The sequence below is a fragment of the Micromys minutus genome (genome assembly GCF_963924665.1).
Source record: "Micromys minutus genome assembly, chromosome: 31".
Lineage (NCBI taxonomy): Eukaryota > Metazoa > Chordata > Mammalia > Rodentia > Muridae > Micromys > Micromys minutus.
In genome coordinates, this window is record NC_137966.1 from 12,270,163 (window position 1) to 12,400,381 (window position 130,219).

Consider the following 130,219-nt stretch of genomic DNA (forward strand, 5'->3'; position numbering starts at 1 on the left):
GCTCCAATGGCTCGGGGGTGTCTTGAGTTTCAGCTTTGGCCAAGGCCTGCTCCCAACTGCTTTCCTGCCTGCCTAGTGGGTCAGCCCTGTCTAGACAGGCAACCCCATAGATCATTTCCACTGTCGGTTCTCTTTCTCCTGCACCCACTCATGACGGTGAGCCCATGAGTAAGGAGATCTGCGTGGTCTGCCTCCTGATGACTAGCAGGGGGGCAGGAGGGGAGGAGGCATCTGTGTTCCACAAAGGGGTTAGAGAATAGACTAGTGAACTAGTGCCCCATCTGCATGACTTCCTAGAGGGAAAAACGTCTTTAAAACTAGCCAGCATTGCAGTTGATACACAAACAATCCCTGACTTAGGATGGCTCACCTTCAGTTTTCCCCATAGTATCGTATGAAAAAAACAACATGTCCCATAGGAACTAGACTTGGGACTTTGGATTTTGAGTTTCTACTTGGTTCTGGTCTCTTCTAAAAGCCTGTTTCCTTTGACTTAAAGGAAATGATGGCTTAGATATCAACCTCCATCGAAGCCCCTTGGGTCAAAGGTTTAGTCCTCAACTTATCAATATTGGGACATGGTAGAACCTTCAGGAGGGCGTAGGCCGTGAAGAACATGTCTTTGAGGTTACTAGCAGCATGCCTGTCCCTCTTCCTGACCCTCTGTTTGCTTCTGAGTTGAACCATGGTGTCCCTAGCACACATAATGAACTGCCTCGACCCAGGCCCAAAAGCAAAGGAGGATCCCACGCTGAGCCAAAACAAACATCTTTTGTTTTTCTGCTTGAGCTGACTACCCCAGGTGTGTTGTTATAGTAACAGAAGATCAATGTACGGTACATTCTTCTCCCCGAAGACTGGGCCGCCACAACCAGCCACTGCTTGTCCGTGTGCTCAAGGGGGTCAGCAGCAGATGCTGAGGGGCAGCTGTGGCTGAGCTGGCAAAAACAGGAAGCCAGGCAGTGTCTGACTGCAATGTTTGCTGCATGGTGTGGCTCAGCTGGGATGGCACCCCATCTTCAGTCCCAACTTTTACCTCCAAACAATGGGATTAGTCTAGTTTTTAAGGTTGGCACTGGCCACCAGAGGAGAAAGGAATGGCAGGCATCCCAGTTGCCTCTCTGTACTTTGGAGAGCAAAGGGTTTGTTTGGCTTATGCTTTCAAGTCATAATCTGTGCTTGTTCACTGTCTTGTTTGTTTTGGTTGGTTCGCTGTGCTGGGGCTTGGTTTGGTTGGTTGGTTTTGGTTTTTTGATTGTTTGGTTTTTTTTTTTTTTTTTTTGGTTGGGTTTTTTGGTTTTGGGGTTTTTTTGTTTGTTTTTTTTTGTTTGTTTGTTTGTTTTTTTTCCTAACTTGATACAAGTTACAGTCATTAGGGAAGAGGGAATAGTAATTGAGAAAATGCCCCCATCAGACTGGCATAGGCAAGCATGTAAGACCCCGCCCTCCCCTTTCCCCTCCCTCCCTCCCTCCCTCCCTCTCCCCCCCCCTTTCCTTTTTGTTTTGTTTTTTTGAGACAGGGTCTTATTACGAAGCTCTGGCTGGCCTGGAACCAGCTATGTAGCCCAAGATGGCCTTGAACTCACAGAGATTCTCCTGCCTCTGCCTCTGCGTGCTGGGATCACAGGTGTGCACCACCATGTGCTGCCGTGAGGCGTTTTCTTGAATGATGATTGATGAGACCACAGGAAGCAGTGGTGTTCCCAGGTGTGTGTGCCTGGGGTACATAAGAAAGTAACACCAACAAACCAGGAGGAGAGCCGATAAATAGCTTCCTCCATGGTCTCTGCTTTAGTTCCTGCCTCCAGGTTCCTGCCTTGAGTTCCTGCCCCGCCTTCCCTGGATGACCCACAGCTATAAGCTGAAACAAACTCTTTTCTCCCCACATTTCTCTTTGCCATAGCAATAGGAAGCAAACCAAGAGATGGCCCATGACCAAGAGAAGTAAAGATGGGAAATTCAAGGCAGCTGACCACATTCCTTAATGGTTTCTGACTCAGTTCCTGCCTTGAATTTCCCTGCCACCTGCCTAAGGATGGTGCCACTCACAGTGGGTTGGACTCTCCTACAGCAATTAGCAATCAAGACAACCTCTAATAGACATAGTCACGGGCCAATGGAGAGAATTCTTCAGCTGAGGTTCCTTCTTCCCAGGTGACTCAGAGTCGCGTCCAGTTGATGAGTACTAACCAGCATAGGCAGGTTCCTGTCCGTGACCACTAGGGTAGAGTCCGGACCTCAGGAGAGAGTGGCTACAGCTAACGAGGGAAAGCACAAGACTCCCAGTTCTAACTTCAGATAAATATCCATTTCTTCTGCTAATTGTTTTATTACTATCTAAAAGTCAAATCTTCCCAGGCAGCCTACACTTTAAAGCCAATCTTGCCTGTGGTTGAGTAAACTTTGGGAAGAATGGCCCAAAAGAACAGAGTAAACAGTGGCCTCCAGCCGCTTGTGAGGATTCAAGACCCAGCACCTGCAGTACTGTTATGGAAGTGCTTCTCCCACTTCTCCTGCTTCTCCCTCTTCTCCTGCTTCTCCCTCTTCTCCTGCTTCTCCCTCTTCTCCTGCTTCTCCCTCTTCTCCTGCTTCTCCCTCTTCTCCTGCTTCTCCCTCTTCTCCCACTTTTCCCTCTTATCCCTCTTCTCCCGCTTCTCCCTCTTCTCCTGCTTCACCCCCTTGTCCCTCTTCTCCCGATTCTCCCTCTTCTCCTGCTTCTCCCTCTTCTCCTGCTTCTCCTTCTTCTCCTGCTTCTCCCTCTTCTCCCACTTGTCCCTCTTCTCCCTCTTCTCCCGCTTCTCCCTCTTCTCCCGCTTCTCCCTCTTCTCCTGCTTCACCCTCTTCTCCCGCTTCTCCTGATTCCCAGATTCTCCACAGTAATAGTTCCAGCGGCAGCCTGAAATGGAGCCACCATTAAGCAAGGTCCTTGTGCCCCAGTTTTCTCTTAGCTGCCTAAGGCTCTTCCCATGCCTCCCCCTTGATTCTGAAGGCATCCTGATCCTCACCCGAGGTTCCTGTCCTTAGAATGCATTCTTCACTGGGGCTCTTTGAAACCTACTTCCTGCCTCAGTTTCCTGGAGTTCCAGCATAGCCGTGACCTGTGCCCCAGATGCCAACCCTAGTCCTCAAAGAGGACCAGGCACAACGCAGGCTTGCTGAGCAGGGAGCCCACTTCTCTGGCAGTTCTGCTCACCCTTGGTCATGGAGAGTCAGCCACACTGTAGAAATATTTTGGCCTGGTCCAAGCCACCTTCCTCCATGCCTTTTTCACGAGGAAAGGGACCATTTATGGGGTGGATTTTAATGTGGCTTAGGCACTGTGTCCCAATGTCAGCTGCATTTCATTTGCCCCAGAGGCCGGTGCTGGCAGGGGCAGGCCGTGTGTCGGCTCTCCTTTCCCTGTAGTAAAGAGGCCCTGGGGTCCTCTTTTAGCTCATGGAGTGGCCCAGGCAAATCACTTGCAAAAGAAATCTCCTCGAAGGCAAGAAGTCAGCAGGGCACTGGGTCTCTGCCTTTGTGGATGCTGGAGATCCTAATATGTCAGGATCTGCCTTGCTTGTGTGATCCAAACCTGCCGGCTCCCCTCCATACCAGTTCTAAGGCAAAGGGGCGGGTCAGTGGGCAGGAGTCCTTGCAGCTCAATCCTGAGACCTGAGTTCAATCCCCTGAACTCACATAACAATGGAAGGAGAGAACTGTCTCCCAAAAGTGGTCCTCTGACCTCCACACAGTTGTGTGCCTACACATACATTATGTGTACGTGGGAAAACACATGCACACACGCACGCACACACAGAAGGAAGCGTGTTTGAATCTGGCTGTCCTCTTCCTGGAGTACTCTTTCAGTCCTGTCCCTCCTTAAGCTTCAGCTTTCCCATCTGTAAAAGGATTAAATAATGAGAGGGTTTACGGGGTGTAGTTAAAATTATATGGGAATGAAGGGAAGAGGACAGGAGGGGAGGGGAGGGGAGGGGAGGGAAGAGGAGAGAAAGAAAGGGAACAACAGAAGGGAAAGGGAGAGGAACAGAAAGGATGGGAAAGAAAAGGGAAGGGGAGGGGAGGGGGAAGGAAGGGAGGGAAGGGAAGGGGAGAGAAGGGAAGGGAGGGGAAGGGAAGGGGAGGGGAAGGGAAGGGGTGGGAAGGGGAGGGAGGGGAAGAGAAGGGGGAGGAGAGGGGAGGGGAAGGGAGGGAAAGGGAGGGGAGGGAAGGGGAGGGGAGGGGAGGGAAGGGAGGAAAGGGGAGGGGAGGGGAGGGGAGGGGAGGAGAGGGAAGGGAAGGGAAGGGAAGGGAAGGGAAGGGAGGGGAGGGAAGGGGAGGGGAGGGGAGGGAAGGGAGGAAAGGGGAGGGGAGGGGAGGGGAGGGGAGGAGAGGGAAGGGAAGGGAAGGGAAGGGAAGGGAAGGGAAAGAAGAAATACTATCAGATGCTTCTGTGTTTCACTGTAGCCTCCACACCTATAGAGAGGCGGTGCCTGGCTCCAGCCATTCAACCTCTCATGCTCACAGACACTGTGGAGGTTTGACAAAGCGATGTCCCTATAGGCTCACGTGTTCAAACACTTGGTCCCCAGCTGGTGATCCTGTTCAGGAAGGTTATGAAAACTCTAGGAGACTTGCTGGAGAATGTGCATCACTGGTCATTTGTGGGGAGGGGGTCAGAGGGATTTGGGGGGATGGGGAATGGGGGATGGAGGACATGGTAGATAGAGGGGATGGTGGTGTGGGAGGGTTTTGAAGTAGCCTGGTTCCACTTCCTGTTTCTCAATCTTTCTCTCCCCACCCCTCTCTCTTTCAGGTATACACACACACACACACACACACACACAGTTTTTCTCAATCCTTCCCTGTTTCCCTCTGCTTCCTTCACAGAGGCTGGAGTGTGGTCAGCTCGCCATAACTGCCAGTCTGCCCTCACTCCTGCTGCTGTGCCTTCTCCACCAAGATGGGCTGTGTACCTTCGGGGATTTGGAGCTGAAATAAATCTTTTTCTAACCTAAAGAACACCTTTCTCCAGGGTGGTCTGTCACCGCAACCCAAAACAACAAAACACCAAGGCAAAAACCAACTGTGACATGCCTAGCTTAGGAGAGGCGCTTTCTCAGTAAATCCATCAAAAGTCTCAGGACTGAGTCTCATGAGCACATTTCTCTTGACTTGGTTGCCTCTTAGAGACCCCACCCTTAAATACCACCACAACAGCAGGAGCTTGGGAGGAGACATTAAGACTGCAAGCAGCGTGCGACAGCCATTATTCAAGTCACAGAATCAGGATGTGGCACTCTGTGGACGCCCTTTCTCTTCTGAGGAGACCCCAGTTCCTTCCTGAGGTGGGGCTGAATGGGTGTCTGGTGGGGGGGGGGAAATCTGCTGTGTGGCCTTGGGTAAGTTGCTCTCACCTCTGTACCAAGCTACTGTCGCTGTTGACAGAATGAATGAGCTTCCGCATACCAAGCTCCACTGAGAGCTGGGATTCAGTAAGTGCCACCTTTTAGGGTTCCGTGCTACTTGGACGTAGCCGGGGCCCCGTCTTCCATGTCGGGAGTCTGGGATCTTGTGAGGAAGCTTTTCCCACACAGCTCGTATTGCTATAACAAAATGCTAGAAACTGGATAGTTTGTCAACAACGGAAATTAACTTCTCACGTAAGGAAGCAGAGGGCCCCAGGTTGGTCCTGCTGCGGAGAGAAGGCTTCTGGCAGCTTTCCCCACGTGGCAGGAAGAGAAACCCATCCTGAAAGCTCTGCAGATACCATCCCCCTGGAGGCCAGACTTCAGCATGGGTGTTGGGAAGTGAACAAGTAGTCAGAGGAAGACCAGCTTGTGTAGCGAACATGCAATGGGCCCGGGTAAGGCAGGAAAGAGCTGACAAGGGGCTAAACAGAGTCACAGATGAGCCGGGAAGTGTGGGCAGGGGCTGGGACAGCCTCCACGCTGAACCATCCCTGTCCTTTCTTCCTTGACACCATGTTCCTACTCCATTCAGCCCAAATTCAAGTGCAAACCACGGGGGAAACCCAAATACTGGTCATCAGATAAATCACCCGATTACTAACCAGGACTATCCTCCCACTGTTAAAACCACTGTTTTCCCTGTGAAAAGTCAGCAGGCCTCCTCCCACCGCCTGACAACCAGGCCATTAATCCAGGAAGGGCGGCTCTGCCCACAGCCGGAAACCCCTTGACAGTGGAAAAACAGCCCGGCTCGATGATTCAGTGGTCCCCAGGATGGCCAAGACGTGCGCTCTGCCTCCCTGGACCAGTTTGCACTGCTTTGTCTAGGCTGAGATTAGAGGTGAACCTGGGAATACAGCTTTACAGGGGGACAACGCTGAGCCTAGTGCGTGTCTCCTGAGGACTCGTCCCTACTTGCACTGGCCCAGTGGATGCCCAGAGCAGGGCAGGAGTCAGGGAACAGGGCCCCTTGGAGGAAAGGAGCAGAAAGAAAGCCCCGGGCACCTGGTTTTAGCAGCCAAGACAAGGAGATAAACACACATGTTGATGTTTTTCATTTGCATGTCCAGCACTCAGCGGAGACATTTGTACTGCACAGTGGGCACAGGGGACATGGGGCGGGTCCTGAAATGGCAGCTCCATCTTCATCTGGGCCACACCCCTTTACTTTCTCCGGCTTGTTCTGACTGCCGGGCCTTGGCTGGTGGAGCCCGGAGTGTAGAGAAAGTGACAATGGTCAGGCTGTAAGAAGGATAAGGTCCTCAGTCCCTAATCACAAGCTCTTCTTAAACATTTCAAAGTCCCCATGCCAGTCCCTGGGACCTCCCCTCCCCCAACACTCACCCTGCTTAGAACATATGAGCTACTCTTGGAGTCCCTGTGCTCTGCCTATTCAGTCTATACCTTCTCTATCCATCCTGTTACCCATCTATACCTTCTCCATCCTGTTACCAATCTATACCTTCTCTATCCTGTTATCTATCTATACCTTCTCCATCCTGTTATCTATCTATACCTTCTCCATCCTGTTACCAATCTATACCTTCTCCATCCTGTTATCTATCTATACCTTCTCCATCCTGTTATCTATCTATACCTTCTCCATCCTGTTACCCATCTATACCTTCTCCATCCTGTTATCTATCTATACCTTCTCCATCCTGTTATCTATCTATACCTTCTCCATCCTGTTATCTATCTATACCTTCTCCATCCTGTTATCTATCTATACCTTCTCCATCCTGTTATCTATCTATACCTTCTCCATCCTGTTACCCATCTATACCTTCTCCATCCTGTTATCTATCTATACCTTCTCCATCCTGTTATCTATCTATACCTTCTCCATCCTGTTACCCATCTATACCTTCTCCATCCTGTTACCCATCTATACCTTCTCTATTCTCTGTCCCGTTAGTCTCTCCTCTCTCGCCAATAATCCTGGCCAGGTCCAATCTGCTGGTCTGCTGTCCATGATTAATTTTCTTCCTCTCTCTCTCTCTCTCTCTCTCTCTCTCTCTCTCTCTCTCTCTCTCTCTCATCTATAAGTAAACCTTTCAGTACCATAAATCGGTCATGTTGTCGGTTTATACACAAAGATGATCCAAGCTTCCCACATTCCCTCTGCCTGCCTCCATTTCCACGCTACACAGACTAGTGAGGCAGAGCTAACCTGAGTCCAGGTGGGGTTTATACTCCACCACGGGAAAGCGACTGGATGGCCAGACTGTGTCTTCATCTGTGCCACAAAAACACAGTCTTGGCAAGATGTGACCAGCCTTAGGGGACCCATCAGTGACTTATGTCTCATTGTTGGATAATCTTCTTTTCTCAAGCTGGACATGTGTCCCAGTTCTGATCAAGCAGATGTCTCCAAAAGTCCCTGGGAAATTTTCTTCCTTAATATATGGCAAGTCTCTACTTTATACCTGGAATACAGCAGATAAAGATGTGATAGTCTGAGCTATGGCAGCTCTCTTAGGGCTAGGAGGTAGTCTGTACTGTTAAAGAAAATATATCAATGCCAGTAGCATAAAGAGAGAGCCCCTGGTGTTAGCTCTAAGTCATTGAGCCCTAGTGCTGCCAGTCTGTGACTGCCTAACAGAGATGTTGTCCTTTCAATTCTATTAGTTGGTTGTCCTGTTGCTGGAGCCAAATACATCCTAATAAATTCCACAGGTAAGCAAAACATAAGAGAATTCCATCTTGGAAAGATGGCCCTTTAGAGTGAATGATCCTGGCTTTCTAACACTAACGTGTGAACTGCCAGGCACACTTCCCATCTCTTGGTGATCTCTCTTGTTATTACATGCTCCCCAGCATCTCACAGAAGAACTGACAAAGCACCTTCCTCCCTCAAGCACTGGGTATGCGTTGATGGAGGATGGACCCAAGACTCCTTCTCTGCATGTCCATCAGCCCTTTGGACGTGGTTTATAAATGACATCATACGTTTATCGGGCAAGCTCAGGGCAGCTTTTGTGATGCTCCCAAGCCTGTTCTCTACTTAGGATCCCAGCTGCCTTCTAAAGGGCACGGTGCGGGCAGGTCACCAGACTGGGTCTATATGCCTTCTCCTCCTCCTCTGCTCAAGGGTGCCTCAACCCCTCTCACTGCCTGGAGGATCCGAGGGGGAGTAAGGGTAGATGCTTAATGTGGCATGAGTGGTATCGAGAACCCCATGCATCTGCTTTGGGGAGCCTTGACACTCTGGTAGGTGTGCCCTCTGCCAACACCCCCATCCCAAACTCCTGTGTGCCATCCCCCCAACCCCTGCCCAGTTCCCTTATGCTCCTTCAGACAGCTATATAGCTTTGCCTATAATTTCAGCTCAGATACCAGACCTCAGCAAGAGCAACCAATCTGGAGCCCCACCCCACTCCATCCAGGAGCACTTCCGGCTTGCCTCGGCTGCAAATACATCCTCCCAGCAAATACAGGCGAGCGGGCCCCAGAGCCTTGCCATTCGAAGAGCCTGGCCACGAGCTGGCTGGAAGCCTGCATCTCCCGTGAGGAGGGTGGTTGGTTGTGAGGACTTGAAGAACAAGAAGAGGAGGGTTAGCAGTGCCTCTGCAAGCCTGTGGTTTGGGCAGAGGCAGGAGAGGCAGTGAAAGAAAGGCCATAGGGGTCAGAGGCCTCAGAGGGAGGACACTCAGATTGCAGCAGACTTTCCCCACCCTAGGGAAACAGGAAGTAGTTTTTTTTTTTCCCCTTCTAACGCTGAACCCGTAGGAGAGAAGTCACACCGGAGCACCCCAGATACAATGTTCTTGCCTGAGAAAGCAAGGGAACCCTAGTTCCCTGCCAAGGAAAACACCTACCTAGCTTTTTGGTAGAGAAATCATGACGTCCAGTGGACATCTGTGTCATCCCTAGGTGTGGGCCAAGTTGAAGGGCTGGGACCATAAGGAGCAATGGGTTGGGCGCTGGAAATTTGAGACCCAGAACAACCCTTGTTTGTCAGCTGTATGACCTTGGGTAAGTCATGGCCCTGCTCCTCTCTGGACCTCTGTTGATACAGTGTCTCCTGTGCATTGCTGCACTGGCAAACTCTCCCGTATTAGAGCTTGGGTCTCCTTGCTAAGACTAGCTGCATGGAAAGGAAAGACGACTTAGAAATCAGAAAACCCGAATTCAAGTGAGGAGCCCTCCCAAGTGAAAGCAAGGGCCACCCCTCCATACGAAGTTTTGCAGAATGGGCTTGGTGGCTTCCCGGCCATAAAGGGCCACAGCCAGTGTTAGGGTGAAACCCAGAGGAGTTTGCAAAGGTAACATCTAGGACACAAGGAGGCAGGTATGTATCTGCTCTGAGGGCAGAGAAGGCTACATGACTGGAATCATGGGTATTGTTGCTTTGGGACCTTGTAGAAGGACCTCAAACCATCACACTTCCTGAGCAGCACCTGAAGCAGACTACACAGCCCATCATGAGACCTCAGAGACTTCCGAGCCAGCTCAGGACAAGGCCACCTGTTAGTAGAAGAGTCACCCAGGTCAGGTAGAGGAAAGGGGAGCCATGAGAGAACTGAATTACCCCCCACACCAAGTCTCATCCCACTGCCCAAATCAACACAACTTAATCCCCTTCCTTTGAACTAGAAAATGGCTGCATTGTGTGGCCTGCCAAGAAGCACACCATGGGGGCTTCAGAAATCGGCCTCAATCTGCATCCTGGGATCAGGGCTGTTTCTCGGCCATGGGCTGCAGCTTGTGGCTGAGGAACAAACATTCTGGATGGAAGCAAGGTATCTGGATGTCTCAGGATGCTGAGAGGGCTGCCGAGCCACTCTGCGCCCCAGACTTTTCCTAAACGTGGCTCTTGGTAGGTAGAGGCCAGGTTTACAGATATTTCTCTGAGAAGGGTCCCAGTCATTTGGCCTCAGAGAGAGGGAGTAGAGACTGGGACACTGTCTTAGTCAGGGCTTGTATTGCTATGTGGGGACACCATGACCAAGGCAACTCTTATAAAGGACAACAGTAATTGGGACTGGCTTACTGGTCTTGAGGTTGAGTCCATTATCGTCATGGTAGTGTCCAGACAGAGGTGGGGCTGGAGGATCCGAAGTTCTGCATCTCCATTTGGAGGCAGCCAGAAGACTGTTCTTTACAGGCTCCTCTGCAGGAAGAACCTCTCTTCTGTCTTCGGGAGAGCTTGAGCACTCACAGTGACACACTTCCTCCAACAAGGTCACACCTATTCTAGCAAGGACGACGCCTCCTAATAGTGTCACTCCCTGTGGGTTGAGCATTCAAATACATGAGTCTATTGGGGACAAACCAATTCACATCACTACAGACACCAACCCCTCTGAGGTTAACCTGGTTTGGACATGGGCCAAGTCTCCATATGCATGGCTTAGTCACAAAGCTGCTGCTTGCCGAGCAGTTCACAGATAGCATCTTCAGTCCACCACAAGCCTGCAAGGGAGGTATTAACCTCACACCTACCCACTTGACCAGAGGTGACTCAGAGGTCCCTTGAAGGAATGTGATACTCCTCCAGGTTTCATGGATAAGAAGTTGAGGGACCGGAGTTTGAACTAGTCTCAATACCCTTCCACCAAGAACTCTGAGTTCAGGGGTGTTTGCCAGACCCTGAAAACACCTCCCACTGGGGTCATGCAACTCACATAAAATCACTCAGCCACTTGGTGACAGAACCAGGACTTGGTATTGTACCCATGCTGATATCCACAGCATCCTTGGCCACTCTCCAGCTGGGGGCAGAATTCAGCCAGGCTTTGGAAGAGAAAGATTGGGCAAGCACCAAGTTCCAGGGGAGAGAGAACCACAGCAGAGCTCAGGATGGTGAGAGCTTGCTCGAAGTTGGCCATAGGGCCCGAGAGAGTGATCTCTAGAGAGACAGAACAAGTGTTTGTGGAAGCAGAAACACGTGGTCTCGGTCTCGGGCTATGCACTGGGCTAGAAACAGACAGAGAATGCCAATGCCAGCACTTAGCCGGTCATAGCATAGTTTGTTTTATAAAACTACATGCTACAGTGGTAGCTCTTCACAGCAATAAAACATGAAGTATGACATAAGTTGGTACCAAGAGTTGGGTATTGCCTTAATAGTCCTGACCATGCTTTTGTCTGAGGAATGTAAATTTTGGAACTGTGGGTTAGGAAAGCAGTGGAATGTTTTAAGAGATGTCTAATGGGCCATTCTAGCAGATGTCTGGAAGACAGTGGTGCTCAGGATACCTTGAAATATGAGGGTTAGGTTCAAGAGGTTTCAGAGGAGAAGAATGTTAATATGTGTGGTGATGTGAGGATGTTTGGAACATGGTAAGTGGCACATTTGAGAGGTGTGCCCTTGTTGGAGGAAGTGTGTCACTGTGGAGTCAGCTTGGAGGTCTTACGCTCAATCTCTGCCCAGTGAAGAAGAGTTCCTCTTCTGGCTGCCTACAGAAGACAGCCTCCTCTGCTGCCTTCCAATCACGACATAGAACTCTCAGCTCCTTCTCCAGTACCATGTCTTCCTGATGCCGCCGTGCTTCCCACGAGGATGATAATGGACTGAACTTCTGAAGCAGTCAGCCAGCCCCAGTTCAGTGCTGTCCTTTATAAGAGTTGCCTTGGTCTTGATGTCTCTTCACAGCAACAAAACCCAAACTAAAACAGTATAGAGATTGTTCTTGTGATATTTTGAAGAACGTGGCTGCTTTATGCTTTTGTCTGAAGAGTCTGCCTGGAGCTAAAGTGAAGAGATTTAGATTAACTGCATTGGCAAAGAAAAATCTCAAAATAGCCTAGTATAGACTCTATCCTGTGATAACTAATGTTAACTCCTCTTTCCCCTCAATGTACTCATTTATTCACCTCACATCCTAATCTCAGCCCCCTACCTCCTCTCCTCACAGCCTCACCCTTACACCCTTCCTCCCCGCATGTCCCACTCCCCTTCTCCTCTGAGGAGGGAAGCCCCTGCTCACGGGTACCAGCCTGCCTTAGTATATCAAGTAGCAGCTGGACAAGGCGTGAACTCTCCCAATGAGGCCAAACAAGGCAGTCCAAGAGTCTCAGCTAGAGGAAGGGGGTCTGAGGGGAGACAACAGAGACAGGGACAGCACCCACCTCAGTTGTTAGGTCACCCACATGGAGACTATGTTACACATACGCTACATATGTGTAGAGCACTTAGGTCTGGACCATGCATGCTCTTTGGTGGGTTGTACAGTCTCTATGAGCCACCATGGGCCCAGGTCAGTTGACTTTGTAGGTCTTCTTACAGTGCCCTTGACCCCTCTGGCCCCTAAAGCCTTCCCCCCACTCTTCCACAAGACTTCCTGAGCTCTGCCTAATTTTTGGCTGCGGGTCTCTGCATCTGTTTTCCTCAGCTGCTGGATGAAGCCTCTCAAAGGACAGCTATGCTAGGCTTCCTGTCTGCAAGGATAGCAGAGTATCATTAATAGTGTCAGGGGTTAGCTCTCTCCCATTGGCTGGCCGTCCCTTCTATCTCTGCTCTATCTGTATCCCTGTACATGTTGTAGACAGGACAAATTTGGGGTAGAAGGTTTTGTGGGTGAGTTGGTGTCCTCCTCCCTCCTGCCTGGAAGTCCTGCCTGGCTACAGGAAGTGACCACATTAACTTCTATATCTCCCACAGCTAGGAGTCTCAGCTAGGGTCACCCCCATAGACTCCCAGGAGCCTCCCCACTCCCAGGTCACCAGCTCATCCCAGAAATGCCCTCCCACATTGATTTCCCTTCTCTCACCCAGCCTTCTTGCCAACACCCACAACTGAGCCCCATCCCTGTTCCTCTCCCCACCCTTTCTCCTGCCCAGTTTCCTCCTTTCATCCACCTCTGATGACTGTTTTATTTCCCCTTCTGAGTGAAATTCAATTATACTCCCTTGTTAGTTAGCTTCTTTGGGTCTGTAGATTGTATCATGATTATCCTGAACTTTGTAGCTAACATCCACTTATAAGTGAGGACATAACATATGTGTCTTTCTGAGTCTGGGTTACCTTACTCAGGATGATAGTTTCTAGTTCCATCCATTTTCCTTCAAATTTCATGATGTCTTTGTTTTTAATGCTGAGTAGCATTCCATTGTCCACATTTTCTTTATTGATTCTTTGGTTGAGGGACATCCAGATTGTTTCTAATTGCTGGCTATTATGAATAAAGTTGCTATGAACATAGTTGAGCAAGTATTCTTGCAGTATAGTGAAACATCTTTTGGTTATACATCCAGGAGTAGTATAGCTGTGTCTTGAGGTAGAGCTATCCCAAATTTTCTGAGAAACTGCCAAATTAATTTCCAATGTGGCTGTACAAGTTTGCACTCCCACCAGCAGTGGAGGAGAGTTCTCCTTGTTCCACTCCCCACCAACTGTCACTTGAGTTTTTATCTTAGCCATTCTGATGGATGTAAGATAGAATCTCAGAGTTGTTTTGATTTGCATTTCCCTGATGACTAAGGATGCTGAACGTTTCTTTAAGTGCTTCTTGTCCATTAGAGATTCCTCAATCGAGAAATTTCTGTTTAACTCTGCATTCCATTCTTTAGTTGGGTCATTTGGTTTATTGGTGTCCAATTTCTTGAGTTCTTTATATATTTTGGACATTAGTCCTCTGTCTGATGTAGAGTTGGTGAAGATAGTTTCCCATTCTGTTGTTTTGTCCTAATGATGGTGTCCTTAGCCTTACAGAAACTTTTCAGTTTCTCAAAGTCTCATTTATTAATTGTTGGTCTTAGTGCCTGAGCTGTTGGTGCTCTGTTCAGGAAGTTGTCTCCTGTACCAATGAGTTGAAGATTATTCCCCTCTTTCTCTTCTATTACATTTAGTATATCGAGTTTTATGTTGAATTCTTTTTTCCACATGGACTTGAGTTTTGAGGAGAGTGATAAATATAGATCTATTTGCATGCTTCTACAGGTAAACATCCAGTTAGACCAGAACCATTTGTTGAAGATACTTTCTTATTTCCATTGTATAGTTTTGACATTTTTGTCAAAAATAAAGTGTTTATAGGTGTGTTGGCTTATTTCTGGGTTTTCAATTCTATTCCATTGATCAACATGTCTGGTTTTTGTTTTGTTTCGTTTTGCCAACACCATAAGGTTTTTATTGCTATTGCTCTGTAGTAAAGCTTGAAATCAGGGACAAAGATATGTCTAGAAGTTCTTTTATTGTACAGAACTGTTTCAGTTATCCTGCTTTTTTTTTCACATGAAGTTGAGAATTGCTTGTTCTAGGTTTGGAAAGAATTGTGTTGGAATTTGGATGGGAATTGCATTGAATCTGAAGATTGCTTTTGGTAAAATGGCCATTTTTTGCTACGTAAACCTTACTGATCCATGAGCATGGGAGATCTTTCCATCTTCTGAACTCTTCTTCGCTTTCTTTCTTCAGAGACTTGAAGCTCTTGTCATCCAGCTCCTTTCCTAATGTTAACTGTTATAAAAACAATTTTGATAAAAAGGAGCAATCTGAGCAAGGAAAAAATATGAAATGTATGGTTCAAGAATTAAAAAGGCACCAGGGAGAAGAATGGAGCTGAATCCTGTGTTAAAGGAGATAACAGAATAAAGATATTAAGTGGAATTAAGGGAGTGATAACGTCATGGCAAAATCCCACCCAGCTAAGCTTCCATCTTGTGAAAAGAAATTAAAGAAAAGCTTAGGTCTCAGAACTCAGGAGACAGAGGCATGCAGATCTCTGAATTGAAGACCGGCCCAGTTTATAGAGCAAGTTCTATGATAGCCAAGCTTAGGCAGTGATGGAAACCATTGAAAATAGAAAGCTGGTAAAGGTGTAATTGAATAAGGATACTGGAGCAGATGAGGAAATTACCCAACACTAGCTTAGAACCAAGACATTTGCTATTCTGCTAGCAGAATATTCCCAGTGTCTGTGTCTTAAGGCTGTTTGTCAAATGTGGGTACTAACTACAATGCCTTATGCTCCACCTTGAACAAGACAAATAAAGGTCTTGTCCTCAAGGTCATGGTTCTGGCAGGAAAGTCAGTTCTATAGAGCTGTAAGTAGTTGGGCCTCTGAAGTCACAGGGTGTACACCCACAAGTCCAACCGCCTTATATTCGATGGAAGAGGGAATCCGTCTGCACAGGCGCCTTGTTACTATGTACTTAGCAATGCCATCCTCAGCCATAAGAATTCATAGATGAATGGTGGTTCATGGGACAACGGCAGGCTCTGTGCAAACACTAAGCTGTTTTACAAGGGTGGGCCTGAGTATGCTGGGATGTTGGGACCTGAGAGGTTATAGAATTATACCTGAAGATGGCAAGACACTACAGCAATGTGTTGTCTGTCTTCCTTAGTCATGAGGTGGGTATCATGAGATAAAGGTTTTGCCCCTCCCCAGCTCTGTATGTGGCACATAGTAGGCCTCCAAGAAATATATCTTGAATCCAGATGGTGCTGCACACCTCTAATCCCAGCACTGGGAGGCACAGACAGGCAGAGCTCTTGAGTCCAAGGGCAGCCTGGTCTACAGTGTGGGTTCCAAGACAGCCAGGGCTACAGAGAGAAACTCTGTCCTTAAAACCAAGAAGAAAGAAAGAAAGAAAGAAAGAAAAAGAAAAAGAAAGAAAGAAAGAAAGAAAGAGATGAAGGAAGGAAGAAAAAAGGAAGAAGGCAGGCAGAAAAGGAGAAAAGGAGAAAAGAAAGAGAGAGAAAAAGAAGGGAAGGAAAGAAGAAAGAAAGGAAAAAGAATAAAAGAAGGAAGGAAAGAAAGAGAGAAAGAAAGAAAAAAGGAAGGAAGGGAGAGAGAGAAAAAAAAGAAAGGAAGGAGGGAAGAAGGCAGGCAGGGAAGGAGGAAAGAAGGAAAAAGAGAGAAAATGAAAGAAAGGAAAGAAGGAAGGAAGGAATGAAGAAAGAATGAAAGAAAGGAAGGAAAGAAAGAGAGAGAAAAAGAAAAAAGGAAGGGAGAAGGAAGGAAGGAAGGGAGAGAGAGAGAAAGAAAGGAAGGAAGAGGGAAGGAAGGGAGAGAAAGAAGGAAAAAGGAAGGAGAGAGAAAGGAAGGAAGGAAAGAAGGAAGGAAGGAAGAAAGAAAGAAAGAAAGAAAGGAAGGAAGGAAGGAAGGAAGGAAGGAAGGAAGGAAGGAAGGAAGGAAGGAAGGAAGTCTTTAGTAAGACTTGAACAGAAAGTATGACTTGCTAGATGTCTCTGTGGTGCAACAGACATCACACTGAACTCAGGAACTACTTGTTCAGAGACTATCCTGTCCTTCTAAGGAGAAGGCTTTAGAGATGAGGCTTTGCATGAAGAAGCTGCCATGTACACAGCTGAGGGAAATGCGTGTTAGGCAGAGAAACAGCCCGTGCAGAGGTCCCGGGGCAGGAACAGAGCTAGAGAACACTTCTGCAGCTCCTATAGGGAAGAGAATCCTGATCGGAAAAAGCGGGTGCGAGATCTCCCACAGCTCACTGCAAGGAGTTTCCTTGAGAGTCTGAGAACACTGGTGGCCATTGGAGTGTTGGCAGGGAAGTGGCCTGATCTTACTTGTGTATGCAAGAAATTGTGACAGATGAGTTTGAGCCGGAAGGGGACAGTGTAGCTGTCCACAGAATCCCAGACAGATCAGAGCGGAACACTGCAAGTCGGTGTCCTTAAGGTCACACCCGCAATGCTGCCAGCTACACAGTGTCCTCTGTAGCCTTTCTAGCTTGGTACCCTGCAGAGTGACACTCAAGGGCTGACTGCTTCTCAGTTCAGGTGAGGGCCAGAGACAGTGGTGCCCCGGGAAGATGCATGTGGCCTTCCTTTCCCACTCTAAGTGGCTCCAAAGCACTTTTTCAAGCACACACATGGTTTTACCCAGGCTCCTACATAAGAGACACACTTTCGGATGTGTTTTGAAAAATATTCCATATGCTAATGGAATGTCACCATCTGCCAAAGAAGGCAGAGCTGTTTTTAAAAAGGGAAAACTATTACAGAAATGAGGTATTCACAGAGGGGCACTAAAGAGCCAACTGTCGCTGACCTGAGGCTGACCCGGGCCACCTGTGTTACCAACATGAAAAGGGGCAAGGAAGTCTGAGACCAACTCCCCCTACACTCCATCCCTCCCTCCCTCCCTCCCTCCTTCTCTCCTTTCCCTCCCTCTTTCCCTCCCTCCAACCCTCTTCTTGGAGACATGATGAAATTTCCTGAAACAAAAGCTCACAGCCCATTTTAGAAACTGCTTTTGCCTTTGGTGGGAAAGTCCCCACGGCTGCTTTTATCTCCCATGCCTGATGTGCAGACCTGGCCCTGGGCTGTTTGTGCAGATGGGTCCCGGGAAAATTCCCAAGGAGGGAGCCAGCCAGCAAGAGCCAGGGAGAGGCAGAAGCTAGGAGTGTGAGGCAGGATTAGGTGTCCGGTGTGTGAGCAGCTGACAGGCACCGCTCCTGGGAGACGCCTGCATTCTGGTTGTCTGTACCCTGGCTTACCCTTTCTCCTAAGCCACGTACGTGTTCATCCAGACTCAGTAGCCACCAAGAGCCCTCTTTCTAGGCAGCTCTCATCCAGGGCCTCTCTGGATACCTCCATCGTTCAAACCCCAAAGCATTACCTGCCCAACCCCAGCCCCACCCCAGTGTTTTTTTTTTTTTTTTTTTTTCCTATCTAGGGGCTCTGGATGCCCACTCCAGGGGTTTCTACCTTAGGGCCTTTGCATCTCTGCAGCCTTATCATCTTTTCTTGACTCAGCACACATCTAGCCCCTTTCCACTGAGGTCTTGGCTCAGCTGACCCAACCCTCCTCCAACCCGACTGTGAGAGTTCTTCACAGCTCTTATTTTTAAAAAAGACTTATTGTTTATGTGAGTCCATTGACACTATCTTCAGACACACCAGACAAGGGCATCGGATCCCATTACAAATGGTTGTGAGCCACCATGTGGCTGCTGGGAATTGAACTCGGGACCTCTGGAAGAGCAGTCAGTACTCTTAACCACTGAGCCATCCCTCCAGCCCTCTTCATAACTCTTAATTGTCTTAATTTGTCTTGTCATACCATGTGCTTCAGCACACTGAAGCAGGTACAGAGGACCACTTCTTCCAGAACACAAGCCTCCTGAGAACAGGGGACTCTGTCCCCTTTCTGTCACAGTGCCCCTTAATGGTGCAAGGGAGACACACACCAAATACGGGAGGGAACCTTGCCACCTGCTCTACCTTCTGCCACAGGTGTCATCGTTCCTAGGTCCTTAATACCCATCCAAGCCCCCAACCACATCTTACCCCACCCCTGACACATCCTGTGTTCTCTTATTCCAGACTTCAGCCGCTGTCTGAATTGGGACAGTAGACACCCAGTTCACTAGCTCAGCACAGAGCATAATGCCTGAGCCCCCAGCCCCTTGTTCTCAATCATATTTTGAGTGTTGGCCCAAGCACACCACACACATTATTACTGATCAAGAATAAATACCAATAGCCAGATGTGTTGGTTGCAGGCCTTTAATCTCAGCACTCAGGAGGCTGGTGCAGGTAGATCTCTGTGAGTTCAAAGCCAGCCTATCCAGGGAGTTACAGGCCAGCCAGGGCTACACAGTGAGACCTTATCTCAAAAACACAAAGCACAGTGCATGCCAAGAGAGGAGAGAGAAGGAGTCTTGTCAGCTTATAGGGACCACACAGCCTGAGGCCCGGTTCCTCTGCAGGGGTTGGTGGTGGGGCTCTGTCATGGTAGTCACAGAGCAGGGAGAGGCAAGAGCCACCTACAGAGCGGTCAGCTGTGGTTACCAGTGTGAACCAGAAGCAAATCTAGGCCATTTGTTCTCTCATCTTTGCCATGGAGGACACAATGTACACTCTAGACCCTGCTTGCAAACTTGGGCTCCTTTGTGAGGTACAGTCCTGACTGGGGCCCATCAGCTCACGGGCTGGCTGCAGTACCAATGTCCCCTCTCATGCCGTCCCAGACACCAGTCTGCCCTGACTGAGCACTCTTGATGACTAAGTGCCACCATGGACTCCCAAGCACTATGCTAGTCAGTTGCTTCTGGGACACCGACTCAGTCTCGAGTTATCTTACAATATCCTAGATCATTTTCAGGCTACACCACTTAATCCCCAAGGTACTCTTAAACGCACTGTCTCTGCTTTCTAGTTGTGGAAGCAAGCTCAGAGTCTAAAGCAATGAAATGTCCTTGTCCACTAACCTGCCCCATACACAGATGACAGAGTTCTGGTCCTGGGTCCAGAATTGACCTTTCCTCTGCTGGTGTCTAGCAGAGAAGCCCTTGGAGAATGCTCTCTGGCAAGATCTGAAGACCGTGGTGGCTGCTGGGATTTGAGAGTACAAATACAACCCATGAGAGGATTGAAGATGCACACAGAGGGGCCTCTCCAGGACACCAGGCTTGGGCTGTTCCTACAACCCTCACCCTGAGTGTCCTAAGTTCTGGGTTCTCCTAGGCCAGCCCAGGAAGAAGTTTTTGAGTCATGACTAAACCGATCAGCTCCTGGAGAGGATCAGAGGAAAACGGAGATAGAGGGAAAGCAGGGAACCATGTGAGGAGTCCATTCACTCAACTGCTGCAGCCGAGAACCCACCAGAGGAAGGTTATGCAATCTGCCCAGGCACCTAAGCCTGAGCAATTCTTAGATCCATGAACCCAGGCCAGGCACTGTGGGCATGCCTACGATCCAGCTCCAGGGGACAGAGGAAGGAGGACTGCTGCGAGTTTAAGGACAGGTTAGTTAGGCTTACAGAAGCCATCTCAAAACACAAAACAAAGACTCCACTGCCCCATCCTCAGGCAAATGATGGTACCCTACAGCAGCCTCATGGGCTGTGATAGCTGGATACCTATTGGGTATGGGACATAGCTTAATGCAAGGAGCCTGCATGAGTCCAGAGACTTGACAACCCCACACCTAAACCTTGCCCTGCCTCCTATGAGGCTATCCTGAGTCCAGCCAATGCAAGCAGCTGACCTGAACACTCGGTAATGGAAGACTAGAATCAGTTCTTGGCTCCTTCCTCCTCTGGTCTTCTGCTAAATACCTCTTCGAACACAAACACATTGGAAGACCACCGTACACTATGCACAATGCTACAAGGCCCGTCGTCTATCTTGGTCCTTTCCTCTATAAGCCCTGCAGTGACACTGTGAATCAGCAGGTCACTAAAAAATGCCTAATGTCACACTAGTTTAGAGATCCAAGCTGGGGAGGTTGATTTAAAATAAAACGCCCAGAGGAGGGGGCATGGGCTCGGCAGAGGATCTAGATCCAATTCCCAACACCCACTTGGTGGCTCACAACTGTATCTCCATTCAGGGGTGCCTAATGCTTTCTTATGGCTTCTGTAGGCACTGTACAATTTGATGTACATACATACATACAGGCAGGCGATGCTGGCTAGCTTTGTCAGCTTGACACAGGCTGGGGTCATCTGAGAGGAGGGAACCTCAGCTGGGAAGATGTCTCCGTAAGACCTGTCTGTAGGCAGAGCCTGTGGGGCATTTTCTTGATTAAAGTTTGATGTGGGAGGGGCCACCCTAGGCAGAGGGTCCTGGTGTTAGGAAACAAACTGAAGGAGCTAGGAGGAGCAAGCCAGTAGGCAGCCATTGGGCCTGGCTTCTGCTTCAGTGCCTGACTTCCCTCAGTGATGGAGTGTGCCCTGAGAGTTTAAGTCAAATAAGCCCTTTCCTCAAGTTGCCTATGGTCAAAGTGCTGTATCACAGATCCTAAAACACAGCCAAAATACTCAAAGATAAGATAAAAGTACATCTTAATGAGTAAGTATCAACTTACAGAAGTTGGAGGAGTCCATAATCTGGATTTCCAGGTTACCTTGAAATCAGCTTGGGTGTCACTGGCTCTGCATTCTCAAAGTCATCTTAGCTTGGCATGTGTCTTCCACAATCAAGTCAGACAGGGAGCAAAGATCCCCACCACGCGTGCCAGGGCAGCTGTCTGGTAAAAGGATATTAAGCCACTGGAATCCCTATTAATTACAAGACAAGCAGTCTGGAATGACAGGGCATCTCTGATGACAGTGAGGTCTACAGGACCTTCAAATCCACAGCAGCATGGGATGACTTGCAGCATTCAAGGAAAGAGAGGAGAGAGAGGTGATGAAACACCAAGACCAAAAAGCAAGTTGGGGGAGGAAAGGGTTTATTCGGCTTCCACTGCCACATTGCTGTCCATCACCAAAGGCAGTCAGGACTGGAACTCAAGCAGGGCTGGAGCCTGGAGGCAGGAGCTGATGCAGAGGCCATGGAGGGGTGCTGCCTACTGACTTGCTCCACATGGTTTGCTCAGCTGGCTTCCTTACAGAACCCAAGATTTGCTCAGGGATGCCCCCCACCCCACCTCCATCAATTACTAATTAAGGAAATGCCCTACAGGCTTGCCAACAGCCTAATCTTGTGGAGGCATTTTCTTGAGGTTCCCTTCTCTCAGATGACTCTATCTTGTGTCAAGCTGACATGAAACTATCCAGCACAGGATGCAAGCTGCTATTGTTCCCTCTGGGCCACACTACTAACTGTACACCTCTTACTGTTCCTAAGGACTAGCCCAAACACACACACACACACACACACACACACACACACACACACACACACACACACACACACACACACACACAGACCTTACTGTATTCTGGGGCTGGGAGAGACAAAAATGGATACACAAGAAACAAGCCGATCTCCACTCTTATCTGAATTGGCAAAATGACATATCCCTATAACCATACACCGAGCAGTTAAACAAGAATGGCATGAGATAATCATCAGAAAAGGGTGTGGCCGAACCCAACTCAACAGTGTCAGTACAGACTGGTGCTCAGCCGACCTGGGGAAGATGGAAGAGGGGAGAGGGGGGAGAAGGGAGGAAGTAGCACTCCATTTTTTTAGGGTTGTAGACTGATTTTCTTATGCAGATTCCTGCTATATGTTTTAGTGAGACCCGCAACTCCTCATCACTCATGCTGCTTCAAGAGGAAGGGTCCTCTCGCCTGCAAGGAAGGGGCCATTTTCCTCTTCCAGAACTTGTGACGTAATCATGCTCACCAGAGACACAGATCTGCTGGGGGCAGCTCCAAGGGTAGAGTCCTCCCTCCGCTCTTGCAACTTACTGGGAAAACCGAAAGTGAAGAATCCCACAGGCCAGAAATACTGCCTTCAGCTTCACCTTACAGACCGGATGATGTTGAAAATCCACCTTTAATGGTATGTCACTTAATTCCTTGGAAGACAAAACTGCTTTTCTGAAAAATGTGACAGAACAGCGGAGTACTGCAACACTTTATTTAGAGTATTGGCTTGAGTTAGTAGCTGAAGTAACAATCGCCATGAAGCCAGCTCAGGTGTACTGCATAATACTCATCTTGATTTATTGACATTACTTAGCGATTTATTGGACAAAGGTCAAACTTTTGTTTTTATTAAGCACATTCCACAGTACAAAGCCATCATGATAATATCTGTACAGTTTAACAGTTTCAATAGCTGTTCAGACACATATTTATTTCAAACAGATAATTGGCAAACATAATTAATTACCAGTTAGAATTAGACTACCCCAGTGCTTTAACACATTAATATAGCAGTAATTTACAGTTGCTCAATTACGGTTAGCGAAATAAAGTCCAGAGTACAGCTGGGAATTACTCCTGTAATCCCAGAAATTGGAATTCCTTGGGTACCCAAGTCCCCTGCTATAATTAGTAGGCACAATTCAAAGGTCGTGTGCATATCTGAAGGCCATGATCTCCCAAGGACCAACAGGAACTTCTATTTTAAACATGCAAAAACAACAGAAAACTCCAACTGTGCAGAACTCACCTCCTCCCCTCCCTCCCCTCCACTGGGTGTTCCTGTCAAATGGGTGATGAGCTGTGAGGTGCTCTGTTTGCACCCCATTGAGGACTAGGGCCTACTTTCTATACATTTGAGCCCCCATCTCTCAGAAACAAACATGGAAGCATATGAGAATGATTTATCGGGAAAACAAACAAAGAAAACTAAAAATTTTAAAATCTAAAAGGAAAGCCAACCCAGTAAACACATCCACTACACACTGACCCACTGCATTCACAATGCCAGGACAAGCGGAGCCCAGAGGCCGTCTCTCTCCTAGAGTGCGCTTCCATGGGAAGAGGCTTCATTCACAGGGAGGCTGGTTGGTCCTTTAAACCGTAGAACATTCCTTGATCTTTGGAAACAACGGCAAGGGGCAAATGGAAACCTAATCTCGAAGGAGGGAAATAATGTCACCCGTGCCCAGCCCATGTGCCACTCTCACTCGGGAGCTCAGAGAAGCACAGTGATGAGTGTCACCAGAGCTGACAGGGCCTGAGGCTGTGCTGCACACACACAGAGTGCCTTGTCCCTAAGGCGGGGCTCTGAACAGCTGACCTGTTCCACAGGCTCTAGCTCAGCATCCCCAACAGCCCATCAGAGTGCAGGGAGCCAGGAGCCCCATCCACAGGGCCGTCCTCTCCCTGTCTCAGGGTCACTGCCATATGATAGAATGTTAGACAGAAAAGCCAATGGTCACCCTGAGGAGTGAGCACTAGCTCTCGGAGGGTACTCATGAAGAAAAAGAACAGTGGTGCAGAGACTGTAGATATCTGCCCACTGCAGATGCCACACAACAAACAAACGTGGGAAACTTCTCAAGTTCCGTCTGAAAACACACACCTCGCACACAAAGACAGTGACAACTAAAACCCAAGTGAATACTGAAGGAAGGTTCTAAGCCAGCACAGCAACCCTGGAGTCAGGTGTGACGTTCTTCTTTACAGCAGTGTCTCAGGTGCAAGGGGCTGGCCGGCCTTGAGCTTGAACTGTTATGTACATTGTATCTACATGCGGATACAGTATTTAAATTAGGAGGCAAGCACTCGGATAAAGGTGTTATTCTACCAAATATCAGAAGATGAGGGGACAGAGAACAGTTAATAAAAGAAAATAGCCATAGTACCTGTGCACAGGTAATATAACCCACTTATTCTTTAAATTAAAAGAAACTGAAACAGAAAGGAAGTACAATCCAAAACTACTAAGATAATCCAGATCTGCTCATTGTCCGACACATTCCTATGCACGTCAGAGCGACGGTGGCTGTGAGCGACGGTCTGAGGAGAAGCTGCTGCTGAGAGGAAAGCCCTGAAGACTCTGCGTAGTCGTTTGGCACCCAGCACTTCACCAAGAATGCAAGGCTGCTTTAGTACCAAACCAAGGCGCAAAGCGACCACGTAAATCAGAAGCAGGGCTTCTCCTGACAGTCTCTGCTGTGTCCTTCTTGGGAACGTGTGCATCGGAAGCGCTGGGGTCTTCACTGAAGGGAGGGGCAGGAGCTGCTGCTCTACCTGCAGTGTGAGCTGCGGAGTCCTTCTCCAAGTAGAGCTGGGGCGCAGTGAGAAATGTCAGGGCTTGAGGGGTGGGGCTGCTCTGTGTCTACCCAGCATCTGGAACCAAGTCCAGCCCCAAACTCAGCTGTGAACGAACTCCCTTAGGCATGTGATAGCCATGTAGCCAGTAGTTCAAGACCAGGAAACCCTGAGAAAGGAGAAGGGACATTACTTAACTAGACAGGACATGAAAGGGACACAGAGAGCAGGTTCAAGAAGGAAAGGGAAAGATGGGGGTGGGGCGGGGTGTCAGACCTCCTCCTCCATCTCTTCCCCATGCCCCTTAGGCTTTTCTGTCTAGGCCTGTGAAGAGCTCTGTGTCTTCTGCCTCTGCAGACCTGCAGAGCCGTGTACTGCCTGGTGGGTTTGACGACTTACTAACACTCTTCCAAGGGGAAGTAGTGAAGGACACGACTGTAGACAGAGATGGTGTGAACAATGGAAAACCAGGAGCAGTACTACAGACTGTGCCTCCCCGACACACAGCAGGAATCACCTAGCCCTGCAGTACTTTGGGGACACACATCAGTCCTAAAGGGAGCCCTCAACTGTCACTACCGGTCAAAGTGAGATGTTCAGAGCAGCACAGAGCCACCATTCCTGATGCACATTTCTTGTCCTGAAAGGGCTACCCAGGAACTGGCTGACATGTTATGGTATAGGCCGTGTGAGTCCCAAGTGCTTGCTCACTTCTGCCGCTGAGGCACAGAAGCGTCACAGTGACATATGAACAAATGTGTGCAGCTCAGCGCCAATCAGACTCTTTGTTTTATGGAGGTTAGATTTGTAGTACCACAGAATTTTCATATGGCATGAATATTTTTTGATATTTTTCAAGTGTTTGAAGTGTAAGAACTATTTTTGTCCTGCAGCGACAGAAAAAGCAAACATGCAATGGGTCAGATTCAATGCTTAGCCTCAGTGTCAAAGACAGCGCAAGATAAACTTCTTGAGAGTCATTTATGGGACTCAGAATCTAGACTAAAAAATATCTGAAGCAGATTAAAGGTGTGTGCTAGTACCACCCCGCTTACTTTTTAGTCTTTAATAAACTAGAAAGTACATAATAAAAAGAATTTAACCATACAACTTTCTATAGTCACAGAGGTAAGGGTATTCATGAAGTGGACAAATGTTGTTCCCAGAAGTCATGGGTATCTGGGATGTGGGCAAGTCAGGCTCTTTCTAATTGACCATCTTGGACAACGGACTGCTCTGTAACTAAGTTACCAACAGTGGATGGCTCGGTACCTAGTGCAAAGAACTTGCTTTCTGAGGCACCGGCCACCCTTCACCATGAAGAATGGCTTTCACGGTGCACAGCACAATTAAGTGATCACTCCTTGTGGGGATGGCAATGAAGAGCAGACTGTGGTGCTAGGAGAGGAGTCTGGACTATCCTGTGTGTGCATGCATGGGTATGTACATGTGTCTGTCACTGGACTATCCTGTGTGTGTGCATGCATGGGCTTTGCCCTCCAAAATTCAACCTGAAAAACTTCGGCTATGACCACCTAGGAACTCACTTAGGAAGCCAGTGTTTTAGAGACAGAACTACAGCCATGGTTACCTGTCAGTGATGGCCTGAGAGCCCACGATGAGTGGGGTTCTGTTGGGAGCCCATCGAGGCCTTACCTGTTAGGCCTGGAAGAGGCTTTCACTCATCACTAAGGAACCTTAGTCTCCTAATTCCCAGAGAGAAGGTAAAGCCCAGAAGCAAGGTCTTCAAGAGCCGAGGCAGGGCTGGGGTTTGAGCACACTTACCAGATTGGGCCAAAGTGCAGGCTGCTATCTGGAGATATAGGTGTAGGTTCTGGAGGGAGAACGTGTCTCATTCTGGGCACTGGGAGGCACATTTAAGAAATCCCAAATCAGAATAGTGTCATCATGGGAGCTGCTGATGATCTGAAACTCATCAAACTGCAGCCGAAACACACGTCCAGAGTGTTCCTATGGAAGAGCAGCTTGGTTAACACAGAAGAGCTGGGACTTAGCTCAGGTCGGAAAGGTAGCACTTCTCAGAGCCTCCTGCATGACCTCCCAGACACTGAGCTGCAGCCTTTCTCTGAGAACAAACACATGCCTTCTAGGTTTTCTTTTTTAAATTATAAAAACATTATGTCCTACATCATGGCCTAGTATTATGTCACAGAAGGAAAACAGAGGCCATCAGAGTTAATACCTACACAGATACACTGTAAAACGTAACTCAGAAGGGCAGAGTTGCTATAAAATTTTAGATTTATTTATTTTATGTATATGTACATTGTAGCTGTCTTCAGACACACCAGAGGAAGGCATCAAATCCCATTACAGATGGCTGTGAGCCAACATGTGGTTCTGGGCATTGAACTCAGGACCTCTGGAAGAGCAGTGCTCTTAACCACTGAGCCATCTCTCCAGTCCCCTATACATTTTTTTAAAAAGATGAACAAGAACATCTCTGTTAAATCACAGCGGACATCAAAATTTGTGGTGAGAGTAAGAGTGGCCCTTACAACTCTGCCCATCCTAGTCACTGCAGGAGGACAGGAAATACAACTCTGCCCATCCTAGTCACTGCAGGAGGACAGGAAATACAACTCTGCCCATCCTAGTCACTGCAGGAGGACAGGAAATACAACTCTGCCATCCTAGTCACTGCAGGAGGACAGGAAATACAACTCTGCCCATCCTAGTCACTGCAGGAGGACAGGAAATACAACTCTGCCTATCCTAGTCACTGCAGGAGGACAGGAAATGAAATACAGCTGCTGGGTCTGGGAGAGTGGCTGAGTACTTGTCAGACCTGCAGGAGGACCCAGGGCTCACTTTCTAGCACCCACACGGTAGCTCACAACCATTCATAACTCCATTTCCAGGGAATCCAACAGGCTTACACAAGGTGAACATTTACACAAGTAGGCAAATTATTCGTACATAAACCTAAAATAAATAAATTTGCTGAAATGAAAAATTTCAAGAAAAGCCTATCACTGTTTCAGATGTTGTCTCAGGGGGAAAATTCCAACAGAAGCAGCCACAGTATTAGAAATCAACAGGTTTGGTAACATTAAAAAAGATTCACACATCAAATAAAGTATTTATTTGGCCTGGAAGCAAGCAAGACATTCTGCCATGAATTGACATAGCTTACTCGAATCACCTGGATTCATGAGAGTAAGCAGAGTAAAGCAGACACAGAAAGACTGCAATCCCACAGTGAAGCAGAACGGAGGTGCAAAGACTGGATGGGCACAGAAAGGTGAGCCGGCTCCAATGCTCATCAGAAGGTCCCAAGTCTCACCTAGGTGTCAATCATCCACCGCACTACAGAGTGACTGCAGTAAAATGCATAGTGCTGAATACTTCAAAATTTGTTAAAAGTATGTGTAGCCAAGGTCTTATGACCTCAAATGAAAATTGATGTATTCATTAATTAGTTGACAATTTTTCTATAATGTATATTATAGTCCAAAGTATCACACTATTCTTTATGTGCCAAAGGAATCCATATAATAGAGACTGAGGGGGGATTTCAACCTTAACAATCCACCAGTGTGAGTTATAAAACAGCACTAGCTCACACTACAGACCCCCTAAGGCTACAGGAGAAATGCACAGGAGCCTGAGGCCACCTGCTCACCTACAGAGGACCTGCAGCATTGTGAATGTATGTGTTCTGGTTGGCCAAACTTACTTATAAATCTCTGAAAGCAAGCTTTCCTGGGCACCCTCCCCATCCCAACGAATCACATACCACCAAGGTTCGCAGACACAATGTGCTTGCTGGGGCCCGAGGGTCAAGAGCAGCCTGCAAGTCCCAGACTTTGATCTTCCTACAAGGATAAATGAGACTGGAATTAATGAAAGGGTTAACACTTTCTACACTGTGGACATAACCATGACAAAACCGTGCACTAGAAAGGTCTACAGCCAGACCTTACGGGTAACATGCTGCTGTTTCTAAGTTTTTGAACTTCAAGACTTTGTATTTGATTTTAGAAAAAGAACCTAAACTCTCCCAGAATTCCTGAAACCTTAAAGGGATATGACCACTAAGGAGATGAGGAGGCAGAAGACTCAGGGTTACCTAAATTCACTGTCTAACTTGACACCTCTGTTACAAAGTTCAATACTTGGGGGACTAAGAATGAGATTCCCAGGATTTCTTTCTCCAAATGAAGAAACGTTTAGCAAGCTAATGCCCCACTGACCAAACACATATAAGCAGGACTGGAACTTACAGTTTCCATCTGTCATTGAAAACAAAAGAAGAAAAGAGGAATTTTATTACCGAGTCCATGGGAGAAGGGAGCGTTTCCTGGTTTATTTATAATTAAGGCAAAGAATGGAATTCCCTATAGTTTGTGTGTGTGTGTGTGTGTGTGTGTGTGTGTGTGTGTGTGTGTGTGTGTGTGTGAGAGAGAGAGAGAGAGAGAGAGAGAGAGAGAGAGAGAGAGAGAGAGAGAGAGAGAGAGAGAGAGATTGAACTCAGGTCTACAGGCTTGTGCAGCAAGCACCTTTACCAGTGAGCCATCTCATAGGCCGCCCTATTATTTATATTTCTGTTAATGGTTACAGCACAAGCTAGGATTCCAGCACCTGGCTACAATGTGACTGAGGCAAGCTTTACTTCATCCTCCTGAACCTGAGCATCCTCTCCTGACCCACTCATGTTTCTCAAACAGAACTCTGCACTCAAGAGCTGTTTAATAAACAGCAATTTTGTTCTTGACACGGCTCCAGCCTCACTTTTACAGGTGAGATACATACCCATCATAGGCACCACTGACAATCCTCTTGTTATCAAAGCGGATGCACCGGACCAATTCTTCGTGCCCCTCTAGGACTCTTAAACAGGCACCACATTCAATATCCCATAACCTTGAACAAGAATCAGTCATTTATGAAACAAAGTGTCGAACGTGACTCACACCCTCCTCAAGTTCTGTGCACCTGTTCTGTGCAGGTAAGACTTTCCATTCTCCTTGGACCCAACATTTCCATCTCACAGCTCATACAAACAGATAAATCTAACATTTGTGCTTCTACACTAATGTAGGCAGAAACCTCATTTCTGTCATATTTTGTTCTATAGAATTTGAAACCTTTAAAACTCATTTTCTACTTAAATCAAATCATCAACAAAGACATTTCAATTATGCTTAGTCCCTGGGAATTCTCCTGGTGTCTTCACTGATAAATCCACAGAGCCCAAAGGCCTCAGAAAAGCTTTTCTGGAGGAGATGCAGACCTGAGGCAGGAAAGGAAAAAACCAGCAAGGAAGGGCAGGGAGATCACACACAGCCAGGGACTCTAATCCCAGTAGTCCTCCAATCCTGATGAAGCTCAGTAATGACTCATGTGCACTAGGGACCGGGCTTATTTGATTCCTAAGGAGTGGGCCTTGGACTCAAGTGTCTTAAAAATACAAAACCACTGGCCACATCAAGCCTTCTCCTTAGCATGATTCACAGGGTGTAAATGCCTCTATGTTCTGATTCTGGAGTGAGAGACTTTGTGTCTTTGTTTTCTACGATGGTGTTTGTACAAGCAGATTCATCTCTACGCACCGGATGGTGTTATCTGATGACCCACTGACAACGAGCCGATCCCGGTACTGCAGACAGGCGATGCCTCGCTTGTGCCCATTCAGCGTGCGAACAAACTCACAGGTGCTCGTGCTCCACACCTGCGGAGAGGTGGCAATGCTCTTAGGACAACACAAGAGAGCAGGACACATACTCTACAACCCTAGCATTCAAGAGACAGTGTGGCTACAGAAGGGAGGCAGGGGTGCACTCCAGGAATCATCCCAAATATCCAGCCATAAGCTTTCTTCTCAGCTAATGACAGGCTGAGCACAAGTTGGCCAGTGTGAGTCTCAGCCATGGGTAATAAAGCTGGAGTGAAATCCAGGGGAGTTAACAAGTCTACAGTTAGAGATCTTCACAAAGGTTCAGGCCTTTCTCTCTGTGGAGGAAAGCGTCTGTGGCACACTTTATGTTTTCGTGCTGGCTCACAAGTCACACCTAATGGGCCTGACATACAAAATCCTCACTGTCTACATCTTCCGATTGCACCAGTTTCTTGAGTAGCACCATTTATTTTGCCATATGACTCCTAATATTTCACACATGACATAAACAGTCTCCTCTGTGAGTCTGTCTGAAAGACGCAGATACTCCCAGGCACGTCCTACTTGGTGAGCCAAATAAGGACACACAGTGGCCGGAGTCCCGGAGTAACAGTGGCAGCAGCATTCGAAGCTCAGCAGAATGAGCAGGTATTTCTATGCCCACTCCCAGCAAATGGAGTTGGACCCCAAACCCCATGCCATATACAAAAATTTAATTCAAACAGATCAAAGATCTAAGTGGAAGAGCTGAAATGATACAACCCTCAGGGGAGGAACAAAAGCTTGTAAACCTCTAGTGTTAAATAAGGTACCACAATGAAAGTACACACAACACAAAAAATAAATGATAAACTGGATGTCATCAACAAAGTGAAAGAATAAAAGAAAGATTATTTATCTGACTAAGGGGCTCATCTCCACAGTGTGTAAAGCATGCTTTTTATAAAAAATACAACTCTGGCTGGAGAGACGGCTCAGTGATTAGAGCACTGACTGTTCTTCCAGAGGTCCTGAGTTCAAATCCCAGCAACCACATGGTGGCTCACAACCATCTGTAATGAGATCTGATGCCCTATTCCAGTGTGCCCAAGGGCAGTGACAATGTACTCACATAAATAAAATAAATATTTTTTAAAATAAAATTACAAATCAACCAGAAAAATAAAGCTAAGTTTCAAGTGGGCTTAAGATACAGTTATCCAGAGCAGGCATCATGACCATCAATCCCAAACCACCAGCCACTGCAGAGAAAAGCAAAGCCACACCCTCCTGCAGCCACGGCAGCTACAGCTCAAGACAAGACAGGGACGAGTGTGCACAGGTGTCATGTGGAGCAATCTCCCCACAGAGGTGACGTCTAGTCAGGCCCAAATGGTCCTGACAGTCAGGGCTGCTGTTGTGCTGACTCTTGTCACGTGGCTGAGTTAACACACAAAGCTATTTGTTCAGTTTCCAGACACCTACGGTTTCGTGTAACACAGCCCATGATTTGTAGGGTGAGTTCTCAGGGAACAGAGCTGTCCAGTGCTAACCATTAGAAATCCTTAAAGCCAGCACAAAGCCTCATGCTGGCAGGACCATACCATGGGTCAGAGAGCTGGAAAACCACTTGGCAGTTTCCTGTGATGGCAGCCAATTAAAAGAACTAAATGAACGTACAAAAATGCATGGACAAATGTTTATAGAAACACCACTCATGACTTCCAGAAAAGGGAAGCCAGCAGCAGTCCGTTAGTACAGAGGGGAAAACAACATGTGATCCAGTCAGAGTGGAGATGGATTTGGCCACCAGAAGCAACAAAACATTCATCTGTGCTAAACCCTGTATTACATGAGAGAGCCAGACACAAAGGGCCACAGAGCACATGTTTCCATTTACGTGAAATGTCTAGAACAGTCAAATTCAGAGACAGAGGGTAGAATGCTGAATGCCAGGAACACGTGGACACAGAGCTGGGTGTGATCAGTGTGAACAGTGTATGAAACTGTCACAGAGTCACGTAATAAGAAAACACATGCGTGTGCACATACAAACAAGTGACACGGACGTGGGGCTCAGAGCTGAGTCTCTCACACCTGTGGGTCATCCTAGTCTACAGCTGCTGGTCACGTGCTTGCCTTCCATCTGCTCAAATAACCTTTTAAAGGCAGGGACACGTCTTGTTCACCCTTCTTTCTCTGGCATCTAACCAGCACACAACAGCCAGCTCCAGAAGTCAATAAACCCAATCTAAGCTCACACGTTTGGGAGTCAGAGACTCCTGCCCTAGTAAAACATGTGGGGCGGTGGTCTGAGGTGCCCGGTGTGAAGCTCACACGCAGGGCAACTAGCCCATGGCAGCTGTCTTCTGTTGGCTTTTTCTTGCCCTGCCTGTGGCTGCAGAAGCATGTGGAACGGGAAGGTCTCATGTGAATGTATAAGGAATAGACGTTGCCACCTGGCCTGAGCCACCTCTGCCTCTTCTCCGCTGTAAGGGATGGGAACAGTCAGGCTGAAGACTGCACACACTCACTTTAATGGTCCTGTCACCAGAGGCAGACACGATGTACTTATCATCGAAGTCTACTACATTGACAGCAGCACGGTGACCAACCAGGACACGGCGTAAAGTGATATCAGTGGCAGAAGCCATGTCCCACACAGCAATGGAACGGTCCTTGGAACAAGTCACCATGAGTCCGTTGCTGAAGCGTAGATGCAGCACGGCTTCATTGTGGTGGATGAGCGTGTTGAGAACTTCACCCGTGTTCACATCCCAGACTCTGGAAGAGAACAAAAAGCTGTGAGAATGAAAGCCAGGAAAGGTGACACATGAGCTCAGGTCACTCTTGCTGGACCAGGTGTGTGATGGCAGCAGAACCCTGGCAGCAGCCCCGGTAATGCTGACAAATCTGAGATGCTTTTAAGAAGGACATTAACTCTGGCTATGCAGTTTATCTCACATTCAGAGGTGTCTTCAGGTTTGTACAGGTGACAAGGACAGCAGGAGGCTTTGAGGGAATCTGATAGTTGGGGAACCCAAAGTGATCTCAAGTTTGCAGTTCCCACTGGCCCCTGGCATGCCCAGGGATTTGCTGCTTTTATCTGCAAACTAAGCTGTGACATTTTACCCAAGCGCTTTCTGTCTGACACCTGAGACATGGGGTGCACAGGTGTGGCATCTCTAGGAAAAGTGCCAGCATCCTAAAGGGAACTCTGTCACGGACCAGAAGACAACTCTGCAGGCTGAACAGTGCCCTGAGGCAGAAGCAGCAGCTCTGCCGTGGGCGGGGTTGAACAGAGCCTGGCAGTGTGACACGAGAGAAGTAACCAAACGGGGACATCATAGAACCCAGGGGTAGAATGAGCAACTATCCCACCTCCTCGATGTGCCCGTGAATGACAATTGTCTCTAAGCATCTGAGTCACCTGAGATCTGCTCCTTCTGCCCCTCGTTCCCTGTGGTCCCCTCAGTCCAGTCAGATTTTCCAATATGGTGCTCTTTTCCCTGCCTGCGAGCCAGCACAGGAGGCATGCTTTCCCAGTACAGGAGCTTATCTCAGTGACGTTCCCTTTTATCTCTGATGCCCAACTGCCAGTCACAGCTCCCTTCTGCAATGTCTTCTCCACCCTGCTCTAGGTTGACAACTAAACACTAAAGCCTCCACCACTGGCTCCTATAAACACAGTCACGGGTTACCTAGCTCAGGGTCAAAATGCACTGGTAATGTGACTTCCAGGAAACCATTTAACGTCTTAGTTTTCTAAGGTAGCAACAAAGATGCAGACAATGCCGGAAAGAACCCCAGCAGATATCCGTAATCAAATGTACTAGCCCTGGCTCTCAGAGCTCACTTTCCCAAGGATCTGCAAACAGCCTGACTCTCTCAGTTCCTGAACCGTTCACACTTCACCAGCAGCTGACTCCTTCCCCTCTGCTCTGTAGGCTGGGGGGGGGGGTATGTGGGGGGGTTAACACAGGCAGTGTGACTATATAAAAGAGCATACTGCCATCTCTATACAACATGGCAAGAGGAACAGGACACATCTAAAACTCAAGCCTTCTGCTCTATCCTGCTCAGCATGACTCCATCAAAAAGAACGTGGATATACAGTAAGTTAAAAATATGTCTAGAACCACAGGTGTGCATGCATGTGGACAGTATGTGTGTGCAAGTCTCTGGAAATACATATCCCTGTCTCCTCAGGACTATCTTTGTCTCTGAGATCAGAGAACGAAGCCAGAGCACTCACCTCACTGTGGAGTCTGAAGAACCAGTTACAATGACTCGCTCGTCATACTGGAGGCAGAGGACAGAGCCCGTGTGTCCCGTTAGCACCTTCAAACATTCCAAGCTGCTTTTATCCCAGATCTGTTGAGACAAGATCAAGCACAGCAGCAATTTAGTGCACACACTCACACAAAGATCCCCACGCATCCTGCACCCTGAATGACACAGGGTGTAGGAGACATGCCAAGAGAAGAAGGAACGGGGAATACCTGCTAGTGTTCAGAATAGGCACGCAGCTTTCCGTACTATGCAAATAGCCTGTAGCTACTATGCTCGCTCCATCAGCAGCTTGCGAAGGGACTTTTTAATAAGCTCTGGAAGAGTCATCTTACTCTCTAGTAAATATCGTGACAGCCTCTTCGAGGACTGTTTAAAAATGCATACCCCTTATAGTTTCAAAACCTTAAAAATAAAGTGCTTGTTTCCTTAAAATCCCCCAAAAAGTACTACGAGTTCTTAATTAGAAAATGTTTTAATACAAAGTTAAATTAAGCACTTAAGAACTGAAACAAACACGGGTTCCACGGTGACTCATGGGGCTAGTTTAGGCAAAGGAAGGGAAGGAGAGCACTAGCAGCTCCTTCCACAGCCTGCGCTCCTCCTCCTCCTTTACTACTCTTCAGAGTTGTTCTTCCTCCATCGTGGGCTTTTCAACTCTGTTCTTTAACCACTAACATTCACTTAAAGCTTGTCGGGCAAACTCTTTTGAATGCTGGAAAGTTATCCCACTGCCTGGGCACATTGCAGCTTCGCTGTGCCCCACTGCAGGACACCTGCTCATTCCCAAGGCCTGCCAATTAGGAAGAAAGCTGCTGCAAATGTGTGCAGGTTTTTGGGTGGACTAAGTTTTCGACTCCTCTGAATATAAGCCCTGGATCATATGATAAGAGTGCTTACTAAGAAACTGCCTTCCAAAGTAGCTGGACCATTTTATATTTCCACAGCAATGGATGCGGGTCTGCTGAATTCCTCGCCTTTACCCAGCGCTGAGTCACCACACTGATGGGATGCCATGCTTCCCCTTCCTTCAAAGCCAAAAACATGGCCATCTTTGCAAATGCTGCTTTGCTGGCTAGACATGCTCTTTGAAGATGTATCTGTAAAGTCTCTGCCTGTTTTTAAAATGTTTTATTTCTTTATTGTTGGTTTTTACAGTCTCTGCATACTTTATCTAGGATTCCCTCATCAGATGTGTCTTTTACGTGTATATCCTGGCAGTCTGAAACCTGTTTTATTTTCTCAGAAAACTGTCACACTAATGAAGCCTACCCCATCACTTCCTGCACAGACCATAGTCTGGTATTATATCTACATCATCCCCAAACCCAAGATCATTTGACCATACAAGAGGCAGCAATTCCCAGGTTTTCACTCACTCAAGTGAACTTACATTCCAAAGACCTTGCACACATGCATTGCTAGAGGCTTCACTCACAATCCTGAGAAGCCACAAGCAGCATGCGCATCCCTGAGAAGTAAATAGATTAGCACACTTGATGCACCCAGTAACATGGAATGCTCCTTCCCAACAAGAAGCAATGAATTACTGCCAAAGGAAGCAGGGGAATGAGGTTAAATGCACTGAGTATACGTCCGTTCAAACGTTTGTTTACATGTTATATGGATACACTGATAGGAAATGCTAGATTTTACACACACACACACACACACACACACACACACACACACACACACACACACACACGTGAATCCGAGGGGATATCATAAACAGAGAGGAACAAATATGAATGTGTTCAGGGACTGGTGGAAAGGGGGGAAGGGGGTGCTGGCTCCGGTTCCTTCTGAACCATGAGAACTGCTAAAAGCCGGTCAGTAGCAGAGACAGCCGCACGCCGGCACCTCTCCCCTGAGCACCTTTCTAAGCCGCACGCCCTGACAGAGACTCACCTTGATGGAGTTGTCTCGGAGGCCACTGATAATTCTGTCATCGTCATACTGCAAACAGTACACACCCTTACTGTTCTCAGAGCGGCACTGGATCCTCTGCAAGTTGTGTCGTCCACACCGCCAGTTGGACTCTATGGTCTGGAGAAAGGAGGCAAGAGGTGGGTTTTGTGAGCCAACTATCCCCCTAGGTTTAACAGTCCGGTGTTGTTTCCAGAAACAGAGCACCAGAGACCCCAACTTTGCTCTTTTCCCAATAAAACACTAGGCAACAATGTTCCTTCTTAAACCCTCCCTGCCTACTGGCAGTTGTCATGGGATTTCCAGTGAGTTCTGGGTTAGATCTGGAAACGGCCTGGAATTCAGTTTAAAGAGCATCACTTGTACTTGCCCCCAAAATACAAATAGATAGTAACTCACTGAGTCACTCCCTAATGCCAATCAAAGTACTTGGCAAAAGACTGCCCTATTACTAAGCACTAACTGAAGAGTGTCTGATCGTGGAAAAGACAAGACATTGTGCTAGTGTGTGCCAACTCCACAGAGAACTGCATTGTTAATTTTAAGCTCCTGCCAGACTGAAATCACTGTAAATAAGAACGGAAGGAAGGAAGGAAGGAAGGAAGGAAGGAAGGAAGGAAGGAAGGAAGAAAGGAAGGAAGGAAGGAAGGAAGCAGGCAGGCTGGTGTTGCCTGGTGGTAGTACATTCCTTTACTCCCAGCAGAGGCAGTAGGATCTGGGTCTATGGAGGGAGTTCCAGGACAGCTAGGACAATAGAGAGAAACCCTGTGCAGGGAGGGGCGTGTCCAATTCTCATCCTCCTGTGCTGTTCAATGAGCTGTTAGCATATTCCAATATCGAGAAGTATCTAAAAGATCAACAGGATACATGCTGAATTCCAAAGAAACATAAAGCCAGTTGTGAGGGCAAAATCTTGGAATCTCTGGAAAATGAGGCACTGCCTGAGATGCATTATCAAGATCCTTCCTACACACCTGCACAAGCACACAGTCTCCCCTCCCATGTTCAAAAGAAACTCTACTTTGAATTTTGATCCTTTCCCTGGCTAGCCAATTGGATGCTGCGTGGCAGTAGCAAGCCATGATCTGCCACTAGATCACAAGAGGAACACAAGCGGAGTCTACAGTGTGTTTCTGAATTAGGTCACTCAGCAAGTTGAGTACATTACACACATTTCAACCTACACTATCTTCAATTTACCATAAATTTATTGGATGCCATCCCACGGTTCACTGAGGGACACCTAGATTCTGAACTAAATTTGCTTGGTTAAAGATTAAGCCAAGAATCTTGGTAGTGTTACTCATTGTTTTCCTTTTTATAAATAAGGAAACAACTTAACCTTAAGGCTGCTAGAAGCTACACCCAGTTCTGATCAGCTAGGGATATATTCATCAGTACAAAAGATAGGCAGAGAACACAGAACACAAACATATAGTAACAATCCAGGGCACTGTCTGTGTCAAACAAATGAAACAAACTCTGGCTACAGGTCCTGAAGGCCACAAAGGCACTCTGGCCTCAGACCACAGCCCAGTTCAATGAGGGAAGTAGGCTGTGTCCACCAGAAGGCCCAGCCTCAGGAGTAGCTAGGAGGGACTGTCCAAGATTAAAAGCCACAAGCCTTTACCTAAGACTAGCTGCTCTGTATTCTTTGCCTTCGAAACAGGTAGACAACAGGAACAGCTGCCCACACTCAACTCTGGAGTCCAGGTTGAAAGAGGATCTGTGAGTACTAAAGCTCAAGTGCTGCTGCTTGACGAAGGCAAACCTGGCCTCTAACCACAGTAAGAGGCCCGATCATTGGTCCTCCTGGCACCCATTAAGCCAAGAGTCCTATGCTCTGAGGACTATATTCTTCTGAACTCTCTAAAATGCTAACATTCTCTGAACTAATGTTCTAATGGCTTTAAACTCTCAATCTTCTTGACTCATTTAATTAAATGGTGTAATATATTTTCATATACTTATGCACATGCTCATATATACATAAATCGGATAAATACAAATTTTTTGTGGTTTTGTTGTTGTTGTTTGTTTGTTTGTTTTTTGAAACAGGGTTTCTCTGTGTAGCCCAGGGCTGGTTGTCCTGGAACTCACTCTGTAGACCAGGCTGGCCTTGAACACAAAGCACTGAATACACCGATCCCATGCCTTACTATACACCAGGAGTTGTTTTAAAATTGTACAGGTATCTTTGGGCTTTCAGTAGTGTGAGTCTACAGTAGGTTTTACTTTGTGTGCTGAAGAAAAGAGAAAGCGCGTTTACATCATCACATGGGAGTTTACAGGGACTGAGAGGCTTTCTTGTCCACTCTCCTAGACTGGGAGAGCGGGCCATGATCTTCAACTGCACCCGACACACTGAGGACACAGAGAATGGAAGAGGAAGAGGAGCCAAGATGGCACCACACGGTCTCCATCTCCTGTGCTGCCCAAATCAGTTCTTGAACCAGCTGGGTGAAGAAGAGTCCGTATTAAAGCTGAGCTGTCCCGTTTACTCCAGAGTCTCAGACAGCTGTGAGAGGACAGGGCTTCTTCACACAAGTGCCACCAGATAGTCCACTTGCCTTCCAGTCAGAAAGAAAATAGGGAATGGCTAAGCTTCTCCACATTCACAAGGCTCCTAAGTTTCTAAGATATTTTTATATTTAAGGAAAAGTTCAGAAGACTCTTAATGAGTCATGCTGGGAAGTCCCTACTTTGGGCAACTTTTTAAGTCTTTAGGTTCTTAAATCCAAGGTAAGTATAGCTCACTGGAACCAACAGGAAGTCTCGAGGGCCATGCAGCCACCAAGGGCACCCCCAGACCACCCACACACAAGGCAGCACTTGCTGATGACTATGCCGACCGAGAGCACTACTGCCATGGCCGACAGCCTCAACTCTAGCTCCAATTCTTCAAAACCAGGCTTTTACAGAAAGTAGCCCTCAGGCCTGGCAGCCTTGGCCAGTGGTGCAGGAGCAGCAGCCTCCACCTCTGTGATGCAGATCAACAGACCTGCTCCCCAAACTACCAAAGGGACCAGTAGATGGAACGTGCTCATCACCACCTATGGGAACACTAACAAAAACAATGGGCTGTAATTAAAAGGGGAGGTTCTCCCCAGATTACAGGAACTGTGTTGGCTAGGCAGCTACTTATTGCTGGTAGCTACATTTTGTAGAAGGCTTGTCAAGGTGCTCAACCTTCACACGGAACTCAGCTGTCACCCCAGTGTGGTGGCAGTGGCAGAGAGGTCAGTCTCACACAGGTGCCCTCTCATACCTGCCGTCCCATGAGCTTCAGCTACTGTAGAGAAGGATTTTACATAGTAGGGATCTTGTAAAATCTCCTTACCCTGCGCAAAATCTCAAAACACTGGGAAAGCGGCCATGACACACAGCGTACACAGCAGCACTTAAACCGGCAATAGAGTGAAAACAGATGTCTGCGTACGGAGGAATAACGTTATTTTTAGAAGCCTAAACATAACTGAGTGGGTGGGCAAGTTTCAGCATTTTCTAGTTGGGACAATGTTAATATCAAGTTTGCAAACCACAAAAAAAGCTTTCCACTTTCCCTGAATGAAATGTGGTTATTAAAAGGTGTGATACAATACACTGGTCATTTTCCCCGTAGCCAGCTATAAGAAGTGCTTTAAAGCCACTGTCTGGGTAAATGTACAGAATCACTACTCTGGAGTCCTACACCGGGATGTTAGTTTGCTTGTGTGAGCAACAGTCTTCTATCTGAGAGGCATGTGGGAGTCGGAGTGACAGTGACAGGAACCAAGTCCCTTCAGTGAGTGGACAGTGAGCTGCCCTGAAACAGCACTGATAGCCAGGGAGTGTGAGGCTGCCTCTTGGCCGGACACGCCTCAGGTTTGTCCGGAGTTCCTTTTCGATTTAGAGGCCGGCAAACCCTCATGTGGCAAGAACACCCAGAGAGAGGAACCCTTGTAGAAAGTGGAGAATGGGAACTGTTCTTCACAGACTCTGATTCTCACTTCCCCATTTCTCAACAGCAGGAGCTAGCCACACAAAACCAGGTTGTCTATTTTTTCCTTAAAATACAGCCAATTTCTGGTGGCTCAATGTGGAAGGCAAAGTTGGGAGAACCTTTTTTCTATGCTCACGATAGCCAGAGCTGAGAAGGAAGTACATTTCAGGAGCCAGCGAGCTGCCAAGGAGAGCAGAGGGACAAGAGTAGAATCAAGGAAGAGCCGGTCTGTGAGCACAAGGAAAGGACACTGGGAGCTGTGCGCAGGCTAGGGACACCCCACACTCTGGTGTTCCTGTCTCTGGTCAGCATGCTTAACTTCAATGCTGCCTTTTCCCTAACAGAACTAAAGCAAGGCCAAGGGATCTCATCTCAACAGTTAAGGTGCTGAGTACAAGTCTACAGGAATAAAACATGCCTTTCTCCTTCACTTCCTTAACTTTCTACTTCGGAAATAGCAAACAGCTAACCGTAAGCCCAGGCTAGGCAGACCTCAGCTAAAAGTCCACCTCTTCTATGTAGCACATAAACTTTTGTTAGTCTCAGTGTCCCTCTGTGACATGATATGATACAATATGATATGGCGTGACACAGACCTTGTGAAATTATTGCAGTTATATGTGTAAACCCCGCACAGTGCACGGTAGACTACGGTGACAATCACGGTGCCCTGCAGGCGACACTCTCCCAGCAGTCATTACGGACAGCTCATCTGTCCATGTCTGTCACAGATATGGATCACGGAGAGAAGGAACAACTTCCACATTTATGCCCTGACAGAACACAGCACACGCATGAGAGGGTGGAGCTCTGTTCAGAGGCGGTGCCGTTGACCCATATACAAAGATCTTGTATGAAGAGCCAGAGAGTATGTGGTTGGTAGCGGGCTCTACCACTCAGTAATGTGTCCGTCAGAATCTGTGGCTGAGTGTGAGCTGTACCACTTCACTGGGATCCAGGGTAACAGTTTACCTTGTCAGCCCATGTTTCTTAGATTTTCAGTGTGGACTTGACCTACTTTGCAGAGTATCTAGACTATCGAATGAAAAGGTATGCTATAAAATACTAAACAAAGTATCTGGTACAAGTAAATGCCCAATTACTGGTACCCTGTTCCTGTCACTGTTACTATTAGTGAGTGCACTGAAGTATAAGCGTCATCCCTCGCACTAAGAAACTTAGCCACAAAAATGTGGAGGAGACTCTGTGGCCAGGCAGTGGGTTTTCCCAAACCACACTTTAAGAACCACTGGGAAGACCACCGTGATGCAGAGGTTTTGTGTCAAACAGTGTTTCCCCATGGCTCCATTTCCCATCACATCTGCCTCCTATGAGAGCTCTAAGTATTTTTTCGGCCTGAGGAGATGGTTATGGTAAGTGCTGTCACACTGTCAATTATAACAGTAGTCATGACAACTAAATAAAGTAATCCACATCACCAAACCTCAATCTGATAAAGGCTCTCCTGAGCTCCTGTTTATTAATGAATGGCTTTAAACAGCATCCCCTCAGAAGGAATGCTTTCTTGAGACACTCATGGAAAGTGGGAGAGTCTGTCAGCAGTTACCCCTGCCAAGGGACAGAAGGGCATTTCCAAGATGTGCATAAACACAATGTTTTGGTGCACCAATCTAGAGCAGCGCCTTCCCTCCTGAAATGCACAAACCCTAACCATTAATGACAGTCCGTCCTATGTCACCCACTAAGCACTGCAAGACACTAGTCCAAGTTTTGAACAGGTCAATTAATTCTTAAGCTTTATGTAGCAATGGTTTAAAATTATTGAGCCCTGCCTAAAAGGTTAGTTTTTAAGTCGTTTTAGAGAGCATATACTCAAGACAAGAGTTTCCTCTATTAAATAATGATATCCAGCCACACACAGACGCACCATTAATGGACAGATCCATTAGTTCACATCTGCCTGAGAAGGGGCAGGGGATGAGCTCCACAAAGGCACACGGTTCTCCATTAACAAATTTTGGCACAAGAACTTTTATGTTCATCACCTTGGGAAGAGGATTACTTCACGGTTTGGAACCTGGCTGTAACTTTATGGGAGATACAGAACTGGCCATCAAAAGCTCAACTTTTCTGCCAAAGAGCAACAGTGGAGGAACTAAGAACAGGCAAGAACACATGAGACAGTTAATGAACAAGTACTTGGGCGTGTCTATCCTAGTTTAAGGGAAAGGGCTTAGTAATAAAAGTGAACTAGAGCACACTGACAATATCAAATGGCTAACAACTCTTAGCAAAAGCACAGGGCTCTGCTAGTCACTGAAGTTACACACAACTTCACAGCCCCCAAAGCACAACCTGCTTCACAAAGCCCATTTCATAATAGTTTAGAATAACCTGAGCCATTTTTATGAAAAATTATGAATGATTTAAGGAGACTACACACATGCCTTCCACAGAGATAACTCAAAATTATAAAAGTATATTTACCTAAAAAACTGGGCCTTGGATTGTGAAAAATCTTTTGTATTAGAATATAGTTTATCTTGGATTAAGGTTTTAATTAACTGGCAGCATTACAGTTAATTACAGAAGCATTTCATGTTTTAGAAAAGTTTCTTTCTATAAAAAGGCGTGATCAGCTCTGAAGAACAGCTACAGATTACACAGTGTGACATTTATTTCCAAAACTCAACTTTTAAAAAATGTGAGTTCCATGAGTTTAAAACAAAAGAACTTTGAAACAATACAAAAAGTTGAGAACAAGCCCCCAGGGGTGTGAGGTAATTAAGTAAACAGTTACCTCTATGTCCTGGATAATCTTTGGGTATAATGATCTATAAAATGAGTTGGGAGGGCCGTCTGTAGGTCTGTTTTTAAACAGGTACTGATCCCTGGCAAATGAAAACAAACAGATGTTACATTTTGCACATAAAAGAAGGGATTTTACTTAAGCATGCTTACAAGGACAGCCCGTGTTTCATGTCTTTTCCTTGCACTGAGTGTTAACATTCAGAGGGTTTCTGACAAACTGCAATTTCCATGGTAGAGACAATCTAGCTCTAGCACGATGCTGGTCTTTTGTTTTCTAAGTACCACCACACAAATAATTAAGCTCTCATTCTCCCCTATAAATTTTATTAGTAAAAACTTGCAAATAAAAAAAAAAGGACACACTGAAATGAACCAGTCACATAGTCTATACATTTTAATAAACCTCTTAAAAATTACAATAGGCATTCTGAAGCTGTGAGTCTTCACACTGGATTTTACACTTTCACTATCAAATACATATTTTATGGTCTTATGCACTATGAAAAGTGGAAAGAAAAAAAACCGCGCTAGAGTTAGAAGCAGAAGAACAGTTAGCTTGCTATCTCCTCTCCAAGTTCCTCATGGCCATTAGCCGCACTCAGCCCTTCTCCCTAAACCTCTCCTCGTGTTGTGTTCTCTGGTATACCGCACCCACATCAACAGTGAGTGCTGATGAAGCTTGTGGAACGTCTTATTTCACATTAGACTTCTCCCAGAATGAAAATGCAGCTTTACCCTCCACCTTCCCAGTCTTGTGCCTCTGACTGTAACTTTCTCTATACTAACTGTGTCAGAGCATTGACAGTGCACAGGGCTATCAAACTGCATTTAAGCTCACAGGCTTTCCTAGAAAACCCCACAGTGTGTCTCCATTCTTCCCCATGAGCAGAAATAAACAGAGAAATGACATAACTCAGGCTGCTGGAACAGCTCAGTGACAGCAGTCGGTTCAATCCCTAGCAATTAAGAAACAAATAAGTAACATTACTAGACTCTCGTATTTTCCTTCAATATTTTGTTTTATGTATGGGGGTTTTGCTTGCGTATATATCTGTGCACCACACGTGTGTCTGGTACCCATGGAGGCCAGAAGAAAGCATCAGATCCTCTGGAAATGGAGCACCAGAATGTTGTGAGCTACCAGGTAGGTGCTGGGAATTAAACCGAGGTCCTCTGAAGGAACAGCCAATGTTCTTAACCACTGAGGGGTCTCCCCGGCTCCAACGCTCACATTTTTCCTTACCTGTTTGTGATGGGGGAAAAGCATCACCCATTTAAGGAACTGAAAACTTTATAATAACAAATCCATGTCAGAGGGGAAATTCTCACAGCTTCAGCCTATCATTTCTCTTCCTAGTTTAAACAGACTGGCACATTCACAGACAATTGCCCTGAGTAATCAAGCTGACAGTACATATCCATACGTACCAGCCTCTTCTTTCTGAGAGTCCCTTCCAGAGAGGGTCAGTGCGCACCATCCTCTCGATCAGCTTCTTCCACAGCATCCCTTCTGAGATCACGCGCTGCCACTCTTTACACACCAGCTCTGCTGCACACAGAGACCTGGCATCCAGGTAGGAAAGAATGTTTTCTGCTATGTGATCTAAGCCTTGCTCTACAACACAGAAAAGCAAAGAAAAGAATGGGTAGGGCAGTGCACAGACCGGCCATCTTCTAAAGGAAAGATAAGTAACCTTGAGGGAGGCACTTGCACAAGCAAGGCGTGGAGAGGCTCATCAACAGGGGGCTCCGGCAGCAACTGCTCTTGTCGTGACAGCAGCCCCGGGACAGCTCTGCCCTCAGAATTTTCAGAGCCCCCTCCACAGTTTTTCTGCCAAACCTTTAAAGGCCAATGGGCTCCAGAGTTACAGCAAGGACAGCTCTTGGGCTGTGTCTGTGGTGAAGCCAGGATGGGAACTCAGGACCTCGTGCTTCAAAACCTCTGCTTGTTGCTCATAATCATGAGCACGAGCAACATACCACACTCCACCATAAAACTCTTGATCGCCACGGGGGCCAAAACATAAGACTGACCCAGTTTTTAAAGCATGCGAAGACTTAAACATGGCTGAGTGGTTAAGAGCACTGACTGCTCTTCCAGAGGTCCTGAGTTCAAATCCCAGCAACCACATGGTGGCTCACAACCATCTGTGATGGGATCTGATGCCCTCTTCTGGTGTGTCTGAAGACAGCTACGGTGTACTCACATATAATAAAATAAATCTAAAACAATAAAAACAAAAAAAGGTAAGTGTTCATGTCAATCTTCTCATCTCCCTCTGAGAGAGAGCTACTTTCTGTTCTGAGCAGATGGGTAAAAACCCTCAAAAGCAACAGCCGCATGCTGACTCACTTCACTCGGGGAAGAGCCTGTCCAATCCACAGACCTGAGGAACCCAGAGTGGAAGGAGATAACCAACTCCCCAAAGTTGTTCTCTCACCTCCATACAAGTCAGGGGTGTTGTGGTACACACACACACACACACACACACACACACACACACACGTATATGGCAGATATAAGTAAGAAAAAAATGCAAGGGCCTTGCAAAGAAATTCACTCAAGATTCAGCTATGCCTAAGCTTTGTGTGGAAGATCACCATGGGCACTGTCACCATCTGCTATATTCCTTCTGTACTTGTAGATGCGTCTTCTGTAGCTACAGAAAACACAACTCATCCCCAAGCTTAGAACATTCAAATTCCATGTCCCAAGTTCACTGTGCACTGCTGGTTCCATGGCACAAAAAAAACTGAATCAACCCTGCCTCTGCTGGCAGCAGCTGTTGCCTCCATTTCTGTGTGTGCAGCGTGTGGTCAAGAACTGCTGGCTGTGAGAGCATCAACACAAAATGACACATGACGAGTTCTGTCCAACCCAGACTGGTGGACCCCCATGCCTGACGTTTTAGTTGGAGGAAGGGGGCAGCAGGCATGCTTTACAAATGGAGGTTGCCTTAATGTCTCAGAATGACACTCGGTCACAGTGCTGATGACAGTTCCCAAGCCTTTCATATACTAATTCTACCCTGGAATAGATCTAAGACCCAGCTCCACCCTGAGGCTACGTAGCACCGCTGCCGTCCAGTTCACTTGAATTACCTTAGGGTCATACAATCCAACACTGGCCTCCTTCCCCTAATGGCCACACATCACAGCAGATTCCTGAGATGGTTACAAGTTAAAAACAATCACATCCTTCTCCCCAGTTGCTATTAACGCAATTCATTTTAATTCAGTATTGACCAGGGGAGGGATAGGGTCAGTAGCACCTTATGCTTAGCCCTGCTTTAACTCAGCTGCAAAATGTCCATGTGACCCAGCCACTGCAGTCTCTAGAATTCTGTCTTTTAGCATCCAGAGAAGGGGCATTCCTCAGCAGACCTACATAAGGAGCAGACTATCCTTACCAGCAGCTGAGTGCAAGCATGGGAAATGGGTCAGAACCAAGGACAGCACCCAGGACAGCCGCTCTTCCCCGCAGGCTATTCCTGATGAATCAGGTGATAATACTCAGCCTAAATCTGTCACTTCAGCCCTTAGGGACATCTGGAGATGCTCCCATGAAGACACTGCCATCTTTAGATCATACCTCTGACTTTTATTCTGGAAAGGGCACCCAGATGAGGAGTCAATCCAAACCAGCTCCCTCGCTCTCCCTCCGGTACCAGCTTTGCCACCTTTCACTTTGCACGTTGGCACCAGTTACTTTGTGTCCCTTCTTAACATATACAATCCATGCTCACTGGAGAAAAATTACAAAGCACACATAACAAATTAACTGCCAGCTCTAAAACCCCTATCCAGCACTCACCCCTTGGAAGATTATCCACCCTTCCTAATCTTTTCAGGATTAGGATGAGCTGAAGAGTAATATCCAATGTAACAGCTGCATCCTACCAATGCCTCCCCAGTTCTTAAAAGCTGGAGATGTGTCCTCTCCTCTAGGCACCATTAGGCAGAACTATGAGCCCAGATGCACCAGCACTCAATCACTTCTCAGAACACCCCAGTTCTGAACATCAGTCCCAGGCTGCCGCTACCCCACAAATTTGCCTGCAGGATTTCTAAATATATTCACATCTTTCTGGGCCACACTTTTCCTTTCCTTTATTGTATAAGAGACAGAAAAGAGTAGATAAAACCAGAGTGGGAATAGACCATCCTGCCATCTACTTCCAGCACATTTTCCCTGTTCCTCTAACTCCCTCCAGATGGTTGGAAACTTTGTCTTCAACTCTCCTTATCTGGACCATCTGACATGATGTCCAACTCTGTGTTCTTGACACAATTCTCAAAAACCCAGACACCCCACCGTCTGTGAGCCACATGCTCATCACGTGCCCCTCTCCTACAGCCTGTGTAGTCGCACAGGTCTGCCTCTCTCCACACCACATCTACAACTACAGATTTAAATTACGGAATCTTTCAGCTGCCATATCCCGAGTCTATACTCACCCCAACTAGAATCACATTAAAATCATGCTTAATCACATTTCTCTAGCCACAGGGTGACATACTTAGTTCTTAGATTTCTCTAAAGCTGGAGGCTCACTGGACTTCCTCCCACACAGGATATTAACAGTCGCTTTGCATGACTCCCATGACTTCCACCCCACTAACTGGATCCTCCTAACTGGTTATAAACATGCCCTTACCAATCCCCCTTTCAAATCCTCTATTCTGGGAAGATGAGACAAATGGCAAGGCAAGCATGCATTAGAAAGAGAGCTGTCTTTCCAGGTCTCAGTGGCAGGATTCCCATGACCTGTGAAGAACCAGGGTAACAGCATTCAAATCTCCACCTCACTGACAAGCCAGAGCCTGAAACCAAGAGATACTAAAGCCTTGTACTGACTGGAATCAACTAGGGCCACTAACTTTCAAAAGCACTGCAACATTACAGATCCCTCAAACTTTCTACTGAATCAATTTCTGGAGGAGGCAGCCTAGGAATCCACCTCTTGGAAGTACCACCTAATTCTGACAAATGGGGGACCTCTGATTTAGCAAGGGCACCCTAGTAGTCCTGGATCTTTCCTCCTTACTGATTGCTCACACAACTGAGCCATTAATGCATTTTTGCATGATCAAATTCCTTACATATGAGTGACACCTAAGGTTAGACTCAATTCCTTTGGTTGTCCTTATGGAGGCATCATGATTTAGTCTTATGGAAATGCAATGGCTGTCAAACCAGATAACCTGGCTTATATTTTGTTTCAGCCAACTGCTATGTGACCATAAGCAAATCTATTATCCTTTTTAAATATCATTAGTCGATAACAGAGCAATATTAAGTGCTGAAAGAAGTTACCTCATATAATCTGCAAAGTAACTCTCCAAGGTAAGTGTTCTAAATAGCCACCATTTTACAGGGAAGAAATCTCTCAAGACCCCTGGGAAGGCTGATAAGAGATTTAAAGGGCCAGATATATAACAGGTATTCAGTAAATGCCCTTAATCTTCTCCCCTTCCCTTTCTTCTCCTCCCCTCAAATCACCTTACATGATACAAATGTTGAAGAGGCTACCGCAGTCTTCATCCACAAAGAAAACAATACCCATCTCTGCTAGCAAAACCAGCTAACTCCCAGTCGATTAGCATGAGCCCCATATGCCCAAAATGTTTTGAGGAAAGTAAGAGTCCAATGTTCTATTCTGGGCACCTTGATCCACTGAACACAAGACGCTTCAGTGGTCACACTAAAGAGCCATACACAACATTCTGGTTTCAAGTCCACTGAGGAAAAATAGGTTATGGAATGAACACAAGGTGGTCTTTAGGCAGGGCTGAAGGGCTTTGAGGTATTAAACTAAGTATTTCCTTAGCCGTGTGTCTGGCTCTTATTACTCTATTGTGCTGAGGGAGCCCCCCTCTCCCTCCTAAGGCAACACAGGAACACATCACTACCTTGGCAGAATACGGCCCAATAGTGCACGAACATTTCTGAGAGTGCTGCTGGTGCTAACTGCAGACACCTCATGAGAATCCAGAAAAATGTCAGCAATAAACTCAAACAATTAAAAGGCACCAATTTCCAGGTTCAGCGTGTAAAAACTACCATATCAAAACGAACCTCAAGTTTGTGATGTCAGCTCGATGTCCTTGGTGAGGTCAGCTTAACCCAGCTGCTCAGATGGTACAGTAACTTCCAGTAGTTTAGAGACCTTCAAAGAGCAGCTGTAAAGAACCCCACCCCTACCTCTGCTGCTCCTTGCTCATGAGTTACAGCTTTGGTTATAAAATCTACAGTTAAAAACCAGTGCCGAAGCCTTTCCTAGTTATGTGTGACTCTAAGGGCTAAAAAGGAAGTGAAAATAAGTGTAGGTCACAAACCCAAGGCTTCCCATTACACTACCCAGAAAACCAAATAACAAAGTGAAAACCCTTTTGTGCCACACCCAGTAGATGGTAGACACAGTGCAGACTCAACTGTCTTTAATCCTTCCCCACACTACAAGGTTACTGCTGTGCATACATAGATGAGGGTGGGCTGCTGTCTGCAAAGTGTGGGACTGAAGCCTTGGGGCTATCTAGTTCCAGCACCCACGCTCTCCATTCGTGATGCTGGGTCTTTGGCCCTGTACCCAACCTGAAGTCTCAGCTCAGTCCTGCCCGTGCCTGTGACCTTTGATCTAGTCTACCGTATCTCTAGTCTGTAGTGGTTTTCTGTCCTTACTTGAGGGCTAGACAAATGAATAAAGCATAGTCAGGAAGCTAAGCATTTCAATATTTTTAATTGCACAGATACCTCACCAAACTGATCAGCAAGACTTATCTTTTTTGAAGTACAATCTGCCTCTATTTTAAATGGTATAATTTTTTCCCTTTAACAACAGTTCTTAGAAACCACAAACTTAGCCTGCAGAAATTGACATTGCAGACTAAACATTTACCATGATTTTTAGAAAAGCGTATCATAATTATCACTTTTTCCACTGAACCAAAAGGAGCCAGAGACCACAAACATTTTCCACTTTTCTTATACTGACAGGTACAATGTTCACAGTAAGCATTTTAAAAAAGCTAAGACTATAGTTTTCTAGAACTAATTTTCTTTTCACAACCAAAAGTTTAAAATGACTGTCAAACTTAACAGTAAAAATACAAACTCCAGTTACTTACCGGATGACTGGACACTGGACTAGCAGAATGACTAAGTTTTCTACATCTTATTAAACCTACCTAAGTGCGTCTAGACTTCTCTTCCCCATAATGTTCTACCAGTGTAGGTCGAGGAGAACTACGCCAGGTTTAATCCAAGTCTACTAGTCACAAACATAATCAGCTGGGCCAGCTTGTCCCTGGCTATTAGATTCTCATGTATGAAATATACTGACATGTGTATATATGTTCAGATCAAATCCTGTTAAAACAAATAGCATTTTAACAGAAATATTTCCATGTCCCAGCCAACAGTCCTTTCATTTCATACAACATTCAATACCACAAAATTCCATGTTAACAGAGATATGGACAATGCCTTAAGATTCGCTGTAATGAAAACTGAATTGTATGCAAATATACTAACCATATTTATATACATAACACATGTTCATCTGTTCCGCCTCTTCTCCAAGGCTGTGCATACCCCAGAAGGAGCTGCTGGAAACTATCTGGGAATGTCAACAGTGCCACCTTGTGGCTATTCTGCAAACATAAGAGGCCATCGCCCACATCTAAACCATTTGGAAAGCAAATTAGAGAGAAGAAAATAAAACCAAAACAAGAGAAATGAACAGTGAACAGATTTGCTTGGGAGAATGGAGGCCTGGTCTCATTAGTTAGTAGTTGCTAATGAGAAACAGTACAACCAGCATCTTGAAAGACTTCCCTGACCTTTCCCAGTGCAGCACAATGCCGGGGCTCTGGAGTTCCGGGAACGCACAAGAAACCATTCACCTAGACCTTTCTCTGTCACAGTAAAAGGCCCCTCTTCTCACCCTCCACAACTAAAAAGTCACTGTCCTGATCAGGTTTACTTGACAAAGGCTGGAGTTAGGACAGAAAGCAAGCTGAGCATGCCAGAACAGGCCAGTAGGCAGTGGTCCTCGGCTGCTTCAGCTTCTCCCCGACTCCCTCAGTGGGCTACAGGCTGTAGGTTGAGTTAACCCTTTCCTTCCTAGGTTGCTTCTGATCATGAAAGACAGTTACAATTCATTTATTTAACATTTATGATCAACTTAAGGACTCTCCCTGAGTAATTTGAACTAAGTGATTTCACCCTTTGTGCTAACTTTGAACGGACATCTGCCCACCATCATTTTATAATAGCACATGACAAACAAGCCATGTGACCCAATGGGAATATTATCTAATTTCTCTGACCCTTGTCATTATAATCTCTGCCTAATGAGAAACTGGACTAAGCAATTAAATGCTGTAATTCTGGATGGAAAGTGGTTCCTACTTGCTTTCCTAGACATATTCACAGAAGGCAACTAATGGAAGACAGGGCAAAATTCTGGCATTGAAACATCAGCAGACTCAAGCCTTTATCAGTGAACTCTCAAACATTCTTGTAGAAATATTCAGTGTAGAAAATAAACACATTCTGGAGGAGTGCAAAGACATTAGAAGCCTCCCTGTCACTTGTAGCCAAGTTTCAAGCTAGAACCACAGCTCAGGCAGGTCCTGTGTGCTGTGACAGAAAGCACCAACAACCAAAGCCCTGCTGTTGCTGAGGAAGGGCTGCTGCCATAGCCCTAACCATCTCGGGAGGATCCTAGACCTGTGCTGGCACGGCACAGCGGCAGGATGCTGTGCTGACTGTCAGAGGGGAACCAGCGTTCTCTTCCTAAGTCAGAGCTCTAAACTAAACTGAAGAGGAAACATTTCAAAATGACAGAGAAAAGTATGAGCTGTTAAAACCCAAAGTAGAGTGACGGAAATGCCTTCCGTGAGAATGTCACCAGTCCCGTCATGATGCACCCCCAACAATGGCCGTACAGACGGCTGTACCTGTGGGAGGGGTGGGCACAGGTAGGAACACAAGAGTTCTCTACTTTTTTTACGACTTTGCTCAGGACTAAAACTGTCGTAAACACGGATAAGAGTTAACCAGAAAATTGTGCCCATGAGCGCACATGCCTGAGTGAGGGCCGTAGGACTTCACTAAGGAGGCAGACAGAGAAGCAGGTGTCAACAAACGTTAACAGGTTGGAGAGATGGTCCAGTGGTTAGAGCACTTGCTGCTCTTGCAAAGGATCCAGGTTAGTTCCCAGCCGCCACATAGTGGCTCACAGCCACCTCTAACTCCAGTTTCAGAGTGCCCAACACTCTTGTGACCTCCTTGGGCACAAAGTTGTTTTGGGAAATGCTAAAACATGGCACTATCCCATACCATGCCAGGCACGGACAGGGCAGGGTGTTCTCATCTCTGCAGACTCTCTGACCCTTGCTCTAAAATCTCTCTACCCAACTTGCTAAGTTCCCATGGGTTGCTACCACACCGGCCGCTCTGTGGCTGATGGTGGTGCCCGCCACCATACCTTCCTCTGGAAGTCAGCTGAATCACTGCATGAAGGAAAACACCACACAAACTCAATCACTGGGCGCATCTACAACATCCTAATTGGTAAGCCATACTAAGCTAAGTCCTCTGAGGGCAGGTCCTGGCAGATCCACCATCTAACCCGGGGCCTCCAAATCACATCCTGTACCCAAGCGCCCTCTCCATCCAAAAGGCTGCAAGTCTCTTTCCTCCTCCCCCATCTGACCTGGAAGTCCCGTCTAGTCCTTGCCCAGTGATTGGTCCCCTGAAATTTTTAGTCATTAGGGGAAGGTCCTTGTCACACAGATATACATGCAGACACTCATACACATAAAATACATGAAAGAAAGATAAAAACATGAACAAAGACATACTACCAGTTTCTTCAGTTTCTTGGCCATTGCCTGAGTATCACTTCAGACAAGGGAACAATCTCAACTCTTCAAGCCTTGCCAAGATTCAGACTTAAGGAGAAGTAGGCGTGCGTGCGTGCGTGCGTGTGTGTGTGCGCGCGTGCGTGTGCGAGTGTGCACACGCAAGCGTGCATTTTTTTGTATGTCTCGCCTTGGCTGACCTCAAAATAATCCCCCTATTTCAGCCTAAAGAGTTTTGGAAGGACAGACATGAGTTGCCATGCCTAGCTTTATGCATTTTTTAAACTACATGTAAAGTACAGATTGTCTACATACCAAAATTAAATAGTGTATCTTTAAAAACAGAAAAGCAACTAAATAAAGCAACAGCACTGACTAATACACAGCAAGATCAATCACAGAAGTAGCCTGCCTTCCCTAGAAATGTCTCTACTGTATTTTACTATATGGCACTTGAGGAAGAATTAAAATCTAACTACAAATCCAGTGGCTGTCAAGGAACGACGGCCCACGGAACAGCCACTCATTCTGCCGTTCGCTCACACACCATTCACTCAACACTGCCAGGCTCAAGGACTGTGAGAAGTGCAGTTACCTACCTGGTAAAGCGGTGATAAAGTCCCGCTGCAACATGGGCTTCAGGTAAGAGTTAATATGTCCATGCTGGTAATGACACATTCGTGAGATAAGATGCTCCACAAACTCCACCTGATCTGACTCAGACCACTGGTCAAAGTACTTAATGCACAAGTCCTTCTCTTTCTGGTAGTTCCCCTCCGATGGCCTCTTTCTGGAGACAATCACAGATGACGTTCCATTACTTATCTGTTTTGGAAAAACAAGGAAACAATAATTAGCTAGAAAGGCATTTAATTCATTACAAATACCTTTTGTCCTATGGATTTAACCTTAAAAATACCAATTTTAACCCAAGCCAAACTAAGTTCTTTGTTCATTCATTATACAATTAAAATACATTGAGAGCCCATAGCCTCAAATTAACACCTATAGTAATCACTGAAGCTGTAGCTGTTTCTAAAGCTGACCATTCCCCAGGGCATACTATACCACACTCCACCATTAGATAACTCATTTGGAGAGGAACATCTCAGAGGCACTCACTGCCCAATCTCATAAGCCAGCATCTAGTTGACTAGTAGTAATCTGTCTCCACTTCCTCAAAATTAAAAGTTAATGTCTCTCTTATATTCTCAAAATATTTCCAAGACCTCAGGTAGATGCCTGAAACTATGGACCAAACACTACATGTTTCTGCCTATACATACAAACAAACATACATACATACATACATACATACAAATGATAAAGCAGAGCTTATAAATGATACATAGCAAAAATTATTGACAATAACGGAATACTTAAAACAATATACTATAATATGTACATATGTTCTCCCCACCTACATTTCTAAAATTTTTCATTTAGAATATTAAGACTGCAGCTGACCATAGGCAGTCTGAGTAAAAACAACCAGAGCAGGGTTGGACTAATGAATATCAGTACTAATGGTTCTCACACCTGGGCATGCCCTGAAGTAGCTGAGTGCCTGTTAACACAGTTTCAGATTCTGTCTGTTTGGATTAGAGCCTCAGAATCTGTATTTTAAGTCCCCAAGTGCTGCTGAGCCTGTTAGACCAGACTGCATTTCAGGGGATCACACTGAGAACCCCCATCTATCTAAATAGAAGAGGGGCCTAAAAGCCAATCAATCTATAAAACTTCATTTTCTCCTAATAGTTTTGGCCCTTCCATATTAGTTCTGAAGGCTAATAACTGCTGGCCAAACAGCTTAGGCTTTCCATCCCTTCTTCTGCCTTATTCCTCAGAAAACAATCCAAAATCCTGGAACGGTATTCATCTGGGCGGTTTTTACATGACAAGTGTGGTCCTGACAGCAATATCTCTCTTATCTACCTGTCCCTGCAGAGCAGCAGCATCTAACCCGACGGCAAACAAGACAGCTTAGCCCAAGTTTGATCCCAGGAACCCACAAAGTGCAAAGAGGTCACCAACTTCAGCACACTGTCCTGTGGCCTTCATACTTGCACCATAAAACATGTGTGTATTAATTAGTTAATTAAAATGTTTCAGTTGAAACCATAGACTCTAGGTATAGTCCTGGGGAAGGTTCAATTCCAGCACCCCTCCTCTAGAAAAAAAGTAAGAGAAAAGGAAAAGCTATAAACACTAGTTCTGGATGACAGCACACAACAATCTAGAGGCTGGGAAGATGCAGCAGATAAAAGCGCTGGGTCTGCAAGCATGAAGAGTTTGAATCCCCAGAACCACACATAAAAATCCAGACATGGGCCAAGCATAGTGGTGCAAGCCTTTAATCCCAACAATCCGGAGGCATAGACAAGCAGATATCTGTGAGTTCGAGGCCAGCCTGGTCTACAAAACAAGAGTTCCAGGACAGCCAGGATTATCATACAGAGAAACACTGTCTTAAAAAACCAACCCCACCCCCCCCCAAAAAAAAACCCAAACCACCCAGACATGGTTGCACATGCCTGCAACCCTAGCATGGGAGTTTAAACAAGCAACGACAGGAGTTCAGAGGCTGGTTGGCCAAAAGAGCTAAAAATGCAAGAGACCCTATCTCAAGGTAATAAGGCTGAGAACAATAGAAGACAAAGTCCAGACATATCTGCACACCAACATCTGTGCAAGTATATATACCCTCCCCCATCACCATAACAAGAACAGTCTACATCCCTAGACTAAAGCCACAACCACTATAATGCTAGGAAGTGCAATGCCTTCCTATTTAAAAACAACTCAGGTCTTTGGTTTGGTTTTTGAGTCAGGGTGTCTCTGAGTGGCCCTGGCTGTCCTGGAACTCACTCTGTAGACCAGGGTAGTCAGAAATTCACCTGCCTCTGCCTCCTGGGTGTTGGAGTTAAAGGTGTGTGCCACCACCACCTGGCCACATCTGAGTCGTCTTGTACACTTGCCAAGCCATCTGTCCTCTGATGGCCTACTTGCATACACTAACAGAGAGTAAGACCCCAAGAGGTGAATTACAATTAATTCCATTAGAAACTTGTTTCCAACACCTTACATGGGATGAAGAGCTCTTGTTAATAGAATGTTCTCATATTAAACTAGACTAAACTCATCTAAAGAGAGCCTCTGTAAACTTCAAAGGAAACCTCTGACCTTCCTTGACAGAAATCTTTTCATTTCATATGTGCGGTCTGTTTCTATGTCTGCGTTTACAAGCAAGGTCAGAAAGCACTCATCTGCCACTTAACTTACATTAACCATCTACTGCCAATTCTCCATGCCATCTCCAATTCCCAGAGTGAGGGATAATTTAATTGACATCTGTTACCAACAGAGGGCAGCATTGAACAGTCATTCTAAAAGTTCTGTTAAAAGATTCCCATCTACTAGCCTGAATAGAAGAACTTGAGACAAGGTAAAAATTCTTTGTGGTGATAAATATTACCAGCAAATATAAAAGGAGATATGTAAGGATATCTTACATAACATATCGAATATAAAAGGATACACATAAAAGGAGATGTCAATATTATTTTAAGCTTAACAGTATCACAATGTTGTAACAGGAAAATAGAAAAAAACCTGCCTAATTACAAGCAACTGGAAATGCAAATCACAACACACCCTTCTGCACAGAAGCACTGCAGTGTGGCCGTCACAATCCAGCTTTATATAAAGTGAGGCTGGATTAACCATTGGCAGCTTTGAAAATGATGGGAAGGACCAAAGGTGAGATGCAGGGTTTATGGTGTAAACACAATCACTAAGACAGAATCAGGCTGCACACTGAAATCCCAACTGTGGAGTCTCACAGACGACATGTGCTCGATCCTCTTACTCAGTGCCTGCTTCACAACAGGTCCAACAGAACTGTGACAACAGCCTGCATCCACACTGCCTCCTAGACCACAGTATCTTCACACCCGCTTTCTCACTCTGGTAGGAAAAGGTTATTATTTCACTCATCAACTAGTTTCCCACCAGGAGATGGGCAGACGAAGAAACCTGGATGCTAAGGAGCTGGGAGCCGCTGCAAGCTAAACGGTCACAGTGAGGAGCGGTACGGCGAGGAGTGTGGAAGAAGGTCGTGCACGTTCCTTTTACACATGATGTTCAAAAAGACAGACAGACACATGGGTTCTTAGGAGTGAGTGCATCTCCAGCTGCTGCCCCAGCTCCCTGGTGGCCCAGTCCTGCTGCCACTGTCTCACGCCATCTTACCTTTGTGGGCGTGCGCTATTCTAGCTAACTATCCTACTTTATAGTTTTCAAATGAGCCCAGGTCACTTTTTCCCCTTCATTCTATTTATGCTGTGCCTTTACTCATGTCCTCACAAAGGAGAAAAATGCTCACTGGCATGCTTAATGAAAACACTAAACCACGACGGTCTGTGTGCTCCCCAGACGCTCACCTCAAAGCCTGGGAGGTTGGATGGGAAAGTAAGAGAGTCAGGGAAGGAGAGATGAAAGGGGACAGTGCCTCAAGAAAGAGCAGGATAGGAGGGGTGAGATGCAAACAGAGAAAAGCAGCTGTCTGCACTTGCTGCAGGACAGGCATGAGGTCTGCACTTGGCTCTAAGCTAAAAACCTCCACCATCCCCAGGATGGAGGATTTCTACACAATCTATCTTGGGTCACAGAGTTGGTATTTTAGGATACTGCCCTTTTGGAATCTTCCAGAAAACTCCAAAGGTTTTTTTTGTTTGTTTGTTTGTTTGTTTGTTTGTTTTGTTTTTTTTTTTTACAAGAAGTAAGATGCTTCCAAGAGAAAATGGTGGGCAATGAGGGTGGCTTCTGAATCTGGCAACCTTACACAAACAGAGGCTGGGTTCTGCTCTCAGTGAGGACACAAGGAAAGGCAGAGCTTTATCTACAGTCATCTGCTGGCTTATGCCTACCTGCCAAAGAGCACTTTTCTTTGGGGACTCATCTTCATTTTGATCTTCCATAACTGAAGTGTTCTAAAGGGGGAAAAACAGGTTATTTGAATTATACCAAGTTCTACAAAACCTAAATGACTACAAGACATAAACTTCGAGATCCCAAAATAGAGTGTAGGGATGCAAACCCAATAACTCTGGCTTGTTGCTCACGCATGCCAAGCTGGGTCAGGAAGCTCTATCAGCTTTCATAAATCAATAGTAAGCAGTCTTCACTGACGGAGCCTGGGCATGACCGAAGAGCACTAACTTGTGGAGTGCCCGTCATCATCATTGCTGTTCTATGGCTTGTGGCAGAAAACTCAGACTCACAATTCCCAATGGTTGCACACAATGTCTCCTAGAATGCTTGCTGTTCAGTAATGCATCCCACCCACCAGCAATTACAAGTGGCAAGACCTTCTAAGTGTCCCCTCCTTTCCCCTCCCTTCCATGGCTGTTCTGGGGAATAGCCTTGCCATCTTCCCCAGCAAGAGTGGAGGACTGCCCCAACCTTTTCCCTCAGGAAGAGGATGCTGCTGTTAGTCACTAACAATCTGGCTTGCCTTGGGGACATCTTTTCTTTCCATTTTTGTGTTTACTGCACAAAGAAGTACTATGTAATTATCCCTTTGGTGACCTAGTGGCTCAACAGATGCCCGTTAACTGGATATTATACATGATTGGGTTTTCCCTTTTAAAGCTTCTAGCTAACAGCTTAGCGGAGCCTTAACAAAAAGGGTAAGTGGGCAGGTTGAGCTCAGAAAGGAGTGACAGGCAGCTCACTGTGGCCAGGATGCTCTAAGGTTCCATTCCAAACCTAAATTCCAACATTCGTCCTACGGTGTTTTTGGAAGGCCCATTGTGGCTCTATTAAAATTACCAAAGGGATATCTATTTACCTCTTCAGGGGTAAACTCTCTCAAACTGCCCCCTACTTTTCCTTTAAGTCCTAAAATGTTTGGACCTAACCCACAGTACTGGAGCCAACGGAGCAATGGAGAATCCCCAGCAGTTTGCAGAAGTCAGCACTGAGTAGGACTCACTGCTGTCTGTGTCAGTGGCACACAATAGGTGAGCCAAAGCAAGACACTGGAGTCTTGACTTGGGACCTTAGGCAAATGTAACTGCTCCTCAAACAGGGCCACGGGTATGGTGCGAGCACCAGTGCTGTGCCTGGTGCTGAATCTCTGGTCCTCTGAAGACACTTTCCCAAGGCTTCCTTTGCACATGTCTACAACTTCAGTGAGCTGGGCAGAGCAGAATGACTGCAGAGGAAAGTCTTTCTCAATAAAATCTTAAATGTCCCAGAATGTCAAGGCCAATGACAGAGTATAGGAAGGGGGGGCAGTATGTCCTAGTGTTCAAAACCAGGGGCCGTGGTGGACAATCCTGAAGCAGAAGACAGAGAAGTGGACATAGCTCCACGGCAGTTGATCTCCATGACACAGGGCAACAACAGGACATCTGAGAGGAGTCCCAGTGAGGGTCTAGTATTGATGCTACAGCAGAAGCCAGAGGCCTGGAACCAGACCAATGACTCACTGCAATGAACATTTCCAAGCAAAGATGTATGGACAAAAGGCTACACCATGTGACACACTGTGACACAGTATTGTTTCCATGACAAGCTATTTGTTTGTTTGGTTTTGGTTATTTTCTTTTGAGTGGAGGTTGCAATGGCACAGGGCAGATGAATATGAAGGAACGGGGAGGCAAGTGGGATTGGGGATGCATAATGTGAAACCGTAAAGAGTCAATAAAAAGGAGACAGAAGCCTGGACACACAGGAGAGCACGGGAAGGAAGGGAAGTCCAGTGCAGGACAGCCAGAGCCCTTGTCACTCATAAGGCTGGTATTACAGTCGATGCTGAAACCTTCTGCAATTTGGACCATATCTTGGTTCCTTGGCAGTTAGAAAGAGTGGTTCTGACCTAAGCATTGTCATGGTTTTCACTCAAGAAAGAAGCAAGAATGTCCAGAGTCCTGCAAACTATACCAGTAACAGCATCATCACAGTGAGGGGTTTTAATTCGCCTGTTCCACAATAGCAAAAGCATTATTTATACAACTGAGAGAAAGGTAGCTCTTGTGAAGAAATATCAACTATTCTCTTCACACTAAACTACAGAGGCTAAGTGCATACACTTCAGTGGAACCCTCTGAGGTCCAGACTAAACCTGGCTCTATACACTTTCCACCTTCTCTAATAGATACTTGAGAAAAGCTACAATAGAGATCACCATTCAAGTTATACTGAGGAGACTGGTTTCATGACCTCCACCTATCTCTGCAGCTCACACATGGCCCTCCCGCTGCTGAAAGCACTGACCATTGAACCACATCCCACTTCCAATCACTTCTAAATGGTATCTAATCCTATATCCTACATGGCATCAGAGATGCTGGGAAAAAAAAGGGGGGAGGACCCAAGTCTAATAATTTTGAGAAATACTGTGTACATGAGCACACAGTCACCTGAGCTATCACATGTTCCAGTAAGTGACTAGACTGCTGTACATTCTAAGGAACTAGAACTTTGGTCAGATATAGTCCCTTTATATCTGCTTCCCTCAAGCTAGGAGGCTGTGAACAGCCCTCAGTAATAATCTCTGCTAACAATAGGTCAGCATGTCTCTAGACATCAGGCAAACAGCTCTGACTAAAGGGAAAGGGCCGCTCTGACAGTCAGTCAACACGCAGAAGCCACTTCTCAGGCACTTTCTTAGTCTTCTACATAGGATTACAGAGACCTCTCTTAAGAGAACTGTCTGTGCCACGAACTTGAGCACACACACACACACAACACAACATATTACATACATACATACATACATATATACATACACACACACACACACACACAAAACCCAACACATGCACACTCGAGAGAACGCTCACATGCATTTTTACATTACTTCTTAAACACTCACAGGTCCAAGGTTCGGGTGGAGGCTTGGATAAGTTATACACATCCAAATTGTCAGGTGAAACCATGGGGTCAACCCATCTGAGAGGTGAGACCGAAGTCCAAGGAGCTTCTGGGAAAGGGGGATTCTTTGAATCCATGTGCCTTCCTCACTTCCTGCCTGCTCGTAATCACTTCTTGTCTCCTGTCTATCTGCCAGGAGTACAACATGCAAATGGGAAATTTAGATCCTCCTTTTCTGAACTGACCAACAAACAATACCATCCAAGAGGCAGCAGTGGGACTCTCGGGAGGTTGGCCCGGGTGGGGACAGAAAATGTCTTGTTGTAGCAGCTGCTGTGAGCATTGTAGGAAATAAAGGGTATCCCAGGCTTCTATCTGTTCCTGTAGCATGGCAATGTGACTGTCACTTGTCCAGGGCGGGGAGGGCAAACTCACTCTGCTCTCTTGAAAGGCAGTAAGCACTGTGTGTGCTGTGCACTGGCCTTCAGAGAACACCGCAGTGCTGTCCCTTGGCCCACACGGTTCAGAGGCTCTGCACATACACATGACCACAGCACAGCCACACAGCTCCTTTCTGCACTGCCCCCCACACTCCCATGGAAGGACCTGTAATCCCAGGTTCTTGGAAGGCTGAGACAAGATCACTGGAACTGAAGCCAGCTTAGCCTATAGATAGGGTGAGTGGTGTACGGACAGTCAAACTACATATTTACCTCCCTACCTTCTGGGCTAAGTCCTGCTTGCAATTGGATCAGTTATGTGAGAATCTTTAATAGCAGGAGTTCTTACGAGACTTTAACAACATTTTTGTAATTCTTTGAGTAATTTTATGGCTCTGTTTAAACCACATTGCTATGGCAAAATAGTGTGGCTATGTGGCATATGTAAACTAAGGAAGGAAGCCCCACTAGTCATAGTACAACAGACCCAACCCTAAATACAAGATGTCAGAACTGCCGCTAGAATCTAATGCACTGCTACTATCTTCTGCAAGTAATCTCCAATAGCATTAGAAACACCACTACAGGAGCTGGAGAGATGGCTCAGCGGTTAAGAGAACTGGCTGCTCTTCCAAAGGTCCTGAATTCAATTCACAGCAACCACATGGTAGCTCACAGTCATCTGTAATGGGATCTGATGCCCTCTTCTGGTGTGTCTGAAGATGCCTACAGTGTATTCATAATAAACAGAGAGAGAGAGAGAGAGAGAGAGAGAGAGAGAGAGAGAGAGAGAGAGAGAGAGAGAGAGAGAGAAACACTACTAGGGACCTCACTTAGCAGTTCTACCCAGCATAGAAATGACAACAGATGCCATTTTTTAAGATTATGGGTGTGAACCGGCCACAGCCCACAAGTAGACAGAGGGTCTCCTTCTACCTACCATGTGGATCCCAGAGACCAAATTCAGCCCATCCAGCTTTACCTTTACCCACCAAGCCATTACTCTGGCCAAAAAGAGTTAGCATTTAATGAATTTCCACAACAGTCGGGCTGTGAAACCTTTTAAAACTGTGTATGACCTCCCTCTATTCACTACAACTATCTGACAAGTGCACAAATCCAATCTGCCAATGCCGAGAACCACGGCTCAGAAATATCATTCAACTGGCCTGATGTTTCCACAGCAGTAAGTACCAGACTTCCAAGCCACTTCTTCCTCCACGTGTAAATGCCCCAGTAAGAGGGTTTCTACCATCACTAGGAGACTACAGACACTGAGGGTATGGCCTTTAAAACACTATTCAATAGTGGGCCCCACAGAAGGGACTGGAATCCTAGGTGGTTGGGGTCTAAAGCCAGCATGCACTACAGGGTGAATTCTAAGCCATCAGGGACAGCTTAGCCAGACCACGTTTCTCAGATCTACAAAAAGAAGAGCCTGATACAGCTGGGGGGCAGGAGGGGCAGAACATTCGCCTGGTATGTTCTGGCTTCATCCCACAAAGCAAACCCACCAGCATTCCAAGGATATATCAAGCAGTACAAATGCTCATGCTGAAGAAGAAACATTGGCTTCATTAGTTACATTAGTTTGTTAGAGCGCCATTAAAATATACCCAAAGATTTTTTTAAAAATTAAATTCCATTTTTTAAAAGCTGCCCTAAGGTACGTGTCATAGTCTGTGACAAAGGCTCAGCAGAAGCTTCCTGTCCCCATGGCTTTGTTAGCACTTCTCCCAGACAGAAATGGAGAAAATCCCAGTAAACTGCAGCCTCGGCCTGTGCTTTCTGCCTTTCAGTACTGACAAACAACGGAACTGCCAGTCTGCTTCCAAACACCTTGACTCTATTTTCTTTTAGCTTGCAGATAAGCAAGGTAGTTTGCTGAGCAACACAGAATATACTTCACTTTGAAAATTCCCCACTTTGAGAATCATCTAAAAGAAAACAATTCTTATTTAAAGCCTGTGAATTCTGCAGTAGGGTAGAGGACAGGAGCCTCTACCCTGACAACAATAAACCCTCCAGTACTTCTCTCAGGCCCCTGGACAATGGGCTGCAGCCCATCAATCAATTTAATGGGTTGCAACCAGCACTTTAAGTTTTAAGAAAAGAAAAGGTAAATATCCACCTACCCCCACAGAGTAAGCACAAATTCACAGAAGAGGCTTTAGGTATGGTCGAGGCAGGGTGGGGAGGGCAGGCAAAGGCCCTGTGGCAAACTATACAATATTCAATCAAACTCCTCCTGAATGAATGAAAGTCTCTCAAAAGCAAAGATCTCAAACAGGACAAAATGTGCTTTTTCAACTATACTGAATAAAATTTGACACCTAAAAGTTATTCATGTGTTTTTTGGACACTTATATACCTCTGAGGGGAAAGGGTTTAAGTAAATGCCAAATGCTGTTTGTTTCTAAGACAGGCCTCAGATTTGAGGGCCAGGCACAGGTGCTGCACACCAGGACACCAACTCTCACGGTGGCTTCTACTGGCCTCCCTAGTGATCAGTGGTGCTATCTCTGCCTGGAATTTCACTATATTCACTTTTCTGAGTCTTGCTTAACATTGTTTCAATTAAATTTTTAAGTACAACAGGAGTTCTTTTTTTTTTTTTTTTTCATTTCTATATACTATTCCAAAACTTTCTTATCAGTGAGGATTTAGCTCAAAATCAGAGTTTGCCTCCATGAGGCCCTGGACTCAATCCCCACCCCCCAAACTGTTAGTGCACACAGTATCTTCCATCTCAGCTTCTCCTTTTCTTCTTCCTTGGCGTCTGGGGTCTGGCCTGGACCTCATACAAGGAAGCCAAGTACTATGGGCCACATCCCAGCCCACTTCCAGCATTTAAAACTAAGTGCCATGTCCTTTGGTGTGCACACGTGTGCTGCTACTGTCTCTTTACAAATGGCTAACTGCAGTGGATGCCAGCAGTCTCCCAATGCCTGTGCCTAGCTGCAAGTCCCCAGTGCCATACAGCACCCTGACCTTCCGGTCACAAAGTAATAGACGCCTCTGTGAGGTCAGAAAACCTAATTCAAAACTATGTGAGACACGCAGAGGAACAAATCACAGCGCACAGACACACGGCTGTCTCTTGGTACCTGTTCAGACCGGATCTCAGGAATCCCCTCAGAAGTCAAAATGGAAGGACAACTGCCATGTTCGCACTTCAGCCACCTCTAGACTCCTCAAGATGCTGCCCATAAAACTCCGAACTGTCCCCACTACACTGTACTGCTCAGTGGTGACAGCAAGGTGTGGACATACCCACTGTACACGGAAGTCGGTTTTCCCCTTTTGTTTGTTTTGGTTTTTTTAAAAAGATTTATTTATTTATTTTATGCATATGAGCACACTGTAGCTGTCTTCGGACACACCAGAAGAGGGCGTCATTGTGGTTGCTAGGAATTGAACTTAGGAGCTCTGGAAGAGCAGTCAGTGCTTTCAATTGCTAAGCCATCTCTCCTGCCCCTTTGTTTTGATATTTTTAACCTGACGTTAGTTAACTCTCTCCCTGCAGATAAACAGCATGTGTATATCACAAATGTGAGCATAAGCTCAACTGTTGCAGATTATTAATTGTATCGTCTGGGTGTGTGTGAGTGTGTATGCATCATTTGCATGTCTGACCCCCGAAAGCCCTGGAGCTGCTGCTATAAACAGTTGTGTCTGCCTGTGCACGCTGGGGACTCCACCTGGTCTTCTACAAGAGCAAGTGTTCTTAACCATCTCTCTAGTCCCTGGAGAGGATGACTTGCCAATGAAAATGAACCACACTGAATGGGGGGGAATCTCATCATGCAAATAAAATAAGCTTTAAAAGTAAATAAATAAAATGTACTTGAATACCAAGCACCTCACAATACTACTTACACATATTCAAGTATACCCTGTCAGGTCCATCCGAGACTAACCCACACCATAGCAACTACCAGAGTGTGCCATGATGGTCACACTTAGGGTATGGCAGCTACCACTTGATAAGTAATGAAAACTGGGAAGTAAAAAGAAAACAAAAACAAAGGTAACTAAGTCAGCTAAAAGCCCGACTTAAAGAATAAAGAGATAACAGATTCAACACAACTGCAGGCAGAGCACCGGGAGGCTCCTGGGCAAACCTCTCCACACTGTTACCACGCCCCTGCCCTAACCTAAGCACAGGCGCCACCCACCTGCCACATACTCACTGAGCAAATTTTAAAGTTCATAGAAAAATATAAGGGGCCCACAAGAATCAAGCACTGTAAAGAACTAAGCCAGGGACCCACACCGTGGAATTCCAAGTACTAGTGTGTAACCATGATACAGGACAGCCATGCAGACAAATGTGCAGACAAACAGTTAACGGAAGGGCACAGATTCAAACACAAGTCCACACAGTTTACCTGACTACAAACTGGTGACCCTTCGGTGCAGGAGGAAGAGAACAGTCTTTTTAAAACACCACATAACCTGTTATTTTTAACATATCTCAAGTCTCCTAGCCCATCCACAAAATCTAGTCTACACTAGAAATCCAAATATAAATGATAAATAGTAATGCTAATAATATTTATCTTCAACACATCCTTATGATTAAACGGGACACATAAGATAAATGTGATAAATTGCACTACAGTTAAAAGCTCATTAAAAGCACTATGCCTATGTGTGTGCACACGTGGAGTCCAGAGGTCAATGTCAGGTGTCTTCTTTGACCCCTGTCTAAATTTATTTTTGAAGCAGACATTCACTCTGTCTGGAGCTCTGGGGTTCGGTGATGTGGCTAGCCAGTGTGCTCCCAGGATCCTCCTGTCTGCCTCAGAAGAGCACCATGATCCTGGCTTCCACATGGGTGCTGGGACCTCATGCTTGTGCGGTAAGGACAACTGAGTAAACCACCTTTCCAGGCCCCTGAAAGCATTAAGTGTGCAAAAGGCATCATTTGCATGTAGTGACAGTGAAAACATCCTAGGAGTGACTGACTGTGGTGATGCTTTACTTGAACTGCACAGGACAATGACACACACAACAGATCTTAACAAAAGAACACAACTGAATTCCAAACAGGTAAATATATACACAGGCATTTTACACACACACACACACACACACACACACACACACACACACACACACAATTATTTTTTAAGAATTCAGCCAAACACTGCCTCCTAGAGATAAACTACTGCCATCGACTTGGTGCAATGACCACAAAGTACCTTTGTACACACATGGAAATTGTTTAAGACATTAAGACATGCTCTCTAGAAAGTGCTTCTTCCATGTGTCTCTGGGTGCCTACATTTTTGTTTTGGTGGCTACAGTTTATTTCATTCCATAAGTTGTGAGATCAACAGGAAGTAAAGACATTGATTGGTTTTAGTTCTATCAAGTATAACGTGAGAACTAACTTTCGCCCCTACAAGTGCCTCCTAAGCCCTAAAGCTCCTCCAACAGGGTAATGACACCAGATGAAAACACTTGGATCTAAAGTGAAGGAAGGAAGGAATGCAAAAAATAAGAAAGAACACACTAAAAATCAAGACTACATACGCATTAATTTTAAATGACAGACGATGCTGCTGAAAGAAATTTAAGACACCCTGTGTTCAGGAAACACAAGACTTAAGCAGTGAGTATCACCAGAGAACCGGACGGACAATGTCAGAATCTCAAGTACTTTTGAAAGAAAGAAAAATCCATCCTAAAACTTTTATCCGGCATAAGACCACAAATGGGACTTTTAAAAAAATATGTGGGGCTGGAGAGATGGCTCAGTAGTTAAGCGCACTGTCTGCTCTTCCAGAGGTCCTGAGTTCAATTCCCAGCAACCACATGGTGGCTCACAACCATCTGTAATGGGATCTGATGCCCTCTTCTGGTGTGTCTGAAGACAACGACATCGTACTCACAACCAACCAACCAATCAATCAATCAATCAATCAATCTTTTTTAAATGTGAAAAACAGGAACAAAATTCTCCAAGACAATCAGATCCCAAGGCTTCTGATGCCCTAGTCTGGCGTCCAAGGGCACCAGGCACACACAGACATACACACAGGCAAGCATCCATACACATCAAAATAAACTTTTAGAAAACTGAGAAAGTTTAAAACACCCTATAATGATGTTTACAGAAGGAGCTGGACCACATACTTAAGGCCAACTCATCTTGATCTTGACAAGGAACAAAGTCTCTTCAACAAATGGTGCTACAACAACCAGAGAGATGGACCAATGACTCTAGATACAAGCCTCTCACATGACCCAAAATTAATTCAAATAAATAGGGAAACTTGTTAATAAAGTGTTACCCAAGAGCCAGAGGGCAGTGAGAAGACTCAGTGAGTAAAGGTGCTGGCTACATGTCTGAGGGCCTGAGTTCGATGCCTAGAACTCACGTGATGAAGGAGAGAACAGAGTCCCACAGCATCCTCTGACTCCACAGGCATCACAGACACAGAGTCCATCAACCTAACATTCAAGACTTTTACAAAACTAGGCTGTGGTGGCACACACCTTTCATCCCAGCACTCAGAAGTAGAAGCAGGCAGATCTCTGTGAGTTCAAAGCCAACCTGGTCTACACAGCAAGTTCTAGGTAGGACAGTTGGACTACACAGAAAAATCTCCCCTCTCTCTTCCCCCCCTTTTCCCCTCCCCCTCCATGTTTTTTTCCCCAAGACAGTGTTTCTATGTAGCCCTGACTATCCTAAATCACACTTTTGTAGACCAGGCTGGCCTTGAACTCAGAGATCATCTGCCTCCAGAGTGCTGGGATTAAAGGTGGGCACCACCACCCAGCTAAGAGACCTGTCTCAAAACAAAAACAAAAACCAAGAGCTGTAAGTTTCTAATATAACAGGAATAAATCTTGCTAACTTTAAGAAGGTCTCCCCACCCCAAGAAAAAACCTCCAAGTTACAGCAATACATCATGGCTAGAAACTAAGAAACACCGAGAGTCCTAGAATAAAAATCTCTGGGGAGAAGCTCAGCGGCAGAATGCCTGCCTAGCGAGCAGGAAGGGACTAGATTCGGTCCCAATCACTAGGGTAGAGAAAAAGAATCCTGAGAGTATACTCCACATGAATTCTCACAAGAGACGGGACAGCTCAGGGGACAAAATAAAGCATAGCTGAGGGGTTGGTGGGTCTGAGACACAGGTATCACAGACTTTAGTCAGAAACCTGCCTGTCTTTGCATCGATTGCTGGGGTTAATTGCTCAGTTTGCCTAGTGGGTGCTTCAGGGCGGCTCATGTCTGTTTGGTGTGTCTTTGTCATGTTTTAAGTGTTTTGTACATTCATGTTTCAGACTCTTTAAAAAAAAAAACTCGGACAAAAAACAAGCATTCAGTTCCCTAAAAAGATGTAAATTAAGACGAAAATTTTTCCTACTGGGTTATTACCAACAAATTTTCTGTAGAGGAAAAGGGTGTGCTAAAACTCAGTCCTCATGCATTTGGAACACACTACTCAAGCGGTAAAGCTAACGTGGTGGTCACACTAGTAACTCCCCATTTGAGGCTGAGGCAGGAAGGCCTTACTGAAGGCTAAGTGGAGACATGGGATGACACTGGGCCTGAGGGGTGAACTCAGGGGCTTTCATCCATAAGAAGGTAGAGGTCTCAGAGAGAAACAAATGACATTTTCTAGCACAATGGCTGGGCCCAGAAGCAATGACATCTCAGCAACACTAAACACTCACACTTGTACCGGAGTATAGGAAAACTCAAAAGAGCCTGGAACATGAATGTACAAAGCTCTCAAAACAGTAAGAGAGGCGCATCAAACAGAGACATGAGCTGACCCTGAAGCACACACTGGGCAAACTGAGCAACCCGACTACAGACAACAGCCTCCAGTCAAACAGGAAGCCAGCTACTGACACAGTACACAAAAAGGAAGTGCCAGGGAGACATGCGCTTCCATCAGCTCAAAGGACCTCTATGGTGAAGAGCGCTTGTTGGGCTCTATTCTATTTAAACCAAGCAATCACTGTTCAGAAGACAAACCAAAATCACCATCAGCCTAGAAGGCGCCATGAGCACGGAGCAAACCCGTGTGCTGATCCTACCACAGAGGCACACAGAAACCTACACGGAGACACCACCTAACAGCTGGTCCGCAACTCACACAACTGGTAAGGTCACCAGGATCCAGCAAAGACAGAAGAGCTATCCCACACGAAAAGAGGCTCAACTGAAATCAGAGCACCATTCCTAAATGCATGGCCCTGTCACAGAGTGTATTCTGAAGAGCTTCGGTGACAGGTAGGGCCTTAGGAATGATGTCAGCAATGTGTTGGTATTAACTCACTGCTTAGTCCCACCAGACTTCTGGGACACTCTCCCTGCAAAGACAGTAAGCAAGACAGCAGCCAGCTTTACTTTCAAGCTTCCAGACATAGTTTTTATTGTAATGCACCTGCAACTTCTCTGTAAGCCTGGGAACAGCTCAAATGAAGAAAAAGAAGGCTTGTTCACATTAATATCCAGCACTTCAAATTATGTGAACTAAGAATGGATATGATGAAATATTTGAAACACCCTCCCCCTTTTCAGTTTAAATAGAATCAGGTTTATCTATTTATTTATTTATTTTAATTTATTTACTTATTTTTGGAATGCTGACCTTGAAGCTGGCCTTGTACATGACTGGCAAGCTATCACCAAAACCCCAACCCTAAGTTTTATTCGTTTTATTATTGGAATGAAAATTCTAAAAAATTAAATCCTGGGACTAGGGACATAGGTCAAAACATAAAACACTTTACTGGAACCCATGTAAAAAGCCACCTGCCATCCCAGAATTTGGGAAGCTGAGACAGAAAATCCCTGGACAAGACAGCTAACTAGACTGACCAGAATCAGGGAGCATCAGATTCATAAGAGACCCTGTCTCAATAGAGTGGAAAGACACCCAGCATAAATTTAGGGTTTCCATCACATATCCATACATGTAGGCATTCAAATAGTGTGTGTGTGTGTGTGTGTGTGTGTGTGTGTGTATCTGTCCATGTGCGGACACTTAAATCCTTTTTCCACCAGTCCTTCATTGCTCCACCATCCTCTTCATCTCAACTAGTTTCCAGCCCCATCACACTTTTTTCTTTCATTTTGTTTTTTGCACCCACTGAGTTTGATTAGGGCTTGTATTGATTACATATACAAAGACACTACCAGTGGCTACCCTGAAGAAAATGTCTCTGGCTCCCTACAGGGAGGAATGGGGCCTCATGATCCCTCCTCTGGCTCCCTCTGACAGAATACTAAAGGTCCAATGCTATGTAGGCCTCGTGCTGACCATCAGAGCCGTGAGGTTTAGGACAGTGATGCCCATGCCCTAGCCAGAAAACAATGTACCAGAATCCACTGCTTCTGCTGCCCCTTAGTTTCTTCCTCAGCCCCTCATTTATGACACTCTCTGGGCCCTGGAAGGGGTGATCCAGATGTCTCTTTTGGAGCCCAAATTTTCAGTTGGTCATTTTCAGCATTTTGATCAGTTATGAGCCTCTGCAATCACCAATGCCCACTGAAAAAATACACCTCTGCAACTGAATCTGATGACAGAACTAATCCACGGACTAAAGCAAGGCTGTCTACGGTGCATCATTCCCAGTTAGCAAAACCACAGCAGTGGCTTTCCCCACTCAGTCTCATGACCCCCTCAGCCATGGGCTTCTCACCAGGTTTACAGGGGTTTGGGTAAATTGTTACAGTGCCAGTGTCAAATCAGAGAGTAACTGGTTGTCCCTGAACACCTTCCCCCTTTAAACTACTGCTTTCAGATGATGCTAAGAAGCATTTGGGGCCAGCAAGATGGCTCAGGCACTTGCTCTGCAAATCTGATACATGGAGTTCAATCCTTGGAACCCATGGAAAGGTGAAAGAAGAGAACTAACTCCACAACACACAAGCATGCATGCACACACGCTAAAGGAAAAGGCAGCGCTCGAGCTAGAGCTGACTGAGGACAAGAGGTTAACGTGTCTCCCAGGCTATCCATAATAATGAGGAGTGGAGTCCTGATCCTTCTAGGATTGCTACATGATTCCTTCCTATCAGCACAGATGGTCACTGTAACTCTTAACTTTTCCATTCCTGTTGTTTTAAAGATGAGAGATTTGGGCTGGAGAGATGGCTCAGTGGTTAAGAACACTGGCTGCTCTTCCAGAGGTCCTGAGTTCAATTCCCAGCAACCACCTGGTGACTCATGACCATCTGTAATGGGATCTGATGCCCTCTGCTACCACACAGGTGTACGTGCAGACAACACACATACGTTAAACAAAATACCTAAGTAAGTACATATGAAAGATTTTAGTTTTTGTTTTGTTCTTGATTTCAAATTAAGCAACAAGCATCTTAGGATAAAAGTAATTTTACAGACTCTAGTAAAGCACACCTGATGTTCTCAAGGGACAGGAAGCTTCCTTATAGGATAATCCATGCTTACATGCAATCTGTGTAGGACTGCCAGCTTGCTCTTTGCATTAGCTGAGCATAGCATGATGGGCTACAGGGGTCCCCGGGCTGGTATGAGATGTATGAGAGAGTGCACTGAACCATCGCAACACAACTCTAGACACAGTGCCCAGGGAGCTCAGTCAGAAGGCCTAGGCTGTCGCAAGCTGGCACAGCTGGATGCTTGGGAATGTCTCTGGACTCTTCTCATAGCCAAGTGTATCCAGGAGATGTTCTTTCATAGGCCATGATCTCAGCTGACTCAAGCATACACTCAAGTTGCTCAGAGTGAAGATCTGCCACATGTTATGATGTCTGCCAACCTTGATGCCACAGGGCCACAGACTTCCCAAATTTCTCAAAATAATATCATGCCACCTTAGTGAGGGTTTGGTGAGATGAGCTCTACCCACCTAGCCCTGTGCAGTTCAAATGGAGACAAGGACAGAGGTGATAGTGCCTGGTCTAATGTGAGCACCTTGAAAGCTAATACAAGCATCATGGATGGTAACACCTTTAACCTCAACCCTCAGAGGCACGTGGACTCTGTGAGTTCACAGTGGAGACAGCCGGCTGCATAGAGCCCATCTCAACAAAACAACAACAACACCTAAATACAGCTCTAGATAAATGTACAAGGCTTAGAGAAAAAAATGAAGCATCTCAAATATATTCATAAAGTCTCAACCCCGTGTAAAACATGTATAGACTCCAAACCAAAGGCAAGGAAGTGCGTTACCTTTAAGGTGAGAGTTAACACTCACTTTCTTCTTCTACCCCAATTCTGTCACTGACTATATATTCAGAAAAGATTACTTTTTGTCTTGTTTTGAAGACAGTGTTTCTCTGTGTAGCCCTGGCTATCCTGGGACTAACTCTATAAACTAGGCTGGCCTTGAACTCAAGACAGATCTACCTGCCTCTGCCTCCAAGTGCTAGAATTGAAGGCACACTTCACCACTGCCTGGCTAAAAGATTATTATGTTTTAAAGCAAAACAAAATTACAACTAGCTGGCTTAAAAACCAAATCAACTTTCATCCAAAGTTACTTGCCAACTCACAGAAGCACTTAAATTCACAGATCTCAAAAAAACAAGTCCAAAGTGGTCCTGCTTATGCAATCCAGTGAGAACCAGACCACAGAGCCAGAACCTTCTCCTCTCGCTGCAGCTGGCTGCGCCCACTCTTCAGTCAGTGAATAATTACTGAGTACCCACTACATACCAGTCTAGAAACAAGTGTGTTTACCAGGCACTGCATAGAAAAACATGACTTGTTTTTTCACAGAACATGGATTGGGGTGGGTTGGGTTCGGCAAGAGACAGAAAAAACAAGCCTACAATCTAATTCCAGCCAGCACTAAGTGCTATGAAGAAAACAAACAAACAAAGCCCAAAGGAGCGAGCAGTGGTCAGCAGGACATCAGTGCCCACTCAGAAAGTCCTCTCAGCAGACACCGGCCCTGTGAGCTACCAGTGACATAACAGCACTTGTCCTGATGACCAACATAAACCTCTGAAAAGCTGTTGACGCCCTGACACACAGACAAGGACTTTAAGAAGCAGAGGGGTTCCTAAGACCAGAGCTAGGCCTCCTCCAGCCCTACCGCCATCCTTCCTCCTCTCAGGCAGTTTTCTCACATGTAAAACAGACCTAAGGATGCCTGGTTTACAAAGTTGTGCAGAGGGGTAAGGAGAGCTCAGGAACAAGTGTAAGCAGGCGCACAGTCCCTGACTGTTGAGTTCCAGTTCCCACATACTGCATGATCTTCCCAAAGGGCCTGTGCTGGGAGCAGTCAGCCAGACTCCACTCAATCAGCTATAAATTTTCATCAGATATCGGTGCTATAATTGACACCAGTTTGGCCAGATCAACAACATGTCTACTGATATTACGCCCGCCTTTTCTCTTTTCATTCTACCACGACTGGCTGTCTGCACTTAACTGGAACTCCAACCCCAGCACCCTACCCCAGGTCAGGTTCTGTGACTGTCGGTTTCATGTACCCTCTTGCCTAGGCCATGGTGGCCATTTGTTTGCTCAAACATAGTCTGGATGCTGCTGGGAAATACTTTTTCAGATATGATTAACACAGTAAATCCTATACCCTCCAGGATATAAGGGAGCCTCATTCAATCAATGGAAATCCTTTGAGTAAAGACTAAGATTTTCAGGGGAAATTTGCTTCGTGAGAGCAACAGGGAAACGTTGCCTACCTTGCAAAGCTCCAACTTAACCGGCTCTATGCTTCCTTTCCTGCCTCCCCTTGATCCCGTGGCTCTGGAAAAATGCTGGCTGGCATGCTGGACATCTAGAACTGGTGTCCCAGATTCCATCCTTTCCTCTCACTGTGTGTAACCTGGTGGCCAGAGCGAGTCTAGGCAATATTCGATGACTTCCTGGTAAACGTCTCCAGGGCCCAGGTGAAGGGAGGGTGCCTGCCTGCCATGCTCAGTCCACCACTTACCCCTCATTCCACACTCAGACCTCAACCTCCGCTGCAAGTGCTCCCCCTCCCTGCGATGCTCTCGCCCTCGCTCTCGCAATCAGCTGCTCATTTATTTCCTCAGGGGCTTCTCCTCAGTCCATGTAAAACTGAAGCCATTTTCCAAAGCTTGCGCCACCCCACCCCGTTCTTCCCCGCTGAAATGAAGGGAGGTTTCTGGCTGGGAATGTAGCCCAGTGGGAGAATATCTGCTAGCAGACAAGGAGGGCTTCAGCACCTTTCCTGTCACTACCGATCAGATAAAAAAACATGATAAAATGTGGTTTTAAAACGGCCTTTGTCTGTCTCAAACATTTCTTTTTCCTTAGATACTATGATAAAAAGTTGCACATAGTAGGAATATCATAAATATTTGCTGCTGGGTCAAAAGGGGTGCGTGTATTTTTAATAATTAGAAATTTAGGATTCTCTCTCTCTCTCTCTCTCTCTCTCTCTCTCTCTCTCTCTCTCTCTGTGTGTGTGTGTGTGTGTGTGTGTGTGTAGGTTCTCCCTATAGCTGGAGTTACACACAGTTGTGAGCCACCAACTCAGGGTGCTAGAGACTAACTCAGGTTTTTTTGGAGGAACAGCAAGTGCTTCTAGTCACTGAGCCATCTTTCCAGCCTCAGACAAAAGGTAGCTTTAAATGTATTCTTCATGTGTTCCTAGTTCACATTAGCATTATTTCTGTACAATTCTAACAAACAACCTTTCTACTGAACTTTAAACCTGCTGATATGAACTTTAGGAAAACCTAAATTTTCCTAGTATCCTAGTATCCTTGTATCCTTAGTCAATAATTAGTCAATAATACATATCACCATTTAATGACAGCAGTGTTCACTATAAAAGACTGATCAACTTATTATAATCTAGACAATAAAAGAAGTAGTTATATTAAATGGAGGTCTGGTAGGTCATGCCTGTAATCCCAGCACTCAGAGTGCTGAGCTAAAAGGATCAAAAGTCCAGAGTCAACCTGGGCTATATACTCAGTGAGACCTGTCTCGAAAAACAAACAAAACTATACAGAGGGACTTATACTCACTAATATGTACCATATTATTCAATTAACAATATTTAAAAGCAGTTTATACTTGAGAATGCAATATGAAGCATGAGCCTTTATAAGACAAATACATAAATATATATTTGAATTATGAAGTTGATGTTATGTTATAGCTGCATTGATGTTATAGCTACATTGTTATTTTCTTTATACTTAACTACTCCTATTATCTAAATTGTTACTTCATAAACAAAATAAACTATGAACCAAGAGAAATTGTTTTTACAAGCAACACAAAAATAGCTATAGTGTAAGATATAATTTTTATCCAAAAAAGAAAAAACACATTTAATGTAGTTTAAGATCCATCTACCTATTTCCTTGTCCTAAAATTACACATGGCCTTGTCCCCCATGCATATTGCTCTGGAGAAGAAAAAGCAGTGTGTTCCTGGCTTATCACCTCATGTGCTGACATGAAGAGACAGCACTGAGCTAGCTGAAGAGTGAACATAGTGTGGTGTCTGCATTAACATTGTACACAGTGTGGCCAGCTACAGAACAGTGTGCATAGTGTGGCCATCTGCAAGTAACAGTGTACACAGTATGACTGTCTGCATTTCACCTGAAGGTAAATTGGGAACCAGCATATGTCACATAACAAATCCTCAAGTAAAACTTGGGGGAGGGGAGGTCAAAGGAAATTTTTTAGCACTTGCTTTTTTCTTTTTTTCTTTTTTTTTTTTTTTTCTTTTATAAGCGGAGAGATATGTAGAGGTCAAAGACTTATAGAAGTAAGTTCTCTCCTTCCAAAACAAAGTGGGTCCTAAGGATTGAACTTGGGTCATCAAGCTTGGCAGCAAGCATCTTGACCCTCAGAGCCATCTTGCCAGCCCTATTTCTGGTTTTCTGAGTTAAAGTCTAAGTAGTCTAGGCTAGCCTCAAACTCCCTGTCCTGATACCAGTGGGGAAAACAAGATTTTATACATTTCCCTAAGATTTCTATATTTCTCAGCCTCCCGAGTACTGGGATTAAAAAACACACACCATAATACTATGGGTCTTTTTATATAGCCTTCAGTACCAACTGTTCCTTTTCATTTTTACCTAAATTTTTAAATCTTTAAATGCTGACATAAATCAGTGATTTGTCAAACTTGCTTTTTTTTTTTCAGTTACATCATCTTAAGTTTGTTTTAAAATGTCCTGAAAAACAGCAAAGCTGGAGGTCTGCAGAGTGCTCAAGATTATGTTGAGTGCTTCTTGTGTCTGTAAATGCTTACAAAGTTCCACCCCAGGTTTCAAATAAAGTTTGCAAATAAAATCCTCTGGAGAAAAGATCAACCCAGAGGTATTCTGGGTAAGGGAGAGTTCAGGTCCAGCCTCTTTTATGCCTCTGCTGACTCCAAATCAAACTGGGGCTGACAGGACAGTTAGAGTACTGTCATTATCATCAAGAGCTGCGATCTCAGGTGAAATGAAGCCCTGGGTGGTGAGGTTGCTGGCAGACACGGGAAGGGAGGCATCTGTTTTGCGGTGATCTACTAGGAACTGAGGCTAGAGCTCTGTGCGTGCTAGACTTGCAAGGCCTGGTTTCTACCACTAAGCTGACTCTGGTCACTGTATTTTGCAAATTTTTCTACAGAAAGGGAAGGTATGGTTTTTAATGCTCATAAAACATTAAAGGCTCTACCACTAAAGAAATCCCAAAGGTCATTCTAAGCATCATATTGTTTAGACTTGAAGTGTAATAAGATAATCATTAGAAGTAACAAACCCTCAGTGTTTAGAGGAAAAAGGACAGGTGGTCAGGAGAGTCAGAAGTGCCCTGATCAGAGGCTGCACCACCTGCCTGGTCTTCTAACTTCTCTTTTACCTGCCCTAGAACTACAAATAAAATGGCTTCCTCTATAGAGAACTCACTGCAAACAAACAAAAAAAAAAAAAAAAAAAAAAAAAGAAAGAAAGAAAGAAAGAAAGAAAGAAAGAAAGAAAGAAAGAAAGAAAGAAAGAAAGAAATGGATTTCTACCCCCTAAGAAGTAGACCTTCACATCATGAGGCATTTGGTATCATCCTCTAGTTAGTCAAAACCATGAAAGGTAAAGAACTACCTGCCTGTCTTAAAATAGGAAGACTCCAGCCTCAAGCAAGAAGATGAATCTGGGTTTACCAGCATGAAGATCAACTCCAGATCCGAGCCACCTCACCCCATACACTGCCACCCAGTCAGTAGCTACAGCCTGTGGTAATGCAGCCCCCAGGCTTATTGCTGTGCTCTTTACAGCCCAACAAAACAAGCAGCAGCTAGGGAGGAGGTCAATGAAAACAGCCACGTGACCCTACTCCTAGGGAACACTGTCACTTCTCAGTCACCGCACTGGGCCTCTGTGCTCTTGTGGCTTTTCAGATTTGACATTAAAAATAAGGGGAATTTGTTTTACTTCTAAAATGACCGTTGTCAAGTTAAAGTTGCTGCAGTCTGGAGCAGTTCTGCAGATCTAGGTTCATAACCCAGTTTTCTATCAAATACATAGCCTCAAGTCAATCCAATTCTATAGCTTCATACACAAAGCAGCAGCCCAGGTAATTTCTGCAGAGGATCCTAATGAGGGCAGGGGCATGACTGGGACGATGCGTGCCTGCATACATAAGGCCTGCGGGTCAATCCTCAGGGTCAAAACCAAACTGAGAATATGTCACAACAGACAGAAGGTAGGTAGGTCATCGGTGTTAACTCCAGACCGAGGTCCTTGGATTATGTGGTCTAAGAACCAACTGGTCAAATCTGGGCGTGTGAAGTGAAAGACACTGGCTCAGCTAGATTCTCAGACATGCAGACTTTTCAAGCCAAGTGTTCTACAACATGGAGAGTGGACCAAGTTTAAACTAGCTAACCTGGTTCTAAAAGTGTATGTAGATTTAGCTAACTTCAGAGCTTTATCGTGTGCATGCGTGCTTATACAGGCACACACACAAACATACACACATACTTCACTTGCAGTTCAGCCTGGATTTTCATGTGTGGCTCTGCTTACTACACGAAGTTCCTTGATGCAGGAAACAAGCTGGGCCTCTCGCCTGCACACGGGGGACTCTCTCATGCAGTGCATTCTCGGAAACCCACTCGGGCTTCCTAGCTCTAAGATTCAGGAGGATTCCTTTTGGCAAAGGGAATACTTGAACTTGGCATGTTTTTCTTATTTTGGGTTCAAATTAATAATGACTAAAGAAACCATACGTCATTTATTACTAGTACAATTTCCACAAATGAAGCTATTCGGGGAAAAAACAGGAAGAGGAAAATTTAAAAACCAGGATAGGGGGAAGAGAGTCTGTACCAAGGCAGCAATGGATCTCAAATACCTGCTCTAGAACGTCACAGTCTTAAACCTAAGCACACATCATCTCAGTGTGGGAGCTACATCATCTGCCTCAGTTGCCAAATGAGGAAAATGGGGACTAACTCCTGCATCCCACGGGTGGTCATAAACCTAATAGATGTGAATCAGCAATTATAGGTGGTAAAAGACTGTCAGCCCTCTTCTCTGCTGGCAAACCCTACAAGACCTAAATTAAGTCTAAATACAATTACTACCTTCGCTCCTGCTTTTTCAAAATGTACAGAGCCAACCACATACGACAACCGACTGAAAGTCGAGGTTATGACAGGGTCAATGCATAAACCTCAGACCTCTACAGCCCAAGCAAAGTCAACCAAGGCTCTACCTTTTCTAAATCTTTTTAAATGACTGGTGAGCCAAAAGGAATCCTCCTGAATCTCAGAGCTAGGAAGAGTGGGTTTCCGAGAATGCACTGCATGAGAGAGTCCCCCGTGTGCAGATGACAAGGAGAGCCGTCTTAGTAAGAAAACAAATGCTGAGCATGTCAGCAGGTGCTCCGCACTGTCTGGGCACTGCAGCACAGCCGAGGCCCTCCCCACATAGACAGGAGAAGGGGAAGAAAAGGCCAAGGCTGCAGCGCAGTGACAAGGCAGTTACCTAGAAAATACAAGGCCCTGGGTTCAATTCCCAACACCAGAAGTTAGAATAATAATTATATTTTAAAAGTAAGAAGTAAAACTGCACATACTTATTTTCTGTTTAAAACAAGCAGCCAACAATAATACTTATATGCAACAAGTAAGTGGAAGAAATCTTCCAAGCTCATTTTCACACTGAACAAAACAATGATTTACTAACGTCAAGCAGCTAAGCCCTTTGGTTCATCTCACTAAGCCACGTGCCTTCAATTATAGGCTAGTCAAAGGAAAAGCTTAATAATCAAAATTCCCTGCGTGCATCTAAAGGCAATATTGCTCCCATTCATTGAAACAAGGTCAGATGAAGGCAAGGTTTAATCTTCTTTCTCAGAGGAAAGTGACTAGGAAGAACTTTAAAGGCACTTCCCCATTTTTAGGAGGAACCTGTAGTTCCTCCCATTCCCTAGCACCTCCAGGGAACCCACGGTAAGGTACCAACACATGCCTGGTGCACTCTGCTTAGTGCCTTATGTTGCCCTATAGTTTTAACTGAATGCAGCAAAGAGCCTCAGAGTAATAACTTAGACTTATAACTACAATTCTTTCCTACTTGTGCTGCCAGCCCTGGCTAAAACTGGATTAGCCCACTACAAACCAGGGGCAACACTCAAGAACACTTGAAGAGACACTTTTATAATGCAAATGGCCATTCTGTGGTACCAAGGAGAGAGATCACTGCAACACTGCCCTTTCAAGGCAAGAAGCCTGAAAGAAACACTCAATTCTATATCCCAGACTTGTAAGCTATCTTCTTCCATAGAGCTAAGAACTAGGCAGTATGACGATCTAAACTCCTTCTAGCTGTTAATGAAGTGCCAGCACAACTTTCTAAAGGTAGTAATCTCAATCAATAACCACACCAGTGCTACTCAGAGGCTGGCCAATAAGCAAATAGACGGCAAACATCAATATAGAAGAAACTTCTTCCTTCCAAACCCCTAACGCCATTTAAAAACTGCACTCGGGAATAGCAAGCCTTGAGGAAGAACAGTGAAACCAACCGTGGCATCAGTGTCCCTCTGACTCATTTCCTGGTGTCTGTGCAGCACCATCAGGACTCCAGGAATTTAATACTGCTTTTAAAAGAAAGTTATACCAACCTGTGTCAACCATGCAGTAATAAAAGCTGATACTGCTACTGACACATTTAATTAAACACTCTCTAAATAGAGCTTCCCATGTAAGGCCATGAGTGTTGTGGCCTTGGTTTTAACAGAAGCCATCAGGATGTGACACCTGCTGCACTCCTGCTAACAGTTTTATCCTAAGCAACCCCCACCCCATCCATCCAAAATCCCCACCCAATATTACTCTTATCTGTGGAATTCTCTGCTGGCCTTGGCCTGGAAAACTGGGTGGACCCTGATGACAGACAGGTATCAGATCTGGCCATTTTTTTAGAGTTGGCTCAAATTGTTGGTTCCCAGCAGCATAAAGCTGTGGTCTTCATAAACCTCAATTTTCGAGGTTTACGGTACAGTGTTAACTGGCAAGCCCCTCCCCCCCCTCTTTTTTTAAATGGAGGAGAAAAGGTAAACCAAAAGATGTTTCAAAACAGAAAAATTGTTTTAATTATGAAACCCTCTTAACTCAAAACTGTTAAAGGCAGCCAAATGGGAAATATCAGACTGTTTTGTTTTGTTTTCAAAGGTTTAACAATTAAACATGAGGATCACAACTTTGAAGTGAGGGGGAAAGAACTAAAAGGCAGGAGCAGAAAGAGGAGCAAGAAAGGACCCTTGGAGACCTGTTGCTCAGAAGGGTTCCTCCTAGTGCTCCTGCATGGGGCGTCCAGGCTGGAGGAAAGCAGAGGGTTACACAGAACATTTAGCAGACTTAACATTGGATTAAACACACTACTGCAAGTTTCAACAAATGTTCATGGCATACGTAAAAACACATTTACAACAAGAAAGAAGAGAGGCACCTGGAGACATCTGACACTGGGCATGCTCTGCAGGCAACTCAGTGCGCACATGCTCTCTACCAGGTTGGCGCAGCCTAGCCACAAAGACCTTGGCACAGAACACTGCAGGATGACAAAAAGGAAGGAAGAGAAGAAGCAGTTAGAGGCCGCAACAAGTCACTCCTTCACACAGGCGCTTGAGTGTTAGTAAGGGCAGGGGTGCACCCATGCAATTTAGAGGCAGGGATGGTCCTACGTTTCCTGAACCCTGGGAAGCAGGCCCCCTTTCCACCTTATGGACAGGGATTCTGTGCTGCCAGCCACTCATTTCACAGGACACAGTAAAGGGAGAGAATGCTTTTAAATGAAAACCCACTAGAGGGAACTGGGGTCTGAGTGAGGCACGAGCACTGGAGAGCGGCAACTCCAAGGCTTCTGAGTTCTGCTCTCAGTCCCAACTGCAGAGGGAACTACTACATGCCTTCTGAATGCATACCCTGTGCCCCACACCACACTACGGAAAAAGTGAGACTCCGTTGTTGAATAATTTGCACAAAGACACACAGCATACGAGGGAGAAGCTAGGGTTTTAAGCTTCCATTTGTTGGCTACCAAATCTCACATTCTTCCATAAGACCTGGATGCCTCCTCTACTGAAAAACTTTGGTGACCTAACATTCATTATGTGAACAGGTTTACACTTCTCTAAAGTAAAACTGCAGGAGACTTAAGAGAATGAGGCAAAGGAAAAGACAGATAAGTGATAGACAATTAAAGGTCATTAAAACTGCTTGAAACATCTTGTTTTCATGGTCATCAACATCTGCATTCTCAAAGAAAAAAACTTGAAGAGTTCTGTGACCTGTGACTTTTCATTCTGGCCTTTATGTACAAACTTGGTGACAAAACTAAGAATTAAAAGCTTGCCAGCCAGTGTGACAAACACTTATAATCCCAGCACTGAGGAGGCAGAAGCAGGTGGAACTCTTCTTCAGGTGAGTTCAAGGCCAGCCTGTTCTACATAGGAAACTCCACAACAGCCAGTGCTACACAGAGAAACCCTGTCCCAGAAAAACAAAACAATTAAAAGATTAATTCACTGACTCTATTCTATCATTTAAAAAAAAAAGTTGGTTTCAAAGAAATCAAGAGAATATAACATAAAATTGAGCACATACAATGGCTGATATATAGTAATATCATACTGGTATTTAATAAATATTTTTATTCTAGGATCAATTATTCTGCAGAGGCAAAACCCAATAATCACACACAAATAATAAAACAAACAAACTCTGAAGATAGGTGCTTGAGCTTTACTGAAATACTCCACAAATCTTAGGTCCAAGCCAGATTTGTTCCCCTGCTCCTTGATTTACACTAGTAACCTCTACAATCAGTACAAGTGTATTATTATAAACAAACAAAGTTTTGCTTGAAATCAGATAAACCTGGGGTTCTTATGCAGCATTTCCTACTCATTAGTTACGGCTCAACGCCTATGTAGAGAACATTAGGTTTAATTAGGAAAGGCGTGTGGATCCAAGTGAATCCAGGACACAGACTCAAGCAAAGTAAATGGAATAAGGCAGCGGCACGCTTATCTCTCTAAGCAATGGAAGCCACCAGACATCCCGACCTGGGTGCTAATTAAAGGCTTGACTCAGGCAATACAGTGGGGAAGCGTCCAACCATTTGCAACACAGAGAAGCAACCACAGAAAGACCTGAGAAGGAACATCTGTGTAAAATACGATGAAAGGAGCTGCTGTCTCTTGACCTCCTCTAACCTGCTCCTATTCTGACAACTGTCACAGTAGGTCCTGAAGAGCACACACTACCTCCGTCCACAGTGGTTCTACCACAATGAGCTCTCTACCTGGAGGTCCCGTTACACTAATTACTGTTAAACATACTAACTGGAATAGTAGTTCTATCAGACTGTGTGGTCAGAGAAAAGACCCACATCACATGTTCATTACATGGATCATTTAAGTTAAATAAACTCCCAAATATCCTCAAATAGTTCAATTTAGTTAGGACTGTCTTGGTGATTTTGTTGTTCCTTTTGGCAGTCCTGAGACTGGACTCAGGACCTTTGCACATGCCGGGCGGGTGATCCCTGAGTAGACTCCCTACCCACAGACTGATGTCTTTTCTGGACTGTTTAGTTTGCTGAATCACAAAATCACTCAGATCCTAAGCAAGAGGATCACAACAGCAGCTTCTGCTGATACCAAGTTAACAAAGCTCACTTGCAATCAATTTTCAGGTCATTTTCCTTTGTAAACTTTACACCGGATTTCTAGGAAAGCACCCTGCTAAACTATACCGGAAAGCTGGTTCACACCTAGCTGAAAGTCTGACAAAATTTGCATATTCCAGGAGAGGTTTTGTTGGCTTCTTTTATTATTATAAGTTTTACTTATGGGAGGGAGTTGCTGAGAGCAAAACTCACCTGCAATGGCACAGGACACCATGGTACAGGTGTAGAGGTCCGAGGATGGGTTAGAACAGTCAATTCTCCCCTTTTATCTTCCACGTGATTAAGGGGTTCCCAGGACAGAATTCGGGACATTGGGCCAAGTGGGTACTGAACATCTTACTTACCCTGCTTTTCTGTTGTTGTTTCAGGGTTTTTTTTTTTTGCTTGCTTGTTTGTTTGTTTGTTTTTAAGACGAATTTTCACTGCTCTACCTAGGTTAGCCTCATCCCCACGATCCTCTAACCTGAGCCTTCCCAGTGCTAGAACAAAAGCTTTCTGCCAGCATGTCCAACTCTATTTAGAAAGCAAAAGATAAAACAACAACAAACCCAACCTACCAAACGAGCCTTTAAAGGGCTTGCTGCTAGTCTAATTCCAGGAGCCTATCTCCTGCCATCCACCGTAGACGCTGTACAGTGACAGCAGTGGTTCCTGGGGTGTGACCAGGTCCACCTTGTGAACCACAACTCACTACCGATTCCATTTTTATGCACATTACTTTTCCACTCTTCAGAATAGGAAAAAAGATTTAAAGAGATGATTTCTTGTCTAAAAAGCTCACAGTGCCAGGTCTAAGCTGGGGCTGATCCTAGTAACCCTAAATTAGAATGGCAGCTCCACAGCGGACAGATCTGCCTCCTGGTATGCAGGGACAGGACAGCAGAGACAGCAGCTCCGGGCTCCTCCCACCTGCAGTAAAGCAGCTGCCAAAACCTCCTCAGAAATCTCACCTCTCAGCTCAGCAGGCCTGCAATCTTCCTGGTTAAGATGAAGGCCAAGACAGTGGGAGTTAGAAGGCGTTAGGAGTGCTCCATCCCACACTCAGTTATCCAGTGGATAACTAACCAGACACACTGCTGGAAACAGTCTTTACTCAATAGAAAAGGGCTACTGTAGGAAATCCATGCACCTTGTAATAAGGAAGTCCCCATGAGCTACCCTAAGCCTAAAAACCCAGAAAGTCACGGGCCCAACATGAAAAAGGACAAAAGCAAACATTCTATACTCTTTAGTCTAACAACATCAAATAAAATGCAGCTAGGACCTTAACAGTAATTGATTCAAGCCGCTTTTAATTTAAATTTCAGGACTTGGTTGAAAACTCAAGTTGTCTTTTTTTTTTTTTTTTAAATAATAAAAACTGTCTTCTCATCAACTATGTTCACAATGTGACTACTCCTCCCTCCCTTTATTTACTGTTATAACAGGTCTGAGGAATTTATGATGAATAGCATATTTACCAATATAAACAAATATGTATCTTCCTACTTAGTCTCCAACCACCAACAATGCCAAGCAAGCCTTGCTTCTTACAACCTCAGCTTCAAGCCCCGTGGGATCTCACAAGGACCATTCCAGGGGCCATAAAATCTCCAATATGCACCTGTCAGAATTTCATATTTAGCTACTTATAATGTCCAGAACTCTAACTTAAGATTATTCATAGAAAACATGAAATTAGTCATACTAGGTTCTAGTAAAGGCAAATATAAATCAGGGTGGATATCACCTCTAATGTCAAACAAAACACTGGCCAAGGAATCGATGGTGCTCACTGATTCTGTCATTCGTCACCAGTTCGGAAACACTTGGAGTCAGTAAAAGACAATAACAGCTTTTTGGCATTTTTCAAAATCTGAAGGTTTATTAAAGGGAATAAATAAGAGAGAAATGTCCTAGGCTCTTTTTCTATTACCATAGGAACTACATATCAAATAAAAAAGCAGTTGCTGCCATCCTGTCTTCTCATTGGCCAGCTTGCAGAGCGCTCACAAAGGCTATGGCTGGTCTATTTCTAGATGGGACTGTCGCGACTTCCCAGCCCTGACTCCTCGGAGAGGCAATTCTTTTAAAGCAGTTGCATAAGTGTGCTGTCCTCTCTGATGTTTCTTCATTTAGAAATCTGCACTATTACTGATAGTGTAATTTGCCCTCGCAGGTACTTTTCTTTAAACCCCTTCTCACCAAATCAGCCATTACCTTCATCTCACTTACATCAGGATCCAGAGATGGCCAAGCTGAGTGTCCTCAACCCCAACTCATTCAGTAAAAATCTATCTGCATAGAAAAAAATAAAATAAAAAGACAAGACTTTCTCCTAGACACAGGAAGCTACCTGGACAATGTATAAACACACATACATACCACACGTAGACAACCTATCCAAAGGAGGGGGTAAAGCCTAAAATGACGAGTAGGGGCAGCTAGGGGAAAAGAAAAGATGAGTTTCGAAAAGAGTAAGAGCATAAGCAAAGGTAAGACTGCATGACCTCTGCAGGAGCAAAAGTCAGCTGGGAACCTGACACATGGAAATGCAGGGCCACAGAGGCAGCTCAGCAGCGAGCACTTACTGCTCTTCCAGAGGAATCTGGGGGATCTGACACTCTGGCCAAGTCCTTTCTTCCCGTAAGATCCCAGATGCCCCCATGAGGTGGAGTGTACTGTGTGCTTCAGCAAACACTGTAAGAAACAGCAAAGTCAAACATTCTGGTATGGGAGTGGTTTCTGTGAACAGTCACTAAAGGGAGAGATGTGGCTCACTCCTCCAGTGCAGACGCGTCCACAAGCCCAGCTCACTGCCTCCCACAGAACTGAAATCAGTGGGCATTTGAAAAACTGCAAAATAGATCTACTGCAAAACTGCCCCAAGCTTTCTCCATCTGGCATGACTCCTGACTCTGTAAACTAGGAACTAGTTTTTAAAGAGGAAGGTGAGCTTGGAATGCAGCTTACACCTGTAATCCCAGCTCAGAAGGCAGGGTCGCCATACTTCGAAGACCAGCCTGGGCTACAGTATGTCTGAGAACACCCTGGATGATAGAATAAATTCCCTGTCAGCCTGGGCTACAGTGGCCCTGTCTCAAGGGAAACACAAAAGCAAGAAAACAGCCAAAATCAAATCAAAACTAAACTAAAAGCAAGAAGGAAAAGGATGCTGATAGCAACCTTGGGAACTCAAACCTTCACACCATCTAAACAAGCCTTTGCTTGCTCTAAACTTCACAACTTCAGAAGTTAATCAGGCCCTACTTCCCCAAATAAACACCCCCGCAATGGGAGGTACTCCATGCTCACATTTTTACAGACAGCAGACTTAGAATGCAGTGCTGATCAAAGCCCTGCTTCTTAGAGAACAATGTGGAAGTGAAGAACCGCAAGCCTGGCTAACCTGGGCAAGCCTGGCTAACCTGGGCGTGTGTTGTTAGCCCTTATCTAAACTGTGAGTTACGTGTATTGTCTGATGTTGTGTGGATGAGTATTATGTAAGCAGTACATAACAACTCTGACTTAACTCTTTCTGCTGCATGGGTCCCAGCATAGAATCAGGTCCAGCATGGAATCCCTGAGCCATATCACCGGTCCATAATTGTATAATTACATTCACACTTTTCTCTTCCCATATGGCTACTGTTCCCACACCCTAATTGATTTTAGGTAATAAAGCTGTGTGCTTTACGGCCCACCAGGCACCCAGAACAACTGAGCTTGTCTTTCAGCCTGGCCTCAGTAAGAGGTTCCTGCTACTCCTTGGACGTCCCTCCACACGGTTTCCTACAGGTAAGGAGACTGACCACTCACTGCTTGAAGCCAAGGATTTCATTGCATGCTGGAGCTGAAAGGGCCTTTGCAACCATTGTGTTTGTGTCTTTCTACTGCTTCTCCAGTCAACTCCTCTATATCTCTAGCCTTCAGATGTAAGAACTTGGCCGTTCAAAGCACCTAATGTTCATGCTGACAATGGTAAAGTCAGCCTTTAACATGTGCACGGGTGCACATGACTATGGGTGCGCTGCAACACTGCTGAAGAGGAAGCAGCAAAGCCATGCGAAGGCCCGATATACAAAGATACAGGATTCCTACCAACCTGCCCAAAACCCTTCTAACCCTGTTTCAATAACTTTGTGATTGACTTAGCTTTAAGCAAATAACTAAAATACTCCACAACCCAGTAACACATGTGTATCTGGTCTTTGCTACTTTGTGAGTTCTTATTTTTCCCACCCTTTATTCCCCCAGTTTCACCTGCTACCACGGATAGGAAAGACAGGATAGAGGATGGAAGGAGAGGGACAGGGACACATACACACAGACACACACATACACACCCCTCTCAGGGGCCCTATCATGTATATACCCTCAGAAAAGTTCCAGAATTCCAAATGTCACACAGTCACAGAAACGATCTTCAGCTGACAAAGCCATGCCCCTGCTAGAGTGAGAGGCAAAACACGGTCAGCAGCTATGGACAATCAGAAGCAGCCCCATATCCCACACCTGGGATTAAAACAAAAGCACATTCTTATTGTGTGTGTGTGTGTGTGTGTGTGTGTGTGTGTGTGTGTGTGTGTGTGTGTTTTAAAGAAACCAGAATTCTCAGAACTTGACACGACACAGGTGTCACAGGCATAGTGAACTTTTTAGTAATGGAGCAAACACAGAATGCAGAAGTGCGACTACACACCTGTAACCTCAGGAACCAGGACTGCACGTTCCAGTTTGGTCTGTGCCATGCATTACAACTTATGAGCCGAACATTTAAGTCTGCAGGGAGGTACCTGGGACACGGCTAAGTCGGAGACATGCCTGCTTTGCAAGCAAGCAGCAGATCTAAAGTCAGTCCCTAGAACACATGCAAAACTGCCAGGTCTGGAATCTCACTTGGAATCTCAGTTCAGGGTAGGCAGAGAGAGAACACCTTTAGGACACCTGGGAGCACTCAAAAGCCAGTCTAGTCAACTTGGTGAGCCCCACAACAATGAAAGACCTTGTCTCAAAAGAGACAAACTTCCTGAGGATGACACCTCTGGCCCTGACTCAAACATGCACATACGTGGACACACAACTTTCACAAAAAGGTCGTTAGCTTAGTCAATTAACTGCTTGCTGTCCTCCCAAAACTGAGGAGGAAGAAACAGGCCAGGCCTTGGGGCTCCTTGACCATCAGCCTAGTTAATCAAGTTCCAGGACAAGAGAAAGAGATACAGGCTCAAAAACCTACGTGGACAGCATCTGAGAAAGCACAACCAACACTGACCTCTGACCTCCATACACATGTGCACGTGGAATCTGTAGAAACATAAACAGCTACTACAGTTGGGAGTGGTGAAAGTATCTTTGAGTTCAAAGCCAGCCTTATCTACAAAGTGAGTTCCAGGAGAGCCAAGGATACACAGAGAAATCCTGTCTCGGGGGAAAAACAATCAAATTACAAAGCCAAAAATAGGTTTAAATATAACAATAAATTAATAAAAACTATTAATTTTTCCTCAAAAACTATACTTACTTGTTATAACAGGTGATTTATTACAAGAAAGAGAAGATTATAAGCCATCAGCAAGAAATAAACCAATTTGTAGCTCAGTGTTCTCAGGTTCTTACAGAATCTATATGCAACAGAAGCTCGTAAACACCTGCTGAGCAAGCAAATAATCAGCAAGCCAACTCTCAAAAAGTCTACAGGATGAGCTGGAGAAAGGGCTCAGCGGTTAAGAGCACTGCCTGCTCTTCCAGAGGACCTGGCTTCAATTCCCAGCATCCACAGGGCAGCTCACAACTGTCTGTAACTCCCATTCCAGAGGCTCTACATACAGGCAAAATAACAATGCACATATAAAAAGTAATTTTAAGTCTACAGAAAAGTAAAAGCCTGGCCATGAAGTTTGCTGAACATCCACGGAGCTTTACCACATCCCCACCAGACTGCTTCAGTGTGCTCACACGAGCCAAGGCTGAATCAGAAGACTTGTGTGGGAGCTGAAGGAGAAATTGCTTCCCCACTAAGCTGGACAAGAGATCTGGCCAGGGCTGCTGAAGACACCATGACCTAACCTAGATCCACACATATCTTTCTTCTCCAATTAGAAATCCCCTTTCTTACCTTCAAATAGTTTTGAGTTTTATATGACTTTCAACTGGAAAATCCCAACAAACCTTTACTATTTCGTCCAAACAAATACAGGGACTAGGTGTGGCGCACAGGATAAAGACACTGCCTCAGTTACATGAGTCACTGTCTCAAAAAACTCAATTAAATTTAAAATAGATTTTACAAAATCCAGGCTGTAAAGATCTGGTATTCTGCAGCTGCTAAAACATTCTTAAGCCTCAGTTTACCTTCCTATGAAGTCATTAGTTTTGCTGACACAGTTTGAAACTGCCTAAAACATTCCATCCACACTAAAATTAGGAAGTTCTGCTTTATGTCAATGACCACATACTTAGAAAGACTATGGTGTACCACAATTCAAGAAGCACCACAGCACACTGAACGAAAAAAGCAGTTATCAAAGGAGATTTGGGGGATTTTGGTCTTGCTTCATATTATTTCTATTTTTTTCTAAAATACAAGTGGATACTTCTGCAAAAGAAAATATAAATTGGGGCTGGAGAGATGGCTCAGTGTGTAAGAGCACTGACTGCTCTTCCAGAGGTCCTGAGTTCAATGCCCAGAAACTACATGGTGGCTCACAACCGTCTGTAATGAGATCCGATGCCCTCTTCTGAAGACAGCTACAGTGTACTCACATAAATCTTTTTTAAAAAAGAAAAGATGAATTAAGTTTAAGTAAAAAGTATAGGAGGCCACTAATCGCACTATTTGGAACTGAACGTTTTCACTGGGCCACAGGAGCTGAGAGTAAAACTCAATGTGGAGCAGCCCGTGCTAATGTCTCCACGTTGAGTTACCTTCCTTCCTAGGAGTCAGACAAGCTTCCCACAATGCACGACAAAGCAGGTCCCTCCGGTCCAATCTTTCATCTACCCCTCATGTAGCCTGAAGTGACCTGGTATTAACACACCAGTTGTTTTTCTATTATTCATCTCCCTGTCCACAAAGAAACAGTCTGACAAAACCAACTGCCTCAGCCTTCTCAGCATGGAACTAACCTCCTCCCTGGCCTACTCAATACAATGACTGTTGAGTACACAACGTACACAATGTACGCAATGTGTGCAATGTATGCAATGTACAATGTACACAATGTACACAATGTACAATGTACACAATGTACACAATGTACAGTGTACACAATGTACACAATGTACAAAATGTACGCAATGTGTGCAATGAAGTGTTGCCTGATCCCAGACACACAATTTTAAACCAATCAAGATCTATGTTAGTTTGGTGGAGTTTTGTCCTTTTACACACTCAAGTTTTGTTTTGTTTGAGACAGAGTCTCACAACATAGCCCTGGCAGTCCTGGAACTCAGAGATCTGCCTGCCTCTGCCTCCCAAGTGCTGGGTTATAAAACGCACATCTATTACAAGATAGATAAGTAGCCAACAAGCACTTAAAAGCTAAGGAACATCAGTAGTCACTTTGTGGGTGAAACCATGAGGTTAAACCAAAATTAAAGAGGACCACAGCAAAGGCTCACACGAGTATAAAGAAAATTAAATTTGTGCATGTTGCTAGAGAAAATAAAAGCATATCTTACTGCTTTGGAGAAGATTCAAAGTTCATTTTTCTAATTACATGTGCACGTCTAGTGGTATGATGACTACAACGAATACACAGTTCATCCAGACTCTGCTGTACCCTCTGCCTCCTTCCAGGAACTCCCTAAGTGTTGGCCCTTCCCAAAGGATGGCCACTTCCTATCTCTAATCGACCCCTTCAACCAGACCTGAGCTTCTGTGGGTAACTCACAAAAGTTGTTTTGGCAGGGGAGTTGCCAAACAGCCACCTCTGGCACCTCTTGATCCTTTATACCATCCTTTCATGGAATGAAGCTATGGCTCCATAGTTAAAGGGCACTGACTCCAATTCCCAGCACCCACATGGCAGCACTGTCTATAACATGACACCAGTGCCAAGGAATCTAATGCCCTCTTCTGGCCACCTCAGGTACTACATACACATGTAGGCAAACTACTTGTAAAATAAAAATAAACAAATCTTATAATATCCTTTCATAAGGCTAGTAACCCTAAATAAAGTGTTCCCCGAATTCTCTGTGCCAGTGTAGCACACTACTGAGCATGAGGAAGAGGGTTGTGGAAACTCCTAAGGTCAGCAGGTCACAACGTGGATCTGGGAAGTGCTGTCTGTAATAGGCAAGCGGGGACCTAACACAAATGCTAAGTAGCATGGAGCTGAACTGAGGAGCAGGATCCCTGGTAGGAATATGCAAAGAACTGGAGAACTGCCGATGTAAGACAAACCCAAACACACAGTGTCACAACTCTTAAGAGTGTAAAAAGGGGGCTTTTTACCCTTTGAATTCAAACTGTGCGACAATTCCACATCTAACTGCAAACAAACATCCTGAAAGGTCTACATGATGCTCTCTTACACTATTCCCAAAAATCAAACAATACAAACAAACCCTCTAACAATAAAAGATGGGGAGATGGTTCTCAGTAGGATAAAAGATGCACTTGCTGCACAACCGTGAGGACCACACTTCCAACTCCAGCACCACACAATGAACTAGGCAGCCCACAGATGTCTATGACACCTAAGGGATCAAACTCCTTTTGGCCTCAAGGGCACATTCCTGTACATGTGCATGTATTCTACAAAACACACACACACACACACACACACACACACACACACACTAAATATTTTTTAATGAATGAATGTGTCTTAAAGCCATGCTGAGCAGAACAAAGAAAACATACCTGAGTACACAGTGTACAGACAATGCTAAGACTCTATCCATGTGAAACTCCAGAAAGACGGGATTAACCAACAGATACAGAAAGCAGGACACTGGGGACAGTGGGAGAAGGGTAATGACTGCAAAGGGAAGTGAGCACAGACATGAACAAGGCATGTGCTTATTATGGTGGTGGTTATATGAGCATATGTTATTTCTGAAAACTCAAAACACGACACTAAACTAAGTAGTATATTTAACTAAACATCAACTCTACTAAGCTAATTAAATAAAAGCAAATAAAGGCCACAATAAAGATAACAGCACAAACCCATTAGACTGACCCACAAGGACTGGCAAACCACCAGGTGATGACTTCTAGTGGAACTCTACCTTAGCAATAGAAGCTGGACTAGCACCTGAGGCAGGCTCAGAGGACACCTGAGCTGTCTTCTGTAAGTTCCCAATATGCTATCCACAGCCCAACTCTTCGTCAGTTGTCTTAGCTAAGTTCCCTATGTCCACCTGTGCCCACCCACAAGCCTCAGAGCTGTACACTCAACCAAAACTTGGGGTTCTGTCCACTTAGAAGTGTTATCCACAAGAGCAGCCAAATATTCGAAGCCACGCCGTTATTTATCAACAGCACTCAAGTGCTCAGCAACTCAGCTATACAAGCTACCTGGTAAGAGCGAAGGCTAGAAATAGAAAACGCAAAGCGACAAAGATTACAGATGCGCAAAATAGGAGCACTTCACAGATAGAATTATGGGCAGAGTGTAAACCACTGTGAGAGCTGGTAGGCATTGTCAACTAACTCAAGGGCTTTGGAAATGATCTCTATCCTATCCTGAGTAGCAGTCATACTGTGTGTTTTTATTTGGTTTGTAGTGCTGAAAACTGAACTCAGAGCCACGCCCATTCAGGAAAGGCACTACTACTGAGCATAATCTTCGACCCCAGTACTTTGTGTTTTAAAGAGTTCTGTAAGACCTCACAAGCCTGGCAAGATGGCGTATGCATTTCGGCATGACCCTGGGGACCTAAGTTTAATCCTTTAAAAAAAAAAAAAAAAAAAAGCTGGGCATTACAATTGGAATTCCATCACACCTATGGTGATTCTCCTGCCTCTGCATCAACACAGCAGGACAGAACCAACCCCCAAAAGTTGTTCTCTGACCTCCAGGCACACTATTGTGTATGTCTCCACACTCACACTCATACACACATTAGGTTCTTTTGTCATTCCTTGGGCACACTGTGCTCACATGTATCAGTGCAGTCTATCCACCCTACAGCTAAAATGACTCACTTCTCTTCCACCATCTGTTACTAGTTTGTCGTTTCTTCCATAGAATAATGCAACAGTCTATTAACTGCTCCAACTTTTCTCATTTCAATGCTGCCTCCAAACTGACTGCCAGAATAATCTTTCTAAAGCACAGATGCTACTCAGCTTGCACAATCCATGTCCACTGCACTCATCTTCTGGTTCCAGCAAGAATCCCAAGCCCAGAGCATCAGCAGGTAACATGAGGAGAGCAGGACAGCAAGGCAGACAGGAAAGCATGAGCTCTGCTCCAAGAGGCCAGGAACCACTGTGCTCCAGATTCTCATACAGAACCAGAAATGGGTATGCCTGTATGCAAAGTCCCAGTCCTTAAAAGCTATGTGATCAAATAAAATTGTCTGTGGGTTTCCTGTCCTTATGCAAACTAGTCTGTAACTTGTGACCAAGTTTAGTTATGATGGACCTTTTCATCTTCCTCAGTGGCTTTACTCAGGCTCTGCTAAGCAACCCATAGGACTATTTACTCATCCCTTCTCATGAAATCACACACCCTTTGCCAGGCACAGTAACACATACTGGTGATCCCAGCCCTTGGGAGGCCAAGGTAAAACTGACATACATTCAAGGCCAGCCCAGACGACACAGCTAGACTCTACCTCAAAAGAAACTTGAGAGAGAGCAGATTCCTGCTCTCACATGAACATAATTAAAAATTAAAGGGGTAGAGAAACAGCTCAATGGTTAAGGCTGCTTGGTGTTCTTGCAGAAAACTAGGTTTCGGTTCCCAGCATCCACACGGTGGTTCACAACCAAGTGTAACTCCAGCTCCAACGAATTTGAAGCCCTTTTCTGATCTTCATGGGCATCAGGTACATGTGTGGTGCACATACATACATGCAGATAAAACACTCAAGTAGAGATATAAACTAATATTAAAGAGAAAATAAGATAGACAATCCTCTACCATTGTCCCCTGATTATCTTTGCTATGACAGTCCCCTGCCACAGTACATCTATGTCCATTTCAAATTTCTACCAAGCCTCAACAAATAGCTTTTAAAATATGTCTTATGTAGCTGGAGAGATGGCTCAATCTAGTTGCACAAGCATAAGGTTGGGAGTTCAGACTTTAGCAGCCATGTAGAAGTTGGGAGTGTTCTACGTGTACTTTTAACTACTACATAGCCAAACAGTACAGGCTCCAGACCCATCGAGAGACCCTATCTTAAAGAGCAAGGCAGAGACTGAAGAGAAAGAGACCCAACACCTTCCTCAGGCCTTCGGTGCAAATATGTATGCATACACCACACAAATATAATCAGCACTCACAAACAAGATAAGCAAATAAAATTTCCCTTATAAAACTTTTTCTAACTCCTGCAATATCAAACAAATTGATTTCTCCACATAAGACTGAAAACTACTGGAAGTAAAATACATATATCATTCTATTCTGTATTCCCCAAAACACTGAAAAGGACATGCTCAAGAATGAATGAACTACTTACCTACTTATGTAACAAGAGCAACTCACTTTGATGACCATTATGTTAACAAGATCCCTTAGAGTTTTTCAATATTGAGACTATCAAGCTCAGAGGAGAAAACTGTAATATTAAATTTGAATCAGAAATAAGATGAACTCAGTTTCCTTTAAATGTACTTCTTAACACTGTTTACCACAAGGGTCTACAAACAGTGACAAGAAATAGTTTCTAGAAATAGCCCTATAAAAAAAGCCAGTGTCACACAACAGAGACCTAGGACAATCTGGTCTCAAAAAGCTGGGAGACACACAAAGACTGGCGGGGCCACATCAAAAGAAAATGGGAGCTACTAAATGGGGCTCTTTCTCTCTCATTAACCAAATCTGGGACACTGAGAATCAGTAAGGATGGTAACTGGCTGTTAGCACACCGAATAAACAAAACCCACCAGAGTACAGTGGCACAGAAAGGTGGAGAATCAGGCTAGCTCTTTGAACACTAGCTAATAAACAGAAGAAGAATGACAACTAGACCACAATTCTGTAACCCTACTGCAATAAAAGACTTGAGGGTTGGAAGCTGGAGTCTCTAGGTGAGAAGCTGTGAGTAAGAAAGACTGTTACAAGGTGCCAAACAGTGCCCTGCAGACAGCCTTGCCAAGAGCAGAGGGGAAAACTGCAATTATTACAGAGATCGCTGCTGCCACCTTAACCAAGGAACAGCTCTTACTGCCTGTGACATGATTTGATGTGAGGGACGATTCTCCTATGATGAAGCATTCCTACCAAAAAGCTTAGCTTGGATACAGCTCACCAAGCTCCAGTTTACAGGAACTAGAAGCTAAAGAGCAAATGTAATGACACTGTAAGGAAAGAGATGAACGTGGATTCTGTGCGTCACTGCACACTGTAAGGAACTGTAAGGAAATAGATGAACGTGGATTCTGTGCGTCACTGCACACTGTAAGGAACTGTAAGGAAATAGATGAACGTGGATTCTGTGCATCACTGCACACTGTAAGGAACTGTAAGGAAAGAGATGAACGTGGATTCTGTGCATCACTGCACACTGTAAGGAACTGTAAGGAAATAGATGAACGTGGATTCTGTGCGTCACTGCACACTGTAAGGAACTGTAAGGAAATAGATGAACGTGGATTCTGTGCATCACTGCACACTGTAAGGAACTGTAAGGAAATAGATGAACGTGGATTCTGTGCGTCACTGCACACTGTAAGGAACTACCTAAACTGGGCTCTTCCAAGAAGTCAGTGGGGAAAAGGAAAGATAAATACCTTGCTCTAAATTAAGACAGCAGAGACAACTAAGTACAAATTTCCTACCAAAATGTTTGCAACTACTCTCAAAAGTTTTTGCAACAGAGAAAAGATTTGTACCAGGGTAAGAAAGAAAGGGAGGGGGTGGTAGGGAGAAAAATAAGAAGGGAAAGAACAGAGAAGATGCAAGGTGGCTCGTGATGATTGCTGAGCACAAAAGAAGGCCTCTGTCTGCCTGACTCCCAAATCCATGTATGTACATAAGCTATTTTTCATGCAAAGTCAAAGAGCTTAACCTCTGTGCTAGAGCAACTACCCCTCGAGCGGGAGGTTTGGGGGCTGGTCAGGGACAAGAACAACAATTTTTAAAGGTTCCAGTTTAAAGTCCACTTAACACCATTAGGAAATGAGTCAGTCTGAGGCAAAGCCTGTGCAAGATACAATGTGAAGGATCAAACTCAAGCCCTGCACATGTCAGGCAAGCCACTGAGACAAATCCCAGCCCAAGGCCAGATTTTTCAAAGTACCTACCTAGCCCAACTCCTCCTCAGAATCTGCCCTAAAGATATACATACTACTTCACATGTGAAATGGCACATGTACAAAGTTATTCTTATAGTCCTATATGTTATAGCAAAAGACTGAAAATGATTCACATATCATTCATCAGTCCAGACTAGTTTCACAAATTACAGCCTATGTATACCACAAAGCAGCTTGCATTTTAAAAAGCATCCCCTAAAAATTGAGTGTCCTTTAGGAACTGATAGCTAATATGATTGCATCATATTTTACATTAAAGTGGGCTATACAGATGGCTCTTCAGTTAAGAACACAGGAACATGAATTCAATTCCCAGCACCCACATCGTAGCTCACAACTGTCTATAACTACAGTTCCAGAGAAACCAATATCCTCTTCTGGCCTCCTCTAAAACCAGGCACATATTTGTGGTACACAGACATGCATACAGGCAAAAACAAACAAAAAACACTCATACATGTAAGAGTAAATAATATTAAATAAAATAAATTAAAAGAATAATGTCCAGGCCATACATGATAGAACATGCCTTTAATCCTGGCACTCAGGAAGCAAAGCCAAGCAAATCTCTGGTCTATACAGCAAGTTCCAAGCTAGCCAAGACTATAGAATGAAACCCTCATCTCAAAATAAAACAACAAAAACATTAGTAATAAAAATTAAACAGGCATATATAGAAAAAGGTTAGGTGTGATTACGTATATCTTTTGCATTGTGTACTTTATGGCTCAGACAGTAGATACATATAATTTACTTTAAAATGTGTTAAATATTGATGGCCATCTCCAACAGTCTTAAAATATCTTAAGATAAATCTAAGATGACTATAGCATGTAGTAAAAAAAAAAAATTGCATTAAAAATCCCTTACGGGGTCTCTTCCAGAACCCACATGACAGTTCATAACCATCCCTAACCCTCTTCTGGCCTCTCTGGGCACTATACACAAATGGTACACATACGTATATACATGCAAACACCCACACCCATAAAGTAAAAACAAATAAATCTGTTTTAAAATCCCCTAAGGCAATGGTTCTCAACCTGTGGGTTGCATCCCTTTGGGATTATATATCAGATATTTACATTACAATTTATAACAGCAGCCCAATGGTTAAAAAGTAGCAACAAAATAATTTTATGAGTTGGGGGGCCCTACAACCTAAGGAACCAAATTAAAGGGTAGGGTCAAAGTGTTAGAAAGGCTGAGAACCAGTGGTCTAAAGAATGGTGAATTTGAACTTAGAGAATTCATGAACTACACAGAGAGACTCTGTCTCAAAATTAACTCCCCAAAGGAAGTGCTACACTAGAGACCAACAGATTCCTGCACTAGAACAGTTGTTGCTTTAACTGACAAGTAGGTAAAATAGCTGACTTGTATTTTGGCTTCATGTTGTGATGTTTAAAATGTCTTTAAAATACCATGGTTGCACTCACCAGTGCTAGGTGAGAAACATCAAAACTGAGGCTGGCTAGGAGGGTAGGGAACGAAAATGGTGTGAAGGAATGGGGGGTATACACACACAATGAGCACATTGACTTTCTGAAAACACACATCAACAACTGTGCCTTGTTGATGAGCCAGTTAGAGTGAGAGAAAAGATGCAACTACATGTAGTGATCTCATCTGTGAACTGGGAACAGGAACCAGCAGGCTGCTGGGAAATCAGGATGAGAGAGGAGTGTAGCCACACCCCCTGCTTAACATCACAGCCCATCCCTGTGTCCCAGACAGGCTGTGTTTGAATAACCTCATACAGCTACGTGAAGGCAAAGGCTCCCAAATTTCCCTCTTTGGTGAGTTCAGACCAGTATTACAGATACCTCTACCCTTAGGTATTTTTCAGCTATAGGTGAATCAAATTCATTATTAATGTTACCTAACATAAACTCATTCTTTCTTCTCCCCTAATATCATGTTCTATTACGGTATTACCGATCCTAAGGAAGAAAGCAAACACCTACCTACCCAAGGGCTCAAGACAGAAGAAAAAAAAAACTAAAACTCATGATACTACTTCCTCAATTCTGCTACTAAAACCAACCCCTGAACTCTGCAGATCCGCCACCTACAACTTTGACAAAGCAACAGCACCCAGTCACCCTCCCCCAAGCACTCTGGTTCCCTTTTATCACTATATCTAAGCCTGACACATCTCTGCCTTCAGTCTCTTCATCCTGAATCCACTTGCCAACCTAACTTCCTGAAATACCAATTTGTTACCCTTCCTACTTCAAGAACAGAAAGAAAATAACAAAAGTAATGATACAGTAGGCTGAAAACAAGCTCCACTGAGCAGCATGCTGTAATGATGGAGAATGAACCATGGAGTGTGTGGTCCTCAGTATGCGCCTATGTACAGCTTACGACCAAGTTACATAAGTTTAGTGAGTCAATTCTCTCCTTAACAGTAGAAAGTGGACAGAAAATGGGTCACAGCGGTGACAAAGAAACTCAAAGCAAAACCAGGGGCCAAAGCTGGGGAAAGGCTCAGCTGAAAAGCTCTTGCCCTACAAGCTGGGGAAGAGGAGTCCGAATCCCAATCCCAGCAGCTAACTATCCTAGCCAATCCATGAGTTCTGGATTCAGTGAAGCTCACTGTAATGAGAACTCAAGTAAATAAAGTGGAGAGCAGTGGAGAAACACACACACAAATATCTCTCTCTCTCTCTCTCTCTCTCTCTCTCTCTCTCTCACTCACTCACACACACACACACACACACACACACACAAATAAACAACACATACATGTGCAAAGGGGAGGAGCTAGAAACAGGGCCCTCTCAGACATGCTGCGTGACCCAGCTGCTCTGAAAGCAGGTGGAGTGGTGGCCTGCAGCTATCATCCTAGCACCGAGCTGGGTGAAGGAGGACAAGTTCTTGCCCAACCTGGGCTACATACAAAACCCTATCTCAAAACAAAAAAAGCAAAGGGAAAAAGAAAGGAAAACCTAAAACCCTGAATACCTTAATTAGAAAAGGCTTTGAAGTGAGATTCTGCCTTTAAGAAATCTATCCATTCCATGGGAAACAAAAACATAGAAAAAAGGTTCTTTCCAGCCATCTGGCAGATAATCTTACCGAGTAGATTTGAGCCCATGATATGACCTGCTAGGCCACTGGTTCTCCACCTTCCTAACGCTGTGACCCTTTAGCATAATTTCTCATGTTGTGATGACCCCCACCAAGCATACAATTATTTCCGTGCTACTTCAGAACTGTAATTTTGCTACTGTTTTAAACGGTAATGTAAAAATCTGATATGCAAGATATCTGATATACAAGCCCTGTGAAAAGGTTGTTTGATGCCCCCCCCCACACACACACAAAGGATTGACACTCATAGGGTGAGCTGGACAAAGTTTACCAAAAGAGAATGTTGAGGTCACTTTAGGCGTAGTCTGCAGGCCCCTCTGAATTAAACTACACATGAGTTAGCATCTAGCAAATCCTTTTTTAACAGAATACACAGGCTAGGGATTTAGCTCAGTTTGTTGAGTACTTGCCTCCCATGCACAAAAGTCCTGAATTTGATGCCCACCATCAAATAAAACAGTGTAATTGCACATGCCAGTAATTCTCAGCACACCCACGTGGATGCAGGAACATGACAAGTTCAAGGCCATCCTCAGCTACATGGTGGATTCAAGGCAAGTCTGAGAGCTACATAAGATGCTGTCTCAAAAGAAGAAAAAGAATATACTAATCATGCCAACATATATATATATATAAATCACTGTAAACCTAAAAATCAGGTTTTGTCCTTACTAATAGTATTGTAAAACTACTGATGTTACCCCATCTCTAGGTTAAAGACACACTTTGAGCACAATGACTGAATCTGATTTCTGGGAACTCACAGCCAGCCTCCCAATATTAGGATTCCAGACTCATGAACTGCCACACCCAGCCTCATTAATTTCTAAAGTAAGAAAACTGTACACAGTGTTAGATAGGATTTCAGCCTCTGTACCCATGACTGGATGTTGTTCTAAACAAGAGCACCGAGGATAAAGGCACATTCTCTGAAATCCTGGATTCCCTCTCATCTCTGCCCTGGAGCACATTATTAACCACTCTACCCATTGGTGCTCTCAGCAATGACACAACAAGGGCTCCTACCCCATCAGGTTACTATAAGGAAACATGAGTTCCTATCTAAACACTGACTACGGGAATCTTCACAGAGGAATGCTCAGTAACAACCACCTACTTCAACAGCCACAACCCCGCTGCTCTTAAGGTGGTGTGCTAAAATAATGCAAAGAAATCCAACCAAAACAGTCAGAATGTCAGTCTTAACACAAAGTTTTCAAACAGTATAGGGTGTGGGGAATTGAGGGAATGTTAAATAATCAAAGAATTGTATTTTCAAGAGTTACCTGAGAACAGCTATCCTGTCAGGCTGACAGATGACAGATCAAAAGGAATGTATGTATTTGAGCTGTAAGCTATTTGAGTAAAGCTAAAATACTATGAAGGAACGGGAAGAATGTGGATTGAACGCACTGGGGATCCCTGTATACAGCACACAGTTTTAATGTACTGTGCCTCTCTTACGCTCCTAAAGTACTTTCATAGTCACCCAAACTCACTAGAGATCTGTTGGGGAAAAAAAGCAGACAGAACACCAGAAATTACTAAAATACTGTGCTGCTAGTTTTATGTCAACTTGACAGCAGTTAGTCACTGGATGAGGGAAACTTCCCCCTGAAAAAAAAATGTCTCCATAAAATACGGTTATGAGCAAGTCTATAGGGCATTTTCTTAATTAGTGAGTGATGGGGTAGGGCCTGGCCTATTGTGAGCGGGATCATCCTGGGCTGGTGATAATAACCATGAGCTAGTACATGTTCTTCAAGTAAAAATCCACCGTGAGGGCTGGGGAGATGTTCCGTTAATAAAGTGCTTACTGTACAAACATGAAGACCTGATTTGACCTTCACCCATATAAACTAAAACAATAACACAGATAAATAAATAAATCACATCAAAGCCTGAGGTGGTACACCTATTATCTGAGCACTGGTCTGCTGGCCAGTGTGGCAAAACCAGTGTTTAGGTTCATCAGGAGACCCTGTCTCCAAATTAAGGTATAAGAGCTATTGAGAAAGACACTTGCTGTCATCAACCTGGCCTCCCACGACAAACACTCCAAAACATAGTGAGCACATATACACACCCACATCTACACATCTACATACACACACACACACACACACACACACACACATACACACACACACACACACACACACACACAAACTTCACTTGTTTAAAAAAAAAAAAAAAAAGTCAAAACCCAAAAGGCTTACATACAAACTTCAATGGACATAAAAATCCAGGCCTGACTCTGGCTTTGCCACTTCCTAGCCACATGGCCTGAGTAACCTACATGTCCCCAGTACTGGGCTTCTGTCCGCTGTCTAAAATCCAAGTGGTGCATGTGCCGATTAAAAAACATGCCAAGTACCTACCAACAGTGCCTAGAAGTCAGCAATGCTCTCAACAGTTGCTACACAGAACAGATCTGAGAAGACCCTCTAGGAGCCCTCATGACAGACTACTACTTTACATGGTATTTACAAAAAACAATCTGGCCCATTATCAACAATTAATACACAAAAAAAGTCTCACGATGGCCACTTGTTTTATCCCCTCAGACCTCCCAAAATCCCTCTTTACAATATTCTCTGTTGAAATCTGATGAGAAGATATTTAAGCCCATAATTATAATCCTTACATGGACACAGTTTTTACTGGTAATTCTGCCATAGCCCCTTCACTGACTCACAAACACTAGGTACAAATATCCAATGTCTTTCATCCCCTAGCAATTGGGGGGGGGGGGGATTTGTTTGTTGTTGTTTGAAATACAGCCTCACTCTGTAGCCCAGACTGGCCTCCAACCTGCAGCAATCCTCCTGCCTTACCCTCCCAAGTACTGGGATTACAGGTGGGAGCCTCAATATGCAACTTTGGAAAGTTAAAGTATCTTTCAGTGAGGTGAGTCCACAAAACAACACAACACAGGGCAATGGCTTACCTGGAAAGTATTTTGCACGTCAGATCCACCACTGAATGAATGGGGGATTCCCTTCAGACTAGTCTGAGAAAAGACAGCAGTCAAGCATCTTCCAAGATTCTTTCCGTTTACTGTATCCAGCTTTCTTCAACAAAATCCCAAACATGCACTTCGGTAACTGTTGAAAGACAGAGAGCAATCCATACACCCACCATGGCAGCAGCAGACAACAGCCACCAAGAGTGGAGAGAAGGGCTGGATGGGATGGTGGATCTGAGGCACACACCTTGGCCACAAAGGGCCTGGGGCATTAAGTACCCTTCACCCTGGCATCGACAGAAGAATTCTAGCACAGCTCTTCCACCATTACAAAAGCAGTTTGCCAGCCAAAATGAAAATAAGCAAGGGTTCAAATATCTCCCAATATTTACTGACATACCTAGCAAAAAAATCATTTGGTTTGCCACTGAAAAGACATCAAACCTACATATATTTCTCCAATCCTTGATGTTCAACTAGAATACAGAATATTCTTAAAACACATGACAATAAATGCGAACTTACAGTTCAATAAAAGCCAATACCCCACAAGAGCTAATCATCAAGTAAATCAAAGAAACAATAACATACACTAATCAATAATTTACAAGATGACACCTATAAACATTACAGTAAATCCAAATTCTATTAACATTCTTTTTCTACTGTATGAGTTTTTTCATTAGATCACAATTTCTAACAAACTATAACAAAGAGAAAAGACACTAACTAGAAGACCAGAGATAGTGTGAAGACTGAACTTACTTGTAACACTACAGCCCAAGTGTCCTTGCAGTATTAAATATGTGTCCTTGCAGTATTAAATATCTATGACAGACCAGGCCTTATATATTAATGACCACATTTAAGCCAGGAGGTGGTGGAGCACATCTTTAACCCCACAACTTGGAAGCAGAGGCAGGTGAATCTCTGAGTTCAGGCTAGCCTGATCTACAGAGTTCCAGGACAGCCAAGACTACACAGAGAAACCTGTCTCAAAAAGCAAACTCCACATATTATTCCACATTACCAAAGAGCCATTCAATTCCAAGGTCCCAAGCATTAATGTCACAGCAAAACACATCTTAGAGGTGCCTGAGTCCTCTTCTGTGTTAGCAGCCATCTAAGTTCCCTCCTCAACTCAAGAGACTTAACTTCTCAGATGCAGAACCTCCATAGGTGATGGTGACAGTGTGCTGACTTCCACACCCTGGGCACTGAATGGCCAGGCCTGTCTGTGAGTAAGTAACACCACAGTGACCAGATGCAAATACTACAGTCCTCACAATTTAAAGAAAGCATGTAAAGCATGCCAAGAGAAAGAAAGGAAAAGCTCAAGCTGTTCCTCACAAGTTGATGTTACTGAGCCAAGAATGACTGGAGGCTGAGGATGTGTCTCAGTTGGCAGAGGGCTTGCTTAGCATTCAAAGTCCCAGGGTCTGTCCCTTGGCACTGCATTAACTAGGTACACATTCTTCTAAGCCCAGGACTCTGGAGGTGGAAGCAGGAAGATCAGACATTCAAGAGCATCCATGGCTACATAGCAAATTCAAGGTCAGCCTAAGATACATGAAACCTGACTTAATTAATTAAACTGGAAATCCAGGTGTGACAAAAGTATCCATTGAACTATGCTGGTAGCTAATTGCTAAAACAATATGCTCTTTTTCAAAGTTCAACTTACATCCAAACTGCAGGACAGAACACAGCAAACAACCTCATCGGCCAACTTGTTTCTCACCCTGTTGAATCCTCTGGCCTTTCCCTGTACTGGTGAGTTAATTTTTCACCCTGCCTTCAAAGAAGCACCTCTCCAATGCCTAACTGGTGGCAGGCTTTGCAGAAGATTAACAGACAAAGGCAGAGCGTGAAGACTGAGTTCTCCCTGTCTCTTCTCAGACAGTCAAAATATACTTTATTATCAGTTCTTAATGTGGCTAAAGGTTCTCAGCTTAACTCCTTAAGAAAAGGGTGTACAGAGCCCATGAGTGGCTCTCCATTCTGTAGAGGGGCCTTTTTCCTGGAGACCAGATCCCACATTTACTGCATTCACATACTTCTCTATGCTCATGCAAGCATTTTTCTTTTGTCCCTCCACTTGATAATGTCCCAATTTCTACCTCACTACACTCTGGCCTGTGAGGCCTTTATGTTGCCTAATCATTAGAGGGAATTTCCTAAGCAATCTTCCTGCTGACATCACAAAACTCTACACCAAAGTTAGCATGTGTTAAAACAGTAAGGCCAAGGTTAGACACAGCAACTGGATTGTCTGGCCCTCTCTCATTTGCCTACAAAGACAAACTTCCTGTTAAGCAATTGTGATGAAGTAGAAACTTAACAGAGGGGAACTCATTCTTGACCAGCAGGTTTTTCCCCATTGTCAACTAATTCAATAAACAACAATCCAACCTAGGAGGAAACATGGTTTATTCAATTAATGGTCAAAATCACCAGCTTTGCCAAGAGTCAAAAATCTTCTCACAGAACACCCTAAACAAATGGGACATTAATCAAAATATTCAATGTTCACACACATTAATTACCAGTCTCACTCTACTGGGATACCAGCACAGGGCTGGGGTGGAGGTAGGGATTCTCTCCATAGCTACAAAGGTCTGATCAGACTAACTAAACATTAGAATACCTCCCATGTTTTCCAAACCATTGTGGATACTGTAAAATATTACCATTTCCCTCAAACAATGACTCACCATCTCTATGGGCTAAAAGCAACTGAATGTTAGGCCTCTAAAAATAAATGCATATACATACAAACAGCCTTAAAAATAAGCAGATGCACAACTCACAAGGAAAAAAGTTATCTTTTCCCACACCATCTGGCCTGATTTTGTTTTATAAAATGGTGGTACATGTTTGGCCAGCCTGGGCTATACAGTGAGTTCACTCACACACACACACACACACACACACACACACACACACACACGCTCACACATACACAAATACACACTTAATGCTTATGCATACACAGTAATAAAATGTTTTTTAAAAAGAAGCATCAGCCAGGTATGGTGGTACATGCCTATACTTCTAGGGGGGGCTGATATAGCCTGGACAACTTAGCAACGGTCTCAAATATAAAAGGGTCTCTGTACTTGTCGGGAGAGTTAGTGAGGATGCCCCCCTGTGAAGTCCTTTCTCATCCATGTCTCTTGACACCTTCCCCATAATTCAGAAGGCTCTCCAAGTTTTATATGTGTACAGCTAAGCTGCCTTGAAGGTCACACAGTGAGTATAGAGCTTTGACAGAAAATCAGGTGTCTTGCCTACTGCCACGCCCTTTCTGCTAGTTCAGTCATGATTTCTAAGGTTAGGAAACCCTCGAAGCTTACCAACTATTCTCACCAGCATATATAAAAGGAGAGTAGCTTCCTCAGTTCTTGGCTAATAATGGTCTAGGATACATATAAGTCAATGTATGCATACATGATGACTAAATGTTTATACATGTCATATGTGCCACATACCACCTTCCATTTCCTGTCCATCTTTTTCTTCTATGTACACCTCTGTACTAAACTTACTGAAAGAAAATCTTAAAAGAATGGTATTTAAAAACACAAATCCTCAGGCAATGAATGGCCTTTAGTCCCACTGCTCAGAAGGCAAAGGCAGGTGGATTTCTGTGAGCTTGAGGCAAGCCTGGCCAGCTACAGAGCAATTCCAGGAAGGCAAGAGCTACACAGAGAAATCCTGTCTCAATACAAAACAAAACCAAAAAAGGGGTGGGGGCACACCCTAACAGTAATTGAAATTAACAGCCAAGCCACGGAACAGCACACCCTTGGCACACACACGGTGAAGGAAGGAGTAAAAGGGTCACTGGCTGCCGCTTCTGACACAGGTGTTTGAACACAACTGCAATTCTGGGGAATTGAGTCCATGATTTTAAGGTTCCATAAAGTTAAGGTTCTTATGAGCATTAGAAGGGTGAAGTTTCACAGACATGAGGATGGCTAAGCTACAGAAAGTAGTCCACTACCAACTGAACAGCGATGACAAGAGCACACTGTGTAAAGGAGCTGTGGCCAGAGAAGGGAAGCCGCTCTCAACTCCTCCTATGGAGATCTTATCATTTAATGGGGACACACAGGTAACTACAATAGAACCACAGACTACGTTAAGTACCACCAGATAATCTAAACATCAGGATTCCTTTAAGGATTATTCCAGAGATACTGCTATGCAACTAAACAAGACGTTCTCTACTACCAGCATACAAACTGACATCAAAGGGGTGGCCTCCATTACATCTCTTAGGCTTATACAGGTTATGCAGAAGAGGAGACTGCTGAGATGTGACCTACACCAATCTGGCCAGAGGCTGCTCAAGGATGGAAGGACTGCTCAGTTAACAGCAGTCTTCAATAAATGTACTCACTGCAGTTTTAACCAGGGCTGTCAACAGAAACAGTGTCACAGTGTATGCAGGACCATGGTCCCCCAACTCTCACCAGAGCACAGAAAAGAAAGCAGGAACGAAGGGCAGAGAGGCAGGTTCTAAGAGGGCAAGGAAGTGGCAGGAGGGAGACAGGCTGGAAGAGGGACAGAAAGTAGAGTTAGCAGGCCTGGAGAAGCATCCTCCCCAGGATCCCTGAGTCCTAACAAATGGCTCTAGAACTCACAATTCCAAAAGCACTGCCCAAAAAAACACATGTGTGTGGGTCCTAGGATTCTGTGTCAGTGGCCTAGGAGTATCCTGAGCTAGCTCTCCATTTAAAGGACAGACTACAGTAGTCAGGGCAATTCTTGTCAAATCTTGACATTCAGCCTACTGCAAATTCTCAGGCAGATTATCTATTTGAGCCATAGTCTCTCTAAACAGGTCAGAGTCTATAAACACGTGGTTTATTTCATCTGGGCCCTGCTGAAACCTGCATCCATTTCTGCACATGTGGTGAGCTAGCACCACCAGTTGGGGGTGGGGGCTGAGTGCAGATGCCCAATGTCTGGAGACTAAACAATCCTACTTGCCTCACAGAGTCAAAGACAGGAAGGGAGCAAGAAAAACTGAGCCAAAAAGAAAAGAGAAAGACAAACAATAATCTACCATAACAGTTTCTTTCATCTCCCTAGTTTTGCAGCCTGCCTATACTTCAATAGCTCTAAAAATAGCATTTAGATGGCACCTTCTTATATTTAGTCTTTATTACTTCATCCACTTAGGAGCTGAAAGCAAAAGGAAGTGACTCACTTAAGGTCTCTTAGCAGAGGGGAACGTTTCAACAGCCAATAACTCAGTACAAGTGTAAATAGGCAAGTTTTGTTCACATTCATGAGGCAGAATTATCATCCTTAAACTTCTTTAAAATTACATTTGCTTATTTGCTGGGATGGAGATTTCTTCTCTTCTTCCTCTACGTGAGTCCTAGGGAATGAAAAACGTTGGTAGTTAGGCTGGGTGGCTAGCACCTTTGCCTGTTGGCCTGTGTCCTTCCTTCGATGGCTGCAGCTTTTCGCTGTCCTTCTTGGGAGGAACTAGCCACCTGTCCGTCAATCTGCAGCTTCTTAAGGAATGCCTGTGCATCAGCTCCTGCTCCCATCACAGTGTGATGCATAATGCAATTTGCATTCTCTCCACCAAATACACCAAACCAGACACACAGCCTGGTGAGCTCTGAATATTTCCAAAATGGGTCGCTGCTGTTCTATCTCACTCATAATAAAGTTGGTTGTTGCAGAGAAGTTTAGAAAACAGGTCCATAAAGTTGTCCCAGCACTGGGCCAGTATAAAGCCATAAAAGCCACAGGACAATTAAATTATTCACTATCAGCAACTATAAAGTCACTGTCCTTTTCAAGAGTTCATTTACTACTTTACCGAGGATGGTGGCATAAACCTATAATCCCAGCAACACCTGGATGGTTGAGGAAAGGGTATTAGGAGTTCAAGGCCAGATTCAGCTACAAAGTTCCAGGCTATCCTGAGCTACATGAGACCCTGCAAGAGGACAGGGAGCTGGAGAGAGAGAATGTGTTAAGAAGAGAGAGGAGGGAGACTGATAAGAGGAGAGAATGGAGAAAGTGAGGAGACGGAGAGTCCGTGTAAGGTCTCTTTTCAGGTCAGAGACCTAGACACAGAATCCAGGACACAAGAACCTTTGGTAGACCAGGGGACAACTGGATTTTGAAACTTAACCATTCTACTGTGGCCTCTTTCTCCTCCAACTATCCCCTGGGACAGCTATGGATAGAAACAAAGTGTACACTATAATGAACAGGTGTAGTCTCCACTGCTGCCACAAGCAATATGAAGTCATTCTCAAAATAATATCTTAGAATGTACCACAATAGGGTACGCCGCTTATAACTGAAACCGATCATAATGGAAAACAGGTATCAACAGAAACTGTACTACACACCTTATAAATGACTCAGGTAACATATCATATACATAGACACATTAAAGCAGACCTAGCGGTGCAGGATCTCTATTGCTATACAGGCCTAGCCACTACAATTTTTTCTGTTTAGGTTTTTTTAAGACAGGGTTTTGTTTGGTTGGTTTCTGGGAGTTTTCTTTAGGTTTGGAGGGACAGGGCTTCTCTGTGTAGTTCTGGCTGTCCTGGAACTCACTTTAGTTAGTTAGACCAGGCTGACTAACTCAGAGATTCACCTGTCTCTGCTTTCTGAGTACTGGGATTAAAAGCATGTGTCACCATGCTGGCACATTTGTTTTTATTATATTTCTAAGAATCCTACATGAAACGTGAAATTCCTTTTATGTCTTCATTAGGTGACATCCCTTTGGTTAATAGCAATATTATCACAGGAAGTCCAAACCAGGCATCAGGATTTTATGGCCACTAACTAAGCATTTGCTCTACCACTAAGGTGTGCCCCCGCACTCAAAACAAAACGTTTTTAGTTATAAGCTTAGAAAACCAGTAAATGTGGGCTAGAGTATTCCTTTAGTCATATGTTAAAAGCCCATGCCTGGGGTTAGTTACACTGTATTTCTTCTAACTCTTTTGAAAAAGAAGACATTTATTTTGGTTGCTGTAAGCAAGCACTAGTCATTATGAAAACAGATATACTGTTTATCTTTAAGAAGATGGAATGTGTATGAAGACACTTTGCCAAAATAGAGGTTATGGAGATGGCTCAGCAAAAGGCACTTAATCATACATGCCAAACAAAATGAGTTCCAGTCCCAGAACCCAGGTAAAAGCAGAAAAGAAACTTTACAAAGTTGTCCTCTGACCTCCACATGCCCACCGTGTGCACGTGTGAATTTACAATAAATAGTACATAAGTAACAACTTTTTCAAGACATTTTGTTAAAGTCACCGACTATGAAAGTTTCCCAAACTGTTACAACCAACAATTCCATGCTGAAAAATGTCCTCAAAACCTGAAGATAAAGTGACAGAATCCCTTTGAAAACACACACACACACACACACACCAGAAACTTCCAGGTTTAATTTTCAATCCAGTTCTGCACAGTGTGCAGAGTCTAGCACACATGAGACTCTGTCTGAATTTACGCTACTATACTTCCATTTTAAAACGCATGCCTCAGCTCCCAGGATAACATCATCCACAGAAACCAGGAGGCTATCTAACAGACTTTCAGTATCACCATTTATTATTTATAGCATTAAATGGGGGAAGTGGCTCTGATGTCACCAACCCTACCCAGTGGAATCACTGACTCAATGAGCATTTCACACTGAAGAAACTCTGACGAGGAAAACATCTTGCTAAGTTCAGCAGATCCTTCACCTTTCCTCAGTACTGTGGAGCAGATACTAGTTGTTACTATATTAGTAGAGATACAAAGAAACCGTCAAGGTTTTCATAGGAAGAAGTCCTTTGTATGTCCATTTGTGGAGGCTCATTTCCTCCCTAACCCTCCTGGGCCCAGTTTGATTTCCCCCACGTTCAAACTGGCAGGTAATACCAGCCATACTTTATTTCTTCCACCAATGAGCAAATCCTTCACTCTCCCACATTCACTCACAGTCCTGTTTCCAAAAGCCTTTCTAGCACCAAGTCTGAGGTCAGGAACGGGTTAGGGGTGTCCGGGGAGACCTGATCAGCCTAGCTCCTAATGGTTTCTAACAGTAAAGGGATCCTTGCTTCTCCGTGGGCCAAGAACCGCCCCCCGCCCCGGCCCACTTTTTATTATTAAAAGAAGAGAGGGTGGCAGTGATGAGGGCGACCTCTTCTCCCTCCCCTCTCGTTTCCCAAATGATAAAAGTTATGGTTTCCCTTTCCTGGGGGATGGAATTCAGAGTACCTAGGGCCTTGCTATACAAATATCCTTCACGGCAGGGTAGGAAACCCTTTGTCCAAGTAGCCTGGCACCGCAGGGGCCCGGAAAAGCGGCTCCTTATCCCGTACAGCCTCAGACTCATAGGCATCCCCAACATCCCAGTCCTGAGGGGCCTATCCTGGCATCCACACAGCGGTAGCTTGGGGAGAGGGTGCTGAGACCCACCCCTAACCCACCCCCTGCGCCTAGGTTACGGAGACCGAAGCGGCTCCACTGGTCTCGGACTCTCCCTCCCACCACCATCACCCTCGGCTTGAGCGGGGCTGGGAAACGCGATGCAGGCCTGGCCAGAGGAATCCAGGGAAGGGAAAAAGAAACCCCCTTCTAAAAAGAGAGTGTGATGGCAAGGCGAAAGTGAGCAGTGGCTCCGGCAGGAGCGAGGCAGGGGCGCCCGAGACTGGCCGGAGCCCGGCAAGGAGAGGGGGGGGTGGGGAAAGGGAGTTCGCGGGGAGCGAAAGCCAGGCCGGCCCAAGAGCGCGAGGCGTCAGCAACGAGCCATAGCAGGGGACCGGCCGGGCCCAGGCGACGGGGAACGAGGGCTGGCCTGGCGCGGACGCCGAGGTGGGCAGGCCCCCGGGCCGTCGGCCGGCCGGAAGAACTGAAGGCCAGCGGGCCGCACTCACCATGAGCTCGATGGTCTTGTCTTCAATCACCGAGTCCGGCTCCATGGCGGCCCCGGCGGCCCCGCCTCGCTCTCCCCGCTCAGCAGCGAACGGCCCGGGCGGAGGAGGCGGTGGCAGCGGCGGCGGTGGAGGCAGCTCTCGCACCCACTCTAGCTGCCAGCCCGCCCGGGCCGCCGGCAGCTCCGCCCTCCCCCTCCGCGGACGCAGGACGCACAGCGAAGACTACAATTCCCGGCAGCCGCGGCGGCTCGCGCTGCCTTGTGGGAACAAGAAGCCGCCAGTCCACTCGGCCAGGGTTCCGCCACCGGAGCGAGCACCTAGGGGAGCTCAGGGCTGGGAGTACGGGACGTGCAGACCTGGAGTATCTAGGACTTGCTCGGGATACGGCCTCGTGAGCACCGCAACTACTTGTCCCAGAAATCCTCGCGCGTGCGGTCCCTTTCCGGTTGGTCGTTCCTGACTTCCTGGCAGCCAGTGGCTGCCCGGACCCGGACGGAAACTCCGAGGCAGCTCCTCACTTGTCTGAGGTCTTTGCGGTTTGACCGATTTCCGCACATGCGCAGTTGGTGTCTGCAGTGCCCACTGGTTTAGGTGGCAGCGCGGCTGCTCCGTGTGTATTGCATTTGGTAGGGACAGATGGTGGAGACAGGTGGGTCCCAAGTCGCACTAGGAAGTGTGGGAGGGGGCCTGCGAGCCCGAGGACACAACCAAGGGAAGATAGACATCTCAAGAGGAAGAGCTGGGAGACTGATTTGGGAAACAGGTGTATAGAGATCTGCTACACTGGGAGGAGCTGAGCCAAGAGAAAGAAGCTGTTCATTTTGAAGACATTTATTTTTAAGCATTCAGTTTCTACTAGCTAAGCACTAATCACTACTAAGGGAATGACAGGCGAGACCTCTATTCTTGTGAAGCTTAATTCTAATGGGAAGACAATAGACATTAACCAAGAGTTAGAAATGCTATGAAGAAACACATCTAGAGACTTCCAGTAAACTCTAACTCTGTGTGACCTCCCTCCAAGTCTGTTAGTACCCTCGAACCAAAATCCCCCAAGAACACGCTGATAGTTGAACAAGGTGGGTTTATTTCTAGCTGAAGCAGAAGAGAACATACACCATAATGAATCATGGGTGTCTCAATAAGAGGCCTTGGGTAACGTAGAAAAGGATTGGAAGGGGCTCTGGAGTGCATACTGCCAGGATGTGGGGGTAATAAGATTGGACACCTCAGTCTTATCCATAGGAAGTTATATTAGATTGAAACTAATCCAGTTTTAGTGACAGCCTCTCATGTTACCAGATTCACCTGTTCACTCTTGTAGCTGTGTATCAGGAGCTTAGAAAATGTTCGTGTCTTATCTGTGTTCACAAATGATTATGGAGTGGCCTTGTTTTTGTCTTGATCCATAAGATAAGGCCACAGAATGGCCTTGTCTAACGGTGATGGTCGGTGAAGTTGTTTATGTTAACAGGAGACCTGGCAGTAAAAGCCATTAAGTAAGTAGAGCTATTAATAAGTATCTGGAGGGCCTGCCTCATTATACCCGGCCCCACTCCACAGGAGCAGTGACTGCTTCTCAAGTGTATTTCAGTTCTTTGCCCCCAGAAGTAGATGACTTAGAACTCTTCCCATTTCTAAAGAACAAGGCATTACAGTAATCTGTATGCATCCAAACCACAGCACAAATTCCCTGCAGTTAGAGCTTGAAATGTTAGAATCTTTATCTAGTGGCTTTGACCAGAAGATTGAAAGAAAAACAACTGGGAAAAGCCCAGAATTAGAGTTCCTGCCAATACCTTGCTGTTTGGATTTCCCCCAAACTCTCTTCCCTTTCTGGACTTGGGACAGTCAGTAGTGTAATGAGGAGGTTAGGCTAAATGACCTCTGTTTCAGTTACCTATTGCAACATAAGCATTCATTCCAAGGTGAGGCAGCTTATAATAACAATAGTTTATTATTTTATACAATTACATAAATGAACCAAGCTCCTCTGGACCAATGTGATATAAGCTGAGGTTATACATGGGGCTGTAAATCAGCTGGGAACACCTTCAAAATGATATCTCATCCTCTGGGCTCTCTCAGGCTTCTGGAGGGGTGGCTCAAAAGAGGATAAGACCCATCAGCAAATGCTTATCCAGCTCTTTGATTGTCTCATTGGTCAAAGCAAGTCATATGTGCAAGCCCATAGCAACTGTGGGAAGTCCTGTGAATACTGAAAGACTCGTTCATGGGAGTTCCCCGATAAAAGCCAGCCAAAACCTTGAAGATGCACCATGTCTCTGGTGATATATCATGTAGGGGACACAGGATGAATATGAACCTCCCATGTTTATTTAACCTAGATTTAAAAACCACCACACACTGAGTGAACACACGCCTTTAATCCCTGCACTCAGGAGGCACAGGCAAGTGGATCTCTCTGAGTTCAAGGCCAACCTGATCTGCAAACGGAGTTCTAGGACAGCCAGGGCTGTTACACAGAGAAACCGTTTTACACAAAATAAACAAAACAAAAAACTGGCATATCCCTGACCTGAAGACCCTGGGTTTAACCAAAAATCAGTCAGTTAAAAGTTTGACATTTGGGACTGGAGAGATGGCTCAGCAGTTAAGAGCACTGACTGTTTTTCTAGAAGTCCTGAGTTCAATTCCCTGCAACCACGTGGTGGCTCACAAACATCTGTAATGGAATCCAATACCCTCTTCTGGTGTGTCTGACAGCTACAGTGTACTCATGAATAAAATAAAATTCTTTTTAAAAAGTTTCACAGTTTCAGGGGACTAAAGAGAGGGCCAATGGCTAAGAATGTTTTCTGCTCCTGCAGGCCCGAGTTCAGTTCCCAGCACCCAAAGTGGGTCGCTCACAACTGCCTGTAACCCCTGTTCTGGAAGAACTAGTACCCTCTTATAGTCCCTGCAGGCAACTGCACACCTGTACACATACCTCAAGACACACAGAATTAAAAAACAAAGCTTAGTAATATAAAATCTACGTTTTAATTTCTCTTGAAAAAATTAGAATATCTGACTTTTAGATCTGTATGAGAACAACATGCAGTGTCTCAGTATCAGCTATTTCCCTTTCAGAAAATGTCTTTATCTAATTAAGAGTCCGCTGTTGCCATTCTTGTACTCTGTTATATGTATCTCGGTCCACTTTTTGCTACTGTATTAGAACATGTGAGAAAAGATGATGTACATACAGAAACTAAAGCCAGGCAGTGGTGGTGCACGCCTTTAATCCCAGCACTTGGGAGACAGAAGTAGGCCGATCTATGAATTGAAGATAGCCAGGGCTGCACAAAGAAACTGTCTTAGGGAGAAAAAAAAGAAAGAAAAAGAAACTGATTTAGCTCATGGCAAGAGCATGGTGCCAACATCTGCTTGTGATAGGTGAGTGCCTTTCTTAGGGTCATCGCAGGTAGTGGGTCATCATGTGGCAAAATACTAGAGCAAGCTGACCAGAGAAAGCTCACTCCATAGCCAAGCAACTCCCTTATTAGCCCTTTATTCTATGAAGGGGTTAAATGATTGATGAGAGTAAAAGCCCTCATGACCTACCCCTCACGATGAGGACTCCATTTCAACCAAAGCTTTGTCCCACATTCACACTATAGCAATCTGCATGCTTCTCCTTTGAATGCTAAATCCCTAAGGATATCTGAGTTTGCAACCCCTGGCATCAACCTCAAAAGTTTCCATCCTTTAATTAAAACCATATGGCCCCAGAAAGAAAGAAAGAAAGAAAGAAAGAAAGAAAGAAAGAAAGAAAGAAAGAAAGAAAGAAAGAAAGAAAGAAAGAAAGAAACAAAGAAGAAAAGAAAGAAAGAAAGAAAGAAAACTAACATTGTTGGCTTGGATCCCAAACGCTCAAAGGGATTAAAAGGGCTTGTTTATGACAAGACTCACATAAGCTGGGTCAAGGCTGACTTCCTTGCTTTGGCCTCTTAGACAAGAACCTGGGTGTGCAGGTATTCTTATTGCCTCAGGCTTGGTGCTCACTGGTGATCAGATCTGATCATAGACGAAGGCAGAAAGTCATAAGGCAGTTTCTGTCTAGAGCTTCAGGTATCTCTGGGCCAAAGTGCAAACAGTGAAGGTGTGCAGACCTATGACCCTCAACATGATGCTGAGACATCAATAGACATAAGAGTATATACCTCAGACAACCATGCAGAAGGCACATACCACACAGTATAAGGTAACAGCCAACAGGTCTGGCGTCACACTCCATAGTCAGATGTGTTCATTTATCTGCAGTAATCTATACGTATGCCTCTTGGCTCCAAACCCACCTGTCCTAGCCATCCTTTGAGATGCTGGAGCATGTAGACTGTCCTTCACTTCATCAGCAGAGGGCACAGGTGTGGCAGAATGAAGGGGCTCCTGGCCCTGCCTCTGTTGTACCTTCTTTCCTTATTGCTTTGGTGACCCAAGCAGTACATGTCCTACAGACTGTCTCACATGTGTTCATTTCACCCCACTCTGTGTTTGTATGGAGGCGATGGGGTTGTCTATCTGTCTGTCTGAATAATGTGTGTTTATTCTCTCTCCCAACTTCTCTCTACCCCCCCAACCCCGTTCTCAATATCAGTACCACCTCTCAGCTGAAGTGGTCAGTTCAGTGCACCTCAGTAAGTTACCAGCTTCCCAGCCCCAACTTGCATTCCTTCAACAGAGAACAGAGTTTGCAGCTCCTGGATTCCTGACCCTCAGAGACTATATGAGGTCATGTTTGTTCTTTCCGGGCTGTTATGAAGTAGATGTCACATAGCTACAGATAGCTGGGGTCAGGAGAGCCAGCTCATCAAACAGTAGACTCTATGAGATCACTTCCAATCAAAATAACACAAATTCTTAATAGAATTTGTCTTTCTCTCTTTGTTTTACATATTTATCTGTTGTATATGTGTTATATTTACATGTGTACAAGTGTATGGAAATGCACACAGAGGGAGAGACAGACAGACAGACACACACACACACACACACACAGAGAGAGAGAGAGAGAGAGAGAGAGAGAGAGAGAGAGAGAGAGAGAGAAACCAAGGGAAGATGTCAGGTGTCCTCCTCAACAGGTTCTCTCACTGAAGCTCGCTGTCTGACCTCAGCTGACTGGCCAGTGAGCCCCTGGTGTGTACCTCTTTCTATCCTGAGGTTATAGGCATCTCTGGCTTCTACAGAGATGCTAGAGACTCAAACTCAAGTCCTCTTGCTTTACATAGAATGCACTCTTACCCACGGAACCTTCCCCAGGCCCTTTTCTTCCTGTGACTCTGTGGAAGGTTTTCATAGGGCAGCATTTTAAAATAGTGTATTTTGATCCATAATGAATTTTTAAAATTCAAATATACTATAAAATGATGAGAATACTGAGTGAGATTTTGACTCATTTCATTTCCAACTTATATCTTTTGAGGCCATTAGCAAAGAGTATTAGTAAGACAGATTAAAAGCAATAGACTCTTAATTTATTCATATGATAAGATTACATATCTTTATCTATCTATAAAACTGAGGAAAAAATAACTGTGACAAAGACAGTGCCTGGTCTTGTTGACCAATGAGTTGTGTATGTGAGTATGTGTCTTTGTGTGCATAAGTGCAGGCATCTGTGGAAGCCAGAAGTGAAGCCTGACATAGGTGCTAGGACCTGAACTGAGGTCCCCTGCAGGGACAGTGCCCACCCTTAACCACAGAGCCATCTTTTCTGTACCAGGAAAATACATTTTAAACTGAATAAGTAAAGAACATTATTTCTATCAATCTGTCCCAAATATGTACTGAAATTAATATTTATATTTTTCAAACTTTTTAAGCTTATCATGGTAAATAGGACACCTGCAAATGAAAGCTAAAGGTAGGTTGTCTAGAATCTATGGTGCCACAATAGCAAACTAATCTTGTGTACATTAGCCAGAACTCAGTCACAAGTTGAGTGTAGCAGTACATGCCCATAACCCAGCAATAGGGAGACAGAAGCAGGATGGTGAGAAATCCAAAGCCATTAAGATAACCTCAATGGGTAAAGCCATTTGCCATAAACCCTGACAACTGATTTCAGTCCCAGGATTTACACGATAAAGGAAAAAACTCACTTTTGCATGCTGTCCTCTAACCTTCCTGTGTGCATCCTGGCAAATATGGACATGCACGAACACAAATTTTATGTGTGTGTGTCTTTTGTCTGCATGTATATATGTTTACACACTCCATTCATGTCTGGTGCTCAGGAGCCAAAAGAAGACATCAGATCCCCTAGAACTGAAGTTACAGATGGTTGTAAGCCACCACCAGGTTCTGAAAACTATTAATAATTAAGAACAACAAGTGTTCTTAATTGCTAAGCCACCTCTCCTGCCCAGTAACATTTGTCTGGTTTGGTTTTTTGGGACAAGGTTTTTCTGTGTAGCCCTGGCTGTCTCAGAACTCCCTCTGTCGACCAGACTGGCCTTGAACTCAGAGGTCCACTGCCTCTGCCCCGAGTACTGCAATTAAAAGTGTGCATCACTACTACTTGGCCCCAGTAACATTTTATAAATGGAAATTTAAAAAAAGTTAGAGGATCAGAACCAATCAGGGTGTATTGAGCTTTTAAAACTAGAAACAGACTCTGTGTCGTTGCCTGGCCTGGCAGGCACTCTTAGTGAAGCTGTTGCCGTCACAACATTAGCTGTGTCTCAAGGTGAGATCATCAAGAAGGGGAAGTGACCTGCAGTGCGTACTGGGCCACTGTGTCTTGCTGTTTGTGTCATGTGTTCTAGTCGGAGGTCCTGTCAAAGAGTCAGATACACACTCAGACCCAGGAGTCATGAGATAAAGGAGCTTAAAGGAAAACAGTGAGATTGCAGATCCCATGGGTCAGTGAGAATGTGGTGCATGGACAACATATGACCAGCATTTCCCTCCCAAGTCTCCCATCCTGCACGAAAATCTCTCTGTGGCCTGTCTTAAGCAGAAACATAGGAACAGAATTCAGAGAAATCTCTTAATGGCCTGGGCAAGCTGACATGATACTAAGCTTCCGTAGCCGAAACATCCCCACCCATAGACAAATCTTGTTCATGTCTGTCAGTAATCTAATTTTGTCCTAAAGGTCCTCAATCTGGAAAACACAGTTTCTAGTATTATAGAAAGGCAACATGAAGAGGTGGCTCACTAGCCAGTCACTACCAGATCTCAGAAGCTTGCCCTTCATGCTCATCAGTCATTGGCTAGCACTTAGTCACATGGCCTCAAGAAGCTGGTAGGGGGCCTGCACTTTGAGTGTAATCGAAAACAGAAAATAGGTGAAGTGAGCAGCTCCGGGCTGTAGCAGCTCGTCCCATAGTCATTCAGACTCTGCCTGATAAGGTCCTCTTCCATCAGCACTGCCTCACCATCTGCCTGCCCCTCTGCCTCACCTGCTGCGGTGGCCTCCTCGGGTTCCATGGGTTCCTCCGGGTCCATTAAAGTCGTAGGGCTATGGGGCTGCTCCTCAGGTTCTGGGCTGTGGGTGGCCGAAGGCTCTGGCTGGAGAATGGAGAAGAGCAGCTCGCTCTCCACACCCTGCTCCTGATTCAGTTGGAACAGCTTCTGTCTATGAACATCTTGGTGAGGCACACGCCTTGGCTATGTGTGCAGGCAACTGCTGCAGAAGCCTCTCCCAGTAGCCCAGGTCGAGGTTAGGGCAACCAACAAGGACCTTGCCCTTGAAGCCCTGGAAGATGACCTGCAGCTGGTTGTACGTCTTTCCCTTGAACACTGACTGCACATCGGAGCTGACTGAGGTGTCAACGAGCTCACAGTGCTCGCCCGGGTCCTTGCCAGAGGCCTCCAGCTTGTGAGTTTGGCGATCTCATCCTCTGTGATGATCCTCATGTCCTGCCAGAAGTCCACGTTCTTGCCCTGCTCCAGTTCCATGTACACATGGATGTCCTCTAGCAGGTCCTCTATGTCTGCCACCGTGAGGCCGTGGAGGAAGGCGTAGGGTTCTTGCACGCCCACCGCCAAGTCCATGTTGTCCTCTGCACTGATGTGCTTGACCAGAAGGTGGATGGGCTTGGCTCTCCAATCTCGGAGTCGGATCTTGGAGCGAAGCTTGACCTGCAGCAAGTGGAAGCTGTCCTCCTGCTCCGGCCAGGTCTTCAAGCGTTCTGCCTCCTTCTCCCGCTGCAGCTGCAGCATGTCCTATTCCTGTTTCTGCGCGGCTTTCTCCTGTTCCCTCTCTAGCCACAGCCGTTTGACCTTCTGCAGCTCCAGCGGGTTCTCCTCCTGGACCCTCTTGTTGTGCTCCTTCACCTCCTTCACTCCAAGGTGGCTGGTGCCTTTTTTTCTCCAATTCCAGATGAAGGCGCCCAGGAGGTCGTTGTCCCCAAAGGGGTTGTCAGTGTTGGTGTCGCCCATGTACTTCTCGCCCCAGCCCATGTTCTCGCGCTTCTTGGGCTCCTTAGCTTCCTTCTTGGCCAGTCGCCTTGCACGCTTCTCCTCGGGCTTCTCCTCAGGCGTCTTGAAGGCCTTGAGCAGCTCTTACAGCTTTGTGCTCCTCACGAAGCCACAGCCTTTCCTGCAGGCTCTGCTGCTGGCTCAAGGCCAGGGCTGCTGCCCCAGGACTCCGGGAGAGTCTTGGGGAGTCCGATTTAGATGCTGATGACCCTGGCGACCAAGAGCGCCTGTGGTGGAAGGCTCTGGCTTTGCCTCCTAGACTTCTGTTACATCTCCTTCAGAATCTGACCTGAGCCCACGGCTGCACCATTCCGTTGTTGCCTGCCTTCAGCTGCTGTGCTCTTGGCTCCGGCTCCAGCTGCTGCTCCGGCTCTGACTCTGCTGCCTTAGAATCCAGACCCATTTGATGTCCCACACTGTGCATCAAGACTTTATATACTTTTTTTTTCCCAAACAGGAAGGGGTGGATAGCACTGAGCCAGTTCAGAGGCCTAGGTGAGCTCTCACTGGACTTTAAAAAAAAAAAAAATTATGTTAAGAAAAAGAAAAAGAAAACAGGAAATCTAGGGCCCTGGTTTTCATGTCTAGCTGCAAAATAGGAGGGTAGAGAAGGAATTGGTCAGCCACATGTCATGGTTCCTACTATACAATATATAGTCACTTAAAAGCCTTAGTAAATGAGCTATGGGGTTGTCGACTTAATTCTCACCACCAAGAAAACAGCAAAGAGGAAAAAAAAAAGTTAGAAAACTAATTTTGGTATTCTTTACACACACACACACACATACACACACACAAAGGGTTTCCCTAGTCCCTACATTTTTAAGAGCCTTTTAGGTGGCTGAGGCAGGAGCTCCATGCCAGCCTAAGCAACATAGTGAGCACCCTATCTCAAAAGGAACAACAACAAAAATACCATCCTCCCATCAGACAAATGGTTTCTTGTTGTCAGCAACATCAGAGGAAGATGGAACTAAGGCTGAAAGAGACTTAAGAGTACCTGGACATGACAGTCCCATGTTCTAAGAGTTCCACATGTGTAGGAAGTCCCCATGAGCCTAGGAGCCCGAGACCAGCCAAGGTACCACACCAAGATCCTACCCCCAAAACTGACTGCAGCTGCAGCGACAGCTCAGCAGTTAATAGCTCTCACTGTTCTTCCAGAGGACCAAGTTCAATCCCCCAGCACCCACATGACCAATTATAATTGCAATTCAAATCTCAGGAAATCCAATGCCCTCTTCTGGTGCACAGAAATACATGGAGCTATACATACACAAATTAAATGCAAAGGGGGGGGCAAAAATAATGATTTTGCTGGTAGGTTGCTATGTTTATTTGGTGTGTGTGTGTGTGTGTGTTTTAAGGTGTGGTAGAATCTTTTAATTTGGGAAGGGAAAGATTTTGTGTTAACAGGTATGCACTGCAAAGCTGGTCTTGGAGAACAAAGGGAGATCTCTGGACTGCCCACCTGATGCCCAGTCAAAGTCACAGGTAAACACAGAACTGAAGAATCTATGTGTCCAACACGACACCCTCTCAAGAGGGCACGTCAAAGAGTGAACATTTCTGCCAGTCTCCAAAACTAAGATCGGAGAAGTTCAACCAACAAAGTTCATTAAAAGGGTTAGGATAATGCCTGCAAAGGGATCAGGAAGTCTACCGTGCTTTGAGGGTTGAACTCTATTCTCAAGCAAATGGCTAGGATGAAGCTGCCCACACAGAGGATGTAGCTGGATGGCAGTTCTGTGGTCAGCAGTAGACACAGGAGATAGGAGGGCAGGAACCTCAGCCTTTTCAGAGGGGAGCTCAAGGACTCCTCCAGGAGCCACAAGACAATGGACATGACGAATGCAGGACAGTTCCCGCTGTGTAATGTTTGACATAATTTAGAGTTCCAAGAGGGCTTGTGATGTGTGGGAACAGGTTTCCTTGCTACTAACGGAAAAATAAAAACAATGCAAATTCTATCAGCAGCAGCAAGGGATGTTCGTGTGCAGAAATGTTACCCAAATGATTTTTGTAATGCTAGTAAGATCTGTACTTGAGATATTAATGTGCTTATTGGACCAAATGTTTAATAATTTTAATCACACTTTAATCCAGAAGGTTCTCTTAAAGCCTATGATCATACAAGGTAAGAATTATAGCACCACTCGGGAGGGGAGTATAATAACATGGTCATAAAAGGCTTTCAAACAAAAGAAGTACGTAATATGTTTGTCCCAATGTGCTTGGTGTAAGGAAAAAATCAGAGTTAAAGGAAAAAAGGATTTAGCTAAGTGTGGCGGTGCACACCGCTAATCACAGCACTTAGGAGACAGAGACAGTCAAGTACCAGGCCAGCCTGGTTCATCAAACAAGTTCTACAACAGCCAGAGCTGTCACAGACAGACAGACTGACAGACTGATTTGGATAAATGAGAAGATAAGTAGGTATTGTCATTTAGTTGTAAAAAAAAAAAAAAGAAAGAAAGAAAGAAAGAAAGAAAGAAAGAAAAAAAAAAAAAAAAAAAAAAAAACAGACATGAGAAAAATTCAAGAAACGTTGGTAAAAGAGTGACCCAGCACCAGGCACACAGCCATGGGTGGAGACAAAAGAAACGAAAAATAGAAAACAGCCAAGTTCTCTTAAAAAGACAAGTGACCTGGAATCTGCACAGCACGTGGCCCTGGGGAAGTTCCTTCTTCCCGGTATGTATGTAACCCACATGCAGTGTCTTGGAGCCATCCTTAAGTCCAAAGTCACAGTATTTCCCTGTCTCTTGGAACTGTAACCAAAGTCATAGCTGGTCCTCCAAATGTTGATTATAAAAGAGCAGGTAAACCTAGTCAAAATGCTCGGGAGTCCCATGTAGTTGGAAGCTGATTTGAGATACAAAGGGGATTATCGAAGGTGTAAGAGGAGAGCAAGCAGGTGCAAGGCAAGGCTGTGAGGGGGTGCTTATGTGGGAGTTTCAGAAGAGGAGGCAGGACCCAGGTCCCTGTTCTTCCCCTTGAGCTTAGCCCCACAAGGTCCCCCTAGCCCCACAGCAGCCATCTCAGAAGGCACTAGAGACCTAGATCTAAGCCAGAACCTCCAGTACCAATGCTGCCTTGGGAGTGTGCAGACAAAATTATCCCCTGGTAAATTGATGCCTTAGAACCTGTGTTCCACCTCCAGCCATCCCGGAGCAAGAGTGAAACTGGCTGTGCCCACAAACCACTCACTCCCTCTGGTTGCTAGCCTAGGGACACAGTGAGGGAGGAAAAGGTAAACAGTGCATGCCCCGTGACCTCTCCAAAGGAACCTGCCAAGTCACAGGAACAATAATGTTCAGCGGGCTGTTAAGTTTCACCTCTACTGACACAGCTGATATCTTTAATGAAAAGGAAACCGGTACTGATTTTTGTTCACTCAAGTAAACTTTTAAAATGCCTGCCATACCTGTTTGGTTGAATAATTACACTTTTTTTTTTTAACAGCTCACTTCATTTCCTCATCTTTCAATGTACAATTTTTAATCCTCTCGTCTCGTTTTAAAGTCTTTGACTGAACCATTTTTCCAGTTCTTTTTAAAGATATATGTATATATAAGTATATATAATATACGTCACATATAAAATATATAATATATAAAATACAAATTATTTTATTTTATGTGTATGAATGTTTCCCCTCATGTGTGTACAGTGTGTGGAATGTCCCCAGAGGCCAGAAGAGGGCGCCAGAACCACAGGAGCTGGAGCTACAGGTGGTTGTAAGCGTGGTGGATGCTGGAAACAAATCCAAGTCTTCTTTCTGTAAGAGCAGCTGGTGCTCTGCACAGCTGAGCTGACTCTCCAGCCCCTCTCTTTCTCTCCTTCTCATCTTCTTTTTAAACCTCTATTAGACTTTTCCCACTCCCCTTTCATTTTTTTTCTTTCTTTCCTTATTAGTATTATTTGATGATAGTTTTCTATATTTTATTCTTTGATAAATGTGTCTGTGTGTGTGTGCGCGCACATGCAGGCACTCACACAAACACACCTTCACATCCATACACATGCATGCATGCACACAAACATGTACATAAATACTCATGCACACATAAACTATAGTCGCCTGGGAAAGAGAAACCTCAGTAGAATTGCCTCCATCAAATTGGCCTGTAGGTAAGTCTGTGGGGATATTGATTAATAATAGTGCGGGAAGGTGCAGCCCATGTGGACAATGCCAGGTGCAGCCCATGTGGACAATGTCACTTCTGGACAAGTGATTCTGCACTGTATAAGGCAGTATGATCAACCAGCCATGGAGAGGAAGCCAGTAAGCAGTGGTCTTCCATGGTTTCTCCTTAAGTTCCTGCTTTGAGTTCCTGCCTCATCTTTCTTTGCGGATACACTACAATCTGTAAATGAAATAAACACTTACTTCCTCAAGTTGCTTTGGGTCCATATGCTCTGTCACAACAGAAGTGCATACCAGAACACATACAAATACATGTAATTTTGAAGTTCAGATCCATATGGAAGACAAAAACAAGCAGCACTAGCTGTGACTGTGTCTGGAAAATGTAGTCTCCAACCCAAAATGAGAAGAAGTAAAGGAGAAAATACCTTATGAAGCAAGGGAAGATGGCAGAGACATACAAAAGATCACAAAGTACAGTAGGAAACACTCCAGTCTATCCCGGAGGGACTGGAAAGTTATGGGGAGCTCTCCTTTCCCAGAGATTGGGGCCACAGCTTAGGACAGAGAACCTCAGAACACTGATAACCTGTTCTTGATGACACATTCTAAAGAGAGAGAAGGGAAAGGTGGGATGAAAACTTACACATCAGTGAAGGAGGAGGAGATGCTGGGGACCCTTTCTGCTTAGCACTCCCAGAGCAGTTGTAATGCGCCATTTTAAAAAAAGACCCCCCCCCCCCAGGGACTAGGGAGATGCTTCAGCTGGTGAAGTGTTTGCTGGAAAAGCAAGAAGACCTGAGTTTGGAGTCATAAGAAGCCAGATGCAGTGACACACCCCTGAATCCCCATGGGATTCTATCTTTCAGTGTCTTTTTCTATTTTTTCAAAGTTTTGTTGTTGTTGTTGTTAGCCCAAATTTTCATTGTATTGTAGAGGCCTTTCATTTCCTGGGCTAGAATTAGTCCAAGTGTTTGTTTTTTGTTCTTTCCCTCAGTTTTGAATGCATTTGTTTTTTTTTTTTTTTTTTTTTTTTTTTTGGATTCAAGATTCCTTTTCTTTTTTTTTTTTTCTCTTTTTTTCTTTCTTTCTTTTTTTTTTCTTTTTAAGATTTATTTATTTATTTAATGTATATGAGTACACTGTAGCTGTCTTCAGACACACCAGAAGAGGGCATCAGATCTCATTACAGATGATTGTGAGCCAGCATGTGGTTGCTGGGATTTGAACTCAGGACCTCTGGAAGAGCGGTCGGTCCTCTTAACCACTGAGCCATCCCTCCAGCCCCAAGGTTCCTTTTCTAGTTAGTGGATATACTGAAACTCCAAAACTATTCGGAAGGGGGAAAACACTTAAAAGTACAAATATAAGAAAGAATATCCTAAATGTAGGCACTCCTACAACACAAAGCTAAGACAAAATTTTATGGTGAATATTAACGCAAAAAAGTTTTCAATAAAGGACCCAGGTTTGGTCCTCAGCACCTATGTGGGCTCTTGCCACCCCCAATTTCAGTTCCAAGGGAATACAACATAACGCCACTTTCTGGCCTCTGATCACCAGGCCTCCACATGGCGTACAGACTTACATGCAGCTAAGTCCCCAACCCCCAGCTCTCATTTCAAAGGGAATAAGAAACAGGTTATTCTGGAACCAAATATGAGTGATGACAGTCCTGGAACACAGACTCAGGTTACCCCACACAGCTGGAAGCTGAACACACGCTCCAGCCCTGGCTGGTCCTCCAGCTTCGATCCTGCTGATCAGGCTGTGCCAACGGAGAGAGAAGAGGTAATGTTTCTTCCTCCTAAAGATTTCGTACTCTTTGGCCATTGTCTTTGCCACTTCCTCAGAAACCCCAGGCCTGCTGTAGATCCCACCAGTAAGAGAATGTGCAGTTATCTGCCTTCCTTTGGATATCCTGTCTCACATTCCCACCTATGCTGAGGGAATCCCTCCTCTTTCAGGGCTGAATAGTACTCCAGTGTGTATCTAGAGCCCCTTTTCTTTCCCTATCCACCTGCTGGCGGACACTTCTGTCAGCTCCGGTTCCTCACTGTTGTGAAAAGCGCTGTGATAAAGTGCAAAAGTGTGAACATCTCTTTTGACAAATTGATGTCAAATCTTTTGGGTAAATATCAAAGTGGAATTACTAGACCGATGATCGTCTTCTTAAAGCTGAAGAGGAAGGCCTTCTCATGGCCACACATTGCCTTGAACTGACGAGCGTCTGATCCGAGCCTGTGTTTTTTACTCTTCCAAAAATAAAATAAAATAAAATAAAATAAGATAAAATAAAATAAAACCAACCAACACTATCCAGCAACAAGGAATTGTCGCTGTAGTCTTTTAAATCACCGTTTCCTGAGCACAAACTAGGTTGACTCCTTCCAGCCACCGCCAGCTCAGATTTACCAGAAGGCATTTATGCGGTGACTATGCTAGAGCATTTGGGCGTGATGACGTCAGTCACTGAGAGTCCTGCTCCGTCCGGCCAGTGTGCCCCGACTCCAAAACCTCACCCACCCAGAATCCATTTCTTAGAGACACCAGCAGCTCCATGTTTCTTAAGTTGTTCTTGGAGAGCTGGGTGCAGGCGCTCTGCTAAGGAAACCCTCCCAAGGGAGCCTGGAAACTGAACAGAAGCCGGAGAGGGAGGGGAAGGAAGGGCAAGGGGTGGGGGAGGGGGGAAAGCTGCAGCTCGATCCCACGGGGAGCTTAAGACTGTCAGCCACGCCTTGGGGTTTGTTCTGACTTGTTGCAAGGAAGCAGACCTTTCATACTCCCACTCTACTGGGTCCCTGCCTGAGACCCATTTCGGGGTGGGTGGATGCTAGTTTCTAGGCAGTTCTGCCTCTTGGTGCCTGGGGCAAAGGGACCTTGGTAGCCCTCAAAGCAGCCCTTTGAAGGGAGTCTGGTGTGGAACTGCTGAGACAAAAGCCACAAAGATGGGTAGAGCAAACCACGAAAGGGGATCTAGCCTGCAGTGGAGGAGGCTGGGGGCTCAGTTATAGACTTCTGCAAAAGGCTCTGGGTTCTATCTCTTGTACCATGAGTGTGAAGCCTGGAGGAACGCCCATAATGTTCACCACACGTTTTCTTCCCCTGCCTCTCTCATCTCCAGGGGAGAGCAAGACGCATCCTACAGAGTAGGGAGACTGTTATCCTGATGGGCTAGGTACACTGTGATAACCAGTAACCCCAACACGGACTTGAAGCCTGCCTTCAATCATCTGATCAGGGTCTAATGTTCTGTGTAAGTCTCTGGGGGGAACTGTTGGAAAAGCCACTGTCCTGTCCTCCACTGTCTTAAAACATGGCCTCCTCCTAGGTCCCTTACTACAAAGGGAAGGCCATGCGTTTGTTCTGCTGTGTTTCCGTACAGGTGGGACAGTCGCACACCATTGGGTAGACCGAGAAAGCCTGTTCTGCCCAGTGACTACAGCGAGATCCAAGTCGTAGTTTTAGATGAGTATTGATTGATTGTCCAGCCACGCTTTTCTTTTAAAGGGGGTGGGGATGGGGTGGGCAGAACTCAGGGCCTCACACACACTTAGACAGCGAGCGTCCCACCTCACACAGCTTCCTCATAGAACAGGACGGCGCAGCGTCCTGTGGTTGAGCTCTGTCCCCAGACTGTTTTCCATCCCCCTTACAGGCGTCTCAGTATGAGTCAAATGAACTGGGTGAGAAATGGTTTCAAATATAAAGGTAAAATCTAGCACCCATGATCACTTGGTTCTTTTTAAATCCTTGGGCTTCAGCTACCTGGTGAAAATGACATCTTGTGTTGCCTCAAAACACGCTGAGCAAACCAAGTTTGTGGGAGTCAGGCATTCCAGTATCGAGACCCCCAATTGGTCTGTTGCTCTCCCCTCCCTCCCTTCTAGTCCCACCTCCCGCCTTATTTCTCCCCATCTCCTCTCCCCCTACTCTCTTCCAACCTCCCCCCCCATGCTCCCCCCCCACTGCGATGGACTTCCCCACAGAACTTCAGCCCAAACCCTAACCGCTTCTGATTGCTCTGCGGTCTGAGTTCAAGAAATGGCTTCACGGGGATCACTTCTGATGTGTATTGGGCAGGGCCTGGGTTCCTCTATTTGTGCGTGTAGCCCTGAAGGTCTGTCCAAAGCTCTGTTGCTTTTTCTAGGCTTGGGAACCCAGACAGGGTGAGCCACCCAATTCCTTCATGCAGATCCCATCCCAGCCCTTCCCTACTGTGTGATCTTCAAATGCCTTCAAGTAGAAGTTCCCATACACCCAGCTTTATTCTCCCCTCTCTCTTTCTTCCTTTCTTGTTGTTGCTTTCATTTTTGGAAAAGTGTTTCTCTGCGTCACCCTAGCTGTCCTGAAACTCGTTCTGTAGAGCAGGCTGGTCTGGAACTCAAGAAATCCTCCTGCCTCTGCCTGCTTTGCACTGGGATTAAAGGTGTGCACCACCACCACCCCGCTTTTCTTTTCCAGTGTTAATTGTATCATTTATGCATGTTTATATGTACACGGGCATGTGGGTGCTCAGGGGCCAGAAAAGGGCTTTGGATCCCCTGGAGTTGGACTACAGACAGTTGCAAGCTGCCTGATGTGGGTGGTGGGAACCAAACTCAGGTTCTCTGGAAGAGCAGCAACTGTCATCTCTCCAGCCTCTTGCCTAGACTCTAAAGCTGTCCTTGGTGCTAGGACTGCTCTGAATGACCTTTTCTGCCACCACTGGGCACAGAAGCTGTTTTGATGGTTGCTAGATGTCCTTGTTAGCCAGACTTAATAGACATCTTTGGTATCACAGAGCTATATGGTGCCTCTGAATGCAGCATTTAAGACTCTGATAAAAGCCTTGCTAATTACCTCAAGACAATGTGATCCTTCCTTTCCTTCTAAAAATCTCAGTGCTCCATGGCCCGGTACAATGACTCCTCAGTCCTTCTCAGCCTCTTTCCCCCAACTCTTCCTGTAGCTCTTAGGGGTTGGCGGTCTTGGCCTGGCATTCTTGTTTGGCCCAACCTGTCTCTAGCCTTATGCTGATAAGCCATCTATTCCGGCCAGCCTTAGTGCATGCCTTTCTGGAATAGACCTGTTTGGCCTCCAAGACAGGTTGGTTCTCCTAGGGGGTATTCCCTGATTCTCCCAGGCAGTCTGAACCGATGCTGTTTTCCAAAGTCTATGTCTCCATTAGGATGCACACGCTGAAAACAACGTCCAGGAATTACTCGTCCCACTGTTGTTGCTTTGTTTTGAGAGGGGTCAATTAACATAGGATAATTTCATTTCCCAAGTCATCCACATCTTCTAATCCCCTGTGGGGTTGTCAGTCTCCTGAATTCTTGGAAACTCACTTTTCTAGCTCTTAGTGGCTAGCATGCCAGCCGCCGGCTCATTTACATCCCCCAAGACAGTAAGCAATCAGCAATGGATGCTGTGTCCACACCAACAGAGTCCAGAGGCTCTGCAACACCATGGCTGTGGCCTGCCCTCTGCTGGTCACGAGGTTTCCAGGGCAGCAGTTTTTGTTTTGTT

General features: G+C 45.2%; 1 protein-coding gene across 6 annotated transcripts; it reads right to left on the reverse strand.

Moving 5' to 3' along the window:
* Nucleotides 1-22,664: 22,664 nt before the first annotated feature.
* Nucleotides 22,665-112,316, reverse strand: FBXW11 (F-box and WD repeat domain containing 11). 6 transcript variants are annotated; one of them, XM_080908118.1, is made up of 14 exons: nt 112,129-112,316; nt 103,184-103,340; nt 58,158-58,220; nt 53,829-54,054; nt 44,788-44,974; nt 43,349-43,439; nt 36,588-36,725; nt 34,642-34,760; nt 32,921-33,170; nt 30,343-30,461; nt 29,543-29,653; nt 28,527-28,605; nt 26,552-26,737; nt 22,665-24,935 (listed from the first exon to the last, which is right to left on the reverse strand). In XM_080908118.1, exons 3-13 carry the CDS (start codon nt 58,206-58,208, stop codon nt 26,576-26,578), a joined length of 1,533 nt encoding a protein of 510 aa, XP_080764244.1. In that variant the 5' UTR covers nt 58,209-58,220; nt 103,184-103,340; nt 112,129-112,316; the 3' UTR covers nt 22,665-24,935; nt 26,552-26,575. The 6 variants fall into 6 exon arrangements, with proteins under 6 accessions (XP_080764244.1, XP_080764243.1, XP_080764246.1 ...); XM_080908117.1 differs by lacking the exon at nt 103,184-103,340; XM_080908120.1 differs by lacking the exons at nt 58,158-58,220; nt 103,184-103,340.
* Nucleotides 112,317-130,219: the final 17,903 nt, after the last annotated feature.

Bases quoted from the DNA above. Each gene is read 5' to 3' on its own strand.
- FBXW11 (XM_080908117.1), bottom strand. From the start codon at position 112,173: ATGGAGCCGGACTCGGTGATTGAAGACAAGACCATCGAGCTCATG. The intron at 36,726-43,348 runs GTAACTGTTTAC...TCCTTTCTCCAG, and splicing joins AGATTATCCAGGACATAGAG to ACCATAGAGTCCAACTGGCG. The intron at 28,606-29,542 runs GTATGTATCTCA...TTATCCTTGTAG, and splicing joins GTCAGTGGTGCCTATGATGG to GAAGATCAAAGTCTGGGACT.